The sequence below is a fragment of the Moschus berezovskii genome, chromosome 26 (assembly GCF_049115385.1).
Source record: "Moschus berezovskii isolate FMDL1 chromosome 26, NW_MosBer_1.0, whole genome shotgun sequence".
In the NCBI taxonomy this organism is placed as follows: domain Eukaryota; kingdom Metazoa; phylum Chordata; class Mammalia; order Artiodactyla; family Moschidae; genus Moschus; species Moschus berezovskii.
The window spans coordinates 12,105,340-12,219,732 of NC_142485.1; the positions used below are offsets into that span (position 1 = coordinate 12,105,340).

At 52.1% G+C, this 114,393-nt stretch overlaps 3 protein-coding genes across 5 annotated transcripts; 2 read left to right on the forward strand and 1 right to left on the reverse strand.

Moving 5' to 3' along the window:
• The first annotated feature begins 19,154 nt into the window (after nucleotides 1-19,154).
• RAB11FIP1 (RAB11 family interacting protein 1) lies at nucleotides 19,155-53,786 on the forward strand. Of its 2 annotated transcripts, XM_055416591.2 has the most exons (6): nucleotides 19,155-19,609; nucleotides 37,268-37,707; nucleotides 38,454-39,246; nucleotides 40,298-42,031; nucleotides 42,614-42,722; nucleotides 50,430-53,786. In XM_055416591.2, exons 1-6 carry the CDS (start codon nucleotides 19,233-19,235, stop codon nucleotides 50,646-50,648), a joined length of 3,672 nt encoding a protein of 1,223 aa, XP_055272566.2. In that variant the 5' UTR covers nucleotides 19,155-19,232; the 3' UTR covers nucleotides 50,649-53,786. The 2 variants fall into 2 exon arrangements, with proteins under 2 accessions (XP_055272566.2, XP_088688853.1); XM_088832727.1 differs by lacking the exon at nucleotides 40,298-42,031 and having other exon boundaries at nucleotides 19,157-19,609.
• A 5,154-nt stretch (nucleotides 53,787-58,940) lies between these two features.
• Nucleotides 58,941-62,783, forward strand: BRF2 (BRF2 general transcription factor IIIB subunit). Its single transcript, XM_055416590.2, has 4 exons — nucleotides 58,941-59,238; nucleotides 59,937-59,996; nucleotides 60,917-61,238; nucleotides 62,060-62,783. The coding sequence occupies exons 1-4, from the start codon at nucleotides 59,085-59,087 to the stop codon at nucleotides 62,781-62,783; spliced, it is 1,260 nt and encodes a 419-aa protein (XP_055272565.2). The 5' UTR covers nucleotides 58,941-59,084.
• Nucleotides 62,784-63,485: 702 nt separating this feature from the next.
• On the reverse strand, nucleotides 63,486-98,961 carry ADGRA2 (adhesion G protein-coupled receptor A2). 2 transcript variants are annotated; one of them, XM_055416588.2, is made up of 19 exons: nucleotides 98,260-98,961; nucleotides 87,100-87,171; nucleotides 75,693-75,764; nucleotides 75,375-75,446; nucleotides 75,159-75,230; nucleotides 74,715-74,878; nucleotides 74,161-74,374; nucleotides 73,240-73,404; nucleotides 72,434-72,632; nucleotides 71,808-71,957; nucleotides 71,525-71,686; nucleotides 70,345-70,569; nucleotides 70,002-70,218; nucleotides 69,206-69,414; nucleotides 68,114-68,241; nucleotides 67,716-67,839; nucleotides 67,127-67,272; nucleotides 66,386-66,475; nucleotides 63,486-66,197 (listed from the first exon to the last, which is right to left on the reverse strand). In XM_055416588.2, the coding sequence occupies exons 1-19, from the start codon at nucleotides 98,523-98,525 to the stop codon at nucleotides 64,937-64,939; spliced, it is 4,008 nt and encodes a 1,335-aa protein (XP_055272563.1). In that variant the 5' UTR covers nucleotides 98,526-98,961; the 3' UTR covers nucleotides 63,486-64,936. The 2 variants fall into 2 exon arrangements, with proteins under 2 accessions (XP_055272563.1, XP_088688649.1); XM_088832523.1 differs by lacking the exons at nucleotides 87,100-87,171; nucleotides 98,260-98,961 and having other exon boundaries at nucleotides 73,240-73,366; nucleotides 75,693-75,759.
• Nucleotides 98,962-114,393: the final 15,432 nt, after the last annotated feature.

The window sequence follows — 114,393 nt, forward strand, 5'->3', positions numbered from 1 at the left end:
CTTATGGGAAAAGGTGACAGAACAGCACAGCCTTGACTTTGACCTCCACCCTGGCACTTCTGGGGCTTCCCCCAGCATCCTTCTAAGGTTGCTGCTGTTACCACCAAGCCTTAGGGTGGGGTGGGGGCCAGGGATGCTGTGTCCCTTTAACTGTTTTGCTGCGGTGGACTTGTGACCTTTCCCTTAAAACTCCCTGCAGAGCTTCTCAAGCTTTAAACCCAGAAGGTCAGAACATGTGAAAGGACTTCTAAAGAGATAAGCAAAATGGAGGCAGAAAATAACAGGGAACTAGGTCATCCAAGTGATAGTTTAGGAATTTTTATTTCATTTTCCATTAGAGGGGTCCCTCTTCCCTAGTCTTTACCCTACCTTAAGACAGCGCTACCAACTTAGGATATATGCACACATCTCTTCCAAATCTTGAGAGCTAGCGAGCAAGGCCTAGACAGAAAGAGGGAATGTCCTTATCTGCCAACCCTTTCCTGGTTTCGTTCTATCTGTGCATCTGCCTCTCTTGACACTTGGAACGATGCCTCTCAGAGCTATTCCTGTCAAAACAATGCACTGCATGATGACTTCAACTTTCACACAAAAGTCGATCAGGGCAGTGGTCATTTTCTTAATACTAGTTATAAATAATAACCTCAGATATGCAGATGACACCACCCTTACGGCAGAAAGTGAAGAAGAACTAAAGAGCCTCTTGATGAAAGTGAAAGAGCAGAGTGAAAAAGTTGGCTTAAAACTCAACATTCAGAAAACTAAGATTATGGCATCTGGTCCCATCATTTCCTGGCAAATAGATGGGGAAACAATGGAAACTGAGAAATTTTATATTTTTGGGCTCCAAATCACTTCAGATGGTGACTACAGCCATGAAATTAAAAGGCACTTGGTCCTTGGAAGAAAAGCTATGACAAACCTGGACAGCAGAGACATTCAGTTCAGTTCAGTTCAGTAGCTCAGTCATGTCCAACTCTTTGCAACCCCATGGACTGCAGCATGCCAGGCCTCCCTGTCCATCACCAATTCCTAGAGTTTACTCAAACTCACATCCATTGAGTTGGTGATGCCATTCAACCATCTCATCCTCTGTCATCCCCTTCTCCTCCTGCCTTCAATCTTTCCCAGCATCACGGTCTTTCCCAGTGAGTCAGTTCTTCACATCAGATGGCCAAAGTATTGGAGTTTCAGCTTTATCATTATTTCTTCCGATGACTATTCAGGACTGATCTCCTTTGGGATTGACTGGTTGGCTTTCCTTGCAGTCCAAGGGACTCTCAAGTGTCTTTTCTAATATCACAGTTCAAAAGCATCAATTCTTCAGTGATCAGCTTTCTTTATAGTCCAACTTTCACATCCACACATGACTACTGGAAAAACCATAGCTTTGACTAGATGGACCTTTGTTGGCAAAGTAATGTCTTTGCTTTTTAATATGCTGTCTAGGTTGGTTATAACTTTTCTTCCAAGGAGCAAGCGCCTTTTAATTTCATGGCTGCAATCACCATCTGCAGAGATTTTGGCAGACACTGTTTCACTGTTTCCTCATCTATTTGCCATGAAGTGATGGGACCAGATGCCATGATCTTAGTTTTCTGAATGTTGAGTCTTAAGACAACTTTTTCACTCTGCTCTTTCACTTTCATCAAGAGGTTCTTTAGTTCTTCTTCACTTTTTGCCATAAGGGTGGTGTCATCTGCATATCTGAGGTTACTGATATTTCTCCCAGCATTCTTGATTCCAGCTTGTACTTCTTCCAGCCCAGCATTCCTCATGATGTACTCTGCATATAAGTTAAATAAGCAGGGTGACAATATACAGCCTTGACATACTCCTTTTCCTATTTGGAACCAGTCGGTTCCATGTCCATTTCTAACTGTTGCTTCTTGACCTGCATACAGATTTCTCAGGAGGCAAGTCAGGTGGTCTGGTATTCCCATCTCTTTAAAAATTTTCCAGTTTGTTGTGATCCACACAGTCAAAGGTTTTGGCATAGTCAATAAAGCAGAAATAGATGTTTTTTCTGGAACACTCTTGTTTTTTCTATGATCCAATGGATGTTGGCAATTTGATCTCTGGTTCCTCTGCCTTTTCTAAATCCAGCTTGAACATCTGGAAGTTCACAGTTCATGTACTGTTGAAGTCTGGCTTGGAGAATTTTGAGCATTACTTTACTAGTGTGTGAGTGCAATTGTGTGGTAGTTTGAGCATTCTTTGGCATTGCCTTTCTTTGGGATTGGAATGAAAACTGCCCTTTCCAGTCCTGTGGCCACTGCTGAGTTTTCCAAGTTTGCCAGCATACTGAGTGCAGCACTTTCACAGCATCATCTTTCAGGATTTGAAATAGCTCAACTGGAATTCCATCACCTCCACTAGCTTTGTTCATTGTGATGCTTCCTAAGGCCCGCTTGACTTCACATTCCAAGATGTCTGACTCTAGGTCAGTGATCACACCATCATGATTATCTGGGTCACGAAGATCTTTTTTGTACAGTTCTTCTGTGTATTCTTGCCACCTCCTGTTAATATCTTCTGCTTTTGTTAGGTCCACACCATTTCTGTCCTTTATTGAGCCCATCTTTGCATGAAATGTTCCCTTGGTATCTCTAATTTTCTTGAAGAGATCTCATTCCTATTCCATTATTTTCCTCCATTTCCTAGCACTGATCACTGAGGAAGTCTTTCTTATCTCTCCTTGCTATTCTTTGGTACTCTGCATTCAAATGGGTATATCTTTCCTTTTCTCCTTTGCTTTTTGCTTTTCTTCTTTTCTTAGCTATTTGTAAGGCCTCCTCAGACAGCCATTTTTCTTTTTTGTATTTCTTTTTCCTGGGGATAGTTTTGATCCCTGTCTCCTGTACAATGTCACAAACCTCTGTCCATAGTTCTTCAGGCACTCTATCAGATCTATTCCCTTGAATCTATTTGTCACTTCCACTGTATAATCATAAGCGATTTGATTTAAGTTATACCTGAATGGTCTAGTGGTTTTCCCTATTTTCCTCAATTTAAATCTGAATTTGGCAATAAGGAGTTCATGATCTGAGCCACAGTCAGCTCCCAGCCTTGTTTTTGCTGACTGTATAGAGCTTCTCCATCTTTGGAGAAGATTGAATATAATCAATATATATCAGATTGAATATAATCAGTCTGATTTCAGTATTGACCATCTGGTGATGTCCATGTGTAGAGTCTTCTCTTGTGTTGTTGGAAGAGGGTGTTTTCTATGACCAGTGCATTCTCTTGCCAAAACTCTATTAGCCTTTGCCCTGCTTCATTCCGTGCTCCAAGGCCAAACTTGCCTGTTACTCCAGGTGTTTCTTGACTTTCTACTTTTTAATGAAAAGGACATCTTTTTTTGGGTGTTATTTCTAGAAAGTCTTGTAGGTCTTCATAGAACCATTTAGCTTCAGCTTCTTCACCATTACTGGTTGGGGCATAGACTTGGATTACTGTGACACTGAATGATTTGCCTTGGAAACGAACAAGAGATCATCCTGTCATTTCTGAGATTGCATCCAAATACTGCATTTCGGACTGTTTTGTTGACGATGATGACTACTCCATTTCCTCTAAGGGATTCTTGCCCACAGTAGTAGATATAATGTTCATCTGAGTTAAGTCACCCATTCCAGTCCATTTTAGTTTGCTGATTCCTAAAATGTCGACATTCACTCTTGCCATCTCCTGTTTGACCACTTTCAATTTGTCGTGATTCATGGACCTAACATTCCAGGTTCCTATGCAATATTGCTCTTTACAGCATTGGACTTTGCTTCTATCACCAGTCACATCCACAACTGCGTGTTGTTTTTGCTTTGGCTCCATCTCTTCATTCTTTCTGGAGTTATTTCTCCACTGATCTCCAGTAGTATATTGGGCACCTACCAACCCGGGGTGTTCATCTTTCAATATCCTATTTTTTTGCCTTTTCATACTGCTCATGGAAAGAAAGCTGAGCACTGAAGAATTGATGCTTTTGAACTGTGATGTTGGAAAAGACTCTTGAGAGTCCCTTGGACTGCAAGGAAAGCCAACCAGTCAATCCCAAAGGAGATCAGTCCTGAATAATCATTGGAAGAAATAATGATGAAGCTGAAACTCCAATACTTTGGCCATCTGATGTGAAGAACTGACTCACTGGGAAAGACCGTGATGCTGGGAAAGATTGAAGGCAGGAGGAGAAGGGGATGACAGAGGATGAGATGGTTGAATGGCATCACCAACTCAATGGATGTGAGTTTGAGTAAACTCTAGGAGTTGGTGATGGACAGGGAGGCTTGGCATGCTGCAGTCCATGGGGTCGCAAAGAGTTGGACATGACTGAGTGACTGAACTGAACAAACCTGAGCTATTCTCAAACTGTAAGACCACCCATCCCCTTCCCCCGCAGGTGGTCTTTCCTTTCCTAGAATCACTTCAAACCAGATGATGCTTCGCAGCCTCCAGCACCAGCCCTGGCTTTCAGTTTTAACTCACAATTTTCCCCTCCAGTCTTTTTATTATTATTATTCACACCAGATTTTTATTCACTCATTCAAGCACCTTCTTTTCTGTGTGGTTCAAGTGGTAGAGGTTACAATCTATTACTACCAGTACAAACCAGAATGAATCAACATTCTTACAGTATTGAAAGACTAGGATCATTCCTAACACTACTGTGCTTTACTTGTTATTCCTAAATTTTAAGTCATCCATTCCTTCAGTATGCAATATCTCAGCATTATTGCAACAGTGTTTTATATCTAGAGATTTTCTAAACTTTGTAGGGAACTAGATCTATAAACTGGAAGGTTGGGTTTTTTTTGGTTATTAATACAAAAAAACAATTATTTCTGAGGTTTACAAGCTAATTATTGTCTGCAAAACTAAGTATTCTTCCTCTATGCAAAGGTAACCAACTTAACTTCTCATTAGAAAAGAAAATAACTAAACAACAAACACAAAATAAGAAATTAGCCAGAAAGCTATGGCTTGTTTCCTACTCAGAAAAAAAGTTTAACTGGTAAAAAATAAGGTACAATTTCCATAAGTGGATATTTCTTTAAATTTGTAAATTTTCCATTTCTAAAACAGAAGAGTTGAGACACTTTTCTAAGCAGTTTAATCTGTCAGAAGATTTCATATCAATATTTACACCGTCAGTACTTTCTATTTTGCTTTTCCAGTCTTAAAAGATGAATGTAGCCATATCAAATACTTAGAAGTAATTCCCTGCTTTCAGTGAGGTATTTCAACCAAAGACCTGTGGTCAGAGACATCTCAATGTTGAAAAGTCATTTTTACTATACAACTGGATTTCAAAGAATTTTTGAGACTAAGATCATAGAGGGGCTTCCCAGGTGGCTCTAGTGGTAAAGAACCTGCCTACCAATGTAGGAGACATAAGAGATGAGGGTTTGATCCCCGGGTCTGGGAAGATCCCCTGGAGGTGGGTATGGCAACCCACTCCAGTATTCTTGCCTGGAGAATCCCATGGACAGAGGAATCTGGAGGACTGCAGACTATAGGGTCGTAGGAGTCAGACATAACTGAGCGACTGAGCACGCACACACTCAAGATCATAGAGATCTTTGGATACCGTCCTTGCAGAATATTGAGGCTGGGAACAATGAGAGGACCTGCTGAAGTTTCCAGAGCTAAAGCGTCTACACTAAGATTGATGGCTGTTGATTGACAGACCGCTCCTTTTCTCGCCTCACTGCCCATGTTGGTTTCTTTAACGTCTAAATAGAAGTGTAACTGTGCCTGGAATTTTCTTTACAGAAGTAGATGATATATGTACACACTTAATACATACATATATATACACACATGCAAGATAATAGAATTAGGAATTAAGGTAATCAGGGAATGACTCTGTGTTATGTACACAATTTTAACTGTTTGTCTCAGGTGTCTTAAGCACAGAGGCAAATCCCAACCACTAGCAGATGGAATGATTGAATCTGTCTGAGGGAGAAGAAAACTAAATGAAGAATGAGGGAAAACAATGAAATTTAGATGTGGTCCTACCCTTTATTTATCTTTTCTTTGGCCATGCCCGAAGGCTTGTGGGATCTTTGTTCCCCAACAAGGGATCAAACCCAGCTCCCTGGCAGTGAGAGAGCAGCATCCTAACCATTGGATCATCAGGGAATACTTGGTCCTATCTTTTATAAGTTCATGAAGGATAGACATGCTTAAATAATTCTAACATAAAGCAGATTTTGATGAACATTATTACTGCCGACAAAGGGGTTCAGGACCCCTGAATGTGAAAAAACATTAGCAACACAAACAGGGAAAGTTATCAGTAAATACAAACAATGACGTGTATAAGTATGTGGTGGGTGTATCGTTACATGTGTAGAGATAAGTAGTAGCTGACATTCATGTGTATGTCATTTTTTCACTGTATTCCGAGTATCCAGCAGGCAAGGATAGTGTCATCTGAGATGAATTCTTGTGTCACTTTCAGCTTTTATATATATTTTATATATATATGTATACACTGCAAACAAATGGAGTTTATTCCAGTGACGTAGGGCTTGATCAATATTTGAAAATTCATATTAACAGAGTAAAAAAATCCTATTGTATTAATTGCATCAATTGTTATGTATTTCAGGTAGAATTTCAGGGAGATATAGAGGGTTCATGACAGTGTTTGTGTGCGTGTGTGGGTGGGTGTTCAGTTGCTCTGTGGTGTCTCACTGCTTGTGACCTCATGGACTATAGTCTGCCAGGCTCCACTGTCCATGGAATTTTCCAGGGAAAATTACTGGAGGGGATTGCCGTTTCCTTCTCCAGCCATTTCCTCCTTCAGGGGATCTTCCAGACCCAGGGATTGAACCCAAGTCTCCTGCAGCTTCTGCATTGCAAGCAGATTCTTTACTGCTGAGCCACTGGAAAAACCCTATGACAATGTTCACAGATAGTAAAGGGTTCGAAGGGTTATAAAGGGCCTGTGCTGTGCTTAGTTGCTCTGCTGTGCTTAGTTGTCTGACTCTGCGACCCCATGAACTGTAACCTGCCAGGCTCCTCTGTCCATGGGGATTCTCCAGGCCAGAATACTGGAGTGGGTAGCCTTTCCCTTCTCCAGGGGGTCTTCCCAAACCAGGGATCGAGCCCAGGTCTCCCACATTGCAGGTGGATTCTTCACCATCTGAGCCACTAGGGAAGCCCAGTATAAAGGGCTTGCTGCTGCTGCTGCTGCTAAGTTGCTTCAGTCATGTCCGACTCTGTGTGACCCCATAGACTGCAGCCCACCAGGCTCCGCCGTCCCTGGGATTCTCCAGGCAAGAAACTGGAGTGGATTGCCATTTCCTTCTCCAATGCAGGAAAGTGAAAAGTGAAAGTCAAGTTGCTCAGTCGTGTCTGACTCTTCGTGACCCCATGGACTGCAGCCCACCAGGCTCCTCCGTCCATGGGATTTTCCAGGCAAGAGTACTGGAGTGGGGTGCCATTGCCTTTTCTGGTATAAAGGGCTTAGGGGAGGGGAAATCAATTATATGGTGCTGTCATGAAAATGTGGCCTCAGGGTAAAGATGAAGCCAACTTTCACCCTTTCTGTGAGAAAGCCAGGCTTATTAAAACTTTAACGTCAGTTTTTCCACAGTAGCCTCATAAGGAACCCTCCGTTTCATTCTATTTACATCTGATGAAGGAGATACATTTCCGGTCCAGACCTCTCCTCTACCCTCCAGGCTGCTTCCCATCCTCTTGGATGTCTCAAAGGCACCCAAAACTCAGCACGTCCACAATGGAAACTGGCCCCTCGTCCAGGGTCCCCTAGCTCAGTAATGGCAGCATCGACCACACAGTTATGCAAGCCAGCAGCCTGGAGCCAGATTATAATCTCCTGGAGGGCGGGGACCCGGGCCTGCCTTATTTTCTGCTGTATTTTCAAGACCTACAACAGTGCACGGAACAGAGTGGGTTTTAATTGCTGCCTGCAGTCTCTAGGTTGCATTCACTTCCCTCCTCCTCCACCATGGCTACTCATCCACACCCCATAACTTCTCACTGGGCCTGTTGCAGTAGCCTCCTGACTCACCTCCCCTGACCTCTGTCGTTCACTCTAGCCAATGATCTTTTCAAAACACAAATCTGACCCTAAGACAAGTGTTCTTGCCATGGCCTCTGAGCACTCTTCCAGCCTCCTTGCATGCTATGACTGCCCCTGTTCTTTAGATCCAATCAATGAGCCCCTTTTTACAAGGCCTCCCATCACTGCCCTCTCCTGCCACAGGGCCTTTGCACATACTGCTTTCTCTGCTTGGTCCATTCTTCATCCACTTAACTTCTATTCATCCTCTGGATGTTACTCTCAGAGAAGTTTACAGTATTAAGTCCTGTAGGTCCTGAGGAGACTGTATTTTATGGAGAAGTGCTAGTCAAAACATCTTGAAAAATGCTGACAAGAGATATCTCATAGAACTTATTTCATTTTAACGTTTGTGTGTAAATTATTTTCTGCCTAAAGTTTTTTCAACTTGTAAATTTTTGTTTGTCTTCCTACATGAGACCAAAGATCTAATCAAGGACCATTGATGCTGTAACCATTTCTCCCTTTCTTTATGAAATTTTGGAAAGTATCATCAAATATGTTTTTTCTTTTTTTCTTTTTCCTCTATTTTTTCTTTTTCTATTAGACATAAATTCTGAGAAGAATTTACTCTTACTCCGTTTTTTTGGATTAACATTTATAAAGATCATTCCCCGTACAATATGAATGTTTAATGATGCTTAATTAAAATATCTCATGATGGTAGACTGTGAGGTCCTCCTCCCTTTATGTTTATTTCTTTATTTATTTTTGTCTGTGCTGGGTCTTCATTGCTCCATGCGGGCTTTTCTCAGGTCGCAGAAAGTGGGGACTACTCTTAGTTGCATGGGCTTAGTTGCTTCCTGGCATGTTGCTCCGTGGCATGTGGGATCATCCTGGACCAGGGATTGAACCTGTGTTTCCTGCATTGGCAGGTGGATTCTTTACCACCGAGCCACCTCACTTTATAAATGCTCTATAGGATGGTTTAAGTGTAGTTCAGCCTGTTCATTATTTGGAAGATTCAATATTGTAAACATGTCATATTTCCCCAAAATGAATCTATCAACTCGATGCAATTTCAATAAAAAATTTTTTTCAAGGAATTGAAACTTGGATTCCAAAATGTATATGAAAATGCAAAGGGCCAAGAATAACCAAGAAATCTAAACAAAGGAAGGACAAAGCTGAAGACTTTATATGACTAGATACCTAGATATCTATACATCTAGATGTATTAAAAAAGCTATGATAATTAAGACAGTGTGGCATTGGTTCAAGAGTAGACTAATAGTGCCCTCCAAGTCCATCCATGTTGCTGCAAATGGCATTATGCTAAGTGAAATAGGTCAGACAGAGAGAGACAAACACCATAAGATATCATTTATATATGGAATCTAAAAATTTCAACAAATTAGTCAATAAAACAAAAAAGAAACAGACTCATAGAGAGCAAACTAGTAGTTACTAGTTGGGAGAGGGAAGCACAGAGGGGCAATATAAAGGTAGCGCTTTTGTGCTGTGCTTGCTTAGTCGCTCAGTCATATCTGACTCTTGCGATCCCATAGACGGAAGCCCGCCAGGCTCCTCTGTCCATTGGATTCTCCAGGCAAGAATACCAGAGTGGGTTGTCATTTCCTTCTCCAGGGAATCTTCCCAACCCAGGGATCGAATCCAGGTCTCCTGCACTGCAGTCAGACTCTTTACCAACTGAGCTACGATTGGGTTATCATGGGATTATATGAAACCATGTGTGTCAAGCTTTCAAAAATTATAAAGCACTATAGAATTTAAATAGCCTTTCATTCAATAAAATAAATAAATATATAAAAATACCTCCCCCCCCCCCACAATAGACTAATAGACCAATGGAAAATTGACCTCTATCTGATACCATCTGGTAGGGAAAATTTTGTGCTTCAGGGAAAACTGCATTTTCTGTAACGTCGCCTCTGGGTTATCTGATTTTGATTTTATGGTGGCTCTTTTAGAACCCTGAGGGAGTTCTTTGGTGGTCCAGTGGTTAAGACTGGACAATTCCTCTGCAGGGGGACTGGCTTGATTCTTGGCTGGGGAACTAAGATCCTGCATACTGTGTTGCTCGGCCAAGTAAAAACCCTCTTCAAGCAAACAGAAACCCTGCAACTTGTAGATTACTGATAGAAATACAAAACTCGTGAAAATGAATTCTGTCTGGTGGAGGAACACACCCTCAATCTTAAAAAAACTGGTTTTGCTTCAGCTTTGCACATTTATTAAAGTATTCCTGATGTGTACACGTGTCTATTCTTGATTCACCTTGGAACAGGTTGAAATACCTTGCCACTTTTCCTTCTTAATTCATTAAGTAAACCTTTAGCATTTGTTCATTTTTACATCTGTATGAGTCATTTTTTGTTTTGAAAAATTATGCTTACAATAAAGTTAATCTCAGATGGACTGATAACTTAAAAGTGAAAGTACAGCAATTAAGCTTCTAGAGGACTCTAAAGGAGCTGATATTTCTAACTCTGAGGCAGCAAAGATTTCTTAAATAGGATACAAAAGCACCAACTATAAAAGATTGATAACTCAGATTTCATTAAACCTAAGAATCTCTTTCCACCCAAAAGCACCACTAAGAGAGTGAAAAGGGAAACCATTGAGTGGGAGGGAATATTTGCATTAGATTTTTTTTTTTACAAAGGTATGATATACACACATATATATTATATATATTCTACAAATCAATAAGACAGACAACTGAAAAGAAAAATGGATGAAAGAAATAAACAGGCAGGGCTTCCTTGGTGTCTCAGTGGTAAAGAATATGCCTGCCAATGCAGGAGATGTGGGTTCGATCCCTGATCTGGGAAGATTCCCACATGCCACAGAGTAACTAAGCTCATGTGCCGCAACTATTGAGCCTCTGCTCTAGAGCCTGGGAGCCACAGCTACTGAGCCTGAATTCTAGAGCTCCTGCTCTGCAACAAGAGAAGCCACGGCAATGAGAAGCCAGCACAGCACAAGAGAGTAGCTCCCCCTTGCTGCGACTAGAGAAGAGCCCAAGCAGCAACTGAGACCCAGTGCAGCCAAAAATAAATAAAAAATTAAAATGTACACATATTTATATAAAGAAATGAACAGGCATATCACAAAAGACCATATCCAAATGGTCAATAAACAAGCTCACAACCCCCTTAGTCATAGGAAAGTACAAATCAAAACCACTTCACACCCCCCAGAATGACAAAGTAGGAAAGACCAACAGTACGAAGGTTGACAAAGATGCGGAAAAACTGGTCTCTCAGACATTGTGGCTGGGAGTATAAACTGGTATCACTACTTTGGAAAACGATTTAGCAATCTCTCTTAGCGCTAAACATACATCCACCCTGTGACCCAGAGATTCTATTCTTAGATGTGTGTGTGTGTGTTTATGCTTATGTACCAAAAGACATACGAGAATGTACAGCGAATTTATTCCTACCAGTGGAGGTGACTCAGTGGTAAAGAATCCACCGGACAATGTAGGAGCTGCAGGTTTGATGCTTGCATTGGGAAGATCCCCTGGAGAAGGAAATGACAGCTTGCTCCAGTACTCTTGCCTGGAGAATCCCAGGGATAGAAGAGCCTGGTGGGCTACATACAGCCCATGGGGTTGCATAGAGCCAGACATGACTAAACAACAATAACAAAGCCTGTGTTAGTTTCCAATGGCTGTGCACTTGGTGGCTTAAAGCAGTAGTAATTTATTCTCTGGCTGTCAGTTCTGGAAGCCAGAAGTTCAGCTGTAGAATCAAAAACTGTGGTATAGTCACACCGTGAAGTATTACAGAACAATAAGGATGAACCCATGACAGCTATATGAACACCGTTGGGGAATTTCCTAAACACAATACTGACTGAAAGAAGCCAGGCCCCAGATAAATACCTAATGTATGACTCATTTACATCATGTTCAAAAGAGACTGATCTGTGGGACAGAAGTCTGGCTAAGGCTTACATTTGGAAAGGACACCAAGTGATGGGGGTGAGCCAAGAGGACATTCCACAGGGGCTGACCCTGTTCTGCGTCTTGATCGGGGTGGGTGAAAATTCACCAGGCTGGACACCTTTTCTGTATGTTGCTCCATATAACATTTACGGTACATTTCCCTCTTCACAGTACATTTCCCTCTTCTTTCCTTGATTATAGCTCAGTTGTAATGTTATAATAAAAGTTTATTTTAAAAAATCTGTTCCTGGGACTTACCCGGTGGTCCAGTGGTTAAGAGTTCACTTCCAATGCAGGGGGTCCAGGTTCAATCCCTGGGTGAGGAATTAAGATCCCACATGCCATGAGGTGTGGCTAAAATAAAATAAAATAAATCTGTTCTTGCCTGGATGGGAGGGGAAGAATGCATTCAGGTATATGTACGGCTGAGTCTCTTCACTATTCCCCTGAAATTATCACAACATTGTTTGTTAACTGGCTATACCCCAATACAAAATAAAAAGTTAAAAAAAAAAAAAAGCAGAAAACAAGCAAAAAAAAAATCTGTTCTTATGTTATATAAGCATCTTTCTTTCATTTCCTGAATATTGTTGTTGAAAGTCGCTCAGTTGTGTCCGACTCTTTGCAACCCCATGGACTGGCCATGGAATTCTCCAGGCCAGAGTACTGGAGAGGGAGCCTTTCCTTTCTCCAGAGGAATCTTTCCAACCCAGGAATCGAACCGAGGTCTCCTGCATTGCAGGCAAATTCTTTACCAACTGAGTTATCAGGGAAGCCCTTCCTGAATATATTAGATTTCAATACATATGTATATTAAAATTATGAATGATTATGACAATATTTTCATTCTCATTATGGGTTTAGGTGGTACCCTCTCTCAGGAATGTCTGTTTAAGGGACATGTGTATGTATTTATGTATTTCTGGTCCAAAAGGTTTTGAAGAAAACTTGAATTGGAGGACCTGACTGTGCCATGGAACAGACTCTTTTGTAATTTGTTTCCCCAAATGTTCTCTAAGAGTTTAGTGTCACTACGCTTCCTGGCTAAAGGCATCCCCCAAACCTGGAGTGTAGATAGTTGGGGTGGGAATGCTACTCCAGAGTGAATGATTCAGACTTAGGAGTGGTGTTATGCATCTTAGGATGGGTAAGGAATAGGATTTCCCCAAGAGGTGCAGAGCTTTGTAAGAAGTATAATGGTGGCCAGGAAGCAGGGGGCTTTTAAGGAGAGAAACTCATTGGAACCTGGTGCTGTACTCAGAGGGAAGCCCTGGAAATAAGCTAGAGAGAATTCCCTGGCGTTCCAGTAGCTAAGACTCCACTGCAGGGGGCATGGGTTCAATCCCTGGTTGGGAAACAAGATCCCACACGCCTTCGTGTGGCCAGAAAAGGCAGGAGGAAAAGCTTTGTGCAGAAAGGGGGAGGTGGAGGGCTGCACATTCCTTGTAGCCTTTCAGCGGTGGGGTCTGGGGGCTTTTTCTGAAGGGACCTGATGAGTTGGAAAGGCTATACATTTGCTTTATCAGTGAGGCAAGCTTTGTTAAACCAAGTAACACTGTCATGGAGATTGGAGGGAAATGGTACTTTGGCCATGGTTTCAACCTCCTCCCAGCCCCCTGGGCACAGGAAAAAGAGCCTGAATGTGGTGCTCACTGACTCCAGGAAGGGCTCTTGCTCCTCTGAAGGAAACTCTGTCCACCGAGTGGGCAGGAGAAGCCAGAGGGCTGGTTGGGCAGTGCCCAGTGCATGAGTCATGTGTGTGGAGGGCGGTCGCCACACCCCAGAGAGTGAGGCGAAGGAGAAAGACACACAGCCCTGCCAGCCCCTGTCTCATCCTCTGTTGGGCGCAAGCATCTTGGCGCATCCAGGGTCCCCAGGACGACTTCTGAGGTCGTGCTCCTGCTGCTGGGGGATGACGAGGGGCCAGGGATGGGGGGTGAGGGGGAGGCCTAAGTTAACAGGGCCATGATGACTACGGTTCCCAGGCCCTGCTTCCCGCCTGGCCTGGACCTGCATGATGTCTTACAAAAAGGGAGCGCTTTCCAGCTGAGTCGAAGAGCAGATCCGTGCTGGAGACCCATTGCAAAGCCTGGCGCTGCCCAGGGAGAGACCCTGGGCCTCTCTGCTCTGCTGCTCTGGGAACACAGGCGGCTGACCCGGCCAGTCCAACCTGCCAGGCACCTTGTCTGCTGAACCGCCTTCCTCTCCCCGTCAGAGCGCCCGGGCAGGGCGGAGTGAGAGGGAAGAGAGTCAACCCTCCTCCACACCCAGGGCAGGCGTGGGAGGTGTTTACAAACACTCGGGGAATCCAGTGAGCTGGCCAGTGGTCAGCGGGCCCAGGGACAGGGGGGCCACAGGCCTGGCGCCGGCCTTGCTCTTGTCGCTGGGGCCCTCGCCTCCACAATTGGACTCTGGGTCTATAAAGCTGGAGGATGACAGCCTCTTGCATTCCAAGCGGCCTTGACCAACAATATGCTCTGTCTGGAGGAGGGGAGTAAGTCACCCCGAGGCATGTGGAGGGCAGGAAGCCAGCTCCCAAGCACACCCTGGGCTGGACCTCTTGACATCCCTCCTCTGACGGGTTTCCAACTCCGGCCTCCTGTGAGGCCCCCTCCTCTGAGTTAACCCCTGCCCGTGTCCGGCGTCTAGAGAGAAGGATCTGGAGGGGAGTTTTAGGGGGTGGCGAGGCTGCGCTCTTCTCCCCCAGCCTCCCACTTCTGTTTAACCACAGAGACTATTTGTGTCTGACAGAAACCCAAACACATGAGGTCATCAGGTTTCTCCTCCCCTCCCCCAGCCCCCTCTCTGTCGAGTCCTTTCCCTGAAGGGAAGTGATGCTTCAGAGTCCTACTCAGCCTGTGGGGCTGTCTTGCTGGGTTTCATTCCTGATTCAGTCTCCTGTGGGGGCGGCACTAACTTCGTGAGGGTGGGGGAGGAGAGGAGGCCGGAGAGGAAAACCTTGACTCCCAGGGTCAGTTTTGATGTCAAATCTCTTCGTCCAGCTGCGATGTAGGGGAGGCAGGGCAACCAGAGGGGAGTATGGCATGAGTTATTTAATCAGTACAACCGGCTTCCCAGGTAGCTCAGTGATAAAGAACCCATCTGCCAACGCAGGAGACAGGGGTTCGATCCCTGAGTTGGGAAGATCTCCTGGAGGAGGAAATGGCAACCCACTCCAATAGTCTTGCCATGGAAAATCCCATGGACAGAGGAGCCTCGTGGGCTGCAGTCCATGGGGTTGCAGAGTCAGACACGTCTGTGTGACTGAGCACGTGCCCACAACTTAGAATCGTCACCATGGATGGATCAGCGGTGGGGTGGAATAGAGCCAGAGGCAGGCAGTCCCCAGGTGAAGCTGAAGGCAGGTATCTGGCTGTGACCTGCTCTGCTATTTGCTGCTGGGCTGCTTCTGCTCATAACTGCCTTACGGGCTGATCACGCCACTGCTCAAAGTCCCCTGGAGGCCGGCTCACCTGGTCTGGCACTCTGTGCACACTCCTTAGCCTGGTGTCCACGCTCTGCATAATCTGGGCTGGTCTACCAGGGCTGTCTTATCTCCCCCACCCACCCCCGGGGTGCTCCTGAAATATCCCACAGTCCAGCCCCAGTGGGGTACCCTGGCCCCCACACTTTTGCTGTGGCTGTCTGTTCTCTCCTGAAAAGCCCTTCCTCCACGCTCCCTTCTCTGCCTGTCAAATCTGCCACCGCCTTTAGGGCCCTGCTCAATGTCACTTCCTACATAAAAATCCACCGACTATATACGTGTGAGCTATTACATCTAGACTGGATAAACAACAAGGTCCTGCTGTGTAGCATGAGGAACTATGTTCAATATTCTATGATAAACCATAACAGAAAGAATGCTTTAAAAAGAATGTGTGTATAACTGAATTACTTCCCAGTACAATAGAAATTAACACAACATCGTAAAAAACTACGATTTAAAAAAAAAATGCACTAGCTTAGAGAAATCACGATCTTCTCAAAATAACCTAAGCATTTTATGAATCCAGGACTCCCTTTACAGCATTTATCAGGGTGTGCCGAGGGACCAGGACTCATTCAAAGGACTTTGTGCTCCCAGTCTGTAGCACCCAGCACACGTTGGGCGTCAACTAAGTTCTCGGGGTTGAATGAGGTTAACAGATTGTCAAACAGGGGAAATGGCACTAAAACAGCAGACTTCTGCTAGGTTTTCCTGCCTCTTAGATGGCTGGTGCCTCCTTTCCTTTCCCCTTCCGATCACCGTAACATTTCAGTTCAGTTCAGTTCAGTCGCTCAGTCGTGTCCGACTCTCCGCGACCCCATGAATCACAGCACGCCAGGCCTCCCTGTCCATCACCAACTCCCGGAGTTCACTCAAACTCATGTCCACAGAGTTGGTGATGCCATTCAGCCATCTCATTCTTGGTCGTTCCCTTCTCCTCCCGCCCCCAACCTTTCCCAGCATCAGAGTCTTTTCCAGTGAGTCAACTCGTCGCATGAGGTGGCCAAAGTATTGCAGTTTCAGCTTTAGCATCAGTCCTTCCAATGAACGCCCAGCATCGATCTCCCTTAGAATGGACTGGTTGGACCTCCTTGCAGTCCAAGGGACTCTCAAGAGTCTTCTCCAACACCACAGTTCAAAAGCATCAATTCTTCGGCGATCAGCCTTCTTCACAGTCCAACTCTCACATCCATACATGACCATGGGAAAAACCATAGCCTTGACTAGACGGACCTTGGTTGGCAAAGTAGTGTCTCTGTTTTTTAATATATTATCAAGGTTGATCATAACTTTCTTTCCAAGGAGTAAGCGTCTTTTAATTTCATGGCTGCAATCAGCATCTGCAGTGATTTTGGAGCCCAAAAAAATAAAGTCTGACACTGTTTCCACTGTTTTTCCATCTATTTCCCATGAAGTGATGGGACCAGATGTCAAGATCTTTGTTTTCTGAATGTTGAGCTTCAAGCCAACCTTTTCACTCTCCTCTTTCATTTGATTTTACAATGTACTAAATAGGCCTTTCCCACACTGTAGCACCTCTCAGGAGGAAACCTGAGGCAAAATGTCTGCCTTCTAATTTCTCTCTTTCTTTTTTTAAAGATATTTATTTATTTGGCTGCACCAGGTTTTAGTTGCAGCAAGCAGCATCTTTGATCTTTGGTTGTGGCATGCAGGATTTAGTTCCCTGACCAGGGATCAAACCCAGGCCACCAGCATTTGCAGCAAGAGCCTTAGCCCCTGGACGGGACGGCCCCATCTTTTCTTACATGGTAAAAAGCAAGCACAACATGGTTGACTGGGATAATTTGCCAAGTCTTTAATTCTGTAGCACTTCCTGAATACCTGCTGTGTGTCCAGGTTTCTGCTGGAAGAAACAAGTCACCACCTGGTCCTGCCCTGAAAGGGGCTGTTGGAAGCCAAAGCTTGGAGAAATCTGAGTGAAGCCTTGCAGTGGATAGGATGTGGGTTGGCCAGAGGGAGAGGTGGGCCTGGCAGCCTTGGGCCAGCCTAGTGAGTAAATGGCTGAAGTGGGAAGTTTATCTGGGCTACAGATTGTTCAGGAGATAGAGGAGAGGGAATCAGGGTTGGGTCCAGATAGGAATGCCTTGGAATCTCTGTTAAGTCTGAGGTTAATGCAGTTGATGGGGAGGTAACCTTGCAGAATTCCCAGCAGGCAATGTGCAATGTGGTTCAAGAGGAAGGGAGCCTACAGACCAGGTGGGATGCTAACAGCAATCCAAGATTCGGGTTCTGAGGATTTGAGAGAAGCAAGAGATGCAGCAGAGATACTGGATGGGAGTCAGACATCCTGGGCTCTAATCTTGGCTCTGTTGTAGGGCCTTAAACAAATCACTTCTCTGCTTCTCTGGGCCTTTCCTTAACTCTAAAATCTAAAAACCTTCCGTGACCTCTGCAATCTGATGCTCAATAGATACTTGAGTCCCCAGGATATTGGAAATGAAGGGAATCGCCAGTCTAAAGGAAACTGCGAACCAGGAAGTGCCTGATAGAGAGCCCAGAGTTAAAGAGCGAGGAGAGACTGCAGAGGGTCCAGCGAGGAGAAATGGGGAACTGCGCGGCTGGGGTGGGGGGAGGGCCTCTGCTCCCGAGGAGGTCCGTTTGGCAATCCCATTTCCAGTTCCTCCTTTAGTCCGCCTCCTTGACTTAGCCTTACGGCCTCACCTAATTTGGTGAGGGTGGGGCAAAGTAGAACGCTCCCAAGCCACCACAAGTTGCCCCCTGCTTGTACCTTCCCCTTTTCAGGCCTTCAAAACATCCTCATCAATTGCCACCCACCTGGCACCTTCCCCGAACCGACTTTCCTCCAGAGTAACGGCCCCAGCGGCCAAAGTAGGAAGAGCAACGAATGTGGGATCGCCTTCGCAGTCACTCGCATTGTTTTTGTTGTTTAGTCGCGAAGTCGTGTCCGACTCTTTTGCGACCCCTTGGACTGTAGCCCACCAGTCTCCTCTGTCCATAGGATTTCCCAGGCAGGAATATTGAGTGGGTTGCCATTTCCTTCTCCAGCGGATCTTCCCCACCCAGGGATCGAACCTGCGTCTCCTGCATTGCACGCGGATACTTCATAGCTACCATTTATTGAGAACTCGCCCTGTGCCAGGTAACAGGACTTTTTTTTTTTTTTTACAGCAACCTCTGAGGTGGTTGCTCTCTCATTTTACAGATAAAGAAACTGAGACCCAAAGGTAACTAAGGAATCTGTACAAAGCCAGACACCTGCCAGAGGGCAAGACCAGACTGGAAATGAGGTCTGACTCCCCTAATCGCTGCTCCGGCCAGATCCGGTTGGGCTGGGCGACCTTTGGCCGCTGGGGACACTTTCCACCTCTTAGCATCACCTCTTGGCATCACCAACTGCATGGACATGAGTTGAGCAAGCTCCGGGAGTTGGTGATGGACAGGGAAGCCCGGGCTGCTGCAGTCCATGGGGTCGCAGAATCGGACACGACTGAGCGAGTGAACTGAACAGAACCGACCACCTCTTCGGGTTGAAGTCTCGAAGGCTCGCCCCGCCCGCGAGGCCCAACCCGGGCCCTAAGGGGCGGAGTCGACCAGGTCCTGCAGGTGGGGCGGTGGGCGGGGCCTGACAGGGGGCGGGGCACCGAGGGGGCGTGGCCGGAAGCCTTAAAGAGGCCGCGGCGACGGGGGCGGGCGTAGAGGCCGCCGCTCGCGGCGATCACCTCCTTCCTCTTCGGTTGGGTCGCGGAGCCGCCACCATGTCCCTGGCAGCCTCGGCGGGCTGGGGCCCCGGGGCCGTGTGGTCCCCGACGCACGTGCAGGTGACGGTACTGCAGGCGCGGGGCTTGAGGGCCAAGGGTCCCGGGGGCACGAGCGACGCGTACGCCGTGATCCAGGTGGGCAAGGAGAAGTACGCCACCTCGGTGTCGGAGCGCAGCCTGGGCGCGCCCGTGTGGCGCGAAGAGGCCACCTTCGAGCTGCCGCCGCTGCTGTCGGCCGAGGCCGCGCCCGCCGCCGCCGCTACCCTGCAGCTCACCGTGCTGCACCGCGCGCTGCTCGGCCTCGACAAGTTCCTGGGCCGCGCCGAGGTGGACCTGCGGCGGCTGCACCAGGATCAGGGCCGCCGGAGGACCCAGTGAGTGTGCGGGCGGGTGGCGAGCGCCGGGAGACGGGCGGTGCGAGCACGAAGCCTGGCCGGAGCCCCGAGACCCTTGCAGAATGTGTCTGCTCAAGGGGACGGCCGGGGCCACGCCTTTGCAGAGGGGAACCCCTCCGCCGCCAATCCCCGCACCCGCTCGGCCGGTTCTAGGATTCTCGCCTAGCTTCTCTTTCTTGGGCTGTCCCGCCCCGGCTCTCCCAGTAGGTGGGTTCCGGTACCTGGGGATTTTTTTTTTTTTAATCTGCCGGACGGCTCTCAGCGCCTGGCATTTAGTAATCACTTCATGAATTTTTGATGAATTGAAACTAAGTGTGGGCCGACGAATTCCTCTTATTAGCTGAGGAGCTGTGTATATTTGATGCACGCTTTAGCTTACGTGGAAAGCCTCCTGAGTATTTCATTGTACTGGACACCGAGCTGTGAACGGCTGGGCCGGGGCGCTGGGAAAACCAACTGGAGCAGTTAGATCCAATGACACCAAAGCCCTAGAGGCTCGCTCAGGGGCCGAGCTGGGGGCGTTACTGTGCGGGGTGGGTGTGGGGTGGGGGATGGGGAAAGGGGAACGCGGGCTGCCCAGCGAGCGCTATCCCCTACCCCCATCTCACCAACGCCTTAGGGGTCGATCGGGAGAAGTTGACCCTCCCTCCTTCGGAATGCTAGAACAGTTTGGTCTTAACTTTCAGACCGAAATACACCAACCGTGTTTGCCCTCGGCCCCAAATTAGTAAGGATTTCCCAGTGATGGCTGGAACCAGGGCCTGTGGTTAGCCAGGCTGAACTGAAAAGTAGGCCTTGTTTCGCTCTGGAGTTTGCAAAGTTCTCTCTGGTCCTACTGAGTGGGGGGGTTGGCGGGGGCCAGGATGGCTGCCCACCTGTAGCTCCCCTCCCTCCTTAAGATGTTTGTGTTAGGGTATCACACTCCTGCAGGGAAAGCAAAGCAAACCCCTATGCATTCTGAAGTGTTACTGGTTTGTTTTCTCTCAGTGTTTGGAATGGAACATTTGATTATGCTCATCTGGTATACCCAGCGCTAGCCTCCCTTACGGCTTCCCCGCTGGTTCAGCAGTAAAGAATTCATCTGCCAATGCAGGAGATGCCGGTTCCATCCCTGGGTGGGGGAAGATCCCCTCGAAAAGGAAATGGTAACCCACTCCAGTATTCTGGCTCAGAAATCCCATGAACAGAGGAGCCTGGTGATCTACAGTCCGTGGGGTCCCACAAGAGTTGGACACGACTGAGCACATACACACACACACAGCCTCGCTTAGCTTAATTGGTTACTTTGCTGAACCTTAAATATGCTAGTCATGTTTTCACCTAACTCCTGTGGTTTATGAAGCACTCTGATTCACGCTGTATGTTTTAGATATAAACGGTACTTTAACTTTCCCTTGGGAAGGAAGCAGGAAGAGCCAGAGGATTTGATGTTATCAGACTCTCTTTTCTGTAGGTTCTTGCAAATGTTATAACCACTTCCTTTATCCAGCCAAAGATGAGCAGGCTTTCTGAGCTCGAATCAGATAAAAAGGGAGAGCCTAGAGGTGAGGATGGATGGGGTATCTTTGTGGCATCAGTTTACAAGCTGTAAGGTGAGCAGCAGCATATTTGCTGACAGGGGCTGAAGCAGTCCTAACTTTCTGCTTGATTAAATAACATCTGGGTCCTTGGATTTACTGTCCTTTGCCTTGTCCCATCCCAAGATGTGTGGATATCATGTCTGTCTCTATCATCTGTTTCTTCTTATTCCCTTGAAAAGTAGATCGGATCTCCCTGCTAGAGATAGGGATTCCAGATCCCTGGGTCTGGTACCCACTCTGGCCCTGACTCATTGTTGGACTTCAGGATGCTCTGTCTCTAAACACCCAAGTTTCCCCATGTACAGATGAAGCTTGTGGCCAGACTTAGCTGATATTTATAAGATGTTTCTGGGTTCCTGGATTAATGGAGCCCTATGTATAGATTCAAAAGGTCCTGTTACTGCTTTGGGAGGAACGAAAACCTCCTCAAGTTCCCTATTTCAGGAAGGGTTCAGTCTCTGCACCTTCATTTTTCTCATCCTCTCCGATGTACTTCTAAACCTTGGTGATTACTACTGTCCCTATTATATGAGCTTGTGACCACTTAGTCACAATATCAGCTTGTAGGAAAACCATGCTTAGTTGATTTTTTACTAACTGCAAAAGAAGCCTTCTTCGCTCCTCCAGCAGTAGGCAAAATTGCAAGCTTTCCATCTGTCACTTCCTGGGACTTTCCAAGATGCGGGGGGAATTCAGTTAAACCAGGCCTGTCTGATGTCCTGGTACCTCACTTGGGTGCTCAAGATAGCTGTGATTTGGAGCATGAGATATACACTGTTAGGTGGAAGTTTAACAGAAAGAAACTGCTTGGGCTAGGAGGATCGTTTGAACTGATTATTAATGGTTTGACTCCACCTTAGACATTAAAACCAAAATCAAAAGAAAAGCTCACATCTTGGCCTATAGTTTTATGTGTGTGTGCATGTATGTTAATCTTTACAGAAAACAGTTGAGGTCCAGAAGTTAAAACTCAAGGTGTTAAGAGCTAACTGTGTTGATATTTTCATTTGTTCTCTTAATAAGACCCCACATATCACATATTTGGAATCACAAGAATATGCTTTCTGTAATGACTCAGATTTTGCTGACCTCAGATTAGGGTGATGATCAGTTCAGTTCAATTCAGTCGCTCAGTCGTGTCCGACTCTTTGCGACCCCATGAATCACAGCACACCAGGCCTCCCTGTCCATCAACTCCCGGAGTTCACTCAAACTCATGTCTATAGAGTTGGTGATGCCATACAATCATCTCATCCTCTGTCATCCCCTTCTCCTCCCGCCTTCAATCTTTGCCAGCATCAGGGTGTTTTCCAATGAGTCAGTTCTTTGCATCAGGTGGCCAAAGTATCGGAGTTTCAGCTTCAGCATCAGTCCTTCCAATGAACATTCAGGACTGATTTCCTTTAGGATGGACTGGTTGGATCTCCTTGCAGTCCAAGGGACTCTCAAGAGTCTTCTCCAACACCACAGTTTAAAAACATCAATTCTTTGGTGCTTGGCTTTTTTTATAGTCCAACTCTCACATCCATACATGACCACTGGAAAAACCATAGCTTTGACTAGACGGATCTTTGTTGGCGAAGTAATGTCTCTGCTTTTTAATATGCTGTCTAGGTTGGTCATAGCTTTTCTTCCAAGGAGCAAGTGTCTTAATTTCATGGCTGCAGTGTGATGCTGCTGCTGTTGCTAAGTCACTTCAGTCGTGTCCGACTCTGTGTGACCCCATAGACGGCAGCCCATCAGGCTCACCCGTCCCTGGGATTCTCCAGGCAAGAACACTGGAGTGGGTTGCCATTTCCTTCTCCAATGTGTGAAAGTAAAAAGGGAAAGTGAAGTCGCTCAGTCATGTCTGACTCGTAGCGACCCCATGGACTGCAGCCTACCAGGGTCCTCCATCCATGGGATTTTCTAGGCAAGAGTACTGCAGTGGCTTGCCATTGCCTTCTCCGGCAGTGTGATGATACATATCTTTAAAACACTAAACAGAGACGGACATATAGATAGGATCCATTTAATAGGGAAGAGTGTATGGCCCCTTTAGGTAAGAAGAAATGAGCTGATTTTGCATTGATATTAATGCAATTGTCCCTCATATCCAAAGGTGATTGGTTCCAGCTCCCGCCCCCCCAAAGCCACAATCTGTGGATGCTGAAGGCCCTTATATAAAATGGCTTCATATCTGTGTATAACCTTTGTACATCCTCCTGTATACTTTAAATCATCTCTAGATTACTTTTAATACCTAATATGATAATATGCCATGTTGTTGTTCAGTGGCTCAGTTGTGTCTAACTCTTTACGAACCCGTGGACTGCAGCATGCCAGGCTTCTTGTAAGCAGTTGTAAATACCATAGAAATGCTATATAAATAGTTGCCAGTGCGTGAATCCAAGTTTTGCTTTTTGGAGTTTTCTAGAGTTTTTCTTTTTGTTTTTTTTTCTTGAATATTTTTGAGATATTTTGGTTGAATCTGAGGACCTGTGGATACAGAGGGCCGACTCATCCATACTTCTCTGTGGTCTCAGCTGATCTTTGGTTAAATGGAAATCAGTTAAGTCCCGTGATCATGAAACAGACATGAATCTGAGAGGCAGAGTAAGGGGGCCAACATGTGGGCTTCTCTGCTGTCTGGTCTTGAGTCGCTAGGGGTCCTAGATTGGACCAAAAAAACCAAACTCAAAACCAAGCATCTTTTTAGAATACCAACAGCAATAAAAATGGGGGCAGTGATCGCTTAAAGACAGATTAAAATAAATGTTCAGGCTGGTGACTGGAAGGCCACTGTGTAACCAGATAGGATGAAACAATAGCCTTTCAGATATGGAGAGACAGTGAATGATGGAGGGTCATTTTCTCATCTTTCTGGAAGATTCAAGAGAGAATTTGGTTGCATGTGAAAGGATTTGGATACTGATAAAGTTTAGACATTTTGAAGAACTGTAAGTGTAGTAAGATGGTGTAATATGTTGCCAAAGGAAATTCAGGTGATTAAGAAGAAGGCTGAGAGCATCGTTTTTCTGGGAGAGTGGGAGGCAGAGAAGTCACGGATAAGCACAGACCTCAGCTTCACAAATCTGAGCCGTCAGTGTTTGCGCTTGTAGAGAGCACCTCTGGGTTTCCTAAGCACTTCTCGGCTGTTTGTAACGGACTGGAAAATTTGAGCAACGCTGTTACTGGTTAAGTATTTGTGTTTTTTTGAGATTCCTCTTAAAGATGACATTGGGGCTTTACTGGAAACCCTCCCACCTCCAAACTGGCAGAGGCCCCTCCCACCCCACTGATAGCTCAGTGTCCAGGACGGTGATCTATGGGCTCTGGAAGAAGTAACCCCAGCCTGTTCACAGCGGGGGAATGGAGTGACTCAGAAGGGGAATGTGCCTCAAAGTCATGGTTCCTGTGATGTGAAAGGTGTGCTTTTTGTGATATGATTTGATGGTGATTTCATTTACAAGGCATTCAGTTAGCCATGCGGAAAGTTCTCAATGCCTTTCCCCACCTTGTTTTTAGAGTTCATCCACACTTTTAGTAATTATTTTTTAATACCTACTATTTTTGAGGCACTGGGTGGACAGCATAAACAGTGATCCCTGCTTTCAGGAAGCCCAGAGCCTTGTGGGGAGATAGATAGTAAACACACCATGAATATTCATTGGAAGGACTGATGCTGAAGCTGAAGCTTTAATACTTTGGCCACATGATGCGACAAGCTGACTCATTGGAAAAGACCCTGACGCTGGGAAAGATTGAGGGCAAGAAGATAAGGGGGTGACAGAGGATGAGATGGTTGGATGGCATCACCAACTCAATGGACATGAATTGGAGCAAACTCTGGGAGACAGGGAAAGACAGAGGAGTCTGGGGTGCTGCAGTCCACAGGGTCTCAAAGAGTCAGACACAACTTAGGGACTGAACCCAGATGAACACAAAGATGAGTGTGGTAGAGGAAGAGAACAGGGTATAAGAGAAAAGAGCAAAGATTGCAGATGGCCTCTCTGAGGCAGAGACCTGGAGGATAAAGAGGAATTTTTCCAGTGAAAAGTAGAGAAAGGGGAGCAGCCTGTGCAAGGCCCTGAGACAGGAAGACCTGGGAAGCTGGAGAGGTTGCCTCGATTGAGGCTGAAGAGGAAGGCCGGGCTTCCTTTAAGAGCAATGGAAACTGCTGAGTGTTGAAAGCAGAGGGGTGACGTGATCCAGTTTGTGAAAGTCTGGCTGTCTGATGGAGAGCAGATTTGGAGCAGGTCTAGCCTAGATCCCAACAGGTAGAATGGGAGGCTCTGGCAGGAGTAGGGTGACAGGCGTGGGCATGGACAGAGGTGGGTGGCTTTCAGAAATATTTCCGAGGTTCAGTTGGCCTTACTAGTGGTGGATTGGATGTGGGTGGGGGTGAGCGGGAGGAAGTGATAAGAACGAACAAATAAAATAAGGAGAACTTGCTGTTGAATGTGAACCAGGAAACGGTGACGGCTTGCTTTCCCTAGCAGTCACCATGATACAAGAGTGAGGTCAACATGTTTTGGCAAAGACAACATGGGCCATGATGCCTGCGTGTCGAGTCTTCCGTTGAAGCAAATGAGTAGGAAACTCCATCGAAACCAGGGCGTGTACATGTGCGTCCTCCAGTGTTTGCAGTTTTAGCACAGGCTAAGTCTTTGTTTTGTAATAGCGTAACTGATGTGACCTCACCAGTTGCACCAACACGGCAGGTGGAGTCACTGCCACAAGGAACATAGGACCAAGAAAAGGAAAAATAATTCACAACACGAGGGGAAGTAAACCCGTAAATGAAAAACACAACTCTGGAGGCAAGTAAGTCAACTATTCCAACCATGTAAAGGTTTTCGCATCAGGGGAAGGTGAACGTACAAAAGAGCCTTGTTTGGCTTAACTTCCCTTTAATTACAAAGACCTCTGTTGTATTTCTACAACCGCCATCAGAGGAAGGTTTTTATAAATAGTATCTCTGTCATTTTAATTGTAGTTATTAACTTAAAAATGTTATGATTGCATTGAAAACAATACACATGCTTATTAAACTGTCCTCAGCTCCAACCTGTATTTGCTGACATCCTTCCATGCCCCTGGACAATAATCTTTGGTCTCCATTTCGCTGCTCCGGTTTTAATTGCTCTGTGTCTGAGAAAGCTGCTTCTCACCCTGTACATTGGGAAGGATGCTGGCCATGCCTTAGCTCTAGAGGGTTCAGATGTCCTCCACGAATGGAGGGAGTGATTCGAAGGCATTTAAGGCCTTATTTCATCTCACAGCCGGGCCATGAGTGGCCTTTGGTTCAGAGCCTACTGGGATCTCTAAGCCTCAGGGCCTTTGGATTCCAACAGAATTAACAACCAGAACCTTGATCAGCCTTTGAAGAAAACCAACATCAGTGTGGAAAGACTTGGTGAGCAGGTTGAGCTCCCCTGAAGGTGTCCTAGGTCGGACCTTGTGCTGCAGCTGGCCCAGCAGGAGACCAGGCTAGCTGGCCCGCTTTCCCCTTGTCCAGGGCCCACTTCTGTCCCTTCATGTGCTGTGTGACCCAGCCCAGGTGTTCCGACAACTCTGAATGGGCAAGTAAGTGGTTACAGTCCCTGGAGACATAGGGCAGGCAGTCATTTGCCAGTGGGACATGGAGAAGTGTTTAATTTTTGTTAAACACTTCTGCCCCACAGACTGGGACCCCGCAAGGCTCCTCTGTCCATGGGATTCTCTCCAGGCAAGAATACTGGAGTGGGTTGCCATTCCCTTCTCCAGGGGATCTTCCCGACCCAGGGATCGAACCTGGGTCTCCCGCACTGCAGGCAGAATCTTTACTTTCTGTGCCACCAGGGAAGACTCTGCTTCCTTCCCGACCAGGAAGCAGAGCCTCTGACTCTTCTGGTTATCAAGGTGAGTCCCAAGGAGGAGGGAAAAAAAAACAAACCACATACCGAGAACATTTCAAAATCCTGTTCTAACAACAAACTTCAGGAAGAATGAAGAGTTCCTTTCGTGTAAGAGGAAACCCCACAGCCCGGTGCTGTGGGAGACAGCACCCTTGAAGAAACAGCCCAGGGGGCCGCCTGTCCGTCACAGAGGACACTGTACTCCGGATCACAAGAGGCCTTTTCAGACCAGGCTTTCTGGAGGCCGTGGTGGTTCTCCCCGGGCTAATCACGTCTCTTTTAGTAAACAATAAGTTTAAAATTAGTGTTCTGATTTCAAAAATTTGCTGTTGTTCAGTCGCTCAGCCGTGCCCGATTCTTTGCGACCCCATGGACGGCAGCACCCCAGGCCTCCCTGTCCATCATCAACTCCCGGAGTTTGCTCAGTTGCATGTCCATTCAGTCGGTGATGCCATCCAACCATCTCATCCTCTGTCATCCCCTTCTCCTCCCGCCTTCAATCTTTCCCAGCATCAGGGTCTTTTCCAATGAGTCAGCTCTTCGCATCAGATGGCCAAAGTATTGGAGCTTCACCTTCAGCATCAGTCCTTTCGATGAATATTCAGGGTTGATTTCCTTTAGGATTGACAGGTTTGATCTCCTTGTAGTCCAAAGGGACTCTCAAGAGTCTTCTCACAGTTTGAAACCATCAATTCTTCGGCCCTTATCCTTCTTTATGGTCCAACTCTCACATGCATCCATACATGACTACTGGAAAATCCATAGCTTTAACTATTCGGACCTTTGTTGGCAAAGTGATGTCTCTGCTTTGTAATATGCTGTCTGGGTTTCTCATAGCTTTTCTTCCAAGGAGCAGGCGGCTTTTAATTTCATGGCTACAGTCACCATCTGCAGTGATTCTGGAGCCCAAGAAAATAAAATCTGTCACTGTTTCCACTTTTTCCCCTTCTGTTTTGCCATGAAGTGGTGGAACCAGATGCCATGATCTTAGGTTTTTGAAAGTTGAGTTTTAAGCCATCTTACATTTAGCCGAGTGGATTAGAGATGGAGGGTGGCCTCGGTGTGAACTTGGGGTCTGGCTTGCCTGTCAGCGCTGCTGCTCGGCATCGGAGAAGCAGGTCACCTACAGCTCGGGGGCTCGCTGGTGCCTTTGGCAAAGGAGCCGCTTTTCAGCACTAATGAGACGAGAAATTCCTTTCCTGCAGAGAGAGGCGTGTAGATAATCTGTTAGAGAGAAATCAAGGGCTTTCGTCTCCAGGGTGTCCCTGAGGGACACATTTAGGAATGTGCCCACGGGGAGTTAAAAGGCAGCTGGAATTAAGTGTCTTTTCCTGAACGCTGCCCTCCCTAGTGGAGCCGAGGGAACACGTTTTATAAGAAATGCCAGAAAAATTTTCTAGAGGTGTGACGGCTTCACACTTCATTTTTAAACTTCTTGTTTATTAAAAGAGACGTGGCTAGCCCGGGGAGAACCACCACGGCCTCCAGAAAGCCTGGTCTGAAAAGGCCTCTTGTGATCTGGAGTACCGTGTCCTGTGGAGGGACAGGCGGGCCCCAGGGCTGTTTCTTCAAGGGTGACACCTCCCACAGCACTAGGCTGTGGGGTTTCCTCTTACACAAAAGGAACTCTTCATTCTTACTGAAGTTTGTTGTTAGAACAGGATTTTGAAATGCTCTCAGTGTGTGTTTTGTTTTCCCTCCTCCTTGAGACTCACCTGGATAACCAGATGAGTCAAATGCTCTGCTTCCCCATCAGAAAGCAGAGCCTTCCCTGGTGGCTCAGACGGTAAAGATTCTGCCCGCAGTGCGGGAGACCCAGGTTCGATCCCTGGGTTGGGAAGATCCCCTGGAGAAGGGAATGGCAACCCACTCCGATATTCTTGCCTGGAGAATCCCATGGACAGAGTAGCCTGGCGGGGCCCTAGACCGTGGTCACAAAGAGTCACTGGACACAACTGAGTGACTAACACACATGCTCCCCACCAGGGGTTCCCAAAGAAAGAAGTATGAGTCTGTCGGGGGGACTGAGAGAGGACCGAAAGCTCTTTGATGTCTACCATGCTGAAGTTTATCTCCTTTTGTCCTGGCCAAGAGGTGGTGAACCAGATCATCTCATTTCCTTTCTCCATCCTTAAGGTCTCTGTGCCTGAGTGACAAAGGACCCCACGGAGACCCTTCTTTGGCAGATGATATAAAATACATTACCTTGAGGCAAAAGGCAAGATACCTGATCTGATGTTAGACTATTAATATTTGTGGCTTTTTGAGATATGGTCAAGTAAAGCATTGGTAATTAGATGATAGCAGGAGTGGTAGACTTCCACATTCATAAATGTGTTAATTTTTCTGTTTCTTGAGTGAGTGAGTGAGTGAGTGAAGTCACTCAGTTGTGTCCGACTCTTTGCGACCCTGTGGACTGTAGCCTACCAGGCTTCTCTGTCCATGGGATTCTCCAGGCAAGAATACTGGAGTGGGTTACCATTTCCTTCTCCAGGGGATCTTCCCGACCCAGGGATCGAACCCGGGTCTCCCGCATTGGAGGCAGACTCTTTAACCTCTGAGCCACCAGGGAAGCCCTTAGCGAATCTTAAAATACTGATGCTTGGTTATTTCCTGTAGTCTTTACCTATAAGGAGTTGAGTATTGCTTTCGACTTAGAAAATATGCCTTGACCCTTACACTTCAGCCAGTTATGTCATCTTGGCATGTGTCTGAAAGCATTTGGGGACCCTCTGTTTCTTGTCTCCCCCACCTCCGTAGAAGTTCTGAAGAGTTCTGAGGGGCATTAAATCTCATGATAAATTACAGAATTACATACTGATTGCTTTACTCCACTACATGAAGGACAGGGAAGCCTGGCGTGCTGCAGTCCATGAAATCACAAAGAGTTGGACCCGACTGAGCGACTGAACAACATGATATTTTAAAATATTGTATCTGCTTTTTAATTTTGGAAATTGTATCATACAAGCTAATTTTATAATTGAGTTTCTTCCCCACTCCCTTCAAATGCAAATCATTGTTATTTGTGTTTGATGGTGTCAGTGTGGATCCCTAGGAATACTGTCAGTCTGAACTGTTGGTATCTTAAATCCCCTTCTGAGAACCACGTGCATGGCTGAACGGTGGTATAAACGCACTCACCGAATGTCATGCAGCCATTAAAAATGGTGGATATGGGAACTGTATGACAGCTGTATTTAACACACTACAAATAGAATTGCATGTGTTCTCTGGTTATTACCGAGTCATAATCATAGCTGACACCAAGTGTTTATTAAGTGCCAGGCACTGTTCTAAGCTCTTTACATATATATTAAGCCATTTAAGCTCAGGTGGTAAAGAATCCGTTTCCTATGTGGGAGACCAGAGTTCGATTCCTGTGTTGGGAAGATCCCCTGGAGGAGGGCATGGCAACCCACTCCAGTATTATTGCCTGGAGAATCCCCATGGCCAGAGGAGCCTGGTGGGCTACAGTCCATGGGGCTGCAAAGAGTAGGACCGGACTGAGCGACTAAGCACACACAATCTTTGTAACATCCTTTGTAAGCACCTTATCGTAGTTGCTTTTAACCGTGTTTCAGAGGAAGAACCAGAGAAGTTAAGTAACTTGTCTGAAGTCTCTCAGTTAAAACATGCAGGAAAAAGACTTCAAGAAAATACATCAAAAGGGAATGGTTGAATTAGCATTAGAGCGAGTCAGTTAACATTTTTTCCCTATAACCTGCTTTAACTACTTTCTAAGGGACTTTGTGTAGAGCAAATAGTATGGGAAGATCAGAAGCATTTTCAACCTGCTTTTATACGATCTCTCCTTTCCCGTATCATTTTCTAACCTTTTAGGATTGAATTTGGTGGCTACAGATAGATAGACTTTCAGTGCTGCAGAATGGCTGTTTCAGGGATTAGGGTCAAAAAGGAACCATTTGCAACCTTCATAATTTCCCAGCAAGTAGCTGGCGATGGGCAGATGGGAAAGCCCAGCTGGGGAGGGGAGTTGGGCGGCAAGAATGGCTGACCGGTGATTCTGTATTCAGAGTCAGGTAATGAGGACCAGCTGCCTTGGTCAGTGACAAAACCTGTTAAACTGCTTAGCTTCTGCCGGGTACACCCCACAAGCGTTTTATAGGTATTAAATGTCTTTGTCCCTGTTTGCTATGCATTGCTTCTGTACTACCAAGTGAAGAGTCTGGACACTTCACCCACGTGGAGTCACTCCTTCTCACAGCCCCTTTTAGACCTCCTCCTCTGCTGACCCTGCGAGATTCTCAGCCTTATTTTTCTTCCCCGGAGAAGACAGTGAAGAACTGATTTTTAAAATTTTTCCATCAAGTGCATCCTCCATCTCAAACACATGAAACTCAGGTGCTGTTCTGTTCTTCCTGCTTCTCCCCTCACCCGAGGCCATGATCCCCTGTGTCTTGAAGTTCAGTTACCATGGGAATGACTCACGCTACAAGTCAGGGTGGAGATTTTGCACCGGAAGGGAACTAGGCGGTCCACCCTTGACCCTGGAGCCCATATAGACAGGATCCCTTGAAATGAACACTAACACATTAAAACAAGGAGCTGCTGCTGCTGCTAAGTCACTTCAGTCGTGTCCGACTCTGTGTGACCCCATAGACGGAAGCCCACCAGGCTCCCCCTTCCTTGGGATTCTCCAGGCAAGAACACTGGAGTGGGTTGCCATTTCCTTCTCCAATGTGTGAAAGTGAAAAGTGAAAGTGAAGTCGCTCAGTCGTGTCCGACCCTTAGCGACCCCAGGGACTGCAGCCTACCAGGCTCCTCCATCCACGGGATTTTCTAGGCAAGAGTACTGGAGTGGCTTGCCATTGCCTTCTCCGAAACGAGGAGCTAGTGGTCGTTTTTGCCTTTGTGTTTCCTGGAGCTTCCTGTGTCTGATGGGAGGGTAGAGCCTTAATTCATTTTGCCGGTCCCCAAGTAGGTGGTTCTTTTAGCCCCTTGGGATTTCACTTAGCTGAGAAACTTCTTTGTGTATGACAGTCCTTATTTGTGGGATTCCCTGGTAGTTCAAAGGGTCAAGAGTCTGCCGGCAATGCGGGAGACCAGGGTTCAAACTCTGGGTCGGGAAGATTCCCTGGAGAAGGAAATGGCAACCCACTTCAGTATTCTTGCCTGGAAAATCCCATGGATGGAGGAGTCTGGCAGGCTACAATCCATGGAGTCACAAAGAGTTGGACACAACTGAATGACTTCACACATGTCCTTATCTGTGATGAAATTGTATACATGGAATTTCTTTTCATGTTTAATTATTTTCTCACGCTTCATAATCAGAAAGAAAAACAGCCATTGACTCGGTGTAACAGACGCTCCGTGACCGTCGGGTGAGCCGGTCCCCTCGCCCGCTGTCTGGCCTCTTGGTTCTGTGTTTCCAATGCCTGCCGTCCAGAGCACGTGGACCGCATCTTTGTAGCCATTATTTTGCTGTCTCCGTCTTGAATCTCTGAAGCTGTCTTTTTTTTTTTTTCTGTGTCTACCCTGTGGAATGTTCTAAAGGAAAAACATGTCTGCTTCAGCTGCAGACAGATTATTTTGGAGGCGTACCGGCCCGTCCTTTACACAACCGTAAGCCCACCCGTCTGCTGGGATGCACTGCGAGACCTTTCATTTCCCCAGAGCAGGAACCACACTGCCCACATTCCGATGGAGGGCCCCTGGGATCAGCTTTCCTTGTCCTGAGAAACGTACATGCTGAGGCAAACCAGCCCTGAGAATTGCGCATGGTCGGGTTGTTTTAGCTGTTTCAAAACTTGAGTGTTTAAAAACCCAGGAGATTTGACAGTGCGTATCTGGACTCTAGTCCCCCAGCCAGGCCCCTCGGGAGGCAGACCCTGTGTCCTGCATTCTGTGTGTTTTCCTTCCTGTATCCTGTTCATTCTCTTTTTTTACATTCCCTTGCTGCTTTCTTCATAAGACATCTTTTAGAAAGGATAAAAGCCTTACATGAACTTTTCTGTATTTTTAGTGTTTAGCCTTGTCTTATGTTTGACCAAGAAGACCCAAACCAAAAAACCCCCAAACAGTTGGGCAGCCTGTTTGGATAACAGGCATATTTTTTGCTTGAGTGTTTATTCCTAAGACTGAGGGACATGAGATTATAAAGTTTTCATTTTGGACCATTTTGTATGATTGGAATGTTTAACCTATGCCTGTTATTACTTTTTCCTTTGTTTGTTTACGGAGGTATACTTTATCAATTTGTTGTAGGTCATAGCATACGAGAAAAGGTTTTTCTGTGAAACAAAGATTAAAGTTAGTATAGTTTCCACAAAGTCATAAAGTTGTAAACCATACTCATCAGTTCATTCAGTCCTATGTAATTGATTCCTGTTGATCTGGATGAAGTAAACAGGTTTTTCAGTCGAGTTTTGTCATTTATTGGGCTTCCCAGGTGGTGCAGTGATAAAAGAATCTGCCTGCCAATGCAGGAGACGAGAGTTTGATCCCTGGGTCAGAAAGATCCCCTGGGGTAGGAAATGGCAACCCATTCCAGTATTCTTGCCTGGAAAATTCCAGGGACAGAGGAGCCTGGAGGGCTATAGTCCGTGGTGTCACAAAAAGTCAGACATGACTGAGCACAGCACAGCAAAATTTTTGTCACTTGTTACTTGGTTTAGTGGTATTATCTAAAGGTTATCAGAAACTTACATTTGTTAAGAAAAGTTCTTTTTACGAGTCTTCTTGAAAATCTTCATTTTATAAAAGCATCATTGTAAAATAACAATTGCTGTTATTTATTTTTTTTAATTTTTTGCTGTTATTACTTTAAAATATAGTTTATGCACGTATCCTGTCACTTGCTGTATATTCAAAGATCCTCTTAACTTTGGAAGAACTAAAATTTTAATTATAAGTAAAGATGATTGCTTATAGAGGGGATCCTTTTATTTTCATTTTTTTGATAGGTTGCAGGACTTTTTTAAGAATATAGGCTTAAAAATAAACCTTCTGCATTAGAATTATGGCTTTCTGTCTGTACTCTGCCCTTTGTACTGGGAAAACCCAGCCCTAATTTCTGAGATAACTCAAACTTTCTGGGCTGACGTGAAGGGTGGTGCTGGGTCCTACCCAGGCTGACATCACATGCTATGTGGCCACGCTGGGACCTGATTATTTATGAACTACTTCCGTGACATGCTGGAATTAAGTGCACTGAAAATCAAACGCACAGAAACACTGAAAAACTGAACCGATGCTTCAGCGTTGAAACCCACAAATATGTCCCGCTTTGGAATTTTTTAGGGTGAGACATTTCTGGATCATGGTTTTCATGAACTATCCAATTATGCTTGTGTCAAAGCTCCCTTGCTTCAGCTGTGTGGATTTAATGATCAGGGTAATGTTGCTGAAAGAGTTCCTGTCTTCCTTTCCAGCTTTGATAAATCCAGCACAGACTGAGAGGGGGCTGCCTCCCTGCCTGGGATTCAGCCTGCCTTTCACATCCTTGGATAGCCCAGTGGCTGTTCTTGGCTACCTGGCCTTTGGTTTGGGGTTTGCTGGTGAAAATAAGTGACAGGAACAGTCGAAGTGTGTGTTCACACCTCCTGGTGGCGTTGGAAATTTCCAAAACAAATCCCACTCTTGTGCCCAGGGACTGAACCCATGCATCAGGTGGTAATAGGCCCTGGGGGAGGATTCTGGGGTTGGCTGAAGCTTCACTCAGAATAAACAGGCTTTGGCGTTGATACTTTGGGGAAGGCAGCCCCATCGGGGGAATGGGCAAGTGGTATTCTTTGAAGGTCGGGAGTCTTTGCATCCCCTGGAAGGCTAAGCAGAGAGGCTGTGTGAAAGAGCTGGGAGGAGGCCCTGGTGGAGAGGTGAGGTCTCCCCTTGTGGCCTGTGTGGTCATTTGAGCCTCCGAGTTCAGCTCTCAGCAACTTCCCCTTTTCAGGTGCCTACCCTTGGTATTTACTAAGGCTAGCCACTCCTCATCACCAAGGCTACCACGTTAGCACATGACTGTCAGGGGAGAAAGATACAAATAATCCTCTCAACATCTGAATGACAGATATGCAAACTGTAATGGAAAGACACTAGGCTGCCTGGCGAGGCTATCTGTAAAGACCTTGCATCTCCCTTCTCCTCCAGCTGTGAACTGTAGTTTTGAAAATCCTAAACGATTTCTTCTAAAGATCCAAAACTGAAGCTCCCACCATGTCTTGTGACTTAGGACTGAGGTTGGCGATAGGGGCTTTCCTTCTGTCTTTTGATTTAGAACATTTAAATTGGAAGCTTAAGCCTCCCTCAAAAGGAATGTTAATTCCAGCCCTTTTTTCTGTGTATTGTAAAACATGGCCCAGCCAGGATGAGTTCAAAGAGAGTGCTAAACTGGAATCTTGGTGTAGAGAAAGGAGCTTTGGGGAAATTGCAGAGCTGGTTCAGAGTCCTGACTGTGCCTTTTAACAGTTGCAAGACCTTGTACAAGTTATCTAACTTGTGAACCTCAATTTTCCTTATCTGTAAAGTGGGTATACTGTCCACTTCATGCCATTCTCATGAGACTTAAAGGAGGACATTTCTCAGTGTGTTTCTGCTTCCCTCTGCCCCTTTAAGTGCAGAATGAGCTGAGACAGTGGGGGCAGCAATCCGCCGGGTGAGTAAGACAAGCTGAAGGTGAAAGAGGAAATTGTGTTTATTTGGGCAAAACCATCATTTCCTTAAAGTCCATAGCCCTCAGCTCTTAAATAGGTCACCGAGAAGAACCTCAGAGTGTGGTTCCCAGCGTGTGAGCGTGACCCCGGGCGTGGCTGTGGGGAGGCCCTGTGTTTGGAGTTGTTTGTTCAGTGGGAGTCATGCCACTCACCGGGCTCACATTTTTGCAATTCACCCGATGGAACATGCCAAGGAGAGGTTTCCTTTCTCTGCAGTTTCTTTTTCATGGGCTGATAGAGTATCATTTGCTGTATCGTGAAGTTGTTTGCAAAGGACCAAGTGAAATACTTGAATCATGCTTGAAACATTCCTTTTTCTGGTCATTAAGCTGGAGATGAGTGTCTCCTCTCAGTTTCTTGTTTTTTTCCCATTGTGGTAAAATGCATATAACAGAAGTGACCATTTGAACCATGATTCGTGTTCTGTGGCATTACTTACTTTCACATTGTTGGACCACTGTCACCACCACCCAGGTCCAAAACTTTTTATCCCCCAGCTGACACTCTGTACCCGTTAAACACTAGCTCCTCATTCACCCCACCCCCAGCGCCTGGCACCCACCATTCTCTTTCCTGTCTCTGAATTTGACTCGTCAGGGGCCTTAAGCTACCCTGGTGGCTCAGTCGGTAAAGAATCTGCCTGCAGTGCAGGAGACCCAGGTTCGATCCCTGGGTTGGTGAGATCCCCTGGAGAAGGGAATGGCAACCCACTCCAGTATTCGTACTTGGAGAATCCCATGGACAGAGGAGCCTGACAGGGTCTAGTCCACGGGATTGCAAAGAGTTGGACACAACCTAGCGATGAACACTTTCACCCAGGGAAAGCCTCACATCTCTGGAATCATGCAGTATTTGTCACTTTGTTTCTGGCTTATTTCACTTTTTTTTTTTTTTTCTTTAATAGATATTTTTTACTCTGTTTTGCAGTTTCCATTACTCCCTGGCAGGGACTGTTCTACAAACCTTTGCTTTTCTCTGAGATACTCTTGTAAAATTGCACTTTATCTTTGTAAGTGTTTTACCCCTTTGAAGGAAAAAACCAGTCAGAGCCAGTCATAGGAAATGATTTGATGGAATGTGTATATTCTTAAAAATGACTCTCTACTGAATCAGGATTTTAGGTGACTATACACTAAGTACCACTGGAGAAGGAAATGGCAACCCTCTCCAGTATTCTTGCCTGGAGAATTCCATGGACAAAGGAGCCTGGCGGGCTACAGTCCGTGGGGTTGCAAAGAGTCAGACACAACTAAGTGACTATCACTCATACTCTGAGTAACGAATCAGATCCTGTACTGCCTAGTGGATGTCTTCTCAGAAATAAAACTACGAGTTCTGCCCTCCCCTCCCCTCCCCTCTCCCCACATTCCCCAAAGAAGGGAGCATAGGATGTGTCTCTATATGAGGCCGGCAGTAGCAGAGAGGAGACGCCAGATAAAGGACTGTGAACTTTGTTTTAGGCTCTTGGATTCAAAGGTAACCTCTCAGCCTTCCTCCTCCTAGGTGGTACACCTTGAAATCCAAACCGGGGAAGAAGGATAAAGAGCGAGGAGAAATTGAGGTTGACATCCAGTTTATGAGGAACAACATGACAGCAAGCATGTTCGACCTTTCCATGAAAGACAAGTCTCGGAACCCGTTTGGGAAACTGAAGGACAAGATCAAGGGCAAGAATAAGGACAGCGCGTCCGATACGGTGTCAGCCATCGTCCCCCGCACGACGCCCTCGGCTGACAGCGATGACGAGTCTCCTTCCAAAGACAAGAAGAAGAAGTCAAAGATCAAGACCTTGTTTTCCAAGTCCAATCTGCAGAGAACGCCGCTTTCCCAGTCCATGTCCATCCTGCCAACCTCAAAGTCAGACAAAGTGATGCTTCGTCCTGGGGACTTCGAGTCCCGGTGGGGGGACGATGATGAGGACGAGTCCTCCTCTGCCTCGGATGGTGAGTCTCCTCCTCCTCCTTCTCACTTGGCTTCTCCCCCTCCTTTGCTTTGGGAGAGAAGAAACTAACAAATCTTGGTGGTGTTGAGGGGGATGGTGTAGATGCTGGTGGTTACTGTAACGATGATGATGGTGGGTACTTAAGAGTACTAACTAAGGTTAGGAAGCCTTCTCTATTTCTAAGTCCTCTAGTTTCTAGGAATGTGTAAATTCCTTTCTCATAATGTCTGGCTCTATAACTGATGAGCATTAGTACAGGCTTTTGGGGCTAGCATCCAAGGTTTTTGTTTTGGTTTTTTTTTGTTTTTAGATTAAGGATAAAACCATAGAACCTTACAAAAATTCTGATAGTTCATTAATTCATCAGGTATTATATTGAGCTCCCGTGAATTACATTCCTAATGAAAGGTGAGGAATCCAGTTCCCTTAACTCTGAATTAACTGGGTGTTTTGAAATTCAGTGACCAGTTCCCTACTACTGGCCAGATTCTGCAACCCAGCCAAGAGTGCTGCCCTTCTCCCTGGTCCTTGCAGAGTTTCTGGACCTCAGCACCGTTGACAATTGGGGTGGATAGCTCTTTGTTACAGGAGCCTTCCTGTATTCTGTGGCATCTTTAGCAGCATCCTGGCCTCCGCCTGCTGGATGCCAGTACACACCCCGCCCAGCGGTGACAACCAGAAGAAGGACTCAGATGCTGCTTTCCCTTAACTTCTAACCCCCTTGGTTCTTGGGTCTTCTCCCCGCAGTCTTGTCTCACAAGAGGACAGCAAGCGCCGATCCTAAGCAGCTGAACCAGGTCAACTTCAGCCTCCCCAAGAAGGAAGGCCTCTCCTTCCTGGGCGGCCTCCGGTCTAAGAATGACGTCCTCTCCCGCTCGAACGTCTGTATCAACGGGAACCACGTCTACGCGGAGCCGCCCGAGGCCAAGACAGAGACCAAGGACAGCTCCCCGTCCCCATCCCCGTCCCCCCAAGGCCTCAGGAAGAAGCGGTGGTTCTCATCTACGGAAAACCTGGCCTCTCGGCCTTGGAGGGAGCCTGGGGAAGGAGGTGCGGTGCCTCCCGAGTCTTCCACAAAGGACGCCCTTAAGTCTATGTCCCTGCCGAACTACCAGCCGCAGGTCAGCAGGGACCTTCGGGAGAACGCGGCCCCAGCGACCTTGGAGGCTGCAAAGGAAACCAAAGACAGCAAGAAACAGGAGAACAAGAAGTCCGCTCTGCTCTTCCTGGTGCCGGGAAAGAAGGACACGGCCAAGGGCAGCGAGAGTGAAAGCCCTCCTGCCGCCACCGCCTCCGGGAAGGAGAGGGAGGGAGCGCCCGCTGCGCTCAGGGCCCGGGAGCACCAGCCGGGGCCTGCCGATGACCTTGTGAAGAGATCGGACAAAGAGGCCTCGCCTGTTGCCTCCGAACTGGGCCGAGCGCTGAACCCCTTTGAAGACAGGCAGCTCCCAGAACCAGAAGCTGACCCAGAGCCCAAGACTGCGCCTGTCCCACCTGTTCTCTCGCCCAGGGCTCCCCAGACCAGAGCCGTGAAACCCCGGTGAGTCTTGGCCCTTCCTGGGGGGCGCCTGGTGGCCAGGCCTGCTGTAGAGCGGGCCTTGCTTGTTGGTCTGGTTGTCCCTGTCGCAGCCGGGGGTTTTCTAGTCTGTCACTCTTAGCCAGCCCCTACATGTCCCAGCCTGGGGCCTCTACCAGCAGGCGTGGTCTGTCCCTTGTCCGGCATATCCCCCGTAAGTATCTTTGCCCCAGATATCTTGGCCACAAGTGTTTTCCCTGCAAATATTTTTTGCTTCTGACAAAAGTACGCAGGACTGGTCTGTCCGTCTCAGTGAGATAAGCAGAGCACAGTGGAGCGCCCAGGTTTTGTAGCAGATTCTGAGTGTCAGGGTCTGGGAAAAACAACAGGTTTGCGCGGTGGTGGTGCTTGCGGAACTGGGGATCAGTCCGTTCTTCCTGCGTATTCTGCTGGAGGCAGATGTAATCTCTCCTCCTTGCACTTTGGTGTGGGTTTGCTGACACAAGAGCCCCTTGGTCCCCTGTCGAATGTGCCTGGGCGTCCTCTGTGTTCACTCTGCACCTGGTTGCAAGAGCCTCGAGGGTTCTGCTTTTCGGCATGACTCATATTCACCATCATGGTATTCCTACTGGCTGGAGGGACTTTTTTTGAGATTCTGCCTGTTTTGATTTCACAGACACAGACACACATACACACACACAGACACACACAGACACACATACACAGAGTTCCCCTTCAAAATCTGCCTCTTGCCCTGTGGTGCTCCTTGAATGGCTTTGCGTTTTTTTAGATGGTTTTTTTTATCACCAGATGAGACTGCAGGCTGTTGCTTTCCCTGGCCTTTTCTGTTTCTATTGCAACAGACCTTTCTGTAGCAGATGTGCTTGGTGATGAAAGCATGCCTTTCATGGGTTAAATACTGGTGTTCCTTCTTTAACTTCTGAAGGTACTGCCCCCAATGTATATTTAAAAAAAGAAAGCGTTCTCGTCTTTGGAAAGACTGGTTTTACTTATCTCTTGCCTCTCATGTTGCATATGCAACTGACCCGCAGGTTTTATTTTGTCCTTTTTGCAGGCCGGAAGCGTCTCCAGAGGCTCCGCCCGCACCCAGGCACCCTCCTTCCACTAACTCTCCCCTCTTTCTTTCTGCTCTCCCTTCCGGCTCTGGGCAGATACCTGTCTCTTCTAAGCCGGGGCATGACTCAGAGACACCGTCCTCTGAGTCCCCTTCGGGCTCCTCCTCTGTCTCCTCTCCCTTAGCGGCCCCCATCTCCACATCCACCCCAATTAAGAACTGGCCCTCTGCAGACCCGGGCCAGGCCAGCTCCGAAGAACCGCCTTCGCTCCTGGAACTAGAGCTGGAAAAGGAGACTCGGACACGAGTTCCAAATACGGATCCCCACACCGCGGGCTTGCTTTCCAAGCAAACACCCGTTCTGGTGACTGCAGGAAGGGAAGACTATTCACCAAGGAAGACCAGTACTAACGACCCGGCACAGTCTCTCCGGACGCAGCCTGAAGAGGGACAAGAAGGAGGGCTTCTGGGGTCTCCCTGGCAAGAACAACAAGGTGATATCGCTCCATCGGACGAGGCCCGAGAAGTAGCATCTGCCCTTGCACCCGGGAGAGGCAGGAGGGGCAGCCCCCCTGGAAAGCCCCCAGGCAGGGAGGACGCGGACTCTGCAGGGGACGCAGGTGGGAGTGGCAGGCTGAGTCCTGCAGCTAAAGAAATGGCACCCCCCCTCCACACGGGGGAGTCGGCCCCCACACCCAACTCCGCAATGACGCCGGGACATGAAGAGATGGGTCCAGATGCCCGTGACGGTGGAAAGGATACCAAGAAGCAGGCGTTTTCCAAGCAGCTCTCTGCAGAAGAAGCCGGGGCGGAGGCCCCCAGGCTGGTCCATGGGGACAGAGGGGCCCCCCAGGAGCCAACGCCACCAGGGGACACCCCCAGAAACGCAATGGACATGGGAGACTCCCAGGAGGGGGCGGCCGTGACCGGCCCGTGGCCCGCGGCCCTGGCGGCTCACACTCCCCGCCCCTCCTCCAAGGGGAGCTTCTCAGGGGGTCCCCAGCGGGCGACCGGCTCAGGGAGGGACGGTCCCCTCTTCAGGAGTCAGGGAGATGACACCCGGATGGCGTGGAACCAGAGCAAAGCCAGTGACCACGAGGGTCTGCTGTCCGACCCCCTGCAGGGCCTGCAGGCCCCCTGCGAGGCCAAGCCCCCGGGCGCGGCCCATCTGGACCTGACCCTGCCCTCCATCCCCGAGGTCGAGTCAGACGACGAGAGAGGCGATCAGCCTGAAGACGGCGGAGGGGCGGCCCTGGTGGCAGGCGGAGGAGGAAGGGCTCCGTCCTCCAACGCGGGGCCCGTCCAGCCTGAGAGGGCGAGGACGCCCAGTGAGGAGGCTGGCGGGTCAGCAGCAGGAAGCCTGTGTGACCCCGTGCCGGGAGCACCCAAAGCACCCACCCTGGCTTTTGCAGAACAGACCCCAGGCCCCGGCGGTGATGGCGGGAAGGCAGGACCAGCTGGAGATGGGAGCCTGCCTCGGCCTCCAGCTGCTGCCCTGGGGCCCCCTGTGTCCAGCTCCCCTTCTCCTCCCCTGCTTCCTGCCACACGCTCCTTCCCCTGCTCTGCACACTCTGACACCCCCCACACCAATACAGCAGAATCTCAAAAAAAAGCAACAGCCGAGGGCTCCGTGGGTAACGTGGACAATCCCGGCAAGAGGAAGCCGCTTCTTCAGGCCCGGGTCTCCCCCTCAGAGACACAGCCGAGCGCTGGAAGCAGGCTGGCCAAGCACAGGTGAGAGCCAGTGTGGAGCGGGGGAACCGTCCTCAGGAGTGTAGGCCAGCCCCCCACCCCTGACTCCCCACCCCTGCTTCTGCCTCTGGGCGTGAGGGCCTGCTCACACACAGCTCTCCTAGTGGTGCGTGACCCCCACCAGTGTTGACAGCAGGGGGTCTTGGGCAAGGCCGTCCCCTGAGCTGGGAGCCCCCCAGAGATGACACCCTTGCGTCTTGGAGCAAGATGATCACAGCAGTGGCCGTCCTCAGAAAAAGAGTGGGGATTGTCCTGCCCTGTCTGATATGGAGCTCTCCTTGCAGAGAAGCATCAGGAGCTGAGTTTTCTTTCCTGGTCTCAGAGGCCAGCTTAGACTTGAGTGGGAAAAGCCAGCCGGGTGGACAGCTTACTCTATAAAAACCCCGCCCGGTGGGAAGCTGGCTTGTCTGTTGGAGTTCTGCAGGGCTCCAGGGCGGAGGTGTGAGGGCGCGTGTCTCCAGGCTCCCCTGCCGCCTGCCTCGCTGGTTGCCACCCCCAAGAGAGGTGGTCCCTCGGTACTGCGATTCCTGCAGGTCTAAGGGTCCTTTCCCCCTTCTCTTCCAGACTTCATCCCGTGAAGCCGATGAACACGACAGCCCCCAAGGTCACTAACTCCACCTTGGGAACTGCTGTGATCGTGAGTGAGAACTTGATCAACGAAGCCGGGATGAAGGTATGTCTTCTCGGGGAGCAGGCAGGTTAGTTAGGGATCTCGAGAACCCGCTGTCTGAGTCACCATGGCAGACAGCTCTCGGGGGCAGTGGGGAACCCCAGGATGACTCAACCACACGTCTGTCTTTGGCCAATCAGACATTCTCCTTTTCCCATGCGTCCTTTTGTATCTTTTGGCAAGAAGGTAAAATTCTTGTAGTTGTAACTGTGGCACAGATAGCCTTTTTTTGTAATTTTATTCTGAAGTGATTTCAAACTTGAAAAAAGTTGCAAGCATAGCACAAAGAATTCCTGTATGCCTTTCACCCCAATCCACCAGCTTGCTGGCATTTCACCAAATTTGCTTCATCACCCTCACCCTCTCCTTCTCCATTCTCTTTGTATCAACATGCGTTTTTTCCCCCCTGAATTATTTGAGAGTAACTTGCTCATGTCATGCCCCTTTTACCCCTAAATTCTTAAGTGTGTAATTCCTAAGAATAAGGACACTTATCAAAATGAAGACACTTAACAGGCTTATCACACTGTTTTCTCATCTGTCGTCCATATTTCAATGTCACCAGTTCATCCCAGTGGTGGCCTTTCTTCTTTGTTTTCCAGTCCAGGGTCACCAAGAGACCCTGATGTCTTGAGGATCTCCTTTATTCTGGAACAGTTCCTCGGCTTTTTCTCGTCTTTGGAGACGACCTTTTTCAAGAGTTTAGAACAGTTGTTTGGTAGAATTTTCCCATTTGGGTTTGCCTGACGTCTACTCGTGGTTTGGTGGAGGCTGGGTCTTCTCAGCAGGTATTAATTATAGGAATAACACCCCCTTCCCAGTGCATCGTGTGAGGGGCCCACGGCACCCTCTCCTCTTATTGGGGTGTTGACTTGGCGACTTAGGTTAGGTGGTCTCCACTAGGTTCTTCAGAGTAGCTACTTTTCCCCTTCACAGTTAGTAGGAAACGTGTGAGGAATTCATTTCAGGCCATGCAGCCTCCTGCTGTTTATCAGCCTCCCGTTCATAGACCTTGGTGTCCACTGATAAACGTGAGAGAGTAGCAGAAGGTTCCATCTCCAGCCCCACCGCCTGTGTGGAAACCCTCTGAAATCCTCTTGTTCGCTTAGTGTTTATCATACACACTTCTGCACGTGGCTACTGAATTATTCTTTGAAATGGTTATGCTATACTTTCCCACTCCCCAGTTGGGTGATTGGCTATTTAGCTTGTTCTCTGTTTTTCGATATGAATAACACTGTAGTCCACAGTTTCTTGCAGAGGACTTTTCCCTTCTTGTAGCTGACTTCCTTAAGCCGAGTTTCCAGGAAGACTATTGCTTGCTGAGAGGATCTCTGCTCTGTAAAAAGCTTGAGTGGCTACCGCTGAGAAAAGCAGCTCCTCCCCCCAAAACCAAAACCACCCCCCACCTCCCATGAGTTCTGCTGGGGAGTGTCTCCATCCTGCCCTTTCCGGTCCTAGAACCAGAGGGATTGAGTCCTGCCTCGATGCCAACCTCTTCGTCTTTGACTCATTGTCAGAGATGGACGGAGGACAGTGATCTACTGAGTGACGGGAAATGAGCCGAGCTGTGTTGTGTTTCAGGCGCGTGGAGACACGTTGAGTTTCCTAACTGACCCTGCAGAGCACAGCTGGGAGACATAAGCTTCATTTCTGTTTTACTGCAGGTCTCTAGAAGTTTCACTCAGTCATAGACTGTACAGTCCCAGGGACTCCAGGATGTCAAATCGTTTTTGTGGGTTTTTTTTTTCCTCTTTTTGGGAGTCAATGTGGGGGCACACCACTTAGCATATAGGATCTAAATTCCCTGAGCGGGGATCGAACCTGTGCCCTTGCAGTGGAAGCGTGGACTCTAAACCACTGGACCACCAGGGAAGTCCCAGTTTTTGTGTTTTTTAAAAACAAAACTTTTGCTCACATCTCCTTCACTCCTGCAGGTATTTTTAAGTGCGGTATGATGGCTGATGCCTCTGGCTCTGTTGCACCTTTGCCTCTAGGAACTGGGCTGAAGGTCGTCCACTGAAAGCCAGAGATCTGAGTTCTGGGTCAAGAGGCAGAGTGGTAATAAGGAACTGTTGCTGAAAACCAGTTAGCATCTTCCAGCCATCTTGCCTTCTCCTCCCTGTAGTCCGTGCTAATGGGGTGCCAGCCTGAAAATGATCAGCTGTAGCCAGAATTGTGTACCTATGGTCTTTTAGCCCGAGCCTAAAGATGGACTGGCTGTAACTTCACCAGCCCAGCTCAGCTGGCTTCTTTGATTGTGTTAGAAGAAGCAGCACTTGTTTTCCTGGCATGGATGATATTTACCAGGAAATTGGGCAAAAGAACAGCACGAAAGGGATGATAACGAAAACCAGGGTCATTTCGCAGCTCCCCACCCCTTTTCCTTTAACTGTGGAATGCGGCTTGGCTCCAAAGAGAAACAAACACCTAGCTTTCGGGAAGTCAGCAAGACCCTTGGTCCCCTGCTCTGTTTACTCGTCCAAGCTCACTTAATCAGGGGCTTATCTCCGGCCCCGACTGACAGTAACTTGCCTTAAAACAAAGGCAACCGTTACTTGCCTTAAAACAGTAACTTGCCTTAAAACAGTAACTTGCCTTAAAACAAAGGCAACCATTACTTATGTTGCTCATGATCTGTCAGCCCCACTGCTGCCCCTCTGCCTGGCTGTAACAGAGCTGATGGTCCCGGACCAGACCTAGTAACTCCTCTGAGTAAATATGGAAAGGTTCCTGGAGACTGCCATTGGCCGGCCATAGAATAGGCGCTTTGTACTAAGGCAGAAACAGTACTTATAAAAATAACTACTCTTTGGAATGTTGCAAAGTGAGAGAGAGGTTAGGGAAAGAAATTGCATGGCTCAAGTTATGAAAACTTAGCTGAATCATTACTCTGATGGCTTTTTTATTTTCTTTTTTGGTTATTGTGTTAGGGCCACCATCTTTTATAGATGATTAATAACTAGGAATGTATTATTTATTCAGGTGGCTTCCACACTTCCATTTCAAAATAACACAGTCAACGAGAGCCAAAAAGTCTTCTGTCGAATTATATGGGAAAAGTGGGAGACCAACGTGAATATATGTCATTTTCCGTGACTGCTGGATTGTTTTTTAATTTTTTTAGTTGTCACATAAATAGGAATTTCTGATGATTTCAAAGTCCTGCATCATTTCTTCTTCAGATTACAGAATCCAAATGGAAGAGCTGTTTGACAGTTTGTAGGAGGTACTGCTAGTCTTTCCTGGTGGTTTAGATGGAAAAGAGTCTGCCTGCAGTGCAGGAGACCTGGGTTTGATCCTTGGGTCAGGAAGATCCCTTGGAGAAGGGAATGGCAACGCACTCCAATATTCTTGCCTGGAAAATCCCATGGACAGAAGAGCCTGGTGGGCTGTGGTCCATGGGGTCACAAAGAGTCGGACACAACTAAGCGACTAACACTCAGGAGGTACCTTAAGTGTGCATGCCATTTCAGTTCTGTGCCTTGGTCTTAAGGAAATGTTTAGGGATATGACCAAAGATTTATGTTCATGCCTTTAAATATGTTCTTATATAATTGTGAAAACTGAAACCAACTTAAATGACCAGCAACAGAGAGATGGTTAAAATACAATTAAGTTTAAAACATCCATTTAAAAAGCCATTCTTTCTAAAATTTAATGATGGGAAAATGCTCACAAAATACCCAATTTTCAAAAGCCATAAAACTTGATTCTGTATGAGGCTAAAGTTATTACAAAGAACGCCTGTTACCAATAAGAGACCTAAGTGTTAGATGTTGGAGTTATGGGTAATAATTTTTTCCCTTCTGGATTTGAGATTTTCTATGATAAATAAATATTTTTTTTCACAGTTCAAAACATGATTCTGTTATTGCAGGCAAAATTTATTTTTTTTTAATTTATTTAATTTTTAATTGAAGGATAATTGCGTTGCTGAACTTTGTTGTTTTCTGTCAAACATGAACAGAAACTTAATGTTAATTCAGCTCGAGTCTGGGTCAGAGGTTACGCCTCCATCTTTGAAGCTGGCCCCCATCAGCCATGGTCTCTGGTTTGTCCAGCTCCTGGAGTGCATCCTGTCCCCCTGGACCCTGACGCCCTGCACCTCAGGCGAAGCCCCAGGTGTGTCAGACCCTGTGGGGGCCTGGCGCCTCCTCCCGAGGAGGTGTCAGCCTCTGCTTCTGTCTCCCAGACGCTCCTGCGAACGTCTTCGGTAATCAGTATTTTTTTTTTTAAAAGAGGAGGTTACTTATTTCTTTTTGACTGCCCTGGGTCTCCGTTGCCACCCGAGGGCTCTCTCTAGTTGCGGCTAGCGGGGGCTGCTTTCCTCATGCTCGGGCTTCTCTCTGTGGCGGCTTCTCTGATGGGAGCACAGGCTCTGGAGCGGGTGGGCTCCAGTAGGTAGTCGTGCCTGGCGGGGCCGAGGCTGTGGACTCAGCACTTGCGATGTGCAGGTTCAGTTGCTCCACGGCACATGGGATCCTCCCTGACCAGGGGTGGGACCCGTGTCTCCTGCATCGCCTTCCTATCCACCGTGCCACCAGGGAAGTCCTGTAATCAATATTGTTGAACAGATAGAATCCTTCTGTGACAGAAGTATACTCTAAAACTCCTTGAGGATATATTCTTGGCTATTGTTTTTACTAAGAGTACATCTTTTCTTGGTAGGATGTGTAAACAGACATGCCACTTTGAAAAAAAAAACTTGTGATAAAATAAACATAAAATTTACCCCCTCAACTGTTTTTAAGTGTCCGTTTTCAGCAGTGTTAAGGACATTCCTACTGTTGCACAACCTATCTCCAGAGTTCTTTCCCAGACATGCAACTTTTTTGAAAGGGTTGTTTTGAAAGTCACAAATAGGATGTTGGAGGTCCAGAGGGGGGGACCCTGTGAGTGTCTGCCCTCAACAAGCTAAAAAAAAAAAAAAAAGATTAAAATAGAGAAACAGTTTTTGACAAGTGGTCCAGCATTTCAGGGGCTTCCCTGGTGGCTCAGTGGTAAAGAACCCACCTGCAATGCGGCGGAAGACATGGGTTCGATCCCTGGGTCAGAAAGATCCCCTGCAGGAGGAAATGGCAACACACTCCAGTATTTTTGCCTGGGAAATTCCATGGACAGAAGAGCCTGGCGGGCTACAGTCCATGGGGTCACAAAGAGTAGGATGCGATTTAGCACCTAAACAACCATCACCATCTCACCTATTTCTAGGCCTCCTGCTGCATATGTGGAGGTGTCTGGAGTTTCTAAGTTAATAGCCATCATCGTGCTGTTGCTTGTAGCCTGGACAAGAGGGACGAAATTTCTCTGGAACTGGGGCTGGTGTGCAGGCAGTTTGCATCACTGGACCGAACAGGGGCTTCTCTCGTGTTTCTCTCGTGTTGTGTCAAGTTTCACTGGCTCCTGACGTGACTGCTTCTTGGAGCAGGTGGTTCTAGGCCTCCCTCAGTGAAACTGTTCGACCCTCACGGTGGTGAAACCATGATTACCTCAGAGCTCTGCAGGCAAAACTATCTTGAGGTTGCCCCATGACCTCGTCTCTTTCAACTTTCGAACCTGAGTCACAGACTTCAGGAAAAGTTAGTTTGGTTGTTTTTTTTTTTTTTATTTCTCCCATCTCTCTGGAGACTTGGTACAACATGTTAGTTTACATAACTCTTATCTTGTGTCTCCTCGTGGTTGCGGCCTGAGCAGTTTGCAGTCAGACTCCAGGCTTCCCAGGTGATGATCGTAATCCCTGGGGCTCCTGCTCTGGTCAGGAGGGGGCGGCCGCTCAGCCCCGGCCGCGGCCACTGGACCCCGAGGGGGTGCCACCAATGGCGGTGTGGTGGCCCTTGGCTTTGACTCTGCGTAGGTTTGAGAATGAGATAACTTAGACTGGGGTCTCCCAGGCCGTCCTCCTAATCGCCAGGACTCCTGAGCATAGTGGAGGCAGTAGCAGATCGTCTGGGATAAACATCCACGTATTGTCCTCGGAGGAGAGTGTTGCCTGCTGCGTCGTCTGCCGCTAGTATTTCTTCATGGGTCCCCTCAGCCTGGGGCTCAGGACCGCTTGGATACCTGGTTGTGCCAGTTCTGGTGTTCACAGACCTCCAGTCATGACGTCTCTAAAGCCCAGGCCTAGAGGCTAGTCCAGGGGTCTGCAGCCTGTGAGTCAAGTATGATTTTCACACTTTCAATCGGTCATTCCCCAGCAGTCCAGTGGTTAGGACTCTGCATTTTCACTGCTAAGGGCCCAGGTTCAATCCCTGGGTGGGGAAATAAGATCCCACCAACCTCAGTTCAGTTCAGTTCAGTTGCTCAGTCGTGTCCAACTCTTTGTTACCCCATGGACTGCAGCACGCCAGACCTCCCTGTCCATCACCAACTCCTGGAGATTACCCAAAGTCATGTCCGTTGAGTTGGTGATGCCATACAATCATCTCATCCTCTGTCGTTCCCGTCTCCTCCCGCCTTCAGTCTTTCCCAGCATCAGGGTCTTTTCTAATGAGTCAGTTCTTCACATCAGGTGGCCAAAGTATTGGAGCTTCAGCTTCAGCATCAGTCCTTCCAATGAATATTCAGGACTGATTTCCTTTGGGATGAACTGGTTGGATCTCCCTGAAGTTCAAGGGACTCTCAAGAGTCTTCTCCAACACCACAGTTCAAAAGCATCAGTTCTTTGGCACTCAGCTTTCTTTATGGTCCAACTCTCACATCTATACATGACCACTGGAAAAACCATATCTTTGACTAGACAGACCTTTGTTGGAAAAGTAATGTCTCTGCTTTTTAATATGCTATCTAGGTTGGTCACAGCTTTTCTTCCAAGGAGCAAGTGTCTTTTAATTTCATGGCTGCAGTCACCATCTACAGTGATTTTGGAGCCCAAGAAAATAAAGTCTGTCACTGTTTCCATTGTTTCCCCATCTATTTGCCATGAAGTGATGGGACTGGATGCCATGATCTTAGTTTTCTAAATTTTGAGTTTTAAGCCAACTTTTTCACTCTCCTCTTTCACTTTCATCAAGAGGCTCTTTAGTTCTTCTTCACTTTTTGCCATAAGGGTGGTGTCATCTGCATATCTGAGGTTATTGATATTTCTCCCGGCAATCTTGATTCTAGCTTGTGCTTCATCCAGTCCAGCATTTCTCATGATGTACTCTGCATATAAGTTAAATATACCAACCTCATAGTAGGGCCAAAAGGGAGGAAAAAAAAGAAAGATAGAAAAGGTCTTAAAAAAAAAAAAAACCAAACCAAACGACAAAGATGAACACGCAGCAAAGGCCATCTGTGGCCTGGGAAGCCTAAGATACTAACTCTCTGGCCCTTTATAGAAACCTTAATCGGTCATAGGCTTCCACTGAAATTGAAAACGAATTCCCAGGAGACTCCGATTATAGACTCAATCACTAAAAGCTACCTCTTCTGTATTTCTTTTGTTTACTTATAAATAGTTATTTGTTCATAAACATTTATTTATTTGGCTATGCCAGGTTTTATCTGTGCCACACAGGATCTTAGCTGTGGCATGTGAAGTCTTAGTTGCAGCATATGGGATCTAGTTCCCTGGCTGGGGACCAAACCTGGGTCCCCTGCATTGGGAGCGTGGAGTCTTAGCTACTGGACCACCAAGGGAGTTCCTGTATTTCTCTGAGATGTTTGACCTCTTGGCTGACTTTGTCAACTTTCTTGTCGTCCCCCCTTCCCGCCCCCCCACCAAAGAAATACAAGCCCTCGGACCCCGCGTTTGCCTACGCGCAGCTTACCCACGACGAGCTCATTCAGCTGGTCCTCAAACAGAAGGAAATGATCAGCAAGAAGGAATGTCAGGTGCGCCAGCTGGAAGACTACATCGACAACCTGCTGGTCAGGGTCATGGAGGAGACCCCGAACATCCTCCGGGTTCCCTCTCAGGCTGGCAAAAAAGCAGGAAAGATGTGACCCGCTGGCCTCCAGCATCGAGACTGCCGTGGGTCTGTTTCTACCAGCTCCCGAGGCCAAGGACTCGCTGTGCCTGGGAGCCGGGCACAGATTGCCTTCTTCCTCCCAGGTTATCTGGCAGGAGTCCCACCCACCCACGGAAGCCAGGTCAGTGACCACAGTGGATCTGTTCACTGTCCATTCCCAGGGTTTTATTTTTAAATGCCACTGTGCCTTTAACCACGTTGTCACTATTTTATGGCCCGACCGGCGACATGGTCATAAGAGCCGATCCCGGCCCAGAGGTTCAGATGGCGCTGGGGGAGTATTATTTAACGTATTTTAAACATTGGGGTTTTCTTTCTCTGACTTTGAGATTTTTAAAGTACGTCTCCCTCCCGGTCTTTAAAGCTTCGGGTGAGATGACAAGGACCAGGCGATCGGGGCTGTGTTGCACATACCTTCTTGGCATTTGAGTAGCTCAGGTGTGGCGTTTTGGCTGCAGATGCTAAATTATTGATACCGTGTAAACCTACTTGACTCCTCGGACTTAGTCTTTTGTTTCGATTGGAGCAGAGGCGTGCAGAGTGTGCCTTTGAGATTTATAACAAGCTGCCTTTTCCAGACATCAGCCTCTACACCACAGTAGCCTTTAAAATATGCTCTTTATCAATGGAGAAGGCCTGTCTATGGGGGTACAGGAAGCAGACAAGGGGACTTAGAGTCCCTTTGGGAGTTGGTCAAAACCCCTCCTCTGGTGATCGCAGGGTCCCTGTGACTGGAGTGGCTGAGGCAGTGCCTTGATTAGCTATTGAGCGCCCCAGGCGCTTGATAAAATGATTCTACCAGGTGTGAAGCGATGGCAGGGGGTCCATTGGCCCTCTCCCCCCATGCCTTCACTTGGCTCCCTGGTTTCCTTGGCAGCTCTTCCTGGCATTTTCCCCTCTTAGTATGACATTGTGAAGAGCAAGATGATATCTATTTTTAGATGGCTGTGTTTTTAAAACTAGATTAACACACTTAAAAAAAAACAAAAAAAACTAGGACCCCTTCTTAACTAAAAGCACCGGTTCAGATTCTTTGGGGCTTCCCTGGTGGCTCAGCGGTAAAGAATCCTCCTGCCAATGCAGGAGATGGGGGTTCAATCCCTGGGTTGGGAAGATTCCCCTGGAGAAGGAAATGGCAACCCACTCCAGTGTTCTTGCCTAGAGAATCCCATGGACAGAGGAGCCTGATGAGCTACAGTCCATGGGGTTGTAAAGAGTTGGACGAGACTTAGTGACTAAACAGCTCAGACTCTTCAGGTAATTTCATTGTCAGTAACCCGATATTAGAATGTTTTCTATATTACTCATTTTTTGGTGTTGTTCCAGTTGAGACAGAATCTCATCAAATCTCGACATCTATCCTCGGGAGAGAATGTCATAGGCCAAAGGCGTGGGCAGGGCTTAAGGAGAGAGCAGTTATTAAACGGAACTTTCTCTGTGTTCATTCTTGTTGTATTGAAGTTAAGAGGCAAGATGATTGGCAGTGGGATTCCTTCTCAGGATCACGTTTGCTGCCACATTAGTTAATATCAGAGCACTTTAATCTGAAGAATGATACTGTAACTTGATTGAACTAGTTCACTTTTAATTATCGATAGTTGTTTTATTTAATACCCTCCTACATACTGGGGACCATTGTAAACCTCTCAGACGACTGGTATTTTTGAAGCGCTACAAGATTTATTTACATCCCTATAGAGAGAACTGGATGTTCGCTTGAACTCTGGAGATATACATGTATATATTTGTTATGCAATGTTTTGTACTTGATGTCAGTGTACTTGGACTGTGATAACCCTCATGCACTGGGTGGCAGGGGCGCTGAGTGGTTTCTCCTGGGAAGAGCTCATGTGGAGACCAGAGTTCTTCCCAAGAGCTTTTCATTGTGGGAGATCTGCTGCTAGGACCTTGGGGATGGGACCTGGTCCGTGTTTATGAGAGCAAATTCCTCTGCTCTGAGATGCCACTCAAGAACTCTGGAGAATGAAGGACAATCAGCTTCAAGAGTGTCTGGTTTCTACCAACTGCTGGAAAAAAATTCCACAGGTAGCATTCCTGCACCTCTCAAGGACGCCAGTTAACACCTGTCCTTGAGGACTCCACTGTGAGGGAGAACTCAGTTGGGAAAGCTGGAGCCAGCTCTGAGCTGTTCACAGGGGCAGGTGGACTGGAGGGCTGGAGCTCTTGCTGCCGGTGTGGGTCTGAGGGCTTACACCAAGCTGTCTGCACCAGGAGAGTCTAATTTAGCCTCTGGCTGCTGAGATGCTCACTGAACTAATGGGTCCTGGGAGGAGGCCATGCTCTGCAGAAGCAGGAGCAGCTCTTTCTTGGCCCTGCCTGGCTGCCCACCCCCCACCCCCAGAAGACCAGTCAGTACTTCAGGGAAGCATCCAGTGAAATACCAAACACCTTGTGATGAACTTCCACTGGAGGTCAGCATCTGGAAAAAAAAAAGTCAATCCTTTGCCCAGTTGTTTCATATCATCTCTGTTGTTGGGCTTTGACAGATGTCCTGCCCACTCCTTTTATTTCCTGTGGGTCAGCCTCCCCAGGTAGCGGGATGGAAGAGCAAGAAAGTCTGCCCTTCGCCACACGAACAGCCATTGACCTGGAGTGGAGGGTGTATGGGCAGTGAGTGGCACACGTGTGTGGTTTCCAGCTCTGCTGACAGTGGGGGCTCAGAAGGGCACGGAGTGGGGAGTGTCCATGACCCTTAGCCACCTGCCAGACTGAAGGCCAGAGGCAACTTGTAAAACTAGGTGCAATCTTCACTCCCCATTCCCCTTCTCTTTTAGACCCATTCACTGATGAATGGTCCCTCAAGGCTGATGGGTCTGTTGCCTTGGGTGGGGGGGGTGGGGGGGCGGAGAGCTTAACCTCCAGTTTCTACACCAATCTCAACCTTGTGGTTTCATCAGTATCTATTGTGTGAGCTACTGACATGATCGCTTCCTCCCTCTGATTGAAAGCTCACCCGGCACTTCTGGATTATAGAATTCTTATCTCCTGCCTTGTTACTTTGGGAATTTTGAATTTCTTTGCTTTTGTTTTTGAGAAGTAACCTGAAAATTTCCTACAACACTAAATAAAATGGTACTGGTACTACCTTTCACTGTTTTGTGTCTGTGATTTTGTATGGGTGTGATAAGAATTTCTGGCTTCCTGCAGAATCTTTCTTGGGGGTGACCAGTGTTTCTCAGCCCATGAGGGTCTCTCACCTGGGTTCCTGCTTCCGCCACTCTATCTGGTGCCCAGGGGCCCCAGACTCCTTTCTCCTGTGGGGGTTGGGACATCTCTGATGACCTCCCTATGACACAACCCATATTTTGGGCTGGAAGGGACTGTGGCATTTATCAGCTGAACATCGTTTGAATTTCCTGTCCCTAGTGATACAAGCTGCCACCTTTTCCTTAAGCTGAGCAGATGAACAAGCCACTTTCTTGATTTGCCTCCACCCTGCACCACCTCCCCCACCCCCCGCCCCACACACACACCTCTTCACCCCCGCCTCAATGATTTCCCAGAGAGTGAAATCCTGACTTTTGAAGCTTCATTTGAATTCACCCTGCGTTCAGGACTACCCAGATCTATGGGCCAGGTCTCTGGTTCCACAAACGTAGCTCATTCATTTCTCAGTAGAGGGGATTATGGCTGTAAAAGACTTCTCCTGAGCTCATTCTACCAATCTCCAACCCTTTCTCGAAGAACTGAGAAGTTTGCCTGCCTCAACCAAGGGTCCCAAGCTCTCCAAATGGAGGAGATGCTCTTAGGGATGAAAGTCACATTGTAGAGGGACAGACGCAGGTGGACCTGGGTAGTTCCCAGGTGGGGCGGGGGAAGCTTCCCGAGGGCCTCCCTGGTTTGGGTGGAGGGGTCTGGTTACCCAACTGGATATGGACGGTGGAACCACCGTGTAAAATGATACAAAGGTGGTTTCTCTTAAAACATACAACCTTCCAGGTTTGGTCCAAACAACCAAAAAGCTCTCTGGAAAGGGTCCCCAAGGAAGAAATGTTTGTACAAATGACCCCCAACTCTCCCCTGAGATTCATCTCCCTTGCTTTTTTTTGGGGGGGGGGGCACCCTGCCCACCTCCCCATGGAAAACATCACAGGGTACCATTCCCACTCTGACCACAGCCAAAGCATCAGCACCACGCACATTCCCAGCCCTCAGACCCTGCCTCTAAGCCAATCGGGGGTGCCATCTTTTGGACTCTGCAATCTTCCCGTCCTGAGAAGGTGGGAGCAATCTCTTTGCATTCAAGTTCAAAGCTCTAAGCTGAGCTCTGTGGGGCCAATGGCTCCCAAAACCACAAAATCTTCCGAGGGAAGATGTCCTTATGTGGCCTTGTGATGTTTCACTGTCTTACACACACCTGTATCCTCAGCCCTGGTCACACTGACAGGCCCTCAGAATTGAGAGGAAGCTGCTCCGCCCTTGCACATCAAGTGCTCACTTCAGGCTGAAACTTGACCACAAAAGGAAGGCCTGTTTATTGAGTTCCTGCATTTCACTCAGCACTGCTGAGCACTGTTTCCAGTTCTCATCAAGGTAGATAATATCTCCATTATGCAGATGAGGAAATGGAGACTTTCAGAGGCATCAGAACTGGAGTTTGCCTGGGGTCCCACAGCAGGTAGTTAAGAAAGGATTTGAACTCACCTATCCAACCTGGGGTACTAGAACAGGTGTCAAACTATGGCCTCACTCTTGTTCATGTGGCTCTCAAACCAAGGGTGGTTTTTCCTGGCAGTGCTCTGGTAGTCCAGGGGAGGGACACTGCACTTTCACTCCTGTGGTCCTGGATTTAATCCCTCATCAAGAAACTAAGATCCCATAAGCCATGCAGTGAAGCCAAAAAAAAAAAAAAACAAAACAAAACCACAACCCCAACAACAACAAAAAAGATTTCTCCTTTTTTTTTTTTTTAATGTGGGATGAATAAGTCTAGAGATCAAATGGCCAGAATGACCGTAGTCAACAGCATTGCAGTGAATACTGGAGATTTTTACATTTTTTTAACAATCGAAATAACAATAATTCATGACATTCAAATTTCAGTGTCTACACAGTTTTATTGGGATACAGCTGTTCATTGTCTGTGTCTGAGTAATTGCCTACGGCTGTGTCCATGCAACAAAAGCAGACCTGAGTGGTTAAAACAAAAACTTTCGCATCTACCAAATCTAAATATTTGCTTTTGGGCCCTTTTCAGAAAACTGTGGACACCCAGTCCAGGATTACTTTGGGGGCCAAAGAGATAATATTCTGAGTGACCTGGAATACTGGAGGATGGGAGCAGGCAGGGAAAGTGGAGCCTACGTGACTCAACCCCACTCAAGACAAGACCCTGTAAGCCACGGCTCCCGAAGAGGGAAGTTCCGGCTATAATTGAGCTCGAGGCCTGTGGCCACCTCCTCAGAGTTGCCAGGGGCCTTTGTTCCTGGGAGATCAAGAAACCCAACACAGTGATCCTCAGCCAGGGAGAGGGAGAGAATAAACAACAGGCAAGGGGAAAGTGAATATGAGCAAGGGCCCTGGTCGTGCCCTGGATTGAGGCCGAATCACCACTGTTGTCAGAGGAGAATCAGCATCTGCTGAAAAGCTGAGGTGACGGGGACCCAGTCAGAAAAGCTCCAAGGCCCAGCGTGGCGAGGAGAGCGGGTCCTCCAGGCTCAGAGTGAAACTGGGCTAGAGAGTCATCTGAGCTGGAAGAAGTCTGGGGTGAGGCCTAGGGAGATGCCCAACCCCACCTCCCCCCGGTTACTCACTCCAGATTAGAAATGATCCTGCCGCTGAGGAATTCCATCTATGTGTGGCCTCTGACAGGCTTACCCGGGACGGGTGTCTACAGGAGCTGAACAGCCTTTTGGTGTAACAGGCGCTCCTGGGACACAGGGATGAGATAGCCCAGGGAGACTTGTAACAAAGTCAGACAGGCAGACCACTAACAAATACACACATGTAACCAGAGATGACTGGCCAGGGACCTTCCATCGGGACCCCTTCCCTCGGCCTTCCTCTCTGGCCTCCTCTTGAGAGAGAACTCTGGCCTCAAGGTCAGAATTCCACATCTGGATCACGTCTGAGGCATCTTTTCCAATGGCCTTCCCTCCTCAGTAGCTTTCTGCTCTAATCCAGCCCATCTGGGCACTCAGCATTCCGAAAGCCGGTGTGCCATGTACCCTGTGGGCTCTGGCCTTAGGGACAAGAAACATGGCTCCAGCTTCACAGGCTTGGGGAGGAGCTGGGGAGAGGGCTTTGAGAAGCATCTGTTAAACAGATCCTCACTATCACGGAAGGGCACTTAATTCTTAACCCGGGTAGCCTGCGTTGCAAGCAGAGGCTTTCCTGTCTGAGCCACCAGGGAAGCCCTAAATCTTAGTAGAGTTTGTATAGGAAGGAAAGGCACCAAGGATGATGTGTATGTCCTGAATTCCCAGAGGAAGACTAATTTTCTAAATAAATGGTTTTCTTCATGAGAACATGAACCCTAAGCTTGCACGTCTTAGGAGAGCGCGCCATCTTCTGGCCGGGGTCCTGACTACCTCCCTGCCTGTTTGCATCTGAGGGTGAGGCTCTCTGACACCATGACACACTTGTGGCTGGAAGAGAATTACCTCTCCGCCCCTGGAGTTGCTAGCTGTGTGTGTGCTCAATCATGACCGACTCTTTGGGACCCCATGGACTATAAACCCGCCAGGCGCCTCTGTCCATGGGATTTTCAAGGCGAGAATACTGGAGTGGGTTGCCATTTCCTCCTCCAGAGGATCTTCCTGACCCATGGATTGAACTCGAGTCTCCTGTGTCTCCTGCGTTGCAGGTAGATTCTTTACCACCTAGGAAGCCCCAGAGTTGCCGGATCATAAAACTGCTCTTCCACTTTACTATGAGAAATGTCAGGGAAAGCAGAATTTCAAGGCTTCAGTCATGGGTTGATGACTCTGTAATGAAATCCCACTTTTAAAAAAATGCAGTTAGGTTCATGATCTGCACAAAATTGGGATGAGCGGCATCAGATACTGTTCTCTATGGGAATGTAAAGACATACTCCCAGGGCCAGTTACGTTCCTTTTAGGGATCTGTTTACCCTCCCAGTAAGGATGTCAATTGCACTGTCTGAAACTGACATCTTCTAAAATCTGCTAATGCCAGAGACTGCCTGAAATTCTCCAAGATCAAACTGAGAAGCAGAAATTCCCCACATACTTTCAGCACTGGCTGTGATAACTCCCATCTGTTTTCTTGGAGTCAGAGGGACTGGCCATGGCTTTTTGTAACTTTAACTCAATTGTCTTATTTTTCAGACACAATTGATTCTAAAACTTTCAAGTGTTAAAAAACATATATTTATTTATGTATTTATGCCACATCACATGGCTTGTGGAATCTTAGTTCCCTGACCAGGGATTGAACCTGGGCCCTCAGCAGTGAAAGCACAAAGTCCTAACTACTGGGCTACCAGGGAATTCCTGAAAACCTTTATTCTTGATGAGTGCAACTGGGATTTACTTAAGAGAAAACACATCCTCTATGCCGACACTTAAGTTATATTCAAACATGACATACAAAATCTCTCGTTTGTGAGCTTGGTTTCTGGAACATTACTAGAGGCACACTTTTGCTTGATTCTTTGATCTGTACTATACCACGCCAGGAACTTTGGAGCTAGAATCTTGGACCATCTTAAAGCTTAAGGTTTTAAAAACATCTCAATCTGCTTAAATTCTTCAGACTGCCAAGGGCCTCACTAACCCCCACAGTCTTTCTCTCCAACTCCCTTAGACATTTCTTGCCTAGTCTCTGGAAGCCTCCAAGGTTGTCACTTTAGATTTTAATTCAACTCCCTCATTCTACAGGGGAGAAAAACAGACTGCAAAGAGAGGAAACAACGTGCTTGTAGGGAAGCTGCTCTGGAAATAACACAATTTTCTGCTCTTTCAATACACTACCCTCCCTTTTAGGCCACAAATTTTATACTATGGCTAGGATCGACATTTATTACCAAAGAGAAAAAGGAGTCAGCAATACCATTGGCGCTTTAGAAAGAAGAGTTGTTTGTGGCTGGCAACAATTTTTTGTTTGTTACGCGCGTCCACGGCGGTAGAAAGCTCACTCAAGAGTAACCCCGAGCCTAGACAACCAACCTCAAACTAAGTACAGATTGCGGGGAATCCAAAGATACAGTTCTGATCAGGAACCTCCTTTACTCGATCATGTTTCTACCCGAGTCAGCAGAGGAACGGACAGGAAGCCGCGGAGGAGGTACCTACAGTACCGCTGTTACGCTAGCCGGAAGAGGAAGGTGCCACCCTACAAGACTCCGCTTCTACTTCCTGTTTCGGCACAGTTGGGTGTTGTGGGTGGTAGGGGCAGTTAGCTGCCTGGGCTGTGGACTGCTTGTGCGATGCCGGGTAGAGGCCGCTGTCCGGACTGCGGCTCCGCTGAGCTGGTGGAAGACTCGCACTATTCCCAGAACCAGCTGGTGTGCTCCGACTGCGGCTGCGTGGTCACCGAGGGCGTTCTTACGACCACCTTCAGTGACGAGGGCAACCTCCGAGGTACCTGTGAGGGCTTTTCCAGGGCCGTGGATACAGCCTGGGGCGATGGAGGATTGACGTCAGATGCTTATCTCTTGCTCTCTCCCTGTCACGAGCACACTTAGATACGGGAGAAAACAGTGAAAGTGAACGAGTGAACTGCAGATCAGGGGCTGCTATTATCAGTTTTCTTAGCACCATAAATGTTACTTTTGGGTGTTAAGGAACGTTGAATAAATGAAACAGAGAAACAAAGTTCCACCCAGTTTACCTAGTCTGTCTATTTGGAAGCATTATATCAATAGGTCAATGTTGTGCGTATGCGGGAAATACTTCTACCCCGAAGCAGTTTTGAAAACTAATTGGCAAAAACTTTTCTTTTTTTCATTTGTGTTCCAAGTCCTTGACCAGTGCAGCCCTCAAAATCTACAGGCAGGAAAATTGCCTGAATTGAATTTACAAGAGGGGTGGCTGGAAATTTAGAACACTTGGAACTGCTTTAGTGCTAGTCCTGATCTTCTAATGCCTTCTGTGTATTTGGTACTGCTTGTGGTCATAGAAAACCAGATGGACCTTTTACCTGCAAAGATGAGCGCCTTCTGTGAGACGGGGAGTGGGTACCTGATGATTTGTATTCTGCTCCCTGGTTTTGTGTGGTGGGAGGGCAGGGGTCCGTGAATAGAGACTAAACAAGCTATTTGTTATTCATTATCTTACAGAAGTAACATATTCTAGAAGCACCGGAGAAAACGAACAAGTTAGTCGAAGCCAGCAGCGAGGTGAGAATCAACGTTTTATGACACAGTGACTTTAAAGAAAATTCTCCTTGTGGTCCAGCTCGTCTGCTTGTCTTTTCTGTTTTCAGCATTACTATGTAAAGGCAGAGAAGAAGAGAATGGTAATTAGAAATAAAGGATGGAGGTGGTTCTAAGAGAGGTAGCAATTAGGTGAAAGGTTTAAGTCTGCTTGGGTATGTTTGAGGTAGATTCAAGGAACCCAGGTCAAAGCTTGGTCACAAATCAAACCAGCCTCCAAAAGATGAGGCGCTGAAGTGTTGACTTCTTTCCACAAATGTCTTTGTGCTTTTCAAATGGCCTTACCAAGTGTCACTCTTGTCATTGTAGAAAAAGGTCCATTATTAGTGCATGTGATATCTGAGGCGAGTTTAACAACTTGCTGGGAGCTCCTTTGACTCCTTCACGTATAATATCATGTCATCTGCAAACAGTGACGGTTTTACTTCCTTTCTAATTTAGATTCCTTTTATGTTTCCTCTCTGTTTGCTATGGCTAGACCTTCCAAAGCTATGTTGAATAAAAGTGACGAGCGTGGGCATCTTTGTCTTGTTCTTAATCTTATAGGAAATGCTTTCAGTTTTTCACCATTGAGTATGATGCTTTTGTGAGTTTGTCATATATGACCTTTATTATATATTGTTCCCTCTAGACCCACATTCTGGAGAGTTTTTTTTTTTTTATTATAAATGGATGTTGCATTTTATCAAAAGCTTTTTCTGCATCTGTTGAAATGATCATGTGGTTTTTATTCTCAGTTTGTTCATGTGGTGTATCATGCTGATTTGAGTTATGGATATTGAAAAATCTTTGCATCCCTGGGATAAATCGCACTTAATCAAATTGTCTGATCCTGTTAATGTATTGTTGGGAACCCTTCTAACTCCTGCCGTGGGTTTTCCTAGGTCTTCGCCGAGTGAGAGACCTCTGTCGAGTCCTGCAGCTGCCACCAACATTTGAGGACACGGCAGTTGCCTACTACCAACAGGCATACCAGCATGCTGGCATCCGCACGGCCAGGCTGCAGAAGAAGGAGGTGCTGGTTGGTTGCTGTGTCTTAATCACCTGCCGGCAGCGAAACTGGCCCCTGACCATGGGGACCATCTGCACCCTCCTGTATGCAGATTTGGATGTGTTTTCTGGGACCTACATGCAGATAGTGAAGCTCCTGGGGCTGGATGTGCCATCTCTGTGCTTGGTGGACCTGGTGAAGACCTACTGTAGCAGGTACCTGCCTGGTGGGAGACATGGGGGTGGGATGGGTTTAGACCCGAATCCTTTTACTTCCAGTTGTCTCTTTCTGACCAAGTCCATTCTACAGGGATGTGGGGGGAAAGTCTTTTCTCCTCCTGTGCCTGGCACTGGTTTGTGTGAATCCCATTTTACGTCTCTAGAATGTTGTATCATTTTCAGACCCCTTTGCTGTCACAGCAGCCTGATGCTGTAGGAAGGTTAAGCATCAGCTTTGGCACGGGGCTTCCGGGTTCTGCCACTCAGGCCTGCTTGACTAAATGCCACAACCCTACCTCAGCAGGATCATGTTGTGTGTGATTAGAGCTGAAAGAGTAGGAGCAAACTGACAGAGCTGGAGTTAGAAGCTAATTTTTTTCTTTAATAAGTAGCTGTGTTCTTTTTTTTTTCTGACAACTACGGTAGAAAGCAAAGGCTGTCGGTGTTGAATGACCTTGGGTTTGAAGCTTGGTCACTTCCAAGCTGGATGACTGTGGGCAAGTTTTTCGACTCTTAAGTGCACATAACAGGGTGTTGAGTAGATTAAAGGAGAATATTTTGTCAAGCACTCACTCAGAAAGATGGCTGATGATGGGGTGGCTGGGATTGTCAGTAGACATTAGTGCCCTTCTGCACTCTCTTGCCCTTCACCTCCCCTGCAGGCGACTCACTCTGATTTTTCTTGGTACCTGAATAAAGTTGCTACCCAGCAGGCTTGTGTGTTCCTGGAAGGATAGCATAGCTTGTCTGTCTTCTGCGCTTTGGAAGAGCTGTCTCCCGGAGGTACTGAGACCAGATCCTCACTTTGGTTATTTCAGCTTCAAGCTATTTGAAGCCTCCCCGTCTGTGCCAGCCAAGTACGTGGAAGACAAGGAGAAGATGCTGTCGCGAACACTGCAGTTGGTGGAGCTGGCTGATGAGACGTGGCTGGTGACCGGGCGGCACCCCTTGCCTGTCATCACCGCTGCCACTTTCCTGGCATGGCAGTCCCTGCGCCCTTCAGATCGGCTGACCTGTTCCCTTGCCCGATTTTGTAAATTGGCGAACGTGGACCTGCCCTACCCCGCTTCCTCCCGCCTGCAGGAGCTGTTGACTGTGCTGCTGCGGATGGCCGAGCAGCTGGCCTGGTTGCAGGTTCTGAAGCTTGACAAACGGTCTGTGGTGAAGCACATCAGCGACCTCCTCCAGCACCGCCACATGCTGGTCCGCAAGGCCTTTCGGGACGGAACAGCCGAGATGGACGCTGGGGAGAAGGAGGTGCAGGGCCAGGGGCAAGGACCGGGAAACGAGGACGTGGGGAGTAGCGCTTTAGAGCTACCTGCAGTCAAGCGGCCCGCCAGCCCCGCCCTCCTCCTCCCACCCTGCATGTTGAAGCCCCCGAAGCGAGTCTGTTCCACACCCCCTGTCTCCACGGTCACTGGAGATGAGGACATTTCTGATAGTGAAATCGAGCAGTATTTGCGTACCCCTCAGGAAGTTAGGGACTTCCAGAAGGCCCAGGCAGCTAGACAAGCCGCCCAGAGTGTCCCAAACCCCCCCTGATGCACATTGGGCATTGAGGGCACTTTCCCTCATCTGATGACTTGCTAACTGGCCTGACACGGCCAGAGGAATCACTGTCCACAAGCCCTCAGGTGTTTTCATTCTCTTTTAAGGGACCCAAGAGGGGTTGTGCAGTCCCAGAGGTGAAGTCAGAAGGAGCATGGGGATGCCCGGGTTGGAGAGAGTCCCATCCTTTGTTCCAAGAGAGCGGCTTGCCTCCCTCCCGGTTCCGTGGGCTGGCTTTCTCTCAGGCTGCTGGGGCAGTGTCAAGGGCTCTCCTGCTCCCGGATTGGATTGGATACACGGCCGCTGCGAGGCTGGCGGGCCCTCTCCTGGTGTGGCTTGTGGGTATTCCCAGCATTACTAGCCCTCAGAGGATGGGAACTGAGCAACCCTCGGCCCTGTGTTTGTTCACAGACCCTGTGGGCTCACGTGTACAGTGTTAGAGATCCTCTCTCATCACAAAAGGACCGTGGGTGGAGGAGTAAGGTCATAGCTCAAAGGGCTTTGCAAAATTTTAATATATTAAAACAAGAGGCATCTGCTAGAAAACATTCTATTGTATAAAACCCGAGCTTTTAAAAACATGTTTTCTTTGGCACTTTTCATCCCCTCCCTCCCCTTTCCCCAGCGTATTGCAAAAAGCTCTCCAGTGCTAAGGCATTGGCGGGGTATGTAAACAGCAGCCAGCATACGTGGAAGAATAATATGAAGCTTTTTTTTTTTTTTTTGCGTTTTTTTTTTTCTGTCTAATATTGTCTGTGCAGCAAGCATAAATAACAGGGTCCATCTCAGGGCGTGTGGGTTTTCTCCCTTTCCCCTGTCTGTCTGCTCTCACCTTGGCAATTAGGCTGGAGTGATAGAGAGACTGGGCTGAGTCTCCCTGTTGCTTTTCATGAGGCCCAAGGTTCCCTCCACTTTCATCGTGTGTTGTAATCAAAGGCTGGTGGTCGCTCTTTAGGTTGGGGAAAATATGAGTGCTGGTGTTTAAAAGTAGTGAAGGCACAGGTCCCAGGTGATTTGCAGGGGCCCTACCCTTTGCCTTGGGGATTTGGTTTGGGCTTCGGTGGGGCAGGAAGCTGGTTTGATTTTTTTGGAGGTTTCTAATATGGACCTAGACATCAGATCATCTATAAGATTCTCCTGTCTGGCCTCACGGAGGTGGGGAGGCCTCTTAGTCCCTGGGAGGTGGAAGGCTGAGGCTGGGGATATGGGCTGTGCGATTAACAGTAAGTGCTTTTCCAGCACCACCTGAAGCCTGGCAGTGGCGCCCCTCTTCAGAGCGTTTTTTTTTTTTCAGTAGGACTAGGTTTGAGGCTCGAAGTACTAGCTCTGCTATCCTCCCATCCTCCCCAGGTACCTGGCAGTCAGCATCTTAGGTGGAGGACCTTAGCTTTGTCCTGAAGTGCACCGCTCTGAGCCTTGCCATGTGGTTTTTGCCCCAGTCCCGTAGAAATGGCCTCCAGCCCTAATCCTGCACCCTTCCTCCCACCTGTCCCCCTCCCTCCCTCCCTCCCAGAGAGCTGGTTGATCCCGGCAGCTGCCTTTCACACGGCCCCACTATCCTCTTGCATAGTTAATTCCAAAAAGCAGCACCTTGTTCCCTCCGGCTTGTCCTGGTCACCTGGCTCATCTGCTAGGCTCCCTAGTTAGCCGGAGTTGGGGTGAGAGAGAGGCTCTGGGGTGTGGGCACAGAGGGGAGACTTCAGGGGAGGGCGGTTAGGTGAGAACGCCTCACTCAGGCTCCATCACCAGTGTTCCCAGTAAGGCGGATGCCGCCAGTGAGGCGGGTATACCTTAGAAGGGGCCCGCCTGAGCTGTGCTGTCCCCGCCACTCTCGGTTGCACCGCAGACCGGCAGGACTTTAGTCCGCAAGACTGGACGGCAGGTGCTGCCGAAAACCGGCCTGGGCCGGGACGGAAGCCTACCCGGCCCGCGGTCCAGGGATTGTCTGTCGCTACCCCGGGGAGACGGCCGGCTCCGCAGTGGCGGGCCTGCACCTTTCCCTCCCCCGGCCTCCAGGACTGCAGCTAGAGAGCCCAGGTGCAGCAAGGCACCTCCACTCCAACCTGGGGGCGTACCGATGGACGTCTCTGAGGCGACCCCCACCCCTCGCACGGCCAGCTCGTGCCGAAGCGGCGCCCGCGCCCACCCTAGACGGTGGTCTCGCTCTTCCAGAGGCCGGTCTTCATGCAGCCGCCGCCGGCCGCCTCGGCGCCGCTCGAGGGGACGTCATCGTACTTGCCGCCCTTGGGGGCGCCGTTGAGGCTGGCCGAGTTGAGCGGGTACGAGCGGCGCTTGCTCTCCTTCTCCAGCGCGCCGCCCCGGAGGTTGTCGCGGCTGGCGCTGCGGCGCTGGCCCGGCCGGCCGGCCTCCGGGGGCGGCGCGGCGCTCGTGTCGCTGCCCTCGGACGGCGTGAGCGCGGCCTCGCCCTCGAGCCGGGGCCCGGCGCCCGGGCTGTGGCGGCTGCTGCCCAGGTAGCTCTCGGACGGGCTGTGGTGCGGGCTGCCGCTCTCGCTTGACTGCAGCTCGGCCGCCCCGGCCGCGCCCCCGCGCAGCGCCCGGAGCCGGTTCTTGCCGCCGGCCTCCCCGGCGCGGTGCCCCTTGGTGCGGCTCTTGTGGCCCCGGCGGCCGTGGTGCAGGTTGTTGGGATGGCGCGGGCCGGGGCCGGCCCGGGGACCCGGGGGCTCGGGCTCCCCCTCCCCGCGGGCCGCCGCCCCCGCCTCGCACACCTGGCTCTGCGCCAGCTGCAGGTTGGTGAGCTTGCACGGCCCCGGGGGCGGCGCGTGGCCGCTGCTGCCGCTCGGGGACGACTTGAGAGACGGGGGTCCCTCTCCGAACGCCGGGGACCCGTCTTCGGGGCCGGCAGGCGCGGCCCGCGGGGAGGCGCGGGGTCCCGAGGCCGGGGGCCGGCAGGCGCGCCAGGAGGCCCTGACGTCCCTGCGCCTGGCACAGTGGTGGGTGAAGACGAAGAGACCTAGGGCGGAGGCCGCCACCCCGTACAGACAGCTGCACACCACCCGGGGCAGCCAGCGCTGCGACACCGTCAGCGCCCCGCAGGCCCACGTGGCCAGGTAGAGGAAATGCGTGGTCACCAGCGCCCCCAGCTGGACTCCCGGAGAATAGAGGCCGTCGCCGTCCTCCGGGGGCCCGGGCGTCACCACCCCTGTGCTTCCAGCCGCCAGGAGGGAACCCGAGTCACTCAGGAGGGGGCCGCTGCTCCTGAGCCTGGTGGAACCCCTCAGCTCTTCCCCCGGCTCCAGGGAGACCCGGCCGGTGCCCCCCTTTGGGCTCTGTGCCAGGGGACCCCGTAAGCGCAGCCCCGCGCACAGGAAATAGATCCAGGTGATGAGCAGAATCAAAGCCACCGGGATGTAGAAGGCGCCCAGGCTCGGGCGCCACACCAGCCAGCAGCTGCGGGGAGACACGGGCGGCCTGTATGAGGTGGGGCCCCGAGGCCGGGTGGGTAGGGAGGCGGCTCGGGCCACATGCAGGGTTCGGGGCAGGGTGACTGGCTGGGCGGGTGCGTGGTGCCCCCCATGGTGAGGAGCAGGAGGCACCCCGCCAGGCAGGGAGGTCTGGGGCGGGGGAAAGGCGCTCACTAGGGGCCGTGGTCCCGGTAGTTGTGGATATTGACAGCGGCCGTGATGCCACAGATAATGAGCGGGACCCCTCCCGCGATCAGATAGAACCTGGAGAGAGGGGGTTTGGGGGTCAGAGAGATGGGGGACAAGGAGGGACCTGTGCTCGGAACCCTCACCGGGGGGGTCTCCGCCCCATCCTCCTTCCCCAGGAAATCGTGTTCGCCTTTTGTTTTGTTTTTTTCCAGGGATGCAAGTCCCCTCTAGGGCAGGTCATAGGTCCTTAGGGGATTTGGCCAAGAATGTTCTAAGGGACAGAGGCCAGAATTGCTTTCTGTCCCCCTAAACAGCGCATAACTCAGTGCCGCTCTGGTTCCCAAGATCCCTGCCCAGGGCCCTGCGAAGTCGCTTACTTCCTGGCCGTGGCATGCCTGACAACCCCAAAGAGGCACCCCCTCCATGGCACTGGTTAAACTTGGTGCCACCTAAACCCTTGCCTCTCTTGCCTTTTTTTTTTTTTTAAATGGCCACAGGGTCTTAGTTCCCTGACCAGCAACTGGACTCAGGCCACGGTAGTGAAAGCACCAAGTCCTAACCACTGGACCGCCAAAGAAGCCCCCGCCTCCTCTTGTGTCTTGGGAGTGTGATATCCCAGGACCTTGGACCCACCCTGCATCCACCCTGGGAAAACAGCCTTTGATGTCTTTTCCCCCCACCCCGGAGCCCTTCCCCACGGCAAAGCTGACAGATGGAAGCGCCTACCGCAGCATGGGTCGGGGGGCAGGCGGGGCAGTGTCCCCTTCTGGTGGAGGGGGCGCCCTCCAGGTGAGCTCCTTGTGGAGGACGCGGGCCTTCACGCCCATCCAGAGGAGTGTAGACAGTGAAGAGTAGTGCAGGGTGATGCCCACCTGTGGGGTCAAGGGCTGAGGGCTGGGGTTCCCGCCACCCCGAAGCCTCAGCCCCCACAGTGTTCTCCCCTGCCTCCCACTTGCCCCACCCCCAGCTCCACCCAGACCCTCCCCAGGGTTGCGTCCCTGCTGTTACCCTCTCTACTTCCAGCCCAGGGCTCTCCTCCATGCGCCGGGGTGGCTCCATGACCCTGTTGTTGCTGCTGGCCTCGTCCCCGACTGCTCTTCCATCACAGGCCCCCCACCCTCCACTTCACCCCAGCTCCTAGCGTCTCTGCTTCTCACCAACCCCTATTGTCATGGCACCTGCCCCAACAAGGCTGAGCCCAGAACCGTGGAGCTGGAGCCCATGACCCACCCCTACTTCCGGCCTGTGTGCATCCCTCCTCTATGCCCAGGCTGCTGGCACCCATCCTGGAGACCCCAGCCCTTCCCCTGCTTACCGCCTGGCAGACCATCTGGTAGTTGGTGAGCGTGATGCCTCCCGCAAACACAGCGGAGGTCATGGCCATGTGGAAGCACAGGTTCAGCAGCATGTGCCAGCCCTTCCGGGACACGTGGATGGAGCTGCCGCAGAAACAGTGTCTAGTTAGTGGACTGTGCAACCCAAGGTCAGAACCGTGGGCTCTCAAGACCACCGGGAGAGTCAAAGAGAAGAAGGCAGACATCGGTGTGTGTGTGTGAAATGGGATAGACACCTTAAGCCCCAGACGTGTTTCCCAACCTCAGAACGCTCGCAGGAAAAGCTGGGCAGGAGCCTGGGAAAGGGACACTCACCAGCTTGTCCTTGAGCGACCCCCTTGGCCTTCCCCGCACACCCTCTCCCCCTGCAGGAGCTCACCTGTGGTTAAGGATGTAGGTGATGATGGTGGAGAAGAGGCAGAGCAGCAGCAGGGCCGTGCAGGGGTACACGACGGGGTGCAGCCCCGCCCCGGAGCCCCCTGCCTCCCTAGGGAAGGTGCTCAGCTCCTGGAAAGACAGGACAGGGAGTGAGTAACAGGAAGCCAGGGGCTGAGAGGCCCCCCTCTGGGGTCTGGGCCGGTCCCCCAGGCCGGTTCTCCCCTCCCAAGCCCAGTCAGCCTTGGGCCCCAACTTTGGCCCTTTGCTGTCCAGGTAGCAAAGATGTAAGCACCACCACATTTACTCTTAGAAAGTCGGTCTGGGTGGCATTTCTGACCTGCCTTTCTGGGAACTTTGCAGGTTCTCCGCCTGAAAATCAAAGATGAGCAAAGAGGAGGAAGGTACAGCTGCACGCCTGCTCAGGATCTGGGAATGCGGGCTGTGAAGTGTAGCGCAGGAGGTGAGGGGCTGGACAGGGCTGGGCGGGGAGGGGGACAGAGGGCAGCCATTCCAAAGTTCATTTTTCACTTTAACAACCCGGGTGTCAAAGTGAAGGATGTGGAGACCCAGCCTGGTGGTTCCTGAGCCATCTCTCTCGACATGGGAATAGTGGACCTCCCTGCCTGTCTGTTTTTTTTCCCCCAAAAGGCTGTGGGGCTTTTTTCCTTTTCGTTTCCCCCCAAAAGGGTCTGGGGCTTCCCTGATGGCTCAGATGGTGAAGAATCTATCTGCAATGCAGGAGACCCGGGGTTTGATCCCTGGGTCGGGAAGATCCCCTGGAGAAGGGAATGATGACCCACTCCAGTATTCTTGCCTGGAGAATCCCCATGGACAGGGGAGCCTGGTGGACTACAGTCCATGGGGTCGCAAAGAATCAAACACGAGTTAGCAACTAACACGTTCACTTTCCTGATGGAGGGCCTGAAGCCCTCCCTGTCTCCTGAGAGGTGTGGGGCAGACCAGAGGGGCAGGTCCCTGTGAGCCCTCCCCATCGCGAGGCCCCATCAGGCCACCATTCTTTCCGTATTTCCCTGTGGCCCCAGGTGGTCAGGGTGCCCCGCCGCCCTCCACCTCTGGTGCCCACCCGGCTCACCATGAGCACGGCCACGTTGCCCAGGTGCTGGCAGTGCAGGGAGCTGACGTTGGGCTGACTGGAGCGCAGCTGGCAGCCCTCGGAGCGCCAGCCCCCGGGCCCCCCCGGCCCCTCCTGGCTCCACCAGGCCGCCATGGGCTCGGCCCCCTCGGCCCAGTGCCGCAGCGAGACGGCCACCGGCTCGGTCAGGTTCCCCACGCCACAGCCACCTAGGGTGGGAAGGGGAGGGGGGTCCACTCAGGCCCAGGCGGGTGTGCGGGGGCTTGGGGGGGGCCTGGGGGATAGAGTCAGATGCCACAGGCAGGCCCGCCCCCCACCCCAGAGCCTCAGCCTAACTGGGGAGCTGCAAGGATGAATCAAAGGCTCGGCGAGCTGGTGGCCCTCCTTAGTGCCAAAGAGGTCGCAGCGACGTGGCCAGGAAGGGAGGACTCAGGGGTTGGGGACAAGAAGGTGAAAGGTGACACCGAGGGAGCAAAAACCGGAGTGAAGGAAGGATGCAGGAGGGCAGGCAGCCCGGGGTGGGCAGCTGGCACCAGGTGATGACGGGCAGGAGAGGGAGGCCCACGCAGGGGAAGGTCTGTGCTCCGAGCCCTTCGGAAACGTTTGTGAAGGGAAAACCCCGGGTCCCGGGCGCCTTTTCTCCACCCATCCCTTCCATCAGGGGCCGCCCCATCCAGCATCCTCCTCCGAAACGGTGCGGGGGCCACCGTCCCCTGCCTCCAGGGGTGAGGGCAGGGAGGGACAGGGCGGGGTCCCGGGCCGCCCCCAGTGGGGTAGGCTGGGGGCAGGCCCTTACTGGTCCCCGCAAAGATGACAGGGGTGGCCACGCCGCGCCTCCTGCCAGGCCCCGCGGCTCCGGGGCGGGAGGTGTTGCCGAGAGTGCGGAAGAGCCGCCCGTTGCGGAAGACGAGCAGCTGCAGGGTGCAGTCTGGGGGCGCCGGGGGGGCCAGGGCCGCCGGGGGCGTCGAGAACAGACTGGGCGGCAGCTGGATGGAGGCCAGGGCCACGCTGTTCTGGGGGGGACACGGGAGTTCCTCAGGGACGCCCGGGGTCCCGGGACTCTGCTGGCCCCAGGGCCGCCTCCGCGTGTCCCCGCCCCCGCCTGCGGCCCCTCACACCCCCGCCTGCCCGGCGCCCACCTTGATGTGGAAGGCCGAGAGAGACACGTTGGGCCGGCCGGTGGTGCAGCGGAAGCGGAGCTGCTGGTCGGCCAGGGGCTCCGGCTCGGGCGGCGGGCTCTGGCCGGGGCCCGAGGGCCGCGTGCCCGGCGCGCCCGCCTCGCGCCTCTGGAAGGCTGTGCAGGTCAGGCCCACGTAGCTGTGTGGCTTGATGAGGTAGGCCTCCAAGGCCACGTTCTTCGAGTTCTAGGGACAGGGACCCCGTCACCCTCTCCTGGCCTGCTCCAGACCGCAGACCTGCTCCAATGGACCCCCGGTCCCTTGCCCGTCACCCAGGGCCTGGGAGCCCCGGGTCAGCCGTGGAGCCTCCCAGTGCTGCTCCGCCCTTCCTCGCGCTCACGCACCCCCACCTTGCAGCAGGCTCAGCTCCCCACACGCCCCGGTCCTCCCGCCCCAGCTAAGCCGGAGAGCAGGCTCCATGTGCCCCCCAGTGTCCCCCCCCCTCCCCGGTGCCCAGAGGAGATGCGGTGGTCTCCGTGTTGACTTTAATAGCTCAGCACCCTTCACTGGGAACATCCCCTCTTCTTGGGCCTCTGAAGTCTCCACTGGCCCCACTCCACCCCGGTGCTGCCCTCTGCCTCCAAGCTCTCCCCCTGGCCCTTCTCCTCCTCCCTGCCCCTCCTTGTGTATTTCCAGCCGCCTAGCCCTTCAACTCAGGGCTTTCCCAGGTAGCTCAGTAGTAAAGAATCCTCCTGCCAATGCAGGAGAGGTGGGTTCAACCCCTGGGTAGGGAAGAGCCCCTGGAGAAGGAAATGGCAACCCACTCCAGCATTCTTGCCTGGAGAATCCCATGGACAGAGGAGCCCGGTGGGCTACAGTCCATGTGCTTGCAAAGAGTCGGACACAGTAACTAAACAACCACACAGCCTTTCAATTCGGTTCCCCGCACAAAGCCTTGGGTAACTTCTGTGGTGTCACTGGCCTCCTTCTGCTCTGCACTGCCCCTGACCAGCTGGAATTTGAGGCAACATGACCCAGATGGGACCCTAGTCTTGTTCGGGTTCTTGATAAATCGGGCACAGGGCCGGCCCACACTTGGACCTGCCCCTGGGCGACGAGGGCTGGGGCTGGCCCCTGTCACCTCTGAGGCCGCTCCCTGTCCCTCCCTGGCTGGGGCAGCCTCCCAGCTGGCGCACGGTACCACAGAGATGTGCTGGGCGTGGGGGCTCAGGGCCGCCCCCCCGATGCGCTCCAGGGCGCCCACGATGCCACTGCAGGCCTTGTCCTCGCGCTGGGCCAGCCACAGCAGGTGCTCGTCCACCAGCATCAGGTTGCTGGCCATGTCCACCATCACCTCCACCAGCTGGGGGCGGGAGGGGCGGGAGTCACAGCAGGCAGGAGCGGGGCTGGGGCAACAGAGGCTCGAGCAGTTGAGGCGAGGGTGGATGATTTCCAAGGGTCCCAGAGGCCCGACTGAATCTCACCTCTTTGATCTGGTCGACATAGCCCAGAAATTTCTGGATCATCTGAGCCACATAGACGACGTCCATCATGTCGGAGAAGCTGGCGGCCTCGGCCGTGTACACTCGTAGCTGGTGGGCCAGGGTCAGCGCGTTGGAGGCGTTGATGGGCATCTGGGTTGGAGAGAGGAGCAAAGGGCACCATCCATTCTGGCTCCTTCTCTCCCAAAACGCCCCCCAGGAGCCCTCTTCTCTGTGCTGACACTCGGCGACAGGGCCTAGGGAGCAGGGTCCTGCCCACGTCTGAGTCTGATCCCGATGGGAGAGGCAGATATAAGGAGTGAGGTCTGCATGACTCAGGGTCACACCCGGCTGCACCACCACCTAAGGACAATGGGACAACCTCTCGCTTTCCTCTTAAGGCCGACCTTGCTGTACTGGGGGACAAAGATGCTCGGGGTGGCCCACACGTCCCAAGTGTGGCCGTGGGGACTCTGAATCCCCTGGAAGAGGAGACGAGCATGAGACACGGCGCTGGACCCATGGCTCCTTGCCGTGCCTCCCAAGGATGCAGGGGCCCCCAGCCCCGTGGGGCCAGCCAGCTTCTCCCCTTCCCCTCCCTGTGGCCTCCACCCCCGCCCCAGCCTCACCAGCACGAAGGTGTAGAGCACGCGGGTGATGTCGTTGGTGTACAGGCAGTGGGAGTAGTCCCCCGGCTCCCAGCGGCCAGCTCGGTCGCAGCGGCGGGAGGCTCGGGTGCCAGGGGCTCCCCCACTCAGGGGCACCGAGGTGAAGGGGTACTGCAGGCAGGACTGGTAGGCCGTGATGCCAGCCAGAGTTCGCGGCCACCTGGGGGCAGAGGTGGAGAGCTGCCGATGACCCAGGCTCCTCAGGGCCGGGTCTGTCCCTTCCCTGCCCTGAGAGCTGTGAGGCCAGACCCCTTGGGAGCTGGAGGCAGGGTCCAGAAGAGGCCGTGTGGACTGGACTTCAAGGGCTTCCTGAGCTCCCCCTGAGTTCTTAAGCAGTGTTTGTTGGGATAGTGCTGTCACTGCTGCGGGGCTGGCCTTGGAGTTCTCAGTTCAGGTCACTTATACTTTCTGGGCCTCAGTCTTCTCAGCTGTAGGATGGGAGAATAACACCTGCCCTGACTAAGGGAGAGGCCCCTGGGATATTAGAATGTGACATCTGTCATGGGAGAGTTTTGTCAACTATTTTGCATGTAGGGAAGCAACTGCCCCCCTCCCAAAAAAAACCCCAAACCCCTGTTTGTTCTGCACAGCACATCTTGAAGGGTGATTTTATACAAAGGATATATGGTCTCTCTAAACACACCAATGGGACTCAGAGCTGAATGACAAGAGGAAGTGTTTTCTCCATCTTAGAGCAGGTGGGGAGACTGTTCACCCGCGTCTCAGAGGCTGGTGGGCGCGGGGGACGGCCAGGGGTGGTCCCAAACCTGAAGTCCCCGCGGTTGTTGGCAACGCGCTCAGCAGGGCAATAGGAAGCCGAGGTCTCCAGCACCACGATCTCCACCTTCTTGCTGGCGTTTCCCTGGACCGTGGACACGGAGCACTCCCATTCGCCTGAGGCCCACACGCCGATGTGAGACAGGGTCAGCTCGCTGCGGGCGGGCGGGCAGGCGGGCGAGGGCTGGCTGGAGGCGCTCCTGGCGGCCAAGCCACCCTCCCCGAGCGCCCGGGTGCCGGGCTCATTTCTTTCTTTTTTTTCTATTGAGGCATGCAAGATCTTAGTTCCCCCACCAGAGATGGAACCTGGTCTCCCGGCAGTGGACCACGGAAGTTCCCCAGGCTCTGAGTCACGGGTACAGGCTCATACTCTTTAACGCTGGCCTTACAATAGTGTCTTTCTGGGCTTCAATCTCCCAACCCTCATCAGGGAGGTAATAAAACCTCTCTTGCAAGTCGTTTGCAGAGAGCAAGTCCAACAATATAGGTGAGACCCTCTGTATCATTGTAAAGGCACTGAAGAAATGTCAATCAGTTTTTTTTCTGTCAGGCAATCTGTAGGGCTTCCCAGGTGGCTCAGTGGTAGAGAATCCACTTGCCAATGCAGGAGACTCTGATTTGATCCCTGGGTTGGGAAGGTCCCCTGGAGAAGGAAATGGTAACCCACTCCAGTATTCTTGTCCAGGAAATCCCATGGACAGAGGAGCCTGGTGGCTACAGTCCATGGGGTTGCAGAAGAGTTGGACACGACTTAGTGAGTAAGACAACAATTCAATTTGTATCCCTCACGCAGACCATTTCTGACTTAGTTCTGGATCTGCATAAACACGCCCACAGATATGCCCAGGAGCAGACCAGCTCCCGTCGGGGAGAGAAGGGGCTGGGCTGAGAAGGGGCTGCGGGGCCTGTACCTGGTGATGAAGGTGCAGTCGTGGACCAGGCTGTCGGCCAGCAGGACGCCCGCCTGCTCGTCGCCCTCCACGGGCGCCCGGTTGTGGTACCAGCGGATGCGGGTGTCATTGCCCAGGTAGCTGGCCGAGCACTGGAAGGGCAGCCGGTCCCCCTGGAAGACCACTTGGCGGAGGGACGGGATGAGGTGGTGTGTGTGTAGCTCCAGGGCCCCCTCTGCGGGCGGGGACACCGGGAGTGAGCCTGAGTGCCAGGTGAGGACCAGGCCCCTCTGTCTGGAGCCCACCCTAGTTCAGAAGGAGGGGGCTGGAGCGTCTCCAGAGATTAAAGCAGAGGAGAGGAACAGGCGGGTTTTGAACGAGTAAAAGTGCTGCTTTCCACAGCATGCTTTGTCACCCCACAGTAGGATCAGATGAAAAACACAAATCAAGCAGCGCTCCCCAAGGAAGTTTAGAAAATTGGATGGAGGACGGGTCCCCAGTGGGGTCTAAGAGAGAGGGCGCCCTGGAGACCAAGCCCACCGCCTCAGGAGCCTCGGGGGCTCAGCTCTGCTCACCGCAGCGCAGTTGGGCCTCCTGGAGGCTGGCCAGGGCCTGGGCGTGCAGGGCGCTGGGGTAGGCACAGAGCGTGCGCTCTGACAGCTGCAGGGAGCGGTTGCGGGCCCAGGGAAGCAGCCAGCGCAGGTGGCAGTTGCAGGTGAGAAACTCAGTGCCGAAGTCCCTGCAGAGGGTGGAGGGACCCAGGGTAGAGCAGAGGGGTTCCCTGGGTTCCTGGGGTGGGGATGGAGCCCCAGGGAGAGACTGAGGCTGGAGAGGGCAAACTCCGCATGCATGCGTGCGTGTGCCCTGCGGTGGCCTGTGGCAGTCACTGAACACGGTAGGGCTTTGCCCAGCCCATCGTCCGCCCCACCTCCTCAGAAGGCTGGCCATGTGGTCGCAGTGTTTATGTGTCCCCCTCCTGGCTGAGGAAGGAAGCAGGGGCCTGGGGAAAGGATACTCACACCACCTTAAGGGCTGGCAGCTCATCAAAGACCCCAGGCTGCAGGCTGGAGAAGATGTTTCCAGATATGTTTCTGCAGGGGAACAGGGAGACGGGATCTTAAGTTCTCCCTGGGCTGGGGGTGAGCCGTGAGAATGCAGGGCCCGTGAGAATGCAGGGCCTGTGAGGGTCTGGGGAGCCTTCCCTCGACTCCCCACCTTCCCCGCCCCGCACTCACAGCCGGAGAAGCCTGGAGAGACCCTGGAAGGTCCCGGAGGTGAGACAGCCAATCCGGTTGTTGGAGAGGTCCCTGGAGAGACACGCAGACCCTCAGCACGTCAGCCACGTGGCAGCACACGGGTCCACGCGTGAGGGACACACATGTGAGGCCGGGGCTTGTGTGGGGAGCCGAGAAAAAGGGGATGGGGTTGGGGCGTGAAGTGTCTGCCTCCCCACCCCGTATGCGTGGTGAAGAGGGATGGTGGGTGACTGGGATCCACAGGACCTCCTCCAGGGATGCAGGGCCTGGCGGGGGCGGTCAGGACACGCCACTCACAAGCGCTTCAGCTCCCCCAGACCCAGGAAGGCGCCGGGCTGCACCGTGCTGATGACGTTGTTTCTCAGGTCCCTGTGGGAGACAAGCGGGGGCCCTGACACCTTGCCCACTGGGTGGGCAGCTCCTGCCCTAGTCGGGGCCGGGGTCTCCATTTGCCTCTAAATCCCTGTTCCCGGCTGCATGAAGGACCTGGCCCCTCAGATGGGTGCCCGCGGCCTCCCTAACTCCCTGGTCAGAGCGGCGCAGAGAGGGTGCAGAAGGGCCTCAGATGGACGGACAGACGGACGGATGGACGGACGGACAAACGAGGTGGTGAACCCGGTGGCAATGGGAGGGGAGGGCCCCGACCCTGGAGTCAGGAGGCCCCAGCTCCCACGAGCTGCCCCGAGTTGCTCCATCTCTCAGGGCTGCTGTCGCATCGTTTGAAAACGGGCGTGACCGTCCTCTGTGGACTGCGTGCCATGCTCAGTCCCCCAGTCGTGTCCGAATCTCTGTGACCCTACGGACTGTAGCCCGCCAGGCTCCTCCTCCGACCGCAGGGATTTGCCACACAAAGGTACAGTCTCCTCAAGCCTGGCTGGGGGCAGGTATTCTGGATTTAATCCTGTGGCCCTCTCCTCCTGGCAGGTGAGGAAGAGTCCCAGGCTGGCTGGCAGCTGCGGGATGCTGCCTGCTATCCATCACCCGGCCGCACCCCTCAGCCCTCAGACGGGGAAGCTGAGGTCACGGGGGCCACTGGCCACCTGCCAGGTCTCAGAGTGCCCAGTGCAGACAGAAGGCGGCAGGGCAAGTGTCACCTCAGGCTGGCCTCCAGCAGGTCACAGACTGGACAGAAGGAAAGATGGTGACCGTGCCCCAGGCTCCCCAGGGCCAAGGGGCACCCCCCAGGAGGAGTGACCTGCAGGGTGGCCGAGTGTGTGGCTCAGACTCAACCGCATGGCCAGAGTGTCACCCTCCCTCCCCTCTGCCACGTCCCAAAGGGGTGGCAGAGACTGAAGAGACCGTCCCTGGGGACCAGCCAGTGCCCACCTGGCCCCAGCACCCCCACCAGACGCAGCAGCCCTCTGGGACCACCAAGGTGAGGGCCAGGCCCCCGGCTTGCGTCAGCGCCCCATCCTCTATGCGGTCACAGCAGCGGGAGAGGGGCCGGCCAGACCAGCTCCTCACCCACACTCCCCGAGGCCCACCTGGGTCTTTCCTGAACCAAACCAGCTCAGGGCTCACAGAGACCCCACCAGGAGGCCTCACTGCCCACTGGGAGGGGGCTGCAGGCTCTCCACTCTGCTTCCTGCTCTCTAGCATCCTCTCAGGCCCCCCGGAGCACCCAGGAGAGAGGCGAGCGTGGCTGGGGGTGGGGGGTGTGGTGGTGTTCCTGGAGTAACCCACCTAGCTTGGCCGGTGGGGCCAACCTGCTTTCCAAGGCCCGGCCACCCCCAGCCCCAGCCCCAGGAAGGGACTCTTGGCTCTGTAGGCCAAAGCCTCGGGGCACCTCTGGATTCTGGGCAGGAGGGGGTTAACTGAGCCAGCTCTCTGCTGGGGGAGAGGAAATGGGTGTCCAGGATGGGGAGGTGCCTTCCCACCAGGGGGCCTGTTTTCACTCGGGCGACCCAGCTGGGGACAAAAACACCCAGAGAGAGACAGAGAGACAGAGAAATGGAGACAGGCAATCACAGAGAGACAGAGACATAAGCAGAGGAGACAGACAGGCAGACACACAGAGAGAAATGGAGCACGGCCCCTGCCCAGCCCTGCCCCTGGCCCGGGGTCCTCACACCGCAGCACCCTCTCCCACCAAGGACCTGGCCTCCGTAACCCTGCGCCCCTTGAGAAAGAAGAGGAAGCCACCAGAAGGGCTGCGTCCCACGGGGTGACTTCCACCCCCAGGGTGCAGGCAGGGAATGTGCGAGAACACGCAGCGCCCAGAAGGCTCCTGCAGGGTGGAGTCTGGAGATGGGGACGGCCCCCACCCCAGCTGCCCTTCCTGCCCGCTCCCCGCCCCACTTGCTGCCCAGAGCCCCACCCACACAGCCCCCGCCTCCGATGCGGCTCCGGCCTGTGCCCCCTGGCCCCTCTGGGGGTCTGGCCGTTCTCAGGGCTCTGCCTCCCACCCCGTGCAGGGGAAACACATTCCTCATTGTGTCACTTCCCTTCATGGGCTGCCAAGGGGCCCGGGCCGCAGCCCCCCGCCCCTTCCCTCTCTGCTCCCTGTGTTTATTCTCATTTCCTCCCCGCCCCCCCCAAGAACCCCCACCCAGCTGCCCCAGTGATGCTCCACAGATGGGAGCAAGGCAGGCGGCTTGGGCCCAGCCCCTTCCTGCCCCGGGTTTCCTGCAGCCCCCGCTGGCCACCAGGGCCTTTGGAGAGGGGAGCTTCCAGTGAGTGTCTGCGGTTCTGACCCCTACTCACACCCGCAGAGCAGCTTCTGGGGTGGGCAAGGCAGCCCTTGGATGGAGTGCCCTCAGAGTTGGCCCAATCTACCAGTCCCCGGTCCTCTCCAGGGGTGGCTCCCTGCATTGAATTGATAGCCCGATGGGGACTACCCCCACCCCACCCCCAGCAGCTCAGGTCTCCTGGTCCCCAAGGTGGGGACAAAGCTCTGGGGCTGTACCCTCCCGAGTGGTAGGAGGAGATGCTCACATAGAACTTGGGTATTTCCGTGGGCCTCTGAGGCCCCTACCGGTTGGTTGGTGGTTCAGCACCTTCCTGGCTGAGCAGAATCCTTTTCTGAGTATCTGCTGCGGGCTATGGAGTCCCGCCCCAGGAGAATGCACTACCCCCCAGTACAATGCACCTGATTTCAGAGGCTCGTGGAACCCAGGTTACAAAACCTTGCTCTGGTCTTTCTCATCTGATCCCTTCATCTCTTAGGTGAGGTCACAAGGACGCAAAGAGGCGTCCATGATGTGCGTCCTTCTGTAATCTCCCGCCCCCACCCCCCCACCCCCGCCAACCTGTCTGCTTCCACAGGGCCCTCCCTGGTCTTGGAACCTGGAGAAAAGGCAGCTTATGCGTGGAACCTCCCTCCCTACCCCCACCACGCCTAACCCAGACCAGGCTCCCCGATTCCAGACATATCCCTCTCCCGTATCTGTGCCCACATGTAGGAGCAGGATCTTCCTATGGCAGAAGTTGGGGGGCAGGGGACTCCTGGGAGCAAATCTCACCCTATGCCCTTCTTGGGGAAAAGGAGCTCAAGGAGCTGAGTGTGTAAGACTGTAGCACAAGCAATAAGACAGCAGATCGACTGATAGGCTGGACTTGAAAATTTTAAACCTTTGCTCTTGAAAGAATATCACCCAAGAAAGGGCAACCCATGGGATGAGAGAAAATATTTGCAAATCATATGTCTGATAAGGGACTTTTGTCTAGATTATATAAAGAACTCTTACAACTCAATGATAAAAAGACAAAGAGTCCAGCTGAAAAAAATGAGCAAGGGATGTGAACAGGCTTTTCTTCAAAGAGGTTAAACCAGTACCAATGAATGTATGAAGAGGTGCTCAACACCATTAGGGAAATACTTGTCCACTAAGATGGTTATAATTTAAAAAACAGAGGCTGGAATCCTTATGTTATTGACGGGAGCGTAAAATGGCGCAGCCACTTTGGAAAACAGCTTGGCAGTTAGAGCTACCATTGTTTGTTATTGTTTTTTTGTTCAGATGCTAGGTTGTGTCTGACTCTTGTGCAACCCCAGGGACTGGAACCTACCAGACTCCTCTGTCCATGGGATTTCCCAGGCCAGAATACTGGAGTGGGTTGCATTTCCTTCTCCAGGGGATCTTCCCGACCCAGGGACTGAACCTGTGTCTTCTGCATTAACAGGCGAATTCTTGACCACTGAGCCACCAGGGAAGCCCTACATGACGCAGCAATTCCACTCCTTGGTACACATCGAAGAGAAGTGAACATACACGCACACAGAACATACACAGGAATATTCATGGCAGCACTATTCATAAGCCCCCAAGTGGAAACACCCCAAATGTCTATCAACTTATGAAGGAAGAAATAAAATATGGTATCTTCATACAATGGAATAGTATTTGGCCATAAAAAAGAATGACGTAGAGACTTCCCTCATGGTCCAGGGGTTAAGAACCTGTCGGCCAATGCACGGGACACAGGTTCAATCCTTGGTCAGGGAACGAAAATCCCACACACCGTGGGTTAACTAAGCCCACGCACCACAACAAAGATCCAGTGTGCCACAACTAAAACACAATGCAGCCAAAAACAATAACAAAAGAAATAAACATGAAAGAATGAGGCGCTAATACACGCTACATGGATGAACCTGGAAAACACTATGCTTCATGAAAGAATGAAGTTACCAGAGACCACATACAGTGTGAGCCTCTGTAGATTGCCAGGCAAATCTATAGAAAGTAACTTAGTAGGTACTTGTTGTTGCTGTTTGAGTCACTAAGTCATGTCCGACTCTTATTGTGACCCCGTGGGCTGTAGCCCTCCAGGCTCCTCTGTCCATGGGATTTCCCAGGCAAGGATACTGGAGTGGGTTGCCATTCCCTTCTCCAGGGGATCTTCCCAACCCAGGGATCGAACCTGAGAGTCTCCTGCATTGCAGGAGGATTCTTTACCACTGAGCCACCTGGGAAGCCCAGTTTTTGCTCAGGGCTGGGAAATACAGAGGGTGGAGGATGCAGGGAGTGATTGCTAAGGATTCAAGGTTGCTTTAGGGGATGATGAAAATGTTCTAAAATTAGATTATGATGATGAATGCACAGCTGTAAGTGTACTCAAAACCACTGGATCCTACCCTTTAAACGGGTGAACTTTATAGTACGTAAATTAGGTCTCACTAAACTATTGAGTGTGTGAGCTTGTATGACAGTATGTATTTGAGTGTGTGTGTGTATGTGTGAGTGTGTACCCACACTCGGGCAGGGTGGGGCAGCACGAAGCTGGCTCCCTCTGGCCCCCACAGACCTCCCTGCTTGTGGGTTTGAAAACCAAATTATAGGTTTGGAGGCCGCAGAGCAGCTCCCTTGGGCCCTCCAGGACTTTCAGGGTTCCTTAGAAAGTGGGGGGGGAAGGGCTGGCTGCGGAGTGGGCACGACACCCCCGCAGGTACAGAGGTTGTCCAGGGGAGGCGGGCGGGGAAAGGGAGAGGTCTTGGGGGCCAGGAGGAAAACCCAGACGATCCGAGGCTCCTTCCCACCCGCATGCCCCGGGCCCCTCTTGTCTCTGACCTCATCCAATAGGTATTTACGGAGCACATACCCCGTGCCAGGCCTTGGGCCTACAGCAGCGAGCAGGAGGGCTGTCCCCGGACCCATTAGCCTCCCTGCCCGGGCCCTCGGGCAGCCTCTGCGCCGCGTTGCTCTCCGGCGCGGGCCGGGAGGGCAGTGGGTGGGTGGCGGGGGTACGCCAGAGCCCGGCCCCGGCCCCGGCCCCGCCCACAGATTAATGGAAACCACCTGGCGGGGGAGCCTCAGCCCCCCGCCCGCCCCCCGCCGTTCCCGTGAGCATCGGCGTCTAATGAGAGCCCCAGCGCCGCCGCATACCAGCCCCCGGGGCTCATTAATCTAATCAGGCAACGACAAATCATCCCGGGCCTCGGCTCCAGGCTCCCACCCCGGGCCCTCGGCTCCAGGCGTGCTCAGGCCACTGGGGGCGTGCGCGCGTCCACGCGGACCCACACGCAGGCCCGCACGCCCAGTCCGGGGCGCCCTCGGCCTTCACCACCCCCTCGGGGGGCTGTCTGCCCCGTGGCCCGCTTGGGTCTGCGGGGAAAGTCCGGGGGCCGGGTCCCTGCTGAACGCACGGAGATACGCGGGACCCGATCGCCGGGTCCTTTCCGCGCAGACACTTAGTCTCCACCACCGCCTGTTCCGGGCTGGGGGCTGCGGATGAATCAAGCGATCAGGGGCGGCTGGAGTGACATCTTGCCACTTAGAGCTCTTCTGAGGAGCAGGGGACCGCCTGTACCGAGAGCCCGAAGTGTCCCCCTCCTGTCTTCCTGGGTGAGAGCCTCTTACCCCGTTGATCGCCCATCAGGGAGCCGCGCCTTGCCCTTTGAGCCAGGTGAGAAGCCTGCGGCTTACACAGGCACCCGGAAGTTGAAGGACAAAGGGGCATTTCCATCCCAGCCTCTTTTCACTCCAGGGCCAAGTCCTGTGCCCTTTCATCACCCGTCCCATCACCCACAGGTCTTTCCCCTGGACAACAGGCTAGTCCACGCTAAGGGGTGGTGGGCCACGGGGCTCAGAGGCAGGGCGTCACAAGTCTGGGCTCTTCAGTCACAGGCCTGGACTATCCTTGAGCCCTGCCAGGCTATTTCAGGTTCTCCTGTCCAGCCTGCCTAGCTGATAAGGTGTGTCTCCCCACCCCACCCCACCCCACCCTACCCCTCCCTGGGCCACGGGTCCACCCACGGGATCATCTCAGGCATATTCCCTTGGAGTGCCCTTTCTGTGTCCCCTCCCTTAACCTTGGGGCTCTGCACTGCAAAACAGGGGCCCCTTACACCCCACCCATCTGCAGAGGCCAGAGGGGCACTCGGCACGGATAGGCAGTTCTGGCACTTTCTGGAGCAGCCCAGACTGTGTTACCAGGCGGGCCGATAACTCCCACGGGACTTGCTGCCCGGCCCGTGGGATGTGAAGCTGCCACTGGCTCCACCGAGGCAGCCTGGACGGCCCAGTCCGAGAGGACAGAGAGATCAGTGTTTCCTGGCACCAACTGCACGCCAGGCCACGGCGTCTCATTCGCGATGAATAGGCCCACAGTGTAGGGGTCATCTGGTCCGCTGGTTCCCAACCCCGACGGGCGTGAGAATCGCCTGCCTACCTTGTCAGCGATTCCCAGGCCCTTGCTGACCTGATCATTAGCATCTCCAGGACCAGAGCCCAGGGCCTCTCTCCACCTCTGGGGAGCGACTGGGATGATCAGTTTATGTGTCAGACTACAGCCGCGGTCCCTAACCCCGGGGCCACAGACTGGTACCGATGTGTGGCCCATAGGAGCCAGGCTGCACAGGAGGAGGTGAGCGGCAGGTGAGAAACGGGGGCTCCATCTGTGTTTACGGCTGCGCTCCATCACCTGCATCACCGCCTGAGCTCCGCCTCCTCTCGGATCAGCGGTGGCAGGCTTAGATTCTCATAGGAGCACGAACCCTCACCCTAAAATCAAGGCGGAATATCCTGAGATTGCCACTACATAGAAGTACAGTGCACAATAAATGTTATTCACTTGAATCATCCAGAAACCACCCCGCGCCCTGTCCGTGGAAAGTTTGTCTTCCACAAAACTGGTACCCAAAGAAGTTGGGGACCACTGGACTATAGCACCCACTGACTTAATCGGTGACTAATCTAGGTGCTGCTGGGGAGGTATCTTGAAGATGTGGTTTTAATATCTACCGATGAATCTATCAGTTGACTTTAAATAAAGGAGATGACTTTGCTAACATGGGTGGGCCTCGTCCAACCATTTGAAGGTCCTGAGAGTAAAAACCGAGGTTTTCCAGAGAAGTTCTGCCTTCAGACTGCAGCATCCATTCCTGTCTGACTCTCCACCCTGCTGACCGGTCCTACAGATTTTGGATTTGCCAGCTCCCACAATTCATACTACAGTCCATGGGATCACAAAGAGTCAGACACAGCTGGGCACATGCACACACACACACACACACAATTACATGAGCCATTTTCTTAAAATAAATTTCTTTATGTTGTTGTTTAGTCACTAAGTTGTGTCCAACTCTGAGACCCCACGGACTGTAGCCCGCCAGGCTTCTCTGTCCGTGGGATTTTCCCAGGAAGAATACTGGAGTGAGTTGCCATTTCCTTCTCCAGGGTCTCTTCCTGACCCAGGAATCGAATCCACTTTGACAGAAGTCTCCTGCATTAGCAGGTGGATAAAGAAATAATTTCTTAGAATTCCCTGGCAGTCCAGTGGTTAGGACTTGGCACTTTTACTACCATGGGGCTGAGTTCAATCCCTGGTCAGGGAGCTAAGATCTAGAAAGCTTTGCTGTGCAGCTAAAAAATGTAACTACTAACTAAATGTATCTGTGCAGGCTCAGACATGTCTGACTCTTTGCAATTTCATGGACTGCAGCCCGCCAGGCTCCTCTGTCCATGGAATTTTTCAGGCAAGAATACTGGAGTGGGTTGCCAGTTCTTTCTCCAGGGAGTCTTCGCAATCCAGGAATTGAGCCTGTGGCTTTTGCATCTCCTACATTGGCAGGTGAATTCTTTACCACTAGTGCCACCTGGGAAGCCCAGCTGACTGACTAATTTCTTTGCCTGTTTACATAAGGATACACATCCATCTCCTCCTAGCGCTGTCTCTGGGCAGAGGCTGACTGATACAGTGGTGGTGCTCAGCCAGGCTCGAGGCTCTGGGCTCCTCCAGCCCCACACTGCCTCTCCATCCCGGGCAAGTGCGGGCGCCTGCTGAACCCAGCACCCCTTCTGCTTCCCCTCCTCTGAAAGCCCAGATGGCTGTGTCACTGGGCTTTTTGATATTTTTTCCTTCTCCTGCAACACCGTGGGTATCGCCCACCCCCCAAGGATCATAGAGTTTGAAATCCAGAAGGCGCTTTACAAACCTCCCTGTCTCTCCACTTTTAACCAACGAGCAAACCTAAGGCTCCATCTGACCCCACCTCGCACCACTCCCCCGTCATGTTGCCCTCTTTCGGCGCCTCGAGCTTACCAGACAGACTGGACCCCAGGGCCTTCCCACCTGCTGCTGCCTCTGCCTCCAGACGGCGACCTGTCGGTCAGCTTCCTCCCTGCCGGGGGCTCGGGCTCCATCACCTCCAGCAAGGCCTTAACCTCACTACATCAAATAGCGCCTCCACTCCAGTGCTTTCTGCCCCTCTTCCCTGCTTGTCGTTTTTCTCTGCAGCATTCATGGTGTCCTGATCTATTGTTCAGTTCTTGGCTGTTTTCTGGGTCCTGTCTGTGGCAGGTGAGTTCCATGGGGCAGGCACCTGGCCTGCTGTGTTTACTCTTGATGCCCAGCGTGCAGCCTGGCACACGGAGGGGGCTCAAGAAACAACTCGAGAGCAGATTCCTAACAGGGCAGGAGCATTTAGTCAGTACTCCCAACTCCTGTCCCACTGTTCTCTGCCTGCCTCCATGGTTTGACAGGCGCCCCTGGTGGCTCAAATGGTAAAGATTCTGCCTGCAGTGCGGGAGACCTGGGTTTGATCCCTGTGTCGGGAATATCCCCTGGAGAAGGAAATCCACTCCAGTATTCTTGCCTGGAGAATCCCCTGGACGGAGGAGCCTGGTGGGCTACAGTCCATGGGGTCGCAAAGAGTCAGACACGACTGAGCGACTTCACTTTTTCACCATGGTTTGAATGCACCTGCAGTGCAGTGATCCAGGTCCCCGTGGGTACTGTAGGTTTGCATGGGGTGGGAGTGGGGGGAGAGGGCCATCTTCTCATCTTCATCAGAAAATCTCCCCTCCTGGGATTGAAGGATGACCTGGCAGACCCAGCATGTCTGGGGCTGACGAGGCAAGACGGTAAAGTTGGAAGGATGTCCTAGAGGCTTCCAGAGGCTTCTGCCGTTAGTCTTTCTCCAAAAGATCCCTGGAGGGAGCATCTGGTTTCTGGCAATTCAGCCCTCTAAGACCTGGGCTGAGTGCAGGAATTATAGCTCTCGAGTGCTTAGCTGCTCCTGGGAGAGAAAATCTTTCCCTTTTTGTTGGTACCTAACGAGTGTTTTTTTTTTCACTTTTATACAAAGGTTTTTTTTTTTAATTAATAAAACGTTTTGTTAAAAAAAATAGTCTGTGTGAAAAAATAACTATAAAATGCAAATTTGTTATCTTTTAGTTGCTAAGTCATATCCAACTCTTTGATACTCCCATGGACTCTACCCTGCCAAGCTCTTCTGTCCATGAGATTTCCCAGGCAAGAACAGGGGAGTGGGTTTCCATCTCCACGAGTGTTTTTTTAATTTATTTTTAATTTTTGGCTGCATCAGTTGGCATGCAGGATCTTACTTCCCTGATCAGGGATCAAATCCATGCCCCCTGCAGTGGACGCTCTGTGTCTCAACCACTGGACTGCCAGGCAAGTCCCTAATGAGTCTTTTAAAAAGGAGTTTGGTGGCGGCCCTTCCTCCCTGTTGGAGCAGATGGTCAGAAGGACTGGTCATGGCTGTGTGTGTTCATGGCCAGCATCCCGGGACCCCTCCCAACTCCAAGATGCCCGGATCACATGGAACATGCTCTGCCTTGCCACCCCCACAAACCCAGCCAGGCCACCAAGCTTTCCTGGAGCCCCAGGGGGACTGGGAGAGGGGCTTGCCCTTCTCCTGGGAAGTGGGCTTCATAGAGGCAACCTCATGAGATTGTTGTTCCGGTTAAAGATGTCACGGAGACCCTTGAACTTTCTAGCCTTCCCTGATCCCTCCTTTGGACTTCACAGAAACCCCAACCTGCTTCATTTTTCTATATATGGCATGGTCTGTGGTTTCACGAGACGGTAATCTCTTTGGCTCTTTGAGAGCAGGCGTCCGCCTTATCCTTGAGTAGCCTCCATCACTCTGATCTAAGCTTTTTAGGCAAAATGGTACTGGAGGGGACAGGGCCCTGCTGGAGGCCTTGGGAATGCCCAGTGGGTGGGAGCAGAGATGGAAGACGGCGGCGGGGGGCTTGGAGGTGGGGGAGCTAGAGAGGGTCCGGCTCCAGTGGGGACAGGAGACCCAGGTGTCCCGTGGAAAAGAGGACCCAAAGCTGTTGTCCAGGCCATGGATCGGAAGCTGCCAGCTGAACAGGTAACTGAGAGAGGGCTCAATTCAGTCCTCTCCTTTGGCACGGTCTTTGCCCATGATGGAGGCAGGTCCCCGACTCGGGGAAGGAGCTTCTCTCGGGCTAGCGGGATCTTTGCCAACCGAAGGTCCCACCTCCACCTCCAGCCCCACAGGGCAGCTGATGCAACAGTAATCAGGGTGGTGGGGGACCAGGGAGCGGGAGAATTGGATGTGACCCGCTGTCCCCCACCTTGGCCAGGACTCTGGCCCCTGGGAGCTTTGTTTATTGCTTGTGTTTAGGGAAGCAGGAAAGAGGCCCCAGTCACACTAAACCCTCCCTCTGCCTGGTCTGCTGGGCCCCCAGCTGGGAGGGGGCGGTGGCTTCTGGCCAGTTAAGGGGCTCGGCCCTCGGAGCTAATTGCTCATTAAAGAGCGTTAATGAGCTTCCCACAGCCCCACCCCTGCCTGGACCAGGGAGGTGTCCCCAGGCCTCTCTGCTGTCTCCGGGGAGGGAGCGGGTCTCTCTTTCCCAGACCAGACCCTCCGCCCTCCACTTGGTGGTCAAGTCCGACTCTGGGCCCGCTCCGCCAGCAGGTTCTGGGTCGTGGCACCCCTCAGCAGTTAGCACCCCTCATACTCCCCGGCCCACCCTGCCCAAGAACTTACAATTTCTCCAGCAGGGCCAGTCCCAGGAAGGCTCCACTCCGGAGGCCGGTGATCTTGTTGTTGCTCAAGAGCCTGGAGGACCGGAGAGAACACAGATGGGAGAATAACACTTGCCTTCTGTGTAAGTGGCGCCCCCTGAAGTTGTGCAAGGAGCAACCTCACCCTGGGCTCCAGGAGACCACGGGGAGGAGCTAGCCAACAGCTCGGGCAGAATATAGTCAGCCCACTGAGCCCTAGCTCGGACCTGTCAACCTGCCCGGGATCCCACAGCCTGGATCTGACTTGGGCTCTATATAAGCAGGCACGCCACCCTGTTTCCACTTGGGAATCACAGGGCCAAGCCCACAGCCTCCCTTTCTCCCCCGCCCCGATAGCTCTGTCTTGCTCGAGGTGTCAGCCTTGACCTGAGGCCAGTGATGGAGAGAAAGTTCTAGTAAGCAGAACAAGAAGCCCAGTAGGTGTGGGGGCAAGTGGAAGGGATTGCCCTTCCTTGAGGTCTCCATCACTCTGGGAGCTGAGGGCCTCACCAGAAGGGGACCCCTCCTTACCTGACCTCAAAGGCCCCCAACTCAGAGGAACAGAGTGCCTGTGCATCCCTAAGCCTGTCTACAACCTTGACCAGAAACTGATGGAGCCCTGGGCCCCCCCAGGGAGCCCAAGCCTCAGGCTCTGCCTCTGAGTCTTCGTTTATTTATTTGTTTGTACTGGCGGGAGGCGGAAAGGGGGCCCCAAGCTCCTAACAGAACCCACTCTGCCCACCCAGTCAGTCATTCTCTGCCAGGCTCCCCGCTGGGAGGAGAGAGATTCAGACCAGCCAAAGGGCTCATCCCTTGAGTTAATTGCTTATTAAAAAGCTTTAATGAGGGACTTCCCTGGTGGTCCGGAGTTTAAGACTCACGCTTCCACTATAGGGGGCGTGGGTTCGATCCCTGGTCGGGGAACTAAGATCCTACATGCCATGTGAGACCAAAAAAAGAAAAAAGGCTTTAATGATTCTCTCAGCCCAAGCTCTTGCAAAGGGTTTCCCATCTTTGCTCTGAGCAGCGGAGAGCAGACCTGGGAGGACCAGAGGGGCAGGCCTCTGGCCTGCTCTCCAGTGGGCAGCCTCCGGGCTGGACAGTAAGAGAGAGGGCAGGGGGCAGGGACTGGGCATGAGAGGGGCTGTTGGAGCTCTGCGCAATGGAGCTCTGCGCAAAGCCTCCTGGAAGTGGGTGGGTGCACACACCAGCCTGACAGTGAGAGGACCCCAGATATCTGCCCTACTCCAAGTTCAAGGGGCACGTGGAGGACAGACTGGATGGAGGCACGGGTGGGACGGGCTTTGTGGGTCAAGGGAAAGAGGTGGACAGCTCATCTCTTTCCCCGCTTTCTCCGCTCTGCAGAGAGGCCCCTCCTCCCCTGCTGGACCCCACCTCACTGTCTCTCCACTGTGTCATCCACAGTGACCGTGTGGATGGGTTCTGGGGAAGTGCTGTGCTTCCAAAGTGCTTCACACACACACACACACACACACACACCCCTTGATATTTCAAAAAGCACATCACAGTGGTCATCATATGAATGCTTAGAACTTTCTTGAACCCCTTTATTCTCATTTTATGCGTTTTGCTCTTGTTTCAGTTACCAAGTCATGTCTGACTCTTTGCGATTCCACGGACTGTAGCCCACCAGGCTCCTCTGTCCATGGGATTTCCCAGGCAAGAATACTGGAGTGGGTTGCCATTTCCTCCTCCAGGTGATCTTCCCGAGGACGGTTTTATTTCCCATTAACTATGGTGGCTGATTGTAAATAATATTGTCAGCTCTTACAGCTCTAAGGGTCTGGTGGGGCTGGGTCACCCCCTTGGCAGTGACAGGCTCCTGATGGTGTGAGTTTTAAATCCAAACCTGCCCCTTGTCATCTGCACCTCATTTCTTCATATAGACTCAGGGCCTGAGGCTCAGAGGCTGCATTAACTGTCAAAAAAGGCGGGCGGACCCCTCAGTATCCTCTTGTGGGGGAGAGATCCTGAAATACCAGGAGGAAGGGTGAGAAAGGGCATCTGTTCCAGCCTCCCCCACCCCAAGGTCTCTCCAGGGCTGACTCCTGCCTGGGTCTTGGGAGGAAGACAGATTAGGAAGCTGATAGGGGGTCCAGAAGAGCTCCCTCCTGGCTCCTGCCCACTCTGAAGCAGGCTCTGTGGGCCGGGGAGGAGAAGGCACAGTGGAGTGGGAGTGGGGAAGGCTGCAGCCCACACGGCTGGCTGGGCCAGCCCAGTGCAAACTCCCAGCCCGGAAGGTCTTGAAATGAGATTTTTTTTTTTTTCTCCTGTTTTCGAGAACATGCTCTCCCGATCCCCTACCCTCTAAGCCACTCACAGAAGTGGGGACCCCAGGCCAACATCACTGCATCTTCCCCCTCCAACGGACCTCCTCTTGCCACATCTCCAGTTCTTGGAAAGACGTCACTGATACCATTATGGTTTAGCCCCCAAGTACCCAAAACTGGATCTTTTGGTCTTAACAACCTAGATCGGGCTGAGAAGATTTTATTTCCGTCTCAGAGTGTGGGGACTGAAATAACGGTGCCTGCGGGTTCAGTTCTTTGGAGGTGCCCCTTGTGTGTCTGGCCAGGAATTTGGGACCGCATTTGGGAGAGGAAGGAAGCTGGCAGTCACAAGGCTGCTCATGGGGGTAAATGAAACACACACACACACAAACACACACAGAACCTCATCCATTAGGAAGCAAAATGTTCCCACCACACTCATCTCCCATGGGAGGCAAACAGGCAGGGTGGCCCCAAGCTTCTGTCCAGAGTTGCAGACACGGTGCAGTCTTGACCCCTTCTTCCTAATACCCTCAGCCACCCCGCTCTCCCAACAGCCTCAGCAGCAGCAGCCTTCCCAGCCCCAGCACAGGGTGCCCATCAGGTGGGTTTTCTTCCCAACCATGCCACTTGCCTCTCTGGCTGGCCCAGCCCAGCATCCTCAACATCTTCCTCCCTCCCCTGTCCCTGACTACCACCAAGGGTCACATTTTCACAGGAAGGGGAGCCAGTCCCTGGAGGCCCCTGTTCTCTACCCCAGAATCTGAAACCCGGCCAAGGAGAGGGGACACATGGCGTCCATTCCAGAACCGTCTGCGCTCGGGTCCTATTTTAGGGAAGAGGAGCAAGCAGCGTTACTGCTAATGAGGCTGGAGACCACAGGAGCGAGTGGCTGGCGTCGGTTGGGGCCCTGTGGCCTCTGGGCAGCCGCAAGAACTCGCCAGATTCCAGCCTGACGTCCAAGATGACCCTTGTAGGGGTCCCGCAGGCCCTGCTCAGTGGGGCGTGGGGCCAGTTCATGCCTGCACTGAAGGGGTCTCACACGTGCAGGAAGAGTCACACGTGTCACCCTCCCAGCCCCCACCTGACCCAGCACACACACACATGCCAGGGCCCCACGCTCTCCAGGAATCCTGAGCCTGGAATGCAGGCTGCTGCCAGGGTCCTCTGAGCTGGGAGGGCCCCGTCGCCAACACCTGCTGCTGGCACCTTGGCCGTATCTTTGGGAGACCGTCAGCACGGGGAGCAGGGTGGTCTGCTTGCTGACGCAAGAAGGACCCCAGGCTCATAACCATCAATGTGAGACCGTTCTCCCACCTCCCCTAACTCCCCTCCCGTGAGTACAGTACCCAGGGCCTTGGAGCATTTCCAGGCCCACAAGGGCATCTGAAAACTTAAAAAAAAAAAAATCACCACTGAATATAAATGCTACAAATGTCAATTAATGAAGGTTTAACTACAGAACTACCAAATGTTGTATTATGCCAGTTAGCAATCATCGTTCAGTTTCATGAAGGATGTGGGTACAGTTTAGCATGACTGATGGGACAATGGGGCCTCCAAACATGAGACTGCCTCTGGCCCATGGGCCCAGCTCTGACACACATCTTAGCCTAAAGGCTGTGCCCATGTCCACTGAGCCTGACTGCAGGGCACAGAAATACTGGAGAGGACACACAGCACTCCCAGACCTCCTGCCAGCCTTCCTTTGGCCGGAAGACTGTCCGGTCAGCCCCGAACACCTACTGGTTAGGAGGTCACCCAGGTGGGGCCTCTTCTCCCCAGGCTTTAGAGGGCCATGTCCTGAGACAGCCTCTGACCTCAGCCTTGAAGCTGAGCTGTCCAGGCAAGGCCTGAGGTCAAGGTCAAGAGGGAAAATTGTCTTGCAATAGCTCCTACACACAAGGCCTTCCCGCGGTCCTCTCCTCTAACCTGCCCTCTCTGCAAGGGCACTGCATCTTGGTGGTCAGCAGGCAGAAACCAAGAAATTGGAGAAGGCGAACCTACAAGTGTTCATGGTGGGTAGTTGATATGTGTTGATGGGGATTTGGGAGCCCCCAGCACTGGAATTCGGAGAAGGCAATGGCAAGCCACTCCAGTACTCTTGCCTAGAAAATCCCATGGACGGAGGAGCCTGGTAGGCTGCAGTCCATGGGGTCGCTACAAGTCAGACATGACTGAGCGACTTCACTTTCACTTTTCAGTTTCACACATTGGAGAAGGAAATGGCAACCCACTCCAGTGTTCTTGCCTGGAGAATCCCAGGGACGGGGGAGCCTGGTGGGCTGCCGTCTATGGGGTCGCACAGAGTCGGACACGACTGAAGTGACTTAGCAGTAGCAGTAGCAGCACTGGAATTGAGTCTGCTGTAAGCATTCACCCCTGGGCGTCCACTCACTCATTATTCAATCCTACATGAACACCTACTGTGTGCTGGGCCCTGGGGAATACACCAGCACTGCAAACAAAAATGAGACCCGGTGTCTACCATTTCCCACTCAGGGAAGGTGGAAGGTGTGTCAAATAGGGTGGACTATTTGTGTAGCTGTGTCCACCCGGTTTCAGGAAGCTGGGAACTTACTCCCAGTCACACTTCCTGCAGACCTGGCCTAAAATTTCACCACTGGGGACTCAAGCTTTTAGGCAAAGAAAGTGGGGTTTTTTAAAAATATAAATAAACCTGAAAGGATCTGTTATCAATCTTTTACACCTAAGCATAAATTAGTCCTTTAATCCTTCCACTCAAGAGATTTTCCTTGGGAACTTGGAGGCTCCACTTCTGTCCTGCTTTGTGAGCCTGTATCCAGCCCCCACCATGAGACTGCAAGGCTCCTGAGGGCAGAGAACAGCTTTCTATGGCCTCCTGGCACTGGAGGCCAGACACACAGCACCCGCAACTGGTGGACTGGGTGGGTGTCTGGTGGGGTAGAGCTCCAGGGGAAGTGGGGGTGGTCCATGAACCCCCAGGTTTCCCAAGTCAGGAGGCAGTTTTCTCTTTGCCGCCACTTCCCCACCAAGCGTTCTGTGCATTGATGTTGCACAGTGGTCCCCTAAGTACACGTGTATCAGTGTGGGTGGGCGCCCCTCTTCCTGGATCACTATCCACGTAGAGGAAGCGGATTGGTTATCTCCCTGCCCGCTCCCCAGGGAGGACGGCTCTGATTGGTCAGTGTGGGAACGAAGGGTTGACCAGGAGCTGGAGTCAAGGGATCTGGCTGCGAGTTGGGTGACCTTGGGCAGGTCAGCCGAAATCGGGGTGCCTTCTTAGGAAAAGAAGAGGCTGGACTGGAAACGTCCACTCCTGAGTGTGACGGCTTTTCCCACCCTGAGTCTCCTGAAGTCTAGAGTTTCTGCTCCAACACACAGCTCCCAGCAGGCGAAGCGCCCTGGGGGCGGGGGGCGGAGCGGGAGGGAGGGAAGCAGGAGGTGGGGGCTCTCGACCTCCTCTTTGCTTTCCAGCTGGGAGGCGTCTGGGCCCTCGAGCTCAGGCTGGAACTCCCTCCCGGCCTGCTCCCTCCAGCCGGTTCCCTGCTCCTCCGTGACAGACTGTCCCCTGCCCCTCACCTGGCCCCATCCATCTTGCACACCCCGGCTCCCCCAGCCGGCCTCTCCCCACTCCCAGGGCTGGAAAGCGGGGTCCTGGGAGGCTGCCGGGCTACACTCCGAAGTGTCTCTGCTCCCCCACCCCCATCACCCAGTCCTAAAAGCAAAGGAATGTTCTGGAGTTTGGGAAGGATGGGGGCCCCCCGGAGGAGGAGGAGGGAGGAAGGGGAGGAGGCAGCTTTGTCCTGTCAGTGTCTGAGCTCTAAATAGAACAGAGCGGCTGGGCTGGGGGAATGAAAATAAACAGCCCCTCTGAACAGCCCCGTCTTAGCAGTCAACCGGATTTTCCTTCTGGTGCCCCAGCCCAGGGCCATTTCCCTCCCCTCCGCTCCTCTGCTCTCTGTCTGGGCCCCTGGAGGCCAAGGCTCTACCTCGGGCGGGGCAGAGGGGTGTGGGGGGGAAGTGAAGGGGGTTCTCAGTCCAGGCTGTGTGACCTTGGGGAACTCGCCTCCCTTCTCTGGGCTTTGGGGATGACATGCTTGCTGGAATGGAAGGATGGAGATCAACTCAGAGGTGGCTGGAACTTTTTCTCCTTACGGAGAGTTCTTACCCCAATGACTCCCATGTGGCATAAACTTAGGAACACTCGCTCCCTTTAAACACATGACCCCAAATTTAAGGGTCAATTTATGGTGAGGTTCAAATTACACTGGTTTGCCTGTGCCTTTGGGGGAAATTCTCAGACTCACCAGGACTAAGGATTGCATCCCAGTCACCTCCACACTCCCGGAAAGCCCAGCCCAGAGGGGTGAGCCGTAGTAGCAAAAACAGACTTCCTTGGGGGGTCAGGAGTGGCTGTGTTCTTGCATGGGTTCTGAATAATTCTGCAAATAACCCATTCTGGGTCCTGGCCCCACTGGGGATGAATAGGGGTTGAATTTTAGGTCCACTGTCTCGGGTGCAAGCAGGACTCAACCCAGTGAAGCATGGAGGGCTCTGCTGTCTGCCTACGGCTTCTGAGATGAGACCCTGGGCCCTGCGCCTATGGGCTGGGTTCCTAACACCTCCAGGAAGGGCTGATGAATCCTGGAACCTGGGCTCTGGTGGCCTCCAGCAACACCAGGAGGTGGTCAGGGGAGAGTCAGGGAGGCACGTGGATTTCTTCTGGGCTCCTCAAGCAGGGGGTCCCAGAGCCCCCCTGAGGGGAGAGTGTGCTGGAGTCCCGGGCCTCTTCCCTCCTTTCCTTCCTTCCCTCCTTTCTCCTCACTCTCTCCCCTCCCCCTCCCCTCCCGCACAAAAGCTCTCTGTACACAGCCACTTCCTCTGGCTGCTGTCTCTGAGCCCAGGCCTTATGAGAACCATATGGGGACAGAGGGTGGAAGGGAAGGGGGTGGGGAGGCGCGTAGGCCCGCCCCTCCAGCCAGCAGCTCTCCCCTCCCCTCAGGGTTCCTTGCAGGCCGTTGGCACACTTTGCCCCCAGCTCCCCCTAACTGGACCCCATGGCTGGGGCGAGGGGCACTGAAGGGAGGGCACAAGGCGGGGCAGGGGTGGGGGGAGGCCTGGGAAGGGGCCTCCCTCCCCCATGGTACTCTGAAGACCACCAGACTCACAGCAAAGGGCCCTAGCCACCGCCAGGCACATCTGCAGGGCCTAAGCTTCTTCTCTCCTGTGGGGGCAGCCTATGTGGTGGGCAACCCCCAGACTGAGTGGATGAGGGTTCGTCCACTGTCCCATGCCTGCCTCCCATCCCCACCCAGCCTTGGAATGTTCCCAGGTCAAAGGGGCCTGGGTCCTGCTGGGAGGGAACCAGGTTTTCTAAATCAGCCTTTGTGTCCATTGGCTCCCAAGTCCAGCCAGGTGAACACTGACTCTCACCTGAAAGGAACACGAGGGGAACACCACCAGCAATCCTGACGCTGGCATCAGCCAGCTAAGCTATGCGGCTCTGGGCAAGACGTGGCCTTCTCCCCATCTGGCCTCAGTTTGCTCAGCTGTCAGATGTTCATGTAGGGGCTGGACCCACTGGTCTCTAAGGCCCTTTTCGGCCCAGGGGGCCCAGAAACTTATGACACTGCCCGGTATCCTCTGAGGGTCTGCTCAGAGATCCTGGGAGGTCCTCAGGGGTGATTTTCTTCTAGAGTTACCCATTATCAGTCTCTTCGTGGAATCCCTGAATATCCCCTCTCCACTCTCCCCATCTCTGTAACTCCCAGAGCCCAGAATCTGAGGGCAGGCCCATCAGCAGCTGCCCAGGGGTGAGCAGGGGGCTCACAGTGGTCTGTGGCTCCATCCCCTGCCTGTGATAAGCCACTCCCCACCAAAAGCACTTACCCCTCAAGGGAGGCACGGAAAGGCTCCTGCTTTGGGCTGGAGGGTGGGGGGGAGGGGTGGCGGGGACATGCCCACAGCTGCCCCCTGGACCAGCTGTGAGACTAGGGGGTGGGGTGGCCAGACGGATCAGGAAGAAAGCCAAGAGTTCTACTTTCCTGGAAAAACTGCAAATGAAAATCCATTAGAGGAAAGGAAAAAAAAAGCCAAGGGTGGAGAGAGGGGCCTGCAAAACAGAAGGCGGGACTGCAGATAACAGGGTGGGGGCGGAAGGGTTTTCCCGGAGGTGAGCGGTTCTGTTGACAGGGTTGCCCCTGATCAGCCTGGAGGCTGGCTGCAGACGGGTACCTTATCTAGCACTTTCTCTGCCTGGAGAGCCTGCCAGGCTTCCCAAGGTGGAGGCCTGACTTTCCCCCTGCCCGCACAGGACCCACATGGGCAGGGCGGTGTGTGCAGGGGACTGAGAGCTGGCGGCCCATTCTGGAGGAAAACGGGAGGAGAGAGGGGAAAGCTATAATGCAAAGGCTACTGGCCTGAGTCCATTGTTTGCCTTAGGTCATGGGCAGAAAGGGGAAAGGAGATATTTGGGGAAAAAAAAAATAATCGAGGGAGACGTTTGGGAGGGTGTGAAGGTTTCCGTGCTCTCCGCCTCCATTTGCTGCCAGACTGGAGTGGCTGAAGCCCCTTCCCAGCCCTTCTTCACTCGAGATGGATGCTGGCTAGGGATGGGTTTACTGGGGGGGGGGGGTGCGGGGAACTGAGCCCCTAGAAGAGAATCCGTGCCCAGATTCTGCTGGAGAATGTGCGCTATTTTCCTTTAGAAGCCAGCTTGGGGGACGGGTTGCAGTCTGGATCTGGATTATGTGGAGTCCGTGGGGTGGTCTCTGAAGCAAATGTCTGTGGCTGGGACTAGTCTCGCCCTGGGGCGGGCTGACGGGCCAGCAGGCTCTCAGGGGCTGCTCCAGCTTGGCCTGCCCTGTCCGTTGTCCCTGCGGAGATGTCTAACCAGGCTGAAGGGTGGGGGACTGTTCTCTGGAAGGTATCTTAGGCCAGGTAGGTCAGTGGCCTGGGACAAAAGGGGGACAGCCCTTCCTCTGGGGATGGTTAAGGATGGGAATGTGAGCTAGGGGTCCTGTTGTCTTTTCACCCAGAGTCTCTCTTGCTGAGAAAGTATCTTCTCACCCCACTCTGTCTCCTTGGAGTGGCATCCATGAGAATTAGCTGTGGCTGGAAAGCATTAGTTGCCAAATCATTCTAAGATGTACTGCAAAACCACCTTTAATGTTTTTCCCCTTCTTTCTGCCCTCAGTACGTTAGGATGCCCTAACCTCAGCACATGTGTGTGAGCAGGGCTGAAAGATCCAGGGCGCGCGCGCACACACACACACACACACACAGCCCTCTCGGAGCTCAATTCTCATCGCCCAGCAGGGACTCACTCAGACACACTGGCCCAACCATTCCACACAGCAAGCATTTTTCTCCTTCAGAACTGAGTGGGCTGGGGTATGCCCAGGCCTGTCTGGACACTTCCACACCAGTGGACTCTCAGGGGGACGGGAATCAGCTGCCACAGCTGTCTTCCCAGGCCACGGCCCTATCCCCTGAGCGGCGGGAACCCAGGAGAGAGCAGAGGGACTCGGCTTCCACCCCGCTAATACACACAGGCACACACCCACCCCAGGCTGGGGAGAATGCAGGCCAGGCGGCCAGCGTCAGAGGCTGACCAGTCGTGTCCTGTCAGGAAGCGCACAGCCTCTGAACTCACCCAACCAGAGTCGTTACTGTATTGTTCTGGACACAATCGGATAGACCCTGAGCCAGCTCCAACTCCGGGGCTAGGGGTGGTGGGGAAACGGTCGCCACCGGGGTCAAGAGGACCGGGAAGGGGAAGCGGCTTGGAGGCTGGGTCTAGGACGGGACAGGAAGGGGCCGCCGCCAGGGCCGGACCCCCACTCCACGGCGTGCGTGGAGCTCGGAGCACGTGGTCCGCGCAGGAAATCGCTGCGGTGGGGAGCGGTCGCTAATTCTCCTGTGGGCTGCCGGGATCTCGGACCCTCATTGGGGAGGCTGGGGCTCGGGTTGTGGCGCAGCGGGCAGAGCCGGTTGCCAGTGAAGGCTTAATAAGGCCCGGGCTGAGAAGGGAACGACGGGATGACCGAGGGAGGTTGGGAGGCAGCCTCCTTCCCCTCCGCCAGGTTTCTTTCTCTGCAATCTTTGCGCGAAGAAGTCAATCGAGAAACGGCCAAAGTTCGTCTTCACATCCGAGGAGGGAGGGAGGAGGAAGGGATGCAGGACTAGGAACACAGGTCAATTCACGGACGCGCGCGGTGGGACAGGGGCCCAAGAGGAATCGGGACGCTGGGGGGTCTCGTTCACATCAGAAGCGCCTGCACCCCAAGGATAGACATTTTCCCGAACCCACCTTCCTGCCTGAGCTAGAGAGAGATGGGCTGCAAGCGGGGCTGGCAGGCTCCGGGGTCGGATGGGGCGCCCCCATCTGGAGGATCCAGGCCCGCGGGGTGAACCCGGGAAACTCCCCTAGTGCCGCCAGGGACGCGTCCGCGGTGCTGACGACCACAGCCACCTAACTGGGCCGCGGGCGTCGATCTCCGCTGAGCCCTTCCTCCCATCCCACCCACCTCGGGTCCCCGAAGTCCGCGACACCAGCCCCGGCTAGGAAGCCAAGGGGTCTGGGCGTCCCGCCAGCGCGCGTTCCCCTTCACCTGTACAGGTGAGTGGGCGCCCCGCGGTGCCTCTCTTTGGGGCGCATCCGTCCCCAGTGCTCCTTCCTCCCTCCTTCCACGCCTGGAGCCCTAATCTTTCCCCTGCTTCTCCCAAGCCTCCCTTCTCGGCTTCTGGACTCAGGCCCGAAGTCTCTGAAGTGGTGGCATCGTCTCTGTCCCCCATTCCCCACCCCTCCCGTCTGGTCTCCTGTCGCGCCCTCGTCGGGGCCCGGCCGGGCCGAGTAGGGTACTCACAGGGTAACGGTGCTGTTCGGCAGAAGGCCGGGATCGGGAGGCTCCGGGAGGTCCCCGCCGCCGCACACCACCCTCCTGCGCGCCGGGTTGGGGGCGCCGCCGCTGAGTCCCTTGGGCCGTTCCCCCGAGCACTTGCAGCTGCGGATGGGGACCGGGCAGCCGGGCGCGCCCCGAGTCTCGGGCGTCAAAAGCAGCAGCCACGGCAGCAGCAGCGGCAGCAGCAGGCGCGCGGGCGCCCCCCGCATCCTGCGTCCCGCGGCGCCCATCAGCCCATCGCCCCGCGGGGACCCACAGCGCCAGGGCCCGTCTGCGCGCCGGCCGGAGGGATCCGGGCGGGCGGGAGGCGTGCTCAGCGGGGGCCCGGGGCGCCCGAGGGCGGGGCGGGGGGCCCTGGGCGGAGGCGAGCCCCGGGGTCCCCGCCGCCGCGTCCCGGGGGCATGTCCGGCGAGCGCCCCGGCGGGGAGGACGCGGGCGCGGCTGTCAGCGCGGCGCTGGCGGCCCCCGGCGGCGCGGCCCGACTCTCGGCGCCGTGCGCCCGGGCCGGATGAGGCCGGGCCCCTCCGCGTCGCCTCCTCGCTCTGCGCCGGGCTGGGACCTAGCGGATCGCGCCGGGCTCCTGCCGCCGCCGCCGCCGCCGCCGCCGCCGCCGCTCCGTGCCATGGATGGAGGCAGCTCGGCGCGGCGCCGCTGCCGCCGCCTCCAGCCCCCGCCCGCCCTCTGGAGAGGGCGCCCTCCCCTCGCCAGCTCGTCCGTCCGCGAGGCCCTAGCGCCTCCCGATGCGCGGCCAGGCCGCTGCCCTCCCCCGAGTCGCAGCCGGCCCGCCGGCCGGAGGCCCCGCGCGTCCCCGGTGCCCGCCCTGACCCTGGACGTCTCCCGGCCGCCCCTCTCCCACAACCGCTAGCACTTCCCACGGAATCCTGCCTCACTCTTGCCCGTCCAGCCTGCACCCCGATGCTTCTGGGGCTTTCATCGACCCGCGGGCTTGACCAGAGATGTCCCTGGGTGGGAATGAACTTTGTACCCCGCTCCGGGGTTGCTGAGGCTCGGCTTCCCCTGACCCCTGACCTGGTGGCAGGCTGGAAGCCCGGCGCTCACTCTCGCAGCCCTGCTCCAATCGGTGCAGGATATATACGAGCTGCAGACGAAGGAGGCTCTCGGACCCTCCGGGTGACCTCGCCCAGCGGGGGTTGCATGTCATTGGGCCAGGAGGGGGTCAAAGGCCGAGATAGGTCAGATCTAGGGGCCTATCTTTTCCACATACCTGCGCGGGCGCGCGCGTGTGTGTGTGGGTTGGTGGGTGGGAATGGGCAGAACTGAGAAGGCAAAAGCAGGGATTCCCACTAGCTGTGGGAAGAGCACTGCAATGAGTCAGGAGGGCCGGGGCTGGCCGGCTCTGACTAAGGATACAGTCCCTAACATCCTGGGGTGTCAAATCTCTGCAGTCCAAAGGGGCCCTTCCGCCCCCTAGTTTGTGACTGCAAGTTGTGGCCTGAGAATGAGTGAATGGGCGGGGGCCACTCCGGTGGCGATGAAAACTCTCAGCGGGTCTTAGATGGGCTGGAACGCAGGCTAGGAACCCGGCTGGGGACTGAGGGTAGAGTGAAGTGTGGCCCAGCGTGCCTACTTCCTCAGTTTCCCCAGGAAGGCAGCCTATCCTGCCACTTAATAGCACCTTTGCCGTGGAGATGCAGGCTGCTGGGGTTTGGGGGACCCCTGAGGCGAGCTCCCTTTCCCCTTCCTCCGTTGGGCCACCAAAGTGGTCTCTCTGATGACCGCCTCCTTCTTGGGTGCTGCGGGTGTGTGTGGCACCTTTTCCAGCACGGTGGCCTTTCAGCGGGGTTCCCCCGACCCACCCCCTTTCCTGGGAAGGATTTCTTTCCCTTGTGTGGGCGGCAGACGCTGAGCCCAGACACGGACTTCTTCTGGCTCCACAAGCCTCTCCCAGTTGCAGGCTCTGGTTCCTTCAACTTCCAAAGATAAATAAATAGTGATTGCAAATGGAGGAAGGGAGAAAGGCACGGCCCCCCTCCCCGCAGCAGGAGCCCTCCTCAGGGCGGGCGCAGGGGCCAGGCCTGCATTCCTAGGAAGGGTCGTCACAGAGCCACGGCCCACAGGCAGGTCTGCCCACCCGGCCCTCCTCTTCCCAGGCCAGGGAACTTCTCTGAGACGGACGAGAGCAGGGGACGCCTTGGTCCTGGGTCACACAGCTCTCCTGTCATTTGTTGTTTTTTTTTTTTGCTCAGCGGAGGCACTCTAAGTCCGGAAAGGAATTCCACTGCAACAGCCGCTCTCTGAGGCTGAATCGAGGCCAAATGACATTTAATGAGGCAATGAATTCTCACAGGTGGGAATGAGGTGCGGGGTAGAAACATTTGCAAAATGCTGTCCTGTCCTGCTGGTCATCCCTTTTGATCTCTTCCCACCGAGAAAGGTGATGGATGAGCGGTAGAGACAGGGTTGGGGACTTATCCTCTGCTTCCTTTTTTTGCATGCTCTTTTCTCTGAGCCACTCAAAGCCTTCCCCATGAAAAACCTTCCTGGTTATCTGTTCTCAGAGATACAGGCTGGAATGAATGAGTTGCCTGCATGTGTTGAAGTTTGTTTGGGATAGAAAGATGACTCAAGCTGAGTTCCCACCCTCAAAACTTCTGGTTAGGAAGCTGGGCCCTGGCCCTGATCGCGTGGGATAACCTCTTCATTGAACTCAGGATAAGGTAGCATGATACAGGGAGGAGGCTGAATTAATCCTGCCTGAAACAAAATGGGGGGTGGGGGAGTCCTGATCAAAAATGTTAGTCCAGTCTAGGGCAGGAATGTAACTCACCTGAACTTCAGTTCCATCGCTCAGTCGTGTCGGACTCTATGCGACCCGTGGACTATAGCCTCCCAGGCTTCTCCGTCCATGGGATTCTCCAGGCAAGAATACTGGAGTGGGTTACCGCTTCCTTCTCCAGGGGATCTTCCCGACCGAGGGATCAAACCCAGGTCTCCCGCATTGGAGGCAGATGCTTTAACCTCTGAGCCACCAGGGAAGCCTCACCTGAACTTCAGTTCAGTTCAGTCGCTCAGTTGTGTCCGACTCTCCGCGACCCCATGAATCACAGCACGCCAGGCCTCCCTGTCCATCACCAACTCCCGGAGTACACTCAAACTCATGTCCACAGAGTCGGTGATGCCATCCAGCCATCTCATTCTCCGTCGTCCCCTTCTCCTCCCGCCCCCAACCTTTCCCAGCATCAGAGTCTTTTTCGGACCCTTTTGTTGACCATGATGGCTACTCCATTTCTTCTAAGGGATTCCTGCCCACAGTAGTAGATATAATGGTCATCTGAGTTAAGTTCACCCATTCCAGTCCATTTTAATTCACTGATTCCTAGAATGTCGACGTTCACTCTTGCCATCTCCTGTTTGACCACTTCCAATTTGCCTTGATTCATGGACCTAACATTCCAGGTTCCTATGCAATACTGCTCTTTACAGCACCGGACCTTGCTTCTATCACTGGTCACATCCACAGCTGGGTATTGGTTTTGCTTTTGCTCCATCCCTTTATTCCTTCTATAGTTATTTCTCCACTGAGCTCCAGTAGCATACTGGGCACCTACCGACCTGGGGAATTCCTCATTCAGTATCCTGTCATTTTGCCCTTTGTTACTGTAACCCGAACTTACTAGGCCATTATTGTCCCCTTAAGGGCCCTGGGGCTCACACCCTCTAAGCCCTCTCTAAAGAAGCTTTCCTCGGGACTTCCTGGCTTGATCCCTGGTAGGGGAACTAGGATCCAACGTGCTTTGGAGCAACGAAGTCTGAGTGCTGCAAATAGAGAGTCCGTGAGGCGCCACAAAGATTCTGCGTGCTGCCACAAAGACCCGACTCAACCAAATAAACAAACAGAGGAAAAAATGTCCAAAAAAAAAAGACAAAGTTTGCCTTTGCTGGGTGCTAGCTGCTGGCTAGCCTCTCTCTCGCCTCCAGCCGCAATGCTGATCCATTCCCCTTCGTCAGGGGGTGGCCCGGGGCGGGGGGGGGGCTCTTCTCCCACGATTGACCAGACCCTCCACTGGGGGCAGCTGAGAATGGAAGAAGGTCCCCTTCCTCCAAGCCCAGAGCAGACCAGGGCTAGCACAGGGCAGCCAGCATTTACTGAGGGCTTGTTATGTGCCGGGCACTTGCGACTACATTTTACAAGAATTAGCTCATTTTGTCCTCATACCAGGGTGAGGATGGCTGTTTTAATGGACCAAAGAAGAGGCACCCTTCAAGGATACACAGCCCGGAAGTGATAGAGATCAGGATTTTTAAATATAAATGTATTTATATATTTGTTTTGGCTGTGCTGGGTCTTCATTGCCGCGTGGGCTCTTCTCTAGTCGCAGCAGGTGGGGACCACTCTCTAGTTGCGGTGCTTGGGCTTCTCACTGAGGTGGCTTCTCTTGTTGTGGAGGACGGGCTTTTGGCGTTTCAGTAATTACGTTTCCAAGGCTCTAGAGCATGGGGTCAGTAGTTGTGGCACAGGGGTTTAGTTGCTCCGTGGCATGTGAAATCTTCCCAGACCAGGGATCGAATCCATGCCCCCTGCATTCGTAGGTGGTTTCTTAACTACTGGACCACCAGGAAAGTCCCAGAGTCCAGTTTTAACCACTGAGCTTTATAATTTCTGGGGTAAGAAGGTGCCCTCAGTAATCACCCCAAGTAATCCCCTCACTTCTGCTTGAGGTTGTCTCATTTTTATTTTCTGGCCCTCTCTGAGCTGAACCTTTACAGACATCCACCCCACAAACCATAGCTAGTGGTGGAATGGGGATCCCCTGTCCTTATTGTTTTAGCAGAGTCGAGGGAGACAGAAACTTTCCCGAGGAGCTCCGTACCTTGGCTAGAAGAGAATAGTCTCTAAAGACTATGAGAAGGACTTCCCTGGTAGTCATGTGGTTAAGACTCTGAGTTGTCCATGCAGGGAGGCTTGGGTTTGATCTCTGATCAGGGAACCAAGATCCCACATGCCTCGCAGCCTGACCAAAAGATAAAAATATATAAATTAAAAAAAAATAAAGACTATGAGAGATTATAAACATATATAGAATCAGAGCTCACAGTATCTAGCACCTCCCAGTTCCAGGCCCTAGTCTCTTCTCCCTGCCGTCAGAGGCCCCACTTGGGAAGCCTGAATTTAATTGTTAGCTTTTCCAGTTCCCTCTGTGCCTTCTCGTGCCAGAGGCAGGATCCTAACACAGACCCAGGATAACAGTGGATAAGGTCATGGCCCAAAATTGGATTGATAATGCCAGCATGACTTTTCTCCAGGACGCCATTAATTTAGAAAGACATGGAGGCTGAGAGCCTGTGAACACCACCCATTTATCCCACCTCCCGACCAGGAAGGCTCTCTGGGGTGGTCCTCTGAGCTCTGTCCTCTCTTTCCCTGTCCTGAACTTCCCCATGGTGACTCTGCTAAGCCGCCCGTCCTGCTGGAACTGTGACACTGAGGGTTCATGCCTCAACCAGAAGGAATGAACAGGAACTGTGGGAAGCTACCCAGACAAATATTTGGACCTCTAAGGACTTCCCTTCAGAGATCAGACATCACCCCCTATGAGGTGTCTGTGTATACTTTAGACCCTCCCACAGGAGAGACTCATAATCTCTGTCTCCATGAAAATCTGACTCACCCTTTAAATGAAATGATGGATGACTTTCTGAGCCATGACTGTCATGCTTAAGAGCATGAGACTCTGAAGCTGGATGCAGATCCCAGGCTCTCCACTTCATTGGTCTTGTGACTTTGGGCAACTCACTTAATCTGCCTTGGCCTCAGTTTTCTCATCTGTGCAATGGTGTGAAAAAAATATTTCCTTCAGAGGGCTGTGTTGCTGATGTCAGTTACCTGTCAAAGGTGCCTGTGTGATATGCTATGAAAATAGATTTGGTCTTTTGACAAAATGAGTGAACGGATTTTGTTTTCTTGTCTGTGCTGGGTCTTTGTTGCTGAGTGTGGGCTGTCTCTAGGTGCGGGGGTCTACTCTCTAGTTGTGGTGCGTGCGCTTCTCACTGCAGTGGCTTCTCTTGATGCAGAGCACAGGCTCGAGAGCGTGGACTCAGCTGTTGCTCCACAGCATGTGTGATCTTTCCAGACCAGCGATGGAACCCGTGTCCCCTGCACTGGCAGCTGGATTCTTAACCACTGGACCGCCAGTGAAGTACTGAATGTGGTCTTCATGTCCACCCATTTCTGACCCCCCCACCCCCCCACCCCCGACTCCTAACACCCTTGGCATTTCCTCAGGGACAGGAGTATCTTCTGTTATTCTTCTGGGCACAGCTGAGTTTATGCTAATGAGGGTTGTACTCTTAGCCTCAGGATGGGGGCTGGTCAAGATGTCTTGAACAATAAGATTCAGAGAGCTTCTGGGTTGGTGAACAGTCACGGTGGCCGGAGGGAGCCCACCCAGGATGACCATGGAAGCTCCATGCCCCACCCCCCTGTCCACACCCTGCCCTACGAATTGCTTCCACTTGGCTGGAAGTGGAAGTGATGAGTTGTATCCTTTTTTATATATATAATTAAATTTATTTATTTTTAATGGAAGGATTATTGCTCAACAATATTGTGTTGGTTTCTGCCATACATCAACATGAATCAGCCATGGGTATACTTATGAGTGGTAACCTTTCTAATAGACCAGCAAATGTGAATAAAGTGTTTTCTTGAGTTCCATGAGCTGTTCTAGCAAACTATAGAGCTTGAGGAGGGGGTCATGGGAATCTCTGATTTATGGGCAGTCGGTCAGAAGTATGGGCATCTGAAGCAGAGGCAGTCTTGGGGAACTGAGCCCTTAGCTTGTGTGGTCTGTGTAAAGTAGTCAGTGTCAAAGTTGAATGAAATTACAGGACTCCCAGTAGGGTTTGGAGAATTGGAGAGTTGACTGGAGTCAGAAAACACCCCCAAGGACTTCCCGGGTGGTCCAGTGGCTAAGACTCCGCACTTCCAATGCAGGGGACCTGGGTTCAATCCCTGGTCAGGGAATCAGATCCATAGGCCACAATTAAGAGTTTGCATGCTGTAACTAAAGATTCCACGTGCCACGAGGAAGGCTGAGGATCTCATGTGCCGCAAGACCCAACGCAGCCGAATAAATAAAACTAAATCAAACACAAAACAAAACACCGCAGCCTGACATGCTCACACGCTCAGTCAGTGGTAATGGGGCCTGCTGCTGTGTTTCTTACTGGAAACTGCTTGGGTTTGTCCTGTCATAGTTCACTGTTTACCTATTTCACTCTTCTGCTGGAACAGAGGGTCCAAGAAGAGGCTATTGTTTTCCTTATTTCTATGATTTCCAGCCTGTTTTAGTGACCAGTGAATAGAAGAGGCATTTAATTAACTTGCTCAGCCAAGTGTTCCTGAGTTTTTAATTGTTTAAACAACAGTTACTGGGCATTTCCTATGTGCCAGACACTGTTTCGAGCACTGAATATACAGCAGTCAGCACATGGATGATAAAGTCCATGGTTTCATGGAGGAGATGTTATAGCAGAGGGAGCCAGATAATATGTAAATAAACCAATGAATATGTTAATCTAGTGGGTAAGGATAAGATCCATGAAGCAAAATTAAACAGGGTAAGGAAATAAAGCATAAGGGGGGAATGGAAGCAACGTTATGTGTCCATCAAACGATGAGTATATAAAGAAGATGCATATATACAACGGACTACTACTCAGTTACAAGCAAGAAGGAAGGTTTGCCACTTGTAACTGCATAGTGAACTTGGGGAGAAGTACACTAGGCAGAATAAATCAGACTGAGAAAGACAAATACCGTGCAATAGCACACTTATATGTGGAATCTAAAAACTGTAACAAACTAGTGAATATAACAGAAAAGGTGCAGACTCAAAGAAAGAGAGAACAAACCCCTGGTTATCAGCAGTAGGGAGAGGGGAGGGAGGGTCAATACAGGGGTAGAAGGGTAAGAGGTGCAAACAGTTACGCATAAAAGAAGCTCAGAGGCTATATTATGTGACAGAGGGAATGTAGCTAATATTTGATAATAACTATAAATGGAATATGGGCTTCCCTGGTGGCTCAGCAGTAAAGAATCTACCTGTAAGGCAGAAGACGCAGGAGACCCAGGTTCGATCCCTGGATCAGGAAGATTCCCCCTTGAAGGAGGGCATGGCAACCCACTCCAGTATTCTTGCCTGGAGAATCCCATGGACAGAGGAGCTGGGCCACTGTCCAGAGGGTGGCAAAGAGTCAGACATGACTGAAGTGACTGAGAATGCGTGCACAAATGGAATATAACCTTTAAAACTGTGAACCACTATACTGTACACCTGTAACATATACTATCGTACATTAATTATACTTCAATTAAAAAAAAAGAGTGGTGAGGAAGACCTTTCTGACAAGGTGATCTTAGAGCAGAATTCTGAAGGAATGAGGGAAGAGGCCCAGGGGTTTGGGGGGACAGGGCAGCATGGTGGGGGGTCCCCAGCTGTGACCCATCAAGGAAGAGCCAGCGACCAGCGTGGCTGCCTCGCCGGCAGTGACAGGGAGGGAAAGAGGGCGGTGGACACGATATCCTTGACCTCAGGTAGGGCGTGGAAGGTCACGGGAAGAATGTTGGCTTTTATTCTGAACGAGAAGAGAAGTCTAGAGGGTTGGAAAAGAGGAATGATCTGATCCGAGCTGGACTTTCACATCTCCTCTCTGCCTCCTGGGTGGAGGATAACTCTGGTGGGAGGACCACGGGGCCCAGAGACCTGCTCAGAGGTCAGGGTGACAGTTGGGTGGGTGCAGGAGGTGATGAGGGAGGTGGGGTGTGGGTGGGAAGTGCATCCAGTGGGATCCCTGACACAGTGAGTGGAGTGAGAAAAATCTGTCCCGAAGGTCCCCGAGGTGTCTGGCTTAGGCTGTGAGAATAGAATCCTGTTTATGAAGCTGGAGAAGACTCAGGAAGGGTCAGATTTGGGGAGAAAATCAAGCGTTGGGTCCATCACTCTTTGGACCTGGGAGAGTGCAGCTTGGTGCCCTCATGGAGCCGATGGGCCAGTTAGGCAAGGCCGGGATGGACATGAATGGGTGTCGAGTCACACACCGTGACACGTGCTGGGAAGGGAAGGGGACCTTCGAGAGTGCCACGGGGGCGGCGCACCCCATGGGGGTCAGGACAGGTCTCTGAGGAGGCGACAGCTCAGCAGTCGGGAGGATGATCAGGCCTGGGGCAGGGAGGAGCCTGGCGCCGTGGGCTCAGGACAGACGCCTGTCCATGTGGGGAGCAGGGCAGAGAGGACGGATGAGGGCCCCTCCTGCTCCTGCCTCTCTCTGCCAGCCCCTGAACCCCCTGTGAGCTCCTGGGCACCCCAGAGCTTGGGGACGCTGCGTCTCTCTTGCCTGGGATCTCCCAGGTGGCTCAGGACCCGGGGGCCTCTTGGCAGGTCAAGGTTTGGGGGGCTTTCCTGGTGCCCATCATGCCTCCCTTCCCACCTGGCTCTGGGGCTCCTTGGGGTCCATGATGGGTTCTTTAGATCCTCCTCCCCACCCCTCAGCAGGGGCTGCTCCATCCACAGCCTTTTCTCCTCAGAGGCAGCCAAGAGGATGGGGCCCAGGCCCAGTCCGGCAACCCCTCCTGGAGCCCTACCGGGGTCAGAGTATTCAGGGCCTAGAGCGGGAGAAGCAGCTCTGGCCAGAAGAGTGTGTGTGTGTGTGTGATTGTGTGTATGAGTGTGTGTGAGTATATGTGTGTGAGTGTATGTGTGAGTGCGTGTGAGTGTATGAGTATATGTCTGTGTGTGTGTATGTGTGTGAATGTGTGTGTGAGTTGTGTGTGTCTGAGTGTGTGTATGTGTGCGTATGTATATGAGTGTGAGTATATGTGTGTGTATGAGTGTGTGAGTGTATGTGTGTGAATGTGTGTGATTGTGTGTATGAGTGTGTGTGAGTATATGTGTGTGAGTGTGTGTGTATGTGTGAGTGCGTGAGTGTATGTGTGTGTGCGAGTGTGTATGAGTGTATGTGTGTGAGTGTGTGTGTGATTGTGTGTATGAGTGTGTATGAGGGTATGTCTGTGTGTGAGTGTATGTGTGTGTATGAGTGTGTGTGAGTGTATGTGTATATGTGTGTGTGCGTGTGTGACTGGGTGTGTGTATGTGTGAGCACATGAATGTGTGTCTGAGTGTGTGTATGTGTGTGTATGTATATGAGTGTGAGTATATGTGTGTGTATGAGTGTGTGAGTGTATGTGTGTGATTGTGTGTATGAGTGTGTGTGAGTATATGTGTGTGAGTGTGTATGTGTGAGTGTGTGAGTGTAGGTGTGTTTGCGAGTGTGTATGAGTGTATGTCTGTGTGTGTGTGTGTGTGATTGTGTGTATGAGTGTATATGAGGGTATGTCTGTGTGTGAGTGTATGTGTGTGTATGAGTGTGTGCATGTGTGACTGGGTGTGTGTATGTGTGAGCACATGAATGTGTGTCTGAGTGTGTGTATGTGTGTGTATGTATATGAGTGTGAGTATATGTGTGTGTATGAGTGTGTGAGTGTATGTGTGTGATTGTGTGTATGAGTGTGTGTGAGTATATGTGTGTGAGTATGTGTGTATGTGTGAGTGCGTGAGTGTATGTGTGTGCGAGTGTGTATGAGTGTATGTCTGTGTGTGTGTGTGTGATTGTGTGTATGAGTGTCTATGAGGGTATGTCTGTGTGTGAGTGTATGTGTGTGTATGAGTGTGTGCATGTGTGACTGTGTGTGTGTATGTGTGTGTATGTATATGAGTGTGAGTATATGTGTGTGTATGAGTGTGTGAGTGTATGTGTGTGATTGTGTGTATGAGTGTGTGTGAGTATATGTGTGTATGTGTGTATGTGTGAGTGCGTGAGTGTATGTGTGTGCGAGTGTGTATGAGTGTATGTCTGTGTGTGTGTGTGTGTGATTGTGTGTATGAGTGTATATGAGGGTATGTCTGTGTGTGAGTGTATGTGTGTGTATGAGTGTGTGCATGTGTGACTGGGTGTGTGTATGTGTGAGCACATGAATGTGTGTCTGAGTGTGTGTATGTGTGTGTATGTATATGAGTGTGAGTATATGTGTGTGTATGAGTGTGTGAGTGTATGTGTGTGATTGTGTGTATGAGTGTGTGTGAGTATATGTGTGTGTGTGAGTGTGTATGTGTGAGTGCATGAGTGTATGTGTGTGCGAGTGTGTATGAGTGTATGTCTGTGTGTGTGTGTGTGATTGTGTGTATGAGTGTATATGAGGGTATGTCTGTGTGTGAGTGTATGTGTGTGTGTGAGTGTGTGCATGTGTGACTGGGTGTGTGTATGTGTGAGCACATGAATGTGTGTGTGAGCGTGTGTGTGTGTGGTGGGGAGGGCTCACTGGCCACCTGCCTCTCCGTGCTGTGCTGGGGTGCTCCATGGAGCCGCTGGGTGGGCCCGGCTCTTGGGACACCCCCCACGGCGGCCACCCCGTGCCCTGCGGTGGGCGTGTGTCAGTCCCTGGTCAGTCTCCGCACCCCAGGGCCGAGGCTCGCACGTCCGTCCCTGTCGTACCCCATGGAGGCTGAGGAAAACAGAAGAGGAGCAGACAGCTGGTGGTGAAGGATGCGGCGTTATTCTGGGCAGGCGGGAGGTGGAGGACGACCCAGGCTGGCCTGGCGTGTCTGGGGTTACCACCCGGGGCTCCGGGCTGGGTGGGGGGTGATTCTTCCTCTTCAAAGCCTGTGGCAGGGAGGCCCAGGTTGAGGCAAACCTCAAATATTTGTCTAAAGCCGAGCCTGCTTCCAGCCCTCACCACTATTTACAAGAATTATTTTTATCAAAGGAATACACGCATATGGTGAAGAAGTGGAACAGCACGCAAGAGCTTGTAAAGAGAAGCAAGGCAAGGCCGCTTTCCAGCCCTGCTGCTGGCGGCGGCTGTGACCTGGTCCTCTGACTTCTCTGCTCTTTGTAGATGCAGCCTGGGAAGGAGGCCTCGGGCGTGGGTTGGAAACCCGAGGGCTTTCTGGAGCAGCCCCTCCCAGAGGCCGTCCTTAGATGCCCAAGCCCAATCCTCCGGGTCACTGTCACCCTCTCCCAGCGCCACCGCCCCCTGCCCATAGGTCACTTCCCACCGCCTGCAGCGCGTGGGAAGCCCCTCCAGTCACAAGGGATCTCAGAGAAACGTCCTTACTCACACAGCCTGGCAGAGTGGACTTCTTTTTCTTTTTTTAACTTCCCTGACCAGGGATTGAACCCTGGGGCCCTTGGCTGTGTTAACCACTGGACCTCCAGGGAATTCCCTAGATTTCTAACTGTCTGGAAAAGTTGGGTTTTGTGTGGAACCTCGATTCCTTGCAGCAGCTGTCCTCTTGGTTCCTGGTGGGCCCGTGGGGCTGGGGCTGGGGGGGCTCTGGAACTGGCCCTTTGGTGTTTGTCTTGTCACCTCCCGCTGCTGCTTTGTACCTCTCTGTGCTCTTCTTCCTTCCTTTCTTTTTTTTTTTTTTTTTTTTTAGTATTTATTTGGCTGCCCTGGGTCTTAGCTGCAGTGCACGAGATCTGAGATCTTTGCTGCAGTCTGTGGGACCTTTGGCATGTGGGATCTTCGTTCCCTGACCAGGGATTGAACCCAGGGCCCCCTGCCTTGGGAGCCAGGGGTCCTAGCCACTGAACCACCAGGGAGGTCCCCTTCTCTGTGCTTTTCTTTCTCCTTTCCTCTCCTGTGAGACGGTGTGGAGTTTTGGTTTCACTCTGGGCAGCTTTTGCTGTTTTTGCGCCCCAGTCTCCAGCCGGCTCTTTCGTTTCAAGCTAGGGGAACTGGAAGGGGAGGCTTGGGTGTCTGTCCTGGGCTGGCTTATGAAGGGGAACCTGGCCTTACCCTGGCCCCTGTGACGCTCCCAGCGTCAGACCCCCAAGGGGAGCCTGTCGGGCTCTCAGGGCTTTAATTGCCTCTTGGAGGGTCCCCTTCCTCAGCCTCAGAGGCTCCTGTTTCATTTCTGAAGGAAGGTGGCAGTTCCCCCTACCTCGATTCCCCTCCACTTCCACAGTTATCTGCTCCATCCATCAGTGCTCTGCTTGCCCCATTGCGCCGCAGAGATTCTAGCAGACTGCAAAGCCCAGTGGGGCTGGGTCCACAGCTGGTCCCTGACACTTAATGAGAGCTTACTATGTGCCAGGATCTGTGCAGAGCATGTGACGGGCTTTATCACATTTAAACGTCACCAGGACACCCTATTTACAGGTTGGGGGGACGGAGGCACCACGGGACCTCAGTCTCTGGCTCGAGGGAATGTGGCCGGCAGGGAGCAGATTGGGGATTCGGACCCAGACAGACGGGTGTCAGAGTCCTTGAGCGAGCTTTGTGGCCACATGTGCGCCTGTGTGTGTGTGAGTGCGTGTGCATGCGCACAGCTCCCCTCCCCCAGGGAAGTCCCTCTACACCTACGCCTGCAGCTCCTCTCCCTGGGAGCTGGTTCCCAAGCTCATTCCATAAAACTGTTTTGATGCCCTGGGTTCCTCTCAGTGGACACAGTGAGAGGCCTGTTCCCTGCTCCCCACCTCCTGCCCGAGGGAGGCTCCGGGCCCCAGGTCAGAGCGCCAGACAGCACGGAGGCTGCCAAGGAGGGCCTGGGCCTATCAGGTGAGCAGGACGCTCTGGGAGCCGGCTGGGGGGTGGGGGCTGCAGGCAGCGACCCATCACACAGACACAGAGACATTGTGGGGGTGGGGGGAAAAGTGACTCTCCTGTGGACTTCCTGGCCCCCAACCTGGACTGGGAAGAGGGCCATACCAGGGCAGAGGCTCTTTCCTGGCAGAGGGCTGCCCTCCACCATCAGCACACACCCCAGAATCCTGGCACCCCTAGAAGCAAGCTCCCACCCGTGGAGGCATCAATCTGCAAAGACACTTAGAGCCCTCCATTTCAGAGCCCCTCCTGTCACCTGTGGTTTGCAGGGGGGAAGGGTGATGAGGGGGAATCCCAGGGAAAGCCAGCTGTTGGATGCAGAGAAGGCAAAAGGTGAGCTGGCTGGGCTCACCCAGAGGCCCCCAGATGGAGGTGCACAGCCCTCTTTCTCCAGGGAAGGAGATGCCCCTTTGGGAAGCCAGAGAAAGGCAGGAAGCCTGTGCCCAAGGGTAGATCAGGCTAGCCGGGGCTCCAGCCCCCAAACAGCTGCTGTCTGGGCAGGAAGGTGTCCGGGGAGAGGGCGGGTGTCGGCAGCAGCCCCTGGAGCCTGTGGCCCAGCTGGGCACCCCCCTCCCCCCGAGCCCGCCGGCCCAGCTGAGGAGGTCCGTGGGCAGGGCCTGTGCCTCTGCAGATCTGGCTTTATCTTCTGCACACATTGAAACCATCAGGCCTGGCCCTCTGAGCAGCCCGCCGAGCCCCGTCAGCTAGAGACACTGAGCTTTCATCCAAACCAGACCTTCCCTCCTCCAGGTCCCTGCTTGGGGGGAAGGCGGGCAGAGAGCGCAGCCCTGGAGCCAATTCCTGAACTTTTTAATTGTTTGTCCCCTCTTCTGCTCTCCTCTCTGAAATATCCACAAGGCCACCTCCCACTCTGGGCCCCCTCGCTCCCTGACTCATCCTCCAAGGGGCATTTAGAGGATGCTAAGGAAAACAGGGAGTCCGGGGGGCCCCAAAAGACAGAGCTGCACCATCGAAGCAGTGAGGGCGCTTCTGTCTTTCCAGGTTTGGGGAAACCAATTCAAAGGCAAACCCCGAATGCCTCTTGCTTGGGGCCAATAAAAATCTTGCTTCAGTGCAGCTTCCTCTGCTGAAATCAGATATCCTAGCAATAAACAAGTTTGAAAGGCAGGGAAAAGCTCTTACTTTCTTCTTCTGATTAGTTTTTATTCCAATACCCTCTCCTCTCACAGGATCCCTGCCCCAGAAACTTGAGTGCAGAACTGCACCCTGACTCCAAACTCCTACTTTCCCCCAGGCTCCTGCAGGCGCGGGTGGGGCCTGGAACACTTGATGGCTTTGCTCAAAGGCAGGTCGAAGGGGGTTGGGGGAAGAGGCCTTGCAGCCTGGGGAGCTGGCTGCCAGCTTATAGTTCTCAGCCTTTGGCTGCTGGCGGCAGTCAGAAACCAGAAGTGGAGTTAGGACAAACGGGGACCACTTTTTTTCCCAGGTAATCCTTCTGAAGTCCCCTCCATGCTCTGCGGGCTGTGAAAAGCCCAGCACCGTGGGGTTTTGTGTTGAGTGCACAGTTGGGAAAGCCGTTTTGAGGCATCAGAGAGGCTGGGAGGGCAGAAGACTTGGGGTTTCACTTTCTCACCTGGCCCACCAGCCCTCTCTTGGGGGTCCCCCCGCTTGTGTCTCTGTCTGTCCAAGGGGAGTGGTCCTCCACGGGCGGCCTGCTGTGAGGAGCACCCTCCCCTGGGAGCTGACTTCTCTCCCCTGCTGCCCTTCACCCCCTGGATAGCTTTTTAAGTGACTTTGCTGTCCGAGATGCTATTCTGTTTGTTTTTCCTTCTGACACTATCTCTCCGGAGAGTTTCTGGTCAAGAGAATTATGTCGAGGCTGCAGATTGCAAGAGAATTGAGCCTAATGGGGAACAGACAGACAAGACACCTTTCATGTCCAGCCAAGTTTTTCTCTCCCCCCACCCCCGTTTTTTCTCTCTCTCTCCCAACTTCTCATCTTCCCTTTTTGGCTTCAAAGTTGGCCCTGGTTTGCGCTAGTTTCTTCGGTACAGCTGGGGAATAAGGTCACACATTGATTTTATTTTGGAGATTGGCAGCTGGGTCAAGCCTAGCTCTGAAGCTGGGGAGCTCCAGGCAGGAACACAGCCAGCCAGCTCGCGGAGAGAACCTTCCAGAAGGCCACTGGCACTCCGAGGGTGGTTTCTGCTCCTTTGGGGCCTCAAAGCTCAGGAGCTGGACAGTGTATTGATTTTTAAATACAAAAGGTGCTAGAGTACCCCCCGACCGTCACCCTGCACCCACTGTATGCCATGTCAGCCCCCTGTGTTGGAACTGACAGAAGACAGTGTCAGCTCTGAGGTCCCGTTTGGGACCCTGAAATGATTTTTTTTCAGAGAGGGACTTGACCTTGCGAATCGAGACTCAGCCACAGGCGGCCTGAGATATCTACAAACTGGGTATAAAGCCGGGCGCGACTGGGTGTGATTGAGGCAAAGCGGGTAGAAAAAAAA

Excerpts from the sequence above, each read along its gene's own strand:
- ADGRA2 (XM_055416588.2), bottom strand. The coding sequence starts at position 98,525 with ATGGGCGCCGCGGGACGCAGGATGCGGGGGGCGCCCGCGCGCCTGCTG. Across the intron at positions 87,172-98,259 it reads CCGAACAGCACCGTTACCCT|GCTCTTGAGCAACAACAAGA; the intron begins GTGAGTACCCTA and ends CCGGTCCTCCAG. Across the intron at positions 71,687-71,807 it reads ATGTCGACCAGATCAAAGAG|CTGGTGGAGGTGATGGTGGA; the intron begins GTGAGATTCAGT and ends TCCCGCCCCCAG.
- RAB11FIP1 (XM_055416591.2), top strand. The coding sequence starts at position 19,233 with ATGTCCCTGGCAGCCTCGGCGGGCTGGGGCCCCGGGGCCGTGTGGTCC. Across the intron at positions 19,610-37,267 it reads CAGGGCCGCCGGAGGACCCA|GTGGTACACCTTGAAATCCA; the intron begins GTGAGTGTGCGG and ends TCCTCCTCCTAG. Across the intron at positions 37,708-38,453 it reads GTCCTCCTCTGCCTCGGATG|TCTTGTCTCACAAGAGGACA; the intron begins GTGAGTCTCCTC and ends TTCTCCCCGCAG.
- BRF2 (XM_055416590.2), top strand. The coding sequence starts at position 59,085 with ATGCCGGGTAGAGGCCGCTGTCCGGACTGCGGCTCCGCTGAGCTGGTG. Across the intron at positions 59,239-59,936 it reads TGACGAGGGCAACCTCCGAG|AAGTAACATATTCTAGAAGC; the intron begins GTACCTGTGAGG and ends ATTATCTTACAG. Across the intron at positions 61,239-62,059 it reads GTGAAGACCTACTGTAGCAG|CTTCAAGCTATTTGAAGCCT; the intron begins GTACCTGCCTGG and ends TGGTTATTTCAG.